The sequence below is a fragment of the Lampris incognitus genome, chromosome 3 (assembly GCF_029633865.1).
Source record: "Lampris incognitus isolate fLamInc1 chromosome 3, fLamInc1.hap2, whole genome shotgun sequence".
Lineage (NCBI taxonomy): Eukaryota > Metazoa > Chordata > Actinopteri > Lampriformes > Lampridae > Lampris > Lampris incognitus.
This window is the reverse complement of record NC_079213.1, coordinates 41343382-41463302: the sequence shown is the minus strand read 5'-3', so window position 1 is coordinate 41463302 and position 119921 is coordinate 41343382. Positions and strand designations below refer to the sequence as shown.

Below are 119921 nucleotides of genomic sequence, written 5' to 3'. Positions count from 1 at the left end.
ACTGCACAGCTAACAATATTGCAGTCATTTCACCAGTGTACACTGACAATCCCTCACTAATCCTTTTCCCTACTTTCATACAAAACTCTAGAACAATAAATGCTACTCCTGTTTTATCTATTAAGCTCTTTGATGCATCTGTGTAGATCTGGACATAACCGTGGTAACCATCAACATATGCTTCTTATAAGGTATGTGGAATAAAAAATAAACTCCCTGTCTTTGTTCTTCTTTTCTAAAAATGTCAAATCTACTGTGGCATCAGGAAGTATCCAGGGTGGTGTTACAGGCAGTGCTACTGTTGGACTAACATTTAACTGAGCTGCTGTAAGTGCTGCTGCTTCCTGTGTCCACCCAAAGCTTGTTGTCTACTTCCTCTCCTTGTCCCAACAAGGTTGTGAAGTGTCTTGTGCTGGGTCATCTTAACTGCGGCCCTATACCTTTACCCAGTAATTCAGTGATAGCTGTATCCTGCTCGTATCTATTGGCATTTCTCCCGTTTCCACCAGTAATGCTGCAGTTTGGGATTGTTTTAAATGTGCCTGTGCACAGAGATAGGCAGGATTTTAATTAAATTTATTTAAAATACGTATTTAATTACTTTTGAGTATTTTGTAATCTGTATCTTTCAAATCAAATATGCAGATCATAAGTCAGATTTCCATACCGGATCAGTCGAGGCCCGGGTTACCAACGACCACCACCGGTACTGTTGGCCAGCGGGGTGCCGGTGGAAACTATGCTACTGTTGGGCGAAGGAGAAGGAGAGGGGGAAGGCATGTGCAGAGGCAGCGGGAGAGGAGGAAGGGTAGGCGTGTGGAGGTGAGAGTCGGAACTTTGAATGTTGGCACTATGACTGGTTAAGGGAGAGAGCTGGCTGATATGATGGAGAGAAGAAAGGTAGGCATACTGTGTGTAAGAGACCAGGTGGTAGGGGAGTAAGGCCAGGAGTATCGGAGGTGGGTTCAAACTCTTCCGCCATGGTGCAAATGGGAGGAGAAATGGGGTAGGGGTCATCCTGAAGGAAGAGTATGTCAAGAGAGTGCTGGAGGTGAAGAGCATGTCAGACAGAGTGATGAGTATGAAGCTGGAAATCGAAGGTGTGATGATGAATGTTATCAGCGCATATGCCCCGCAAGTTGGGTGTGAGATGGAAGAGAAAGAAGAATTCTGGAGTGAGTTGGATGACGTGGTGGAGAGGGTACCCAAGGAGGAGAGAGTGGTGATTGGAGCGGACTTCAATGGACATGTTGGTGAAGGGAACAGAGGTGATGAGGAGGTGATGGGCAGGTATGGTGTCAAGGAGAGAAATGTGGAAGGACAGATGGAGGTGGATTTTGCGAAAAGGATGGAAATGGCTGTGGTGAATACATATTTCAAGAAGAGGGAGTGTTATGTTGGTGAATGAATCACAGGAGACGAATGAACTGTTATTTAACTTTATTTAGCAACACCAAGTTATGTGTTGCTAAATAAACGATTAAACGATAACAAGAAATAAACGAAATAAACGATGCGATTGAGGTTAGCTTCCATCCAACTTCCTGTCCTCGCCTTGCTTGTTCTTCTTCTGTCCCCTTACAGTAGTCTTTCCCCGCTAGCCATAGTCTCACAGTGCCACCTAGTGTTAATGAAATGCAGTGTCTGTAAACGTAACATCTCCCTCATTACTTATGGAAATACAAGTACCTCATTATGACTGAACTTAAACATTTTTCTTCTGTAATTTAACATCATCAGGTAGCTTAATGTTCCATACTCATAAACCTGAAAACATCTGAATCTACTACTACTACTTTCAGCTGCTCCCGTTAGGGGGCGCCACAGCGGATCATCCGTTTCCATTTCTTCCTGTCTTCTGCGTCTTCCTCTGTCACACCAGCCACCTGCATGTCCTCCTTCACCACAAGCCACCCATGTGTGGCCACCAGTAAAGCTCTCTGAGGTGTTGTTTTGCAGGAACTATGCCCTGGTGTCCTTCATGTGCCAGATGTACTATCCTCTCTTGAAGGGACTTGGGAACCACCAGGCGTGTTCCACGGAAGATCAGCGGCGACTCAACAGCAAAGTTCATGTCGCACTAAGAAATACAGCTGTACATCGCTTGGACGAGACTTTTTCACCTTAGGCCAGCCTGAACAAATGACCTGCCGCAGTTGTGTAAGTTCAGGACAGTCCTTACATTCAGCTTTGAAATCCGCAGGCGGGAGTGCAGTCAGGAGGGCAGAGATCTCACGTTTCCCCTGATCAACTCTAGAATGGCTGTGGTTTCACAGAGATATCTGAGAGGCAGTCTGCCACAACATTCAGACTACCTGGACGGTACTGCACATAGTGCTGAAAACACATAAGCCTAGCTGACCGTTTTGCAACCCTCAAACAAGCTCTGTTCATTCCTCTGGTGTTGAGATTGGCGAGAGCTTGGTGGTCAGTTCTCAGTGTGAATCTGCCCCCAAACATATGTTCACCATCGTTCCACTGCCCATACACAGGCCAGGGCCTCTACTTCCTCTTGGAGGTTGACAGCGTATGGGAAGCGAAGGCAACAATGCGTTCAGGATTGTCTGAGTGCCGCACTGCCGCTGCATCAGGATAGCTCCCAACCCATAGTCTGAGGCATCTGTAGTGATGAAGGTAGGTTGCTTGGGGTCATAGATGGCAAGAGCTGGACTTTTCAGTAACATTGTTTGAAGTTTTGTGAAGCTTTTGCCTGCTGCATTGCCCCACTGTAATTCAGCCTGTGTGTTTTTTTCTGAGCAGCTGTCGCAGTGGCTCCATCACTGTAGCATAATTTGCAATAATCTTGCTGAACCAGGAAGTTAAGCCCAGGAAGGAGTGTAGTGCTACATGTCTTTTGGCACAAGAGCTTCCGCGATGGCAGTCAGATGATCCAGGCTCGGGTGCAGACCCTCCTTAGAAATGACATGCCACAGGAATGGAATGCTTGTCTGACCAAATGAGCTTTTGTCAAAGTTGATCTAAAGGTCGATGTCTCTAAGACGCTGAAGAACAGCTTGGAGGTGCCTGTCATGAATTTCTTTTGCGTCTCCATAGACTATTATGTCATCCAAGTAGTTTTGTACTCCATGTAGATCATTCAGGATTGTTTGCATAATTATCTGGAAAGCAGATGGTGCTGACGCCAGGCCACTGTGGGTTAGAACATTGACCCGGAATGCTGTATTCAGATCTAGTGATAAGGCAGCCCTCAAGACAGCAATGGCCAACTTGCTGTGTGGCATCAGGGAGGCCAAAAGACAATATGCACAGAGAATCAACAGCCACTTCACTAATATCAGAGATGCACGGTGCTTGTGGCAGGGCATCCAGGCCCTCACTGGCTACAAGTCTCCTCCTCAGACCTGTGGCGGTGCCCCCACCCTCCCAGATGCACTGAATGACTTTTAGCATGATATGAGAGACTGAGAGACTGAACAGTGTGTCGGTGGTGAAGACTACATCCCTGATGGATGACCAGGTTCTGCAAGTGACTGCGGATAACGTGAGAAAGACCCTTTCCAGAGTCAACTCACAAAGCTGCGGGTCCAGACAGAATCCCAGGTGGAGCCATCAGAGACTGTGCTGAGCAGCTGGCAGATGTCCTTGCTGACATCTTCAACATCTCGCAGTCCCAGGCAGTCATTCCCACGTGTTTCAGTCTACCACCAATCATACCAGTACCAAAGAAGTATCCTGTGTCTGGCCACAATGACTACCGCCCCATTGCACTGACTCCCATTATCATGAAGTGCTTTGAGAGGCTGGTCATGAAGCACATTAAGTCCAGCCTCCCCACCACTCTGGATCCTCTCCAGTTTGCATACCACTCCACAGAAGATGCCATAACCTCTACCCTTCATCCAGCCCTGTCCCACCTGGAGAGAAAGAACAGCTATGTGAGGATGCTGTTCATTGACTTCAGCTCACCATTTAACACAATCATACCACAACACCTGATCGGGAAGCTGAGCCAGCTGGACCTTAACACCTCCCTCTGCATCTGGGTGCTGGACTTCCTCGTGAGGAGGCCACAGTCAGTGCAAATTGGCAAGATCACCTCCAGGACCATCACACTGCACGACATGCAACCTTTGTTGCATGTCGTACCCATCTCTCTACTACTACTTTCGGCTGCTCCCGTCAGGGGTCGCCACAGCGGATCATCCGTTTCCATTTCTTCCTGTCTTCTGCATCTTCCTCTGTCACACCAGCCACCTGCATGTCTTCCGTCACTACATCCATAAACCTCCTCTTTGGCCTTCCTCTTCTCCTCTTCCCTGGCAGCTCCATATTCAGCATCCTTCTCCCAATATACTCAGCATCTCTCCTCCACACATGTCCAAACCATCTCAACCTTGCCTCTCTTGCTTTGTCTCCAAACCGTCCAACCTGAGCGGTCCCTCTAATATAATCATTCCTAATCCTGTCCTTCTTCGTTACTCCCAGTGAAAATCTTAGCATCTTCAACTCTGCCACCTCCAGCTCCGCCTCCTGTCTTTTCGTCAGTATCACTGTCTCCAAACCATATAACATAGCTGGTCTCACAACCATCTTGTAAACTTTCCCTTTAACTCTTGCTGGTACCCTTCTGTCGCAAATCACTCCTGACACTCTTCTCCACCCACTCCACCCTGCCTGCACTCTCTTTTTCACCTCTCTACTGCACTCCCCGTTACTTTGGACAGTTGACCCCAAGTATTTAAACTCAAATGCCTTTGTCACCTCCACTCCTTGCATCCTGACCATTCCACTGTCCTCTCTCTCATTCACGCATAGGTATTCCGTCTTGCTCCTACTGACTTTCATTCCTCTTCTCTCCAGTGCATACCTCCACCTCTCCAGGCTCTCCTCAACCTGCACCCTACTCTCGCTACAGATCACAATGTCATCCGCGAACATCATCGTCCATGGAGACTCCTGCCTGATCTTGTCCGTCAACCTGTCCATCACTATTGCAAACAAGAAAGGGCTAAGAGCCGATCCTTGATGTAATCCCACCTCCACCTTGAACCCATCTGTCATTCCAACCGCACACCTCACCATTGTCACACTTCCCTCATACGTATCCTGCACCACTCCTACATACTTCTCTGCAACTCCTGACTTCCTCATACAATACCACACCTCCTCTCTCGGCACTCTGTCATAAGCTTTCTCTAAATCTACAAAGACACAGTGCAACTCTTTCTGGCCTTCTCTATACTTCTCAATCAACATTCTCAAAGCAAACATCGCATCTGTGGTGCTCTTTCGTGGCATGAAACCATACTGCTGCTCGCTGATCATCACCTCTCCTCTTAACCTAGCTTCTATTACTCTTTCCCAAATCTTCATGCTGTGGCTGATCAACTTTATACCTCTGTAGTTGTTACAGTTCTGCACATCGCCCTTGTTCTTGAAAATCGGTACCAGTATGCTTCTTCTCCACTCCTCAGGCATCCTCTCACTTTCCAAGATTGTGTTAAACAATCTAGTTAAAAACTCCACTGCCATCTCTCCTAAACATCTCCATGCCTCCACAGGTATGTCATCAGGACCAACTGCCTTTCCACTCTTCACCCTCTTCATAGCTGCCCTCACTTCCTCCTAGTTAATCCACTGAACTTCCTGATTCACTATCCCTACATCATCCAACCTTCTCTCTCTCTCATTTTCTTCATTCATCAGCCCCTCAAAGTACTCCTTCCACCTTCTTAGCACACTCTCCTCGCTTGTCAGCACATTTCCATCTCTATCCTTGATCGCCCTAACTTGCTGCACATCCTTTGCAGCTTGGTCCCTCTGTCTAGCCAATTGGTACAAGTCCTTTTCTCCTTCCTTAGTGTCTAACCTGTCATACAACTCACCATACGCCTTTTCCTTTGCCTTTGCCACCTCTCTCTTTGCTTTACGCTGCATCTCCTTGTACTCCTGTCTACTTTCTTCATCTCTCTTACTATCCCACTTCTTCTTTGCCAACCTTTTCCTCTGTATAATTTGCTGTACTTCCTCATTCCACCACCAAGTCTCCTTGTCTTCCTTCCTCTGCCCTGATGACACACCAAGTACCTTCCTAGCTGTCTCCCTCACTATTTCTGCAGTGGTTGTCCAGCCATCTGGCAACTCTTCATTACCACCCAGTGCCTGTCTTAACTCCTGCCTGAACTCCACACAACAGTCTTCCTTCTTCAACTTCTACCATTTGATCTTCGGCTGTGTCTTCACTCGCTTCCTCTTCTTGGTCTCCAAAGTCATCCTACAGACCACCATCCGATGCTGCCTAGCTATGTTCTCCCCTGTCACCACCTTGCAGTCTCCAATCCCTTTTAGATGGCGCCTTCTACATAAGATATAGTCCACCTGTGTGCACTTTCCTCCACTCTTGTACGTCACCCTGTGTTCCTCCCTCTTCTTGAAATATGTATTCACCACAGCCATTTCCATCCTTTTCGCAAAATCGACCTCCATCTGTCCTTCCACATTTCTCTTCTTGACTCCATACCTTCCCATCACCTCCTCATCCCCTCTGTTCCCTTCACCAACATGTCCATTGAAGTCCGCTCCAATCACCACTCTCTCCTCCTTGGGTACCCTCTCCACCATGTCGTCCAACTCACTCCAGAATTCTACTTTTTCATCCATCTCACACCCAACTTGCGGGGCATATGCGCTGATAACATTCAGCAATAAACCTTCAATTTCCAGCTTCATACTCATCACTCTGTCTGACACTCTCTTCACCTCCAGCACACTCTTGACATACTCTTCCTTCAGAATGACCCCTACCCCATTTCTCCTCCCATTCACACCATGGTAGAAGAGTTTGAACCCACCTCCGATACTCCTGGCCTTACTCCCCTTCCACCTGGTCTCTTGCACACACAGTATGCCTACCGTTCTTCTTTCCATCATGTCAGCCAGCTCTCTCCCTTTACCAGTCATAGTGCCAACATTCAAAGTTCCAACTCTCACCTCCACATGCCTACCCTTCCTCCTCTCTAGCTGCCTCTGGACATGCTTTCCCCCTCTCCTTCTCCTTCGCCCAACAGTAGCATAGTTTCCACCGACACCCTGCTGGTTAACAGTACCGGTGGCGGTCGTTGGTAACCCAGGCCTCGACCGATCCGGTATGTAAGTCTTATTTATGATCCGCATATTTGATTTGGCAAAGATTTTACGCCGGATGCCCTTCCTGACGCAACCCTCCCCATTTGTCCGGGCTTGGGACCGGCGCTGAGGATGCTGCATCCTCAGTGGCTGGGTTATGTTGTACCCATCCCTCTCCTCTCATTTCCTGTTTGCCACTTCACTATCCTCTATCCAATAAAGGCAAAAATGCCAAAACACACACACACACACACATATACACTCACTGGCCACTTTATTAGGTACACCTTGCTAGTACCGGGTTGGACCCCCTTTTGCCTTCAGAACTGCCTTAATCCTTCGTGGCATAGATTCAACAAGGTACTTGAAACATTCCTCAGAGAGTTTGGTGCATATTGACATGATAGCATCACGCAGTTGCTGCAGATTTGTCGGCTGCACATCCATGATGCGAATCTCCCGGTCCACCACATCCCAAAGGTCCTCTATTGGATTGCTTTGCTTTCATGTTGTTGACGCCAAATTCTGACCCTACCATCCGAATGTCGCAGCAGAAATCGAGACTCATCAGACCAGGCAACGTTTTTCCAATCTTCTATTGTCCAATTTTGGTGAGCCTGTGCGAATTGTAGCCTCAGTTTCCTGTTCTTAGCTGACAGGAGTGGCACCCGGTGTGGTCTTCTGCTGCTGTAGCCCATCTGCCTCAAGGTTCGACGTATTGTACGTTCAGAGATGCTCTTCTGCATACCTCGGTTGTAATGAGTGGTTATTTGAGTTACTGTTACCTTTCTATCAGCTCGAACCAGTCTGGCCATTCTCCTCTGACCTCTGGCATCAACAAGGCATTTTCGCCCACAGAACTGCCGCTCACTGGATATTTTCTCTTTTTCGGACCATTCTCTGTAAACCCTAGAGATGGTTGTGCGTGAAAATCCCAGTAGATCAGCAGTTTCTGAAATGCTCAGACCGGCCCGTCTGGCACCAACAACCATGCCACGTTCAAAGTCACTTAAATCACCTTTCTTCCTCATTCTGATGCTCGGTTTGAACTGCAGCAGATCGTCTTGACCATGTCTACATGCCTAAATGCATTGAGTTGCTGCCATGTGATTGGCTGATTAGAAATTTGCGTTAACGAGCAGTTGGACAGGTGTGCCTAATAAAGTGGCTGGTGAGTGTATGTCCACAGGATGTTGCAATGAAACCTTCGATGTAGAAAAAAGAGCTCAACAATTCAGGAGCAGAGATATATTTTATATATATATATATATATATATATATATATATATATATATATATATATATATATATATATATATATATCCATCCGTTGTCTTAACCGCTTGTCCTGCTCTCAGGGTCGCAGGGATGTTGGAGCCTATCCCAGCAGTCATTGGGCAGCAAGACACCCTGGACAGGCCGCCAGGCCATCTCACACACACACACACACACATTTCTTCCTAGGGACAATGTAGTAGAGCCAATTCACCTGACCTCCATGTCTTTGGACAGTGGGAGGAAGTCGGAGCCCCCGGAGGAAACCCATGCAGACACGGGGAAAACATGCAAACCTTACACAGGACGACCCGGGACGATCCCCAAGGTTGAACTACCCCGGGGCTCGACCCCAGGACCTTCTTGCTGTGAGGCAACTGCGCTACCCACTGCGCCACCGTGCCGCATTCAGTACAAGCTTGTTTAGTGCGTCGCGCACTCATCACTCAATGTAACCTGTGCTTGGCAGAGAAGTGTTTCAGCCTGATTTGCAGCCTGATTTGCCCACCTTGAACAATAGAAATGAATTGGCCACCAGCTGTAAAATGTCTGCTTTGTAACTATAAGTAAAATAATGTCTTTATTATTCCCTCCCCCTCCCCATTAGATGATACACATGTGACATTTATTAGATGTTATATGTTTATACTTTAACTGCCTGCCCCTCCAGCTGTGCCCCAACACCACCCCACTATATAATTTACATATATTACCCCATTTGACGTTATCTTGTTATATTCTGAATGTAGGCTATTTAAATAGTGCCCTGGCCCTTTAAATGCCTTTTCAAACAAGCCCAAAACCCCCACCCCATTGGTTGTAATGTTTTCTATCCCACCATCGGTTGCTGTGCATCGTAAGTACCTACCCCATTGGTGGTATAACGTTTTCTATCCTCTCATTGGTTGCTGTCCACCGAAGTTAGGGGCGTGACGCGGGCAACGTAATATTTATTGACCGCGTTCTTCTTTGTTGTTTAATCACATTGGCAGCTGATGAGCGCGCGAACCACGAAACAAGCTTGTGCTGAAATGTATTAAAAGTTTGTTTTTTCCTACATCTATCTTAATATTCCGCTTGTAGAGCCGAAGGAACGGAGAAGACCGTAGGTTCACACTTTAGCCGTGTAGGCAACTTTCTTTAATCCACGGTAAATCAGAGAGACAACCAAACCACAGCTCGACTGAGCGGAGGTGGCAAGAATCCCCAGAAAACTGGCTGGACAACCATAACTTAACCCTGCGTTAACCTGCCAGGGCAACCATGACTTAACCCTTAGTTCCTGGGTTGAATTCTGTCCCCAATACGTGTCCACCACATGAGCCCCCCCAGAATTCGCCCTAGTAATCGAAGTAAGGCAGGCGCGGGGGGACGACAGGCCGTCCGCGGCGGCTCCGGATAACAGGGGCCGGAGTGTCTCCGGGAGGCATTCACGCGGGCCTGTGGAGGTCGGCCTGAGGAGCAGAAGAGGCAGCTCGGGCCTCCACGGGGGGAGGAGGCGGAGTCGGGGGACGACCGCGACGAGGAGGTTGGGCTAACTCCAACGGCTGCGTCAAGTCCAGGTGTGCGGGTTTAACTCGGTCCACTGAAACATGCTCGGCCGTGCCCCCAAAATCCACCACCAGGTGCTTAGTTCCCCGTTCCAGGATGCGGAAGGGGCCGTCATAAGGGGGTTGCAGAGGGGGGCGGTGTGCGTCGTGACGGACGAACACGTAGTCCGCTGACTGCAGACCTGGGGGCACCTGGGACACCGGCGCGCCGTGTTGGGCGGTAGGGACGGGTGTGAAAGCGCTGACCCCGTCCAGCAAGGAGGCTCGTTGGTCCACAGCTGACCAGGGACGCGTTGCATTGGGCATGAAATCGCCTGGGACTCGCAGCGGCGTGCCGTACACCAGCTCTGCAGAGGAGGCTTGTAGGTCTTCCTTCGGGGCGGTCCGCAGGCCCAGCATGACCCATGGGAGCTTGTCGACCCAGTTGCAGTCCTTGAGAGTAGCCCGAAGCGCAGCCTTCATGGACCGGTGGAAGCGCTCACATAGGCCGTTCGCCTGAGGGTGGTAGGCGGTAGTGCGATGAAGCTTGACGCCCAGAGCCTCACCCACAGCATTCCATAGCTCTGAGGTAAACTGTGGCCCGCGGTCAGATGAAAGGTCGGAAGGCGTACCGAAACGTGAGACCCACGACCCAATAAAAGCCCGGGCCACATCAGCAGACGTCGTGGATGCCAGGGGAACAGCTTCAGGCCAGCGCGTAGTCCTGTCCACCACAGTGAAGAGGTAGGTGAACCCCTGGGAGGGGGGTAGGGGACCAACCAGGTCGACGTGGACATGGTCAAATCGTCTCTCCGGCACTGCGAAGCGTTCCAGGGGCGCCTTAATGTGGCGGTGTATCTTAGCCCGCTGACAGGCAACACACGAGTCGGCCCACGCTTTCACGTCTCTCTTAAGTCCCTCCCACACAAACTTAGCAGAGGTCAGGCGCATGGATGGCTTACCGCCTGGATGAGAGAGGCCGTGCACAGCTTCAAATACGGGGCGTCTCCAGCTGTGCGGGACGATGGGCCTGGGCTGTCCTGTGGAGACGTCACACAGGAGGGTGACACCTGTGTCGCTGAAAGGAACGTCCTGCAGGCGGAGCCCCGTGTCGGAGGCCCGGAGACGGAGGATGCTCGGGTCCGTGGCCTGGTCAGCGGCCATCTGTGCATAGTCAAGGCCTAGGTGGACCGCTCCAATCACTGCCCTAGAGAGGCAGTCAGCTACCTGGTTAGATGGTTAGACTTACCAGCGACGTGCTGGATGTCGGTAGTGAATTCCGAAATGTAGGAGAGTTGTCGCTGCTGGCGAGCGGACCATGGCTCGGCCGTCTTGGACATGGCAAACGTGAGGGGCTTGTGGTCCACGTACGCAGTAAACTCGCGGCCCTCTAGCAGGAAACGGAAATGCCGGACGGCGAGCCAGAGACCGAGGAGTTCCCTGTCAAAAGTACTATACTTGCGCTCTCGGGGTGTAAGCTGGCGACTGAAAAAGGCCAAAGGCTGCCAAGCCCCCCCCACCCACTGTTCGTGAACCGCACCAACAGCATAGTCCGATGCATCCGTGGTTATGGAAATAGGCGCTGTAGGTGAAGGATGCGCTAGCAGGGTAGCCTGGGAGAGCGCAGCTTTAGTCTCGGTGAACGCACGGTCCCGCTCTGCTGTCCAGTCGACCGCCTGGTTGGGGGACATGCCTTTCAGCGCCTCGTACAGTGGCCGGATGATAAAGGCGGCTCGGGGAATGAAGCGGTGGTAGAATGTCACCATCCCGATGAACTCCCTGAGCGCACGAGCTGTTTGGGGGCGCGGAAAGGCCGCCACCGCTTCCACCTTTGAGGGCAGGGGGACTGCCCCGTCCCCAGTGATGCGGTGCCCGAGGAAATCAATGGCTGTCAGCCCGAACCAGCACTTCGCCGGGTTGACGATCAGCCCATGCTGGCTGAGGCGTGTGAAGAGGGCATGAAGATGGGACAGGTGTTCTTCCTCGGAGGCGCTGGCGATGAGTATGTCGTCCAAATAGACAAAGATGAAAGGAAGGCCACAGAGCACTGAATCCATCAGCCGCTGAAAGGACTGGGCCGCGTTTTTGAGTCCAAATGGCATTCGTAGGAATTCAAATAGGCCGAATAGGGTTGTCACCGCTGTCTTGGGGATGTCTGAGGGGTGCACGGGAACTTGATGATAACCACGGACCAGGTCGACTTTTGAGAAGACGCATTTGCCAGACAGGTTTGCAGAAAAGTCCTGGATATGCGGGACAGGATAGCGGTCGGGCTTTGTGGCGTCATTTAGTCGGCGGTAGTCCCCGCATGGGCGCCAACCTCCATCAGGCTTAGCAACGATGTGGAGTGGGGACGCCCACGGGCTGTCAGAGCGGCGGATGATCCCCATGCGTTCCAGGTGCTCAAACTCAGACTTGGCAATGGCGAGTTTGGCGGGGTCGAGACGCCTGGCTCTGGCGTAGACCGGGGGCCCCTTCGTAGCAATGTGATGCTCCACCCCATGCTTAGCGGTAGGTGCAGAGAAGGTAGGCTGGGTGAGGTCAGGGAACTCAGCGAGGAGGCGGTTGAACTTGTCTGCCTCTGAGAGAGAGTTGGCTAGACCTGCATAGGCCGCTTCCCTCCGCGTACATGCGAAGGAGGAGAAGGTTAAGGCATCGACCAGACGGCTGTTCTGAATGTCCACTAGCAAACCGTAAGCGCACAAAAAATCAGCTCCGAGGAGGGGAAGCGTTACATTGGCCATGACGAACTCCCACGTGAAACGTTGTCCACCAAAACACAGTTCTACAGACCGCACGCCGTAGGTGTGGATAGGGCTGCCGTCAGCCGTCGCCAACTGGGGGCCCCGCTCCCCGCCCATGATGTCGACGTCAGTAGCAGGGAGCACGCTTCTCTGTGCGCCCGTGTCACAAAGAAATCGCCGACCGGAGATGGTGTCGAGGATGAAGAGTAGCCTGCTCGTATCGCCAACACTCATGGCCACTACTGAGTGTTGGCCCTCTCGTTTCCCGTCGGCCTGTAGTTGCAGGGGGAACGGCACCGTTTAGCTTTCGCACCAAATCGAGCGTGGTACATACAGAGTCCAGAGGGCTTGTAGCGGTCTGACGCTGTGGCGCCACCGTCGGGCCACGCCCGCGATGTCGGCGGGGGGCCAGTGAAGGTAGAAGGTAGGAGCCAGCAGGAACGTTGTGTAGCGACGAAGAATCGGTCAGCCTCCTTTGCCAGCTCACGGGGATCAGTGATGGTGGAGTTAGCGAGCGCAGTCTGGACGTGGGGCGGCATGTTGCGCAGAAACAGCTCCATAAACAGGAAACATGGCTTTTCTTGACCCAGTAGGTTTAACATCCTGCTCATTAGCTCCGATGGTTTGCCATCTCCCAAGCCCTGAATTGCGAAGAGGCGACGTGCTCTCTCCGTTGTTGACAGTTCAAAAGTTTCAAGGAGGATATGTTTGTGAGCACTTTAATCAACACCATTGATGGTTTCCGGAGAAAAACTCCTTATTTGTTGAGCACTTTCCCTACCATTGAGTGTTTCTTTTAACAAAGTTGTATATTTTTTAGTTAATTTATTTATTTATAGCGCTCCTGTAATGTGAAAGCACTGTCCACGTTCACAGGCACAGCAGTTCCGTGTTGGTTATGGTTTGAGACGTCATCTGTCACTCATGTCGCTGCACCCGCTGCTCTGCTCCCCACCCCCTTGGGCTCGCCCCACTTCCTGATCAGCCAGTCGTATGTGAGTGTATTAAGATTTGGAAACAATTCAGACAGTGTAATGAATGAAAGGTCACGTGTTTAACTTGACCTACTCACGGGTGTACGTGCAGTGCGTGTGACGTATACAGGAAGTGAGAAGCGCATGTTATGAAGGTTGTATGTCGGATGAACGCTAGTAAAAGCTACACAGTTAAGAACCTACGAAGTCGGCTCGTTCTTGAATTATTCTTATGTCAGTAAGACAAGGCGTCTACGGACATTACATGGTGTCAGAATAGTCTGTGTATCTGAACACGAGCGGTCATGCCGAAGTTTAATCCGCCGAGTGAATTCAAGTTTGACTGCCCCGTTGAATGGCCGGAGTGGAAACAACGGTTTTCGCGCTTCAGGCTCGCGACAAAGCTGGATAAAGACGACGGGGAGATTCAAGTGAGTTCGCTGATTTATGCAATGGGCAGCGAGGCTGAAAAGATATTCAGCTCGTTTGACTTCGCGGCGGAGGGTGATAAAGTGGACTATGATATCGTACTGAAAAAGTTCGACGGCTACTTTATTCCCCGCCGTAACATCATACATGAGAGGGCGTGCTTCTATCAACGTAGCCAGCAGCCAGGAGAGACAGCGGAGATGTACATCCGGACATTGTATGAGCTGTCTGAACACTGTGAGTTTGGGGACAAGAGGGATGAACATATCAGAGATCGTCTGGTAGTGGGCATAAAAGACAAAGTGCTCTCCCGTCAGTTCCAGCTCACAGCGGACCTTACTCTGGTGAAAGTCATTGAACAAGTGCGCCAGGCGGAGGCAATAACAAAGCAGCTCAGCCTCCAAGCTAACCAACCAGAGGCCCAGCTGGCTAACGTCAATGTTGTCCGATGGCGGGACGAACGCCAAAACAAAAAGGGCGGACAGCGTCATGGTGGCAGCAGACCTGCAACCAACAAAGTAGATGAATGCGGGAGGTGCGGCAAGACGCAGCACACCGATGAGCGGAAGTGTCCTGCAACGAACAGTAAGTGCAACAAGTGTCATAAAAAGGGACATTGGGAGCGTGTATGTCACTCTAAAGCGGTGAGAGAAGTCACTGAAGAGGTTAAACAGCTGTACTTTCTGGGAGAAGTTGGCAAAGAGAGCAGTCAGGAAGATTGGACTGTTAGTTTAACAATAAGTGATGTACCAATAACCTTTAAAATTGACACGGGGGCTGACGCTACTGTTATCAACCAAGGGACATTTAAAAAGCTGAAGCCAAACATAAAACTGGGACCTCCTGACACATGCTTCATAAGCCCAGGTGGAAACATCAGCTGCATAGGACAGTTTCAAGCCACAACCAACTACAAGGAGAAACAATACTCCTTTCCAGTGTATGTGATCAAGGGGAGAGGCAGCTGTCTGCTGAGTCGTCCAGAGGCAGTGGAGATGGGTCTAGTGAAGCGGATGAATGAGGTCAGTGGAGTTTTCGGTTCAAGTGGACTGCTGAAAACAGACCCAGTGAAAATAGCTCTGGTGGAGGGTGCCCAGCCATACGCGGTGCATACAGCCAGACGGATACCGCTGCCACTTGTACCACTGGTTAAGAAAGAACTGCAGCGCATGGAAAATGAGGGCATTATTGAAAAAGTGACTCAGCCCACAGAATGGTGCGCCGCTATGGTACCGGTGCTGAAACCGAACAAGAAAGAGGTTCGCTGCTGCGCTGACCTCAGGAGGCTGAATCGAGCGGTGAAACGTGAGAAATACGTGCTGCCCACTATGGAGGAAATAATGCCAAGGCTCGCAGGGTCAAAGTTCTTCACAACGTTGGATGCAGCAAGTGGGTTTTACCAGATCCCCTTGCATGAAGACAGCAGGGGGCTCACCACTTTCATCACCCCATTTGGGAGGTATGCTTTCTGCCGCCTTCCATTTGGTATAACGAGTGCTCCAGAGATTTTCCAGAGAAAGATGGCAGAAACTCTGACCGGGCTAGAGGGCACAGAGGTGTACATGGATGACATCCTTATACATGGAGAGACTGAGGAAATCCATGACCGGCGCCTAGCAGAGGCGCTGGGGGTCATTGAAACAGCAGGTCTCAAACTGAACCAAGCGAAATGCAAGTTCAAACAGAAACAAGTCAGCTTCCTTGGTCACATCATCGACGAGGCAGGCGTCAGACCTGACCCGGACAAAGTGGCCGGAATAGAGAACTTTCCTCAGCCCCAGAACGTGACGGAACTCAAGAGGTTCCTCGGGATGGTGAACTATTTGGCAAAATACGTCCCAGAGCTGTCCACTGTAGGTCAGCCGCTTTATGGACTGCTTAAAGCAACGACAGAGTGGCTGTGGGGACCTGCACAGAACACAGCATTCCAAGACCTTAAAGCAGCACTCGCCACCGCCCCGGTACTCACCTTTTATGACGTCACTAAGGCTACGGTGGTGTCAGCAGATGCCAGCAGCTACGGGCTGGGAGGCGTTCTGCTCCAGCAGCACGGGGAACACTGGAAGCCCGTGGCCTACTGCTCCCGACGGCTGAGTGACGCAGAGACAAGGTACGCACAGATCGAGAAAGAGTGCTTAGCCAGCGTCTGGGCATGTGAAAGGTTCGAGAAGTACTTGTTTGGGCTTGACAATTTCAGACTTGTCACCGATCATAAACCACTATTGCCTCTCATGAACAGCAAAGACTTGGATAATGTGCCCATTAGGTGCCAGAGACTGTTAATGAGGCTGATGCGTTTCAATGCAGTGGCTGAATACGCACCAGGCAAAACTTTAGCTGTGGCTGATGCACTCTCCAGAGGCCCAGAGCAGCGCTACGGAGATGGTGCTTCTCATGATGATGTTGCAGCGCACATTGATGCCATCGTGTGCCAGGTGCCTGCCACACCTCAAAGGATGCAGGAGATAAAACAGAGCACGGATGGGGATCTGCAGCTCCAGACAGTGTTGGGCTTCATCAGACACGGCTGGCCTGAGTATGTCGATAAAGTGCCGGAGACAGTCAGAGACTTTTATCAGGTGAGAGGGGAGTTATCTGAGGTAGATGGTTTAGTCATCAGAGGCAGTCGTATCGTCATTCCCACAGAGATGAGGGAGGTGATCTTAGACAGAATACATGACGGGCACCAGGGGATAGTTAAGTGCAGAGAGAGAGCTAGCCAGTCAGTGTGGTGGCCCAAAATGACAGAGCACATTACAACAAAGATACAGCAATGTCAATTCTGCAGAGAACACAAGAACACACAGAGAAAAGAGCCTTTAATGTCACGTGAGCTCCCATCCAGACCATGGCAGAAAGTTGGCATAGACCTGTGTGAGTACAAAAAGCAAAACTACTTGATAGTGTCTGACTATTATTCCAGGTTTTTGGAGATCCTAAATCTACCAACAACTACTAGCAGTCAGGTTGTAGATAGGCTGAAGGCTACATTTGCACGTTTTGGTATCCCTGAAATTGTAGTTAGCGATAATGGGCCACAGCTAGTTTCAGAAGAGATGAGGAGGTTCAGTGAGGATTATGATTTCATCCATGTGACTTCAAGCCCACACTACCCCCAGAGTAATGGACAGGCAGAGAGGGCTGTTCAGATAGCCAAAAGCATATTAAGGCAGGAAGACCCTCTCCTCGCCCTGTTGACATACAGAGCTACACCCTCTTCTTCCACTGGAGCCAGTCCAGCGGAATTGCTCATGGGTAGGAGACTCAGAACCACCTTACCCACATTGCAGCATAACCTGAAACCAGCCTGGCCTAAAGAGGAACTGATCAAAACCGCTGACGCCGCAGCCAAATCGAGGCAGGCTTTCTACTACAACCGCAGGAACGGCGTGCGGACACTGCGCCCACTGAACTCGGGTGACGCAGTACTCACCAAACCTGATGGACAGAAAACATGGACAATGCCAGCAGTTGTTCACAGTCAGAGCTCCACTCCCAGATCCTACATAGTGGAGACAGCTCAAGGTGAACATTACAGAAGGAACAGGCGCCACCTGTTGGCCACACCTAAAACACTCACCTTTGTCAGCAGGGATCCTGACCATGTCACTCCAGGGGAGAGTGGAAACACGGATGAGTCCCGAGCAGCAGAAATGCCAACTTCCACACCATATGTTACTCGCTCTGGCAGGGTGAGCAAGCCTGCAATCCGGCTGGATTTGTGAGGCGTATGGACTTGTGTACTGTGGGGGATTTTTTATTTTTTGTGTGAAAAGGGGGGTGATATACAGGTTAGAAAATCATCTTAGAGGGGGAGATGTAATGAATGAAAGGTCACGTGTTTAACTTGACCTACTCACGGGTGTACGTGCAGTGCGTGTGACGTATACAGGAAGTGAGAAGCGCATGTTATGAAGGTTGTATGTCGGATGAACGCTAGTAAAAGCTACACAGTTAAGAACCTACGAAGTTGGCTCGTTCTTGAATTATTCTTATGTCAGTAAGACAAGGCGTCTACGGACATTACAGACAGGCTTTCACATTTAAAGCTCTTCTTATTGGTACCACCATTACAAAATAATAATAACAATAACAACAACAACAACAATAATAATAATAATAACAACAATAATAATAATAATAATAAGTCTTGTCCCGTCTTTTTCTGGCGGAGCCTTCGGGCTGTGGAGACTCAGTGGAATTCACTTTGGGTCTTCTATTCATCGATGACGCGTTTGCGTCTCTCCGTCAGCTGTTGGCAAGAGGAAGAAGACCGGCTTGTTTATGCGTATTAGATGCGGGCTTTTCTGTCCCCAGGGTAGATTTTCAAGAAAAGAGACAAAAACGTATTTTTTGAAAAAAAACCCAAATGATCCTATTTGTTAGAGTTAAGAGTTGTGTTCGCTATGAAAAAAAGATGTGTGTGTCAATGCTGACATGTTCATACTTTCCCAGTATGTCGTAGACGGCGGCGCCAACTCGCGTCTGCAGCGGCTTCACCCAGAACCCACCAAGCGTGTCTTCGTCCAGCTCTTCGTCTAAGTTTGTGGAGTTTTTATTTTGAGCTTAGAGTCATTTATTTATTTCCGTTTAATGGCTGCGAGAGCTGGGTCTGCCGCGTCCAGTGATCCCGAGGACCACGGCCTTGCCTGGAGCTGCGCCTGAAAAGGAAGCACCGAGGGAGGGCAGGCTAAGCTAACTGCTAGCTAGCCCATGAGACCGGCAATTCCGACAACACACAGCGTTGGCTGCGTTTTAGTGTCGTCGTGTGAAGTGCGGGGAGGTGTGTCGAAGGTGTCTGGTTCGGAGAGCTGGCGTTGGATCGGCTAAGGGAGCCTGGTCTGCCGTATCCGGTGGGCCCAGGGACCACGGCCCTGCCTGGAGCTGTACCCGAAGAGGAAGCACCCCTCGACGGCGGGGCAGGCTAAGCTAACTGCTAGCCCATGCAGACCAGCAGTTCTGACAGGCATCCTGGCTGGCGCTCGCTCTCTGGACAGTGTTTTATTGGACTGTGTTCCCTGAGTGGACTGTGTTGTTAACTGTTTAGGTGTTGTTGTTGTTGTTGTTGTTGTTGTTGTTTTTGGGGGGGTTTTTTTCTCTCTGTTTTGTATGTTTTTGGTGGTGTCGTTTTTGGAAATTTTGGGTGTGTGTGTGTGTTTTTATTTATTTCTGATTTTCCCCCTTTTCTCCCAATAGACCCTTTTACATCAAAAGTATGCGCGCGCATGTGGGCAACGGAAGTGAAACGCTACCCCCGAGTCTCCCGTTCATTCACGGCTTCAGACGAGGAAGAGGAGATGACAGAGTTTATTCAGAAGTATAAGCAGCATCAAAATGTGCGGTAGTTGTGTGTTTGGCTGTACGAATCGCTAGTCTACCAACAGCGGACTGAAGTTTTACCCAATTCCGACGGGATCACGGCCATTTCAGAGCCACCAGAGGCGCCTCCCTGTGGCTGCAAGCCATCAAACGTATTGGTGAAAACTGGTCTGAGGACCCGATCCAAAATGCTGGCGTTTACAGCGGCCATTTTCTCTCAGGAAAGTTATCTATCTACTCTGTGGTTTCACTGGAATGCCTGGTTTAGATGGAGGCTAATATCTACAGTAACCGATAAGCAGCGTTAGCTGCTATTATCTGGCTAATGTGGTGTGTCTGGCTATTTACAGGTGAGGCGTCACTGGACTCACAGAATCCTGGTTTTGTACCCTGTGTGTTTACGCAAAACAAAGTACGAACCCCGAGGCAAAGTGGAAAGGTAAGAATACTTAGGTCAAACACTTCCTAATGGTTTTAGAATTACTTTTTCCCCTCTTTCATTTCATGCTATTCAGTGCACTCTGGAGCTCGCAGCTGCTGGCTTTGAGAAAATGGGGCTGTATTACAAATATTTACCGTCTTAAGGTTAAAGTGAAGATAGGGATGTCTAAGATAGGGTTTTTCTCCAGTTGGTATTTGAAGTAATACTTGGGGTAGTATTGGTAGAGGATCAATGACCACACCAGGTTATAGAACTCAGGTTTAATCGTGGCTCAATAGGCAGACGTAATAACCATACATGGTAGTGGTGTAACCATAATAACAGTCCGGGTAGTACATAACACCTAGTGTAGTTCCAGTGGATATACATAGCATTATATCACTAGATCCCCCCCTGTTTAGTTTTCAGTTTTTTCAGTATCAAAATACTCTAGAACATTCGGTTATATAAACCAACATTTCACACAATTCGAATGTGGTACAATCATTGATCAGCATTGTACAGTCATTACACAGAGGTTGCCTTCTCTTTTTTTTTTTTTTTTTAGACAACACACTCAGAATTGACCATCTCTCAAAACAGTAAACATATTCAGAGTCCTCCTTTTGTGTGTGATTGTCTCTACTCATAGTCCTTGTAGTGAGCTGGTTTGGAAACAGCTCTTCCATATCTTGTGCGTACTGTCTTGTGTGTTTCACAGGTTTGGCTGGAAGAAGTTCCAGCTGCATGAGTGTCCTGTTGAGGTTCTGTGAAGTGGGTTCTTGCGTTCCTCAGTGCATGGGGGTGGTGAATTTCCCGCAGGTGGCTCCTGCCACGTCTGAGTTTCTTCCCATTAGATGTTTGCATAATGTAGCTCCTTGGCTCATCACACTTTTGTACGACGGTGGCTGGATACCAAGTTCCTTTTTCCTTGTTTAGGACAGATACGGGCTGTCCAGGACCGAGTGGAGGTAGTTCTCTGCCGCTGCTGCGGTCATGATGTTCCTTCGTGTCTGCTGTTCTCTGCTCCAGGTGGAGTCGGTTTTCCTCCTTGCCTGGGTCCCCTAGGCTCAGCAGCAGGGTGGGTGGTGACTGGCCTTCCGAAGATCAGTCTGCTGGTGATGGTAGTTTACTGTCGATGGGTGTTGCTCTGACCTGTAGTAAGGCCACTTGTATGTTACCTCCTTGTCTCATGGTTTTCTTCACAATGGATTTGATGTGTCGCACATGCCTCTCAATGAATCCATTGCTTTTTGGAAATTGGGGTGAGCTTGTCACATGCCCGATTCCCCAGTCAGCCGGGAATTTCTGGAACTCGTGCCCTGTGTACTGGGGTCCATTTATCTGTAAGTATCTCGTCAGGCCTTCCAAAAAGAGACATGTACATTTCCATTTTTTGTGCAACTGCCCGGCTGGACACAGGTATGGGCATTTCATCCACTAGAGGGAACTTAGAATATCTGTCCACAATCAGTAAATACTGATGTCCATCGATCTCGAATAGATCAGAAGCTAGGGATTGCCATGGTTTTGACGGTGTGTTGTGTGGGTTGAGAGGTTGCTTTGGATTTGCATCCTGATGTTCCACGCATATGCTACATGACCTGCAGCCTCTTTCGATGTCATCGTTCATTCTGATCCAGTAGACACTTTCTCTCGCCAGTCGCCGTGTCTTTTCGATGCCCTGGTGTCCTACATGCAGCTGTTCGAGTATAGAATCAGTCATGGAGTCTGGGATGAGCACCTGTCTGCCTTTGAATATGACTCCTGCTTCAACTGCGAGCTCATCTCTGAATGGCCAATACTCACGTAGTTGTCTTGGTAGAGCTTTAATGTTGTCTGGCCATCCCTGGTGGATCATCTCTTTCAGTGCATTGAGTCTGGGGTTGTTGGTGGTTTCCGTGCGGAGTGCGTCCTGTTTCTCGGGAGAGAAGTTTATCATTGCGACAGTGAGCATCTCGGGATCCTCGACTTCTGCCTCTATTCCGTCAATGTGTTCGTCCAGCTCGATGTTGCTATTGTTCTCAGGGTTGGGTAGTCGGCTGAGTGTGTCTGCCAGGACCATCTGGTTTCCTGGTCGATACGTGACCTCGTAGTTGAATCCTTGTGTTTTTATCAGCATTCGCTGAAGCCGTGGCGGGGCGGCATGCAGTGGCTTTGTGCATATGGTAACGAGGTGTTTGTGGTCTGTAACTACAATTAATGACTTCCCATACAGGTAGGTATGGTATCGCTGCATTCCATAGGCTATGGCCAGCATTTCTCGCTCTATGTTGCTGTACCTGGATTGGCGGTCGTCCAGTGTCTTTGAGCCAAAAGCTATGGGTCTTTTGTTCTGCACTAATGCCACGCCCAGTCCTTTCTGTGATGCATCGACCTCAAGTGTCAGAGGTGTGCTTGGATCATAGTGCTTCAGGCAGTGATGTTCGTTGATAACTGATTTCAGGTCCTCAAAGCTCTTTTGGTGGTCAGTGTCCCATGTCCAAGGCACATCACTTTTCAGCAGCACCCTCAGTGTGTGTGCTTTGTCTGCGAACTTTGGGATGTAGGGTGACAGGTAGGTCAGCATCCCCAAGAATGTGCTCAGTTCATCTTTGTTCTGGGGTGTCGGCATTTTCTGGATGTCCCCGATTTTGGCTGGGTCAGGTTTGATATCTTTGTCTGTGTACAGGTTGCCAAAGAATGAGATGCTTGTCTGTTTGATTGTGCACTTGTCACTGTTGAACACAATACCTGTCTTGGCTGCTCTCTCCATCAGGTTGGTCAGGTTCCTGTCATGCTCCTCTTCGCTCGCTCCGTAGACTGCGATATCATCGGCTATGCTGACGACACCGTCGAGCCCCTCCAGGATTTGGTCCATCTTTGCCTGGAAGAGATCTTGAGAGACACTGAGACCAAATGGCAAACGTTTCCAGCAGTATCTACCAAATGGAGTTCGAAATGTGGTTAGCAGTTGTGACTCTTCCTCTAGGTGTATTGACCAATATCCAGCTTTTGCGTCAAGTTTGCTGAATATTTTTGCATTTGCAAACTTCGGGTTCAGTTCCTCCACAGTAGGAATCTTGTGTGGGAATCTCCTAAGGCTGGCATTAAGCTTTTGGGGGTCTAAGCATATACGAAGGGAACCGTCTTTGTTTGTGCTGTATGCCAGACTCGAGCACCAGTCTGTGTGCTGTTCTACTTTTCTTAACACATCTTGTTCGACTAGGTTATTCAGTTCATCTTTCAGTTTGTCTTTGATGTGAATGCTGCATTTACGTGGTGGGTCTATGAATGGTTCAGCATCCTTTTTCAGGAAGAGCTTGGCCTTTCCACTGAAGTTGCCAATTTTGTCAAACTGGTCTGGGTATGCTCTCTTTAGGTCTGCACTGTTAGATATGGTCATTTTGGGTTTTGTCTGTCTTGTGTTGACTTTTTTCTGGTTTGCATGTCCTTTCTCGGTCACTGCATCTACATTGACAGTCACTAGGTTTAACAGTTCACATGTTGGCAGCCCAACTATGGCTGGCCCTGGTACGACTACAACGTAGAACTTTGCATTGATCCATTTGGATTCTTTGTACTGGCATGGAATGTCAATGGTGCCTAGGCAGGGGATGGCGTGACCACTGTATGCAGATAGCCTCCTGTTGGTTTTTTTCAGTCGTTTCTGGGTGCATGCATTTTCACCGTACATGTGCTTGAAGGTACGTAATGGGAGTGTGTTGCCTGACGCACCTGTGTCTATCTTCAGACGTAGTGTGTATCCACGACCAGGTAGGTCAGGTGGTGTCACCTTCAGGACTGTGTACGCCTCCTCTCTGGCCGGCTTGCTGTCTATGCTATGCATGCACTTTTCACTGATAGTTATGGAGTGGAACTGTTTCTTGTAGGTACTTTCATTCTCACTGTCCGTTTCACTGCTACTCTCTACAGCATGTATGCGAGTCCTGCTCTGTTGCTTTTCGTCTTTATAGGTTTTGCGCTTGTTTTGTTTGTTTTGTGGTGTGTGGGACTTACTTCCTCTGCTCCTGCTCTGGCTGGAGTGTTTCTGGCGCTCTCGTTTGGCCGTCCTGCAGCACCGCTCCCAGTGACCTTTTGCACCACACGCATTGCATTCATCATCATATGCAGGACATCGACGTGGTTTGTGGCTTCTCCCACAGTTACGACATATGCGGTCCCTGTCCACAGCGTGGATTCTCTCATTGTGTGACAGGCTAACTTTGTCTAACTGTTCATTGCCTGCTGTCAGGGCTTCATATTTCCGTGCCTCGGCCAGAACCTCTGCTAAGGAATATCCTTTTGGTTTGCCGTATAGATCATTCCTCAGAGCATCATGGGGAGTGCTCGCAATAATAAGCTCAATCATACGCTTGTTAAGCTCTTCGTCTGAAAACTGACATTTCTGTGCTAGTGTTCTGGCTCTGGTCACAAAATCATCAATATTCTCATCTGGTTTCTGTCTGTGTTGCATCAGTTGCAGTCTATGGATTCTGAAATTTACGTTCAACGTTAGCTGTTTTTCAAAGAAGTCCCTTAGTTTGGCAGGCTTTTTCTTTTCATCATCGGTGAGACCACTGGCGTTCAGTCTTTTTAATCCTTCATCTCCGATTCCACGACATATTTTCCTAGCTTGTTTAGCTGCACCATTTATTTCTTCATCTTCTAAATACAGAGTCATTTTCTGTTTATACAGTGAAATTGCCTCACCCAGGTCCGGGTCTGACCAATTCATCGTCGGTAGATGCGATGCCATGATGTCTCCTGTTGCTAGCTAGCTAGTTAGCTTTGCGGCTAGCTCAGCTCCGGCGCACTCTTGCTTGAATGATGACAGAAATTATCCATGGACAATTTTATCAGTCTGTCTTCATTCTTCATAGAGAGTACTTTACCACTGCCACCATGAAGTAATACTTGGGGTAGTATTGGTAGAAGATCAATGACCACACCAGGTTATAGAACTCAGGTTTAATCGTGGCTCAGTAGGCAGACGTAATAACCATACATGGTAGTGGTGTAACCATAATAACAGTCCGGGTAGTACATAACACCTAGTGTAGTTCCAGTGGATATACATAGCATTATATCACTAGAGTATTAAGCAAATCATAACCTAATATCTAATCGTAACCAAACAGTTAAGATAGGATCTGCAAGTTAGGAATGTCCTGTAATATGGCCTCTGATCAGTATTTCTGTTGATTAATTTAGCTTTTTTATGTTAAGATACCATAGGAAAAGGAGACGAGATGAAAGGGTTTACACTCCACCCAATCAGCCTGCTCCTTCTGAAACTCCAGGGCATGTCAGCAGCATGGATCACTCACTGTCCTGGTAAGGAGATATTTTTGTTGTGAGCTTGTGCCGGCATATCCTAACTGTTGGCTTTTCTGTTAAAGCTGAAGAGGACATCTCAGTTCCAAGGGCAGAATATGATGATCTGAACCTGAGGTACCCTCAGCTTCAGAAGGACTATGTCAGCCTGCAGCAGGAGTGTGAAAAGCTACGGACTGAAAATGAGAAGCTTAAAGAGGAGCTGCAAACTCTGCGTTTTCCTATGCCACTATTAAGTTCAACATGGGACAACTGATGTTTTTCACAGGACTTACCTCCATTAACTTTGACTGGCTGTGTGCAAAAATAACAGACAGTGTAGAAAGAATTAGCCAAAACCTCTCTACAGGATCATCTATTGGTTGTGCTAATGAAATTAAGGCTGGGCCTAACTAATACTGATTTAGCCTATAGATTTAAGGTATCAAAAACCACTTTATCAAATATTTGTCGGAGCTGGATACCTGCTATGGCCATAGTCCTCAAGCCACTCATTAAATGGCCAAATAAGGGAGCTATACTAAAGAACCTGCCTAAAATCTTCAAGCGAGACTTTAAAAGATGCCGGTGCAGAATAGATTGCACAGAGGTTTTAATTGCTCAACCCAGTAATCTGACTGCCAGGGCCTAGACATGGTCAAATTATAAACACACCAACACCATTAAATATTTGATTGGCATCGCTCCAGCTGGAGCAATCTGATTTCTGTCCCCTGGTTGGGGTGGGTGGGTTTCTGACAAGCAGATAACAAAGGAATCAGGGTTTTTGGAACTGTTGGAACATAACGATGAGATTCTGGCAGATAGGGGATTTCTAATCCAAGATGAACTTGCAGTTTATGGTACCACCCTTCGTATACCTCATTTCACAAAAGGAAAAAAGCAACTCTGCACAGGAGGTGGACTCATGGAGACAACTACCTCGTGTAAGGATACATGTGGAACGAGTAATTGGACGATGGAAGAACTTTAAGATTTTGCAGACAGTAATTCCAGTGTCACAGGTTAACATTCTCGATGATGTGATGGTGTGTGGCGCTCTCACAAACCTCTGCAGAAGTGTTGTTCCCGAAAAATCTAAAAAATGAGTGAATTCTATCATTCATATGTTGCCATTTCACAAACAGCACTGTGAAGTGTCAGAACATGTAACATTGTTTTTGTTTTCCTCCAAATAATCTAGAACTGCAACTATTAATTGTGAGCTGTTATTAAATATACATTTTGACAACATCTTGATCTGAGTCATTTATAAGAAAAATTGTGTAATTCTCTGCTTTTAGCCTCTTAAATATGAATATTTCTCTGGTTTATTCCCTCCTCTGTGACAGTAAACTGAATCTTTGTGTTGTGCACAAAACAAGACTTGGCAAGACCTGGGATTTCAGGACACAAAACTCAGAGTCTGTGTCATCTATATCTATATATATATATTATATATATATATGGCCACTGGATATGAGGCCACATAGTAACGTCTTCCACCCACACGGATCTGGAAGTCGGTTGCCGTTCGCCAAAGTTAATTTATTCAGGTAACTTTCGCGATCCTTTGTCGTTAATCCCTGTAATATATGAGTGGTGGAAGCCATGTCTAGTCATTCAATAACGTTTTATTCTGTGATCTCAATACAAACAGTATTGTAACTGCAGTAACACAACAGCAAAGCTACAGTGCCGCCTAGCAGTCACACTGAGTAATGCACTTATTCAAATACACTACATCTCCCTTTCTCGTTTTTTTTTTCTAATAACACTTTCTATGTATAATATGGGCATGACTGTTATGAAAACAAGTGATAGCTTGCATTAAACCAGGTTTAAACAAAAGGCACTGTAAATAACATAATACAGTCCTGATGAGACTTAATTTACCAACCAAAACTGCCAGCTAATACGCCCATTTCACGCCGCGGCCATCTTGGATTTTTTAAAAACCAAGTGGTGGGAACTTAGCCACGCCCCCTTCTTACTCAATCGGAAATCAATGCAGCCGGGGCCAGCAGCAAACATGGTTTGGACTACCAACCTCGAGCACCTACCGTCATTTACCACAATATGAAAACTAAGCTGGATCTTTTCTTTTTTGAGTACTTTCTGCCTCTCCTGTGCCAGTGAGGAGAGACACACACACACACACAGGGCTGTATTCAAAGAAGCTGTTTAATCACAATAAAATAAAAAATAAGATACATTTCATTTTTATACTGTACATTCAATATTTATACATTAGATTGTCCCATCTACAATATTTTCATTCTTTGTCCTTTAACTTTAAGAAAACTGTTGGTTCATTTTAAACTAAAATATGTTCGGTCAACTGTCATTCTGTTGTAGCAATAAACTTGAACTCGCTACCAATTCAAATCATCAATTATTTACTAAACTATGATAGTGATTGCTCATCTCAAGGTGTGGGCTAAAAAATGGGACTGTACTGAAATGAAGTTAAATATGTTTCAATCTATCTAAGGTTTGTGTGCACTATTTTCTTGTCAGCTGAATTTAACAAAGGTTTAAAACAGTGGTCCCTGAAAATTTGTTAGGAGAGCACACACAGTCCACAGTTGGTTGACTGTTCCACTTAGTGAAAGGGGTATGACTCCATCAAAAATGTGGTACTCCTATTGTATTTAGAAATCACGTCAGGACACAGCGCTGTCGCTCGACACAACTGCTACGTTGCATTCTTTATTTAGACTGACACAGCATCACAGGCAGACCCGATCAAACAACCCAGAGCCCGCAGGCATCACCAATCGATCCCAGCACAATAGAACAGCACCAAATCAAATGCAGCACTGTCGATGTGTGCAGACATAACATCCCCCCCCCCCCAGCAGGATTTCAAACATGAAAGGTTGACACAAAGTCCTCTAGGTGGCCAGGGCGTAAACGTGTGGAACAGGTCGCGGGGCGGCCTGAGCCTGGGCAGGCCGAGGTGGGGAGGGAGAAGGCAGGGGAAGCTGAGGCCCAGGAATGTCTGGGGCCCGTGTAGGAGCTGCATGAAGCCCCGGGGCGTCTCGCCATGCTGAGGGAATGGCTAAGGTTGTGTCACCAGCTGTGTGTGGCGGAGCTGACACCTTCCGTAGACGACTGGAGTGCCACCGAGTGCCATCGCTGAGGAGGTAAGTGGCTGGGCCCAGCTGACGGGTGACTTGGAGAGGAGAGGACCAGTATGAAGCCATTTTATTGTCCCTGTGGGGCCTGCGGACCCTGACCCAGTCTGACACATTGATGTCTGGCACCTTGGTTCGTTTTGACTGGTCAAACCGTTGCTTCATCCACATCTGCTGACGAGTGACTGAGGCTCTGACCCCAGAGGGAGGTGCCCGGGGTGTGGAGGGGCGGAGCCTGTCAAGGGGCATGTACAGTTCCCGGCCTAGCATGAGAGAGGCTGGGGAGACGCCTGTGGTCGAGTGCTGTGTGGCCCGATAGTGCAGCAGAGTGTGACGGATGGCCTGCGTGAAAGAGCACCCTTGGGCCATGTGTGCTCTGAGGCCGTTCTTCAGTGACTGATGAAAGCGTTCAACGCCGCCATTGGCCTGGGGGTGGTAGTACGCAGTGCGTATATGACGGATGCCCTTGCTTTCGAGATAAGCAGTGAACTCAGCAGAGACCAGCTGAGGGCCGTTGTCAGTGGTGATGGTCTTTGGGAGGCCCCAGCGAGAGAAAAGAGAGTCCAGGAAGTCGATGATGATCTGTGAGGTCACAATGCCGGAAGTGGTGAGTTCAGGCCATTTTGAGTGTAGATCGTAGGCGACCACCATGAAGCATTGGTGGTGGGGAACTCCATGGATCTCACCACAAATGTCCAACTGCAGGTGTTCCCAGGACTGAGAGGGCCAGGCGAGAGGTTGCAGGGGTGGGGGAGCCTGGTGGCCAGTCTTGCCACTCACAAGGCAGGCAGAACAGTCCTTCACCAGAGCCTCAATATCTCTGTCTATCCCCGGCCACCACACCAGGTCTCGGCAGCGCTGTTTCAGTTTCACAATGCCCAGGTGGCCTTCATGTGCCATATTCAAAACACGTGCACGGAGAGCAGCTGGAACCACTGTGCAAAATCCACATGCCACGCAGGTGTCGTTCCAGCAGGAGAGCTCCTGTCTGACTCGGGCGAACGCAGCCAGCTCCTCTGGGACCTTGTGAGGCCAGCCGTTCTGGATGTAGGTGCGGAGCTGGGAGAGGACAGGGTCCTGTTCGGAGGCTGCCCTCAGCTCCTGCAGAGAGACAGTGGCCTGAAGGGGTGTGTGTAGCATTTGGACAATGTCCTTTTCCACACAATCAGTGTCCGTCTGTGGAGCTGGGGTGGAGACAGAGCGAGAGAGCAGGTCGGCGACAACATTGTCTCTGCCTGGGGTGAACTGCAGGCTGAAGTTGTACTGGTGGAGGTGGTCAGACCAGCGGTGCAACCTCAGGGGTTTGTGGCCTGTCCCAGATGTGGACAGTAGCGCTGTCAGGGCCTGGTGATCTGTCCTGAGGGTGAAGGAGCGGCCATAGAGGTAGAGGTGCCACCTTTCACAAGCCCAGATACAGGCTAACGCCTCACGCTCACCCACGGAGTACCGCTGCTCGGTCAGGTTGAGGGCACGGGAGGCGAAGGCGATGGGCTTCTCCACACCGTTCTGGGTTTGAGACAGCACAGCCCCTATCGTTGTGGCTGATGCGTCACAGGTCACAAAGGTGGAGCTGGAGATGTCGAAGTGAGCCAACACTGGTGGTGAAGTCAGTTGAGTCTTGAGATCACGCACAGCGTCACTACATGCCTTTGACCACACCCATGGCTCATCCTTACGCAGCAGCTGGCGCAGGGGGACTGTGGTCGCAGAGTACTGGGGAAGAAACCTCAGGTAGTAACTTGTCATACCCAGGAAGGAGGCGACCTGGGCGGCCGAGCTGGGCTCAGGGATGGCCTGAATGGCGTCCACGTTGGATTGTAGTGGAGTTACACCGCTCGCTGACAGCCGGAACCCCAAGAACTCGATGGCTGGCACAGAGAGGACACATTTCTCAGCATTGAGAGTTAGCTTGTGCTTGGACAGGGCTGTGAAGACCATGTTGAGGCGGTTGTCGTGGATTTCACTGGTGGGCCCGTGTACCACTATATTGTCCAGATAAATGGCCACGCCCAGTATGCCAGCCAGCACGGAGACCATGATTTTCTGGAAGCAGCTAGGGGCGGAGCTGAGACCGAAAGGCATCCTGGTGTAGCGAAACACTCCTGCATGTGTCACAAAGGCTGTGAGGTTTCGGCTGCTGGGGTGGAGGGGCACCTGTAAGTACCCCTGTCTGAGGTCGAGCTTGGAGAACACCTCAGAGCCATAGAACTGAGCAGTGAGTTCCTCTGAGGTGGGCAGTGGATACTTATCAGGGACCACTGCCTTATTTACTGCACGTAGATCGACGCAGACACGCAGGCCCCCCGACTTCTTCTTAGCCACCACGAGGTTTGAGACCCAAGGTGACGCGTCCACCGGTTCAATGATGCCAGCTTCCAGCAGTTGTTGCAGCTCGGCGGAGACCCCATCACGGAGAGCCAACGGGATGCGGCGCAGTGGTTGGATGACAGATTTCACAGCAGGGTTGAGGAGAGGTTGATGGGCGAAGGCGGAGAGGCAGCCCAGCCCCATAAACAACGATGGCCACCTCTGCTGCCAAGGTGTGGCAACAGTCAGGATTGCTGCCCCCCTTGTGTGTAAGAGGGAGAACCCCAGAGCGGAGAACAGGTCCAGGCCCATCAGGTTGGCCCCACGGCGTGCCACATGAAAAACTGCATAGGGCACCAGTTTGGTTCCATAGCGAACAGTCACTTGGAGAGAGCCAACCAGATCGATTTTGGAGTCACCATACCCACAGAGGATGGCTGAGGGTGCAGACAGTGGCAGTGAACCGAAAAATTGACTGTAGGTATCAACATTCAGGAGAGACACACCTGCACCGGTGTCCAACAGCAGGGGGATGCACACATCATTAATGTTGACTGTGCATGATTTGAATGACACTGGCCCAGAGCTCACCTTGTGAATGACGGCGGTTGAAGACTGGGGGGGGTGGCCCTCTGACCCAGCCGGGGAAGATCGACAGACGTTGGCAAAGTGATTGTGCTTACCGCAGCTACGGCATGTCTGGCCACGGGCAGGGCAGTTCTGAGCCCTTGAAACACAGGACTGTTGAGGGCGGGGCCGAGAACGCCGTCGTTGCAGTTGCAAGACGTCCCCAGTGGAGTCGGCGCCCGCCTCGCTCTGGCTGGGTTGCGTCCCGAGGGGCAGCCGTGAGTAGAGGGAGGAGTCGTTGGCAGCTTGACTGGAGGTGGCCACTTGCTGTGTATTTAGCATAGCAGCACACTCAGCTGCTCTCTCAACTTGCAGTGCGATGGTAATTGCTCTGGACAGCAAGCAGATTGTAGAGCCGAAGGAACGGAGAAGACCGTAGGTTCACACTTTAGCCGTGTAGGCAACTTTCTTTAATCCACGGTAAATCAGAGAGCAACCAAACCCAGCTCGACTGAGCGGAGGTGGCAAGAATAATCAGAAAACTGGCTGGACAACCATAACTTAACCCTGCGTTAACCTGCCAGGGCAACCATGACTTAACCCTTAGTTCCTGGGTTGAATTCTGTCCCCAATACGTGTCCACCACATGAGCCCCCCCAGAATTCGCCCTAGTAATCGAAGTCAGGCAGGCGCGGGGGGACAACAGGCCGTCCGCGGCGGCTCCGGATAACAGGGGCCGGAGTGTCTCTGGGAGGCATCGACGCGGGCCTGTGGAGGTCGGCCTGAGGAGCAGAAGAGGCAGCTCGGGCCTCCACGGGGGGAGGAGGCGGAGCCGGGGGACGACCGCGACGAGGAGGTTGGGCTAACTCCAACGGCTGCGTCAAGTCCAGGTGTGCGGGTTTAACTCGGTCCACTGAAACATGCTCGGCCGTGCCCCCAAAATCCACCACCAGGTGCTTAGTTCCCCGTTCCAGGACGCGGAAGGGGCCGTCATAAGGGGGTTGCAGAGGGGGGCGGTGTGCGTCGTGACGGATGAACACGTAGTCCGCTGACTGCAGACCTGGGGGCACCTGGGACACCGGCGCGCCGTGTTGGGCGGTAGGGACGGGTGTGAAAGCTCTGACCCCGTCCAGCAAGGAGGCTCGTTGGTCCACAGCTGACCAGGGACGCGTTGCATTGGGCATGAAATCGCCTGGGACTCGCAGCGGCGTGCCGTACACCAGCTCCGCAGAGGAGGCTTGTAGGTCTTCCTTCGGGGCGGTCCGCAGGCCCAGCATGACCCATGGGAGCTTGTCGACCCAGTTGCAGTCCTTGAGAGTAGCCCGAAGCGCAGCCTTCATGGACCGGTGGAAGCGCTCACATAGGCCGTTCGCCTGAGGGTGGTAGGCGGTAGTGCGATGAAGCTTGACGCCCAGAGCCTCACCCACAGCACTCCATAGCTCTGAGGTAAACTGTGGATAGGGCTGCCGTCAGCCGTCGCCAACTGGGGGCCCCGCTCCCCGCCCATGATGTCGACGTCAGTAGCAGGGAGCACGCTTCTCTGTGCGCCCGTGTCACAAAGAAATCGCCGACCGGAGATGGTGTCGAGGATGAAGAGTAGCCTGCTCGTATCGCCAACACTCATGGCCACTACTGAGTGTTGGCCCTCTCGTTTCCCGTCGGCCTGTAGTTGCAGGGGGAACGGCACCGTTTAGCTTTCGCACCAAATCGAGCGTGGTACATACAGAGTCCAGAGGGCTTGTAGCGGTCTGATGCTGTGGCGCCACCGTCGGGCCACGCCCGCGATGTCGGCGGGGGGCCAGTGAAGGTAGGAGCCAGCACCCCGGCATGGGAGGAACGTTGTGTAGCGACGAAGAATCGGTCAGCCTCCTTTGCCAGCTCACGGGGATCAGTGATGGTGGAGTTAGCGAGCGCAGTCTGGACGTGGGGCGGCATGTTGCGCAGAAACAGCTCCATAAACAGGAAACATGGCTTTTCTTGACCCAGTAGGTTTAACATCCTGCTCATTAGCTCCGATGGTTTGCCATCTCCCAAGCCCTGAATTGCGAAGAGGCGACGTGCTCTCTCCGTTGTTGACAGTTCAAAAGTTTCAAGGAGGAGATGTTTAAGTGCGGCGTATTTACCATCGGCCGGTGGGTTGGTTATGAAACCGCTTATCCTGGAAGCCGTAGCGCACCCCAGCGCTGCCAATACGTAGTAGTACCTGGTCTCGTCTGCTGTTATGTCTCTGAGCGCGAACTGTGCCTCAGCCTGCGCGAACCATGTAGCCGCGGAAGACTCCCAAAACTCCGGCAGTTTAATTGCAACGGCGTTCGTAGCCATAATGTGTGTGGTTTCAGAAAACTTATCCGAAAACCGACGTCGGGGTCACCAGTGTAGAGCCGAAGGAACGGAGAAGACCGTAGGTTCACACTTTAGCCGTGTAGGCAACTTTCTTTAATCCACGGTAAATCAGAGAGCAACCAAACCCAGCTCGACTGAGCGGAGGTGGCAAGAATAATCAGAAAACTGGCTGGACAACCATAACTTAACCCTGCGTTAACCTGCCAGGGCAACCATGACTTAACCCTTAGTTCCTGGGTTGAATTCTGTCCCCAATACGTGTCCACCACATGATCGTCTTTTTCCAGCAGGAGAGTCTCACGCACCTTTGCGTTGTTGGTGTGTTTGATTAGCTGGTCGCGAACCATCTCGTCCTGAAGCGCGCCAAACTTGCATGAGCTAGCTAGCCCTCGCAAATTAGCTACATACTGCTGCACAGACTCACCAGGCAGTTGGTGTCGCTGACGGAATATAAATCGCCGAAGGAGGGCGCTCTGTGGAGCAGCGAAATGGTTGCTCATAAGTCCCACAGCTTCGTCAAAGTTTGTGACGTTCCCCAGAGTCCCGAGCACACGATGGCCCTCTGCTCCCAAGCAGTGTAGCAACAGAGCCGTCTTCCTAGCCTGGCTCATGTCGTCGAGCCCTGAGGCGATGATGTAATTTTCAAAACTATGTAGCCAGCGAGTCCATGGTACCGGAGGCTCGCCAGGTAATGCCAGGAAGGGGGCAGGTGGTGGGAGAGAGATATCAGCCATCCTCGTCGCCAATATTGTATTTAGAAATCACGTCAGGACACAGCGCTGTCGCTCGACACAACCGCTACGTTGCATTCTTTATTTAGACTGACACAGCATCAAAGGCAGACCCGATCAAACAACCCAGAGCCCGCAGGCATCATCAATCGATCCCAGCACAATAGACCAGCACCAAATCAATTGCAGCACTGTCGATGTGTGCAGACATAACAACTCCTTTATGCGTCTTATTGACCGTTCGATGTGTATTCTCAAGCCAGCAATACTCTGTGTGTTTGTGAGCTCATCACAGCTAAACTGTCCACTTGGGCCTAAAAATGCAGGGATGACAAGTTTTACATCTATTTCATCGAGCAGGTCTTTGATAAGGAAGCCCTTATCGGCCATGACCTCATCACCTGACTCTAAGAGGTCCAGAACACCTGACCTCTTAGTTATCTCCTTATCAGAAATACATCCTGTGTATAGATTACTTACCAGGCTAACTGACCCCGAGGGAGTGATCCCAATTAGGGATTTCAGTGTAGTGTTACTTTTATAATGGGAGTATGTCATGGTGTTCAAAACCTTCGAACTAGCTGTCTCGATGCGGATCTCTGTGCAGTCTAGTATCACTCTTGTGTTTGGGTAGAATTCCCTGAATACTGGTGGCATTAGCTAGTCTACTGCTGCTCTACTAGGCCATATTGGGAGGGTCCCTAACATAAAGAGCAAATAGTTGACCCATGTCGTACAGTTCCTGCTGACTGTGGCCGGCGACACATTGAATTGTACAGATAAATCCAGAGCAAAAAAGCCCTGCCTCACACGGCACAAGAAGATGAAAAACTGATCAATCAGCGATAAATGCTCTGCATGGAAGCCAGACACAGAAATGTGTTCTAGGTTATGGCTGTTCCTTTGCATTTGAGTCCATCACGCCATGGACTCTGCAGTAGGCTGTAAAGCTAGGAAGAGTGCTTTGAGGGTGTGGTAATCCTTAAAACCAGTGTAAAACCTGATCAGATTGGGCGCACACTGGAAGCGTTCTAGACCAAAACGCTCACTTTTCAGCTTTTTATTTTCGTCCTCCAGGAAAGCGATGCGTTTCTTTACTGCGTCAAGCTGGTCTTCCACAGAAAGGGGCTTCACGTCGTAGTCATGATCAGGTAGAGTCGCCCAAACCTCACTGGACACATGAGGATATGTCATACATGTAGGAAGCAATATAAATCCACACATTTTCCTGTTATCAAGATGATGTGTCAGAACAGAGCTATCCACTATTGAAAGATTAGTGAATATATACATATATACATACATATATATACAGATTTATCTCTTTCCCTTCTTTGATAGGAGTTGCAGGATGGTACACAGCAGTACGACATGTTGCTTCCAGCAGTGTTTTCAATGAAGTAAGAAGGGGGCGTGGCTAAATTCCCACCGCTTGGTTTTTTTAAAATCCAAGATGGCCAGGGTGTGAAATGGGCGTATTGTTAGGGTTTGTGGAAGACCCCAAGCGCACGACACCAGACAGAGATGGGGTTAGCCGAAAACTGGTGTACTTTATTCCTTGCTCGTACAAATAGTCAAACATAGGAAGGCAATGAGCGACAAGGAAAAAAACGGAAAGTCCAAGGGGGAAAAAACTCGCGGGTAATCCAAACGGGAACACGGCAGGATACTTCCACGGGGAAACTTTGCAAGGGAAAAACATGAACCAAGGGCTGGGGTGAGTTCGTAGAGAAAAGGACTGTGAGAGAAGAGTAGCCGCTACTGCGGAGAGGTTACAACACGAACTGACAACGGGCGCGTGGGAGGCCACCAAACTTAAGCCCGGCCCTGACGAGCTGATTGGCTGCCGGTGCGGGGTGGGCGAGTCATAACACTAATATCACAGATCAGATTCCTTATTAAGTCCGCATATTTATTTGAAGCTATCAGAAAAACAATTGACTTAAACATAACAATATAAATTTCGATTTCAACAAAACATATCAATACCTTAATCTTGTGACTGAATTTGAAAAGATCACAATTAGTGCACAACAGCTCCACCCATAACATTTACATCATAATCGTTTCATTTTTTTCTTTTTAATTTTCTACTCAGTCCAGATAACGCCTTGGCACTCTAACAGGCCTTCCACAGCGTGTTGTTCTCACAGGACTGTTTGTGGATACAGTATTGTCAGTCACTACTCTTGGACTATGCGGTACAGTGGAACAGTCTGGAGTGGGTGGATCAGCACTTGGCAGAGTGTCTTGCTCCACATGATATGAGTGCTCTGGTGTGACGTCATCAGGCGTCCATGGGAATGAAGTCTCTCTTGTTCTGAGCAGGTGTCTGCAATTTCTCCTATACATTTCTCCACTTGTGGGTTTGACAATGTATGATCTTGGCTGTATGTGTTTCTGTACCACAGTGGCTGGTTCCCACTTGTTGCCTTGTCTAATCCTCACATTTTCACCATCTTGGAGGTCAGACAGTGTCCTGGTTCCTTGGTCAAAGTATTGTTTCTGTCTTTGTTGTCTATACACGAGGTTGCTCCTGGCATTTTAATAGACAGCTGGCTGCAACAACGTCTTTGTCACAGGTAACTTTGATTTGAGCCTTCTTCCCATGAGCATCTGAGCAGGTGAGAGGCCAACTCCACTCAGTGGCGTGTTCCTGTATTCAAGCAGTGCTAGGTACGGGTCACCAGCGCTGTCCTGTGCGTTTCTCAGCAGGTTTTTTATTGTCTGAACTGCCCTCTCAACTTGCCCATTTGACTGCGGGAAGTTGGGACTTGAGGATGTGTGTTTGAAACCCCACTCAGCACTGAAGTCCACCATCTCTTGGCTCACTAGCTGTCTGCCATTGCCGGAGAATAACTCATCTGGCACACCATGCCTTGCAAATGTAGACTTCAACCCAATGATGATGTGTTTGCTTGTGGTTCCATTCAGTTTGATGATCTCAGGAAACTTTGAAAAGTAATCCATACACAGTAAGTACTCTGCATCATTGAAGTGAAACAAATCCACACCTATCTTTGCCCATGCTCTCAGGCACTGGATGTGACATAAGTGGCTCTCTGGGATTATTGTTCTTGTGTGTGTGTTACATACAGCACACCAATCCATTACTTCTTCTATCTGTTTGGCCATGCCCGGCCAGTACAGTACATCACGGGCTCACTCCTTGCACTTAACCATGCCCATGTGTGACTTGTGGATTTTCCTGAGTGTAACCCACATGATTACATGTACCCTGTGACGTATGTAAGTTCCACGAGTAGCCTCTAGGAGGCACACGAGCTACAGAGTTTAAACCATACAAACAACCGTCAACAATAGAGAAGAGAAATACGGATATTTAGAAATACGGACAACTTTGACTATGGATACTTGAATTATTGATATTTGAACTACGGATATTTGAGCTACAGGACATTTGAACTACGACAAAAAAGATCCCTCCCACGAAGCTTCCTTGGTGAGCCGCTAGCCAAAGCTAAAAAGTAAACAGCTTTCTGTGTTCCATGTAATCATAGCCATTTACGTAGGATATCTTGATTTTATCCAAAGACAGATGATCTCCTGTTGAAGGAAGAAGGAAGACTCTTTTCTCTTGTGTTTTGTACGCTGCTGGAATCCTGGTGAGATAAGAGTTTAAAATCTTGAAATCTAAAGACTGACAATTTTCCATTGGTTGCTAAGCTAAGCTAACCCAGCTAAAACGTATATCTATGATCCTTAGCAGTTCCCATATGATTCAGAGCTTTAAAACCAGTCAGGACACCCGGTCCATAGGGTTTATTTGATGTAGGAATGTTAGACATTTTAATATAATAATATGCTTGTTGTTAAAAAAAAACTGTAAGCTCCAGTTGCCACTAGCCACCGAGCCAGCTCGGTCTACATGGCATCCATGGAACCCATAGCGGCCAGCTAGACGTGAATTCACGTTGATAGTGCCGCAGCCTGGCTGCGATGACATTGTTTTTAACTGTTCTTACAGCAATAGGCTGTTGTAATTCAGCCGCATATTATTTATATGTAGGAAATGATTTAATTCTGAGAATCGACTCTAGATTTGGGTAATTTTTATTTTGTTTGTAATCGTTTGATAGAGATTGCAATTAATAAGGAATCTGTACAATTGTGTGCAGACTGTTTTTTTTTAGTACCCCGAACCACCCCCTTGCTACACCTTTTAGAACCCTTGGATACCCCCTTTGGATTGCCCCCATCATCGCCCTGGATTTGGATTCATCATCATCGCCTCCACATTAACTTGCCCCTGTGATTGTGGTAGGATCTGGACATTGCACCTTGCACAGATTGGAAGACTGAATCATTCCCCCTTTTCTTTTCTTTATTATTTTCTTTGAGTGCACTCATACTTTATTTTGGATTATTTTCTTTAATTTGTTAGTGTAGAATATGGCTGCATAAGTAATATATTAGAAGGGTATAAAATAGAATATAGATAGATAGATATAGACAATAAATAGAATATTAGGAAGAACTTTTAACAAGTATAATAGAGTAAAAAAATATATATAACATATCTAATTTATTATTGATATTGAAATAACTTTACTTTGAACTGTTGAAATAAATTGTTTTTTTTATTGTAAACTATACCCACGAGTGTGTGTGTTGTCTTTGGGGTGAGTACTGAAATCTGGTCCAGAAAAAAACCTACACCAATCTCCACTGAACTTAGACATTAGACTGTAAACTGTCCCTGCGCAAGCATAGGCCCATTCCCCTGTCGTGCAGGTTACATGAGCATTTCACTTCTCAATGTGTGTGGTACTATTAACCTTGAGTTCTTGAATATGAGTCCATCTACATATGAAAGCTCTTCCCTAAATGTCCAATACTGTTTGATTTTGTCTGGAAGCTGTCTGTTTATCTGGACAGCCTCTCTGAATTGCATTTGCAACCAGTATCAACTCAGCATCCTCTTTTGTTGCCTCTTTGAACTCCTGCAACTTTTCCTCTGATACTGGGAGTTGGTGATTTCCAGCTCTTCATCAATGAGTTTCTCATGGTGCTCTTTTAGAAATACTCTGCTTTATGCATCTCCTTGCCTGGCTTGTACTTGACCTCAAGATTGTACTTTTGTAGTCTCATGAGCATTCTTTGTAGTCTGGCTGGCGCGCTGAGGAGTGATTTTTTTAATATCGCTTCCAGTGGCTTGTGATCACTTTCTACATGGACATGTCTTCCATATAGATACAGATGGAATTTTTCACAGCCGAACACGATTGCAAGCAATTCTTTTTCGATTTGTGCATATCGTTTTTGACAGTCAGTTTATGCCTTGGAGCCATATGCTACTGGCTGTCCATCTTGAAGTAGCACTGCTCCCAGACCCTCAGAGCTTGCATCAACAGATAAGGTAACTGGCTGGCTGACATCATAGAACTTGAGTACTGGTGCTTGGCTGACGAGAGCTTTTAGTTTGTTAAAACTCTGTTGTTGCTCTGACCCCCAATGCCATTCCACATTTCCTTCCAACTTCCTCAGAGGAGCACTAAAGTCTGAGAGGCTGGGGATGAATTTAGAGAGGTATTGCAGTAACCCTGTGAACCTCTGGAGGGCGGCTTTGTCCTCTGGTGCAGGCATGTTTTGTATGGCTCTGACCTTTTCAGGATCAGGCTTGAGTCCTTTCTCACTGAGCACATGACCAATGTAACTGATTTCTGTCATCCTTATCTTACACTTACTTTTGTTCAGTTTCAGATTGATGCTTCTCAGGCGGCCCAGCAGTTGTCTCAAACGACGATCATGCTGCTCTATGCTCTCTCCCCAGACCAGGGTGTCATCTATTACATTGACTACACCCTCTAGCCCTTCTAGATGTCTGGCTATGCACCTCTGGAACACTTCAGGTGCTGACGATATGCCAAATGGAAGTCTTTTAAACCTGTATCTCCCAAATGGTGTGTTGAATGTACACAGGTGAGAGCTTTCTTCGTCCAGTTGGATTTGCCAAAATCCGTGGTTAGCATCTAAAACTGAAAAGAATTTGGCATTTCAGCTACCACTTCTTCTGTTGTGCGCAGCGGATAATGTTATCTTTTGATGGCTGTATTCAGGTCCTTTGGGTCGATGCAGATCCGAACTTTGTTAGGTTTTGTTACAGTCACCATACTATTCAACGAATCTGTAGGCTCTGTCTGTTTGGTTATCACACCCAAGTTTTCCATTCTTTTCAGCTCTGTTTCAATGTTGTCTTTTAGGGCGACAGGCACTTTCCTGGGAGCATGAACTACTGGAGTGACATCTGGATTTGTCTCAATGTGGTATACTCCCGGTATGCAGCCTAATCCAGTAAATAAATCCTCATATTCACTTAGAATGTACCGCTCAGGTTGGACGGTTTGGAGACAAAGCAAGAGAGGCAAGATTGAGATGGCTTGGACATGTGTGGAGGAGAGATGCTGAGTATATTGGGAGAAGGATGCTGAATATGGAGCTGCCAGGGAAGAGGAGAAGAGGAAGGCCAAAGAGGAGGTTTATGGATGTGGTGAGGGAAGACATGCAGGTGGCTGGTGTGACAGAGGAAGACGCAGAAGACAGGAAGAAATGGAAACGGATGATCCGCTGTGGCGACCCCTAACGGGAGCAGCCGAAAGTAGTAGTAGTAGATTCACTTAGAATTTTACTCTGTTTTCAGCGCATGCAGTCTTTTGACAAGCCCCATTTCTTCACATGCCTCTCCTCCTAGAATTGCAGGTGCACTCCACATCATACTTTTTATCTTTGTACTGACACGTCAACATGATTTTGCCTTTAGCTGGAATGTGGTGGCCTGCATAAGCAACAAGCTTTTTATCCACTCTCAGTTTTCTGAGGTCTTTCAGGGAAATGACGTTGCATCAGCTCCAGTATCCAGCCTGACTTTCAAAACTTTCTTGTTGACAATCAGATCTTCATGCCATTTTTCTTTCTTTGCATCCACCGCATTGATTTGTGAGACTGAGTGGTCTTGTTTTTCTGCTTGGATTGAGCCAATAAATAATTCTTGATCATCTGCCTCTGCCTTGTTTATATGCTGCACCTTATGGTTGTTTGTGTGCTTGCGTGAATTGCACATTTTTGCATAATGATTTTTCCCGTGGCAGGCTTTGCACACTTGTCCATAGGCAGGACACTTATTTGGCTCATGCCTGTAGCCGCATCTTGTGCAGTTTCCTTGATTTCTCATCTTTACCCTCTGTGCTGTGGCACCACTGTCTTTCTGTTTGTAGCGTTGTTTTTTCTTGGTGACTTTATTAACAGGGATTTCAACCTCCTCATATAGACTGTTTAGCTGACTCCGACTCAACTCACTGGCTCTGCAAATGTCTATTGCTTTGTTTAGCGTGAGGTCCGGTTCTCTCAGTAGTCGTCCTCTCACTTGGTCATCCGTGATTCCACACACGATTCTATCTCGTATCAGTGCGTCGGTAAGGTACTCAAACTCGCAGTCTTTCGCTTTATTCTTTAAATCAGTCACATATGCATCAACAGATTCTGATTTTCCTTGCAGTCGAGTGAAGAACAGGTGCCTCAAATATGTCACATTTTTCCTTGGCTCACAATGTTGGCGGAATAGCTCTTTCAATCTATCGTAGTCATCTACGTCTTCATCGAAGTCAAGCGTGTTATATACCTTCATTGCTTCGTCTCCGGCCACATGTAGGAACGTGGCTGTTTTCACTGCATCGGACTTTTCGTCAATTCCGCTGGCGACCAGGAACAGTTCGAATCTCTGGATCCAGACTCTCCAATTTTCCGCTAGATTTCCTTCTAGACTTAATGAGGTCGGAGGTTTCATCTGCTCCATTTTCTTCCTTTCTTTGGTTTCTTCAAGTTTTATTCTGACACCATGTAATATATTGTAACGTGCATAGATAAGTAGACACGTTGGTTCTTGATTAACGGGTCGGACCCTTTAGTCGATTGGTTGACGTTGTCGCTTGCGGAGCGGGAGATACGGGTTCGCGTCTCGACCGTGGCGGTTCCCGGACTGCCCCCCGAATTCGCTACATTGGTGTCAGAAGTGGAATGGTGAGACCGTGAGGTCATTGGAAGCGCGTGCGCCCAGAGGCGTGAGGGAGCTGAAGGAGGGGGTTTGTGTAACGTGCATGGATAAGTAAACGGGTCGGACCCTTTAGTCGACTGGTTAGCGTTGTCTAGTTATCCATGCACGTTACACTATGGTGTCAGAAGTGGGATGGACTTCTCTAGACAGCAAACGTTGGCCGAAGGGCGTAACCGAAAGTTGGCCGGTGAGCGTATGGAAATCGCTGCTCTCGAAAAGGAGATCAGAGGTCTGCTCTCTCTGCCAGATGGGAGCAGCGCAGTGCGGCCTTAAGAAGGGGGAGACCTGTGCCCACCCCTGAGTGCGGTAGACGCGCTGGGTAGTGTCCGAGGGGCGGAGTCCCAAGGAAATTGAAAATTTCTTCTCTTTCAGAGCGAGTCCAATGGGGAGTCCCCGCCGCGTCCTGTCCCGACCGTGCGATGAAAGACAGCCAGCCCTTCAAGCCACGGGGAAGCCACCAGAAGCAAGTTGGAAATAATCCGTGGAGAGAGAGCCACCAGCGGCGGCCATCAGGAGCAAGTTGGGCACGATTGGAGAGTGTGTCACCAGGGGGAAACATCAGCAGCAAGCTGGACACGATCTACAGAGAGGGAGCATCAACCCAAGTTACTCACTGCCCCATATGCCACTACTGGAGAGTTGAACACACCCTGCAGATGTGGTTCCAGTACAACACTCACCAACTGTACCGACCCCTGGCCAAGCCCAAACACTCCCTCGGGGAAGCTGGGACGCTACGACGGGAGCTCCAGCTGGGAGGAATTCCTTGCTCAGTTCAACCTGATTGCTAGGGTGATGAGGTGGACAAAAAACCAGCAAGTAGTCAACCCAGCCGCAGCCCTGGAGGGAGAAGCAAGGCAGGCACTCCTGGACCTGGCGGCTGGAGAGATATCACAGGGGGCGCTAACCACTGCCCTGGGTCGCCGGTTTGGCAACACCCGATTGCTGATTAGCCTCCGGGATCAAACCCATTCAAGACAGACACACGGCCAGGAGAAGTTGGGTACCCTGGTGGCTGACATTCAACGCCTGGTGAGCCGTGCGTATCCTGATATGCCCCAATCTGCCATCCAATGCCTGGCCGTGGATTCCTTCCTACGGGCTTTACAGCCACCTCACCTCAGGCAACAGGTGCGGCTGGCAAAGCCACTCACCATTGAAGAGGCGCTTCATAGGGAAGAGGAGGTGGAGGCCATTATGGCGGAAAAAGGAGCGGCCCCAACACTGCACCATCATGTGCGGGCGCTGCAGAAAAGCGAGGAGGAGCCACGCACATCCGTACAGGCAGCACGACGAGCAGAGCCATTTCTGTGCTGGGGCTGTGGGAAACCAGGGCACCAAAGAAAGGAGTGCGCCCAGAGGCGTGAGGGAGCTGATATGCTGAAGCGCGGGGACCCCACACACCCAGAGACGCATTCATGTGACGAACACAAGCCGACTCCGCCACCCCCCCGAAGACAGCGTTGCCAATTACTGCTGCTTCATCGAGTCCGGCCATAGTGCGAGTCCGGCCGGGCGCGAACCCCGGTCCCCAGCGGGAAACTGCATCGACACAAAGCCGATGCTTAGACCGCTACACCACCGCGTGGTTGTGTGTTTTTGTGTGTTGTGTCGCACTGCTGTGGGCTGGGTGAAACGACATTCCGTTTCTTTTGTGTACGCACGTACACGAAAGAACTGACAATAAATTATTCCTGATTCCTGTTGTTGAAAATCCAAATGTGCCAGAATCTCACTGTTTTGGGCTTATCCCCAACCCAGACGTTTAACTTCCCCTCTATAATAACGTAATAAAAAATGTTAAATTCATTAAAGCTGTACTTTTCATTTTCTCATAATAATTTAAAAAGACATATTTCAAATTAATACGGGTTGCACATTTTTATAGTTAAATATCGCTGTTATAGTTAAATATCGATATCGGTGTTACACCGAACATTTTAGCGCAACAACGTGTTTTCAAACTACAACAATGTGGTTACCATGGAAATGAGAAGTGCCAGAGGCGCATGAGCAGTCATGGCAGAAGCGTGACTTTTTTCATGTCCCCAAATGTAAGTAATGTGGAGATTCATGCCTTTCTGTCTAGACCAAGCTAGTCTGGCTGGCTGGTGATGAAACTCAGATATTTATCCTCTTTGGAGTCGTTATCAGAGCTATTGATGTCCATGGCTCTTTGTGTTCCGATGTTTAGCCACGCCCGTCGTTATCAGAGGTATTGATGTGCATGGCCCTTTGTGACCCGATGTTAAGCAGCGACGGTCGTTGGGGGTGTTAGTTTCGACTTCGTTAGTGCTCCATTCAGTGGTCATGAGTCGTTGGAGCCGTTAGTGACCGACTGCTGTTCTTGGAGGCTAAGCTTCTTGAGTCTCCTGGGTTAGGAAGGAACACCTCCTTCAGAGGAACACCTCCGAGCCACTGGTTCAGATGTGTGGACGACACATGGGTCAAAATCCAAACACAAGAGGTGCAAGCGTTTACCAAACACATCAACTCAGTGGACAAGAACATTAAGTTCACAAGGGAAGACGTGAAGAACAACAGTTTGCCCGTCTTGTACTGCGACGTCCACATTGGGGTTTACAGGAAACCTACACACACAGACCAATATCTACTTTTCGACTCACACCACCCTCTGGAACACAAACTGAGCATCATCAGAACTTTGCAACACAGAGCTGACAATGTGCCCAGCAGCACTCAGGCCCAACGGGAAGAACACAAACACCTGAAGGGAGCTTTAAAAACCTGCGGCTACCCCAGTTGGACCTTTGTGAAAACTGCAACACGGTCCAGAAAGACCAACCGGGTGAGCGATGAGGAGAAAAGGAACAGAAGGAATAGCACAGTTATCCCGTATGTTTCTGGGGTCTCCGAGAAACTCAGGAGAATTTTCAACAAACACCTCATCCCGGTATACTTCAAACCCAGCAACACACTCCGACAAAGACTGGTTCATCCCAAAGACCGTGTACCACACACCCGGAAAAGCAATCTGGTGTATGCTGTACAATGCAATGAGGATTACACTGACCTATACATGGGAGAAACCAAACAACCACTACAAAAACGGATGGCCCACCACAGAAGACCAAACTCCTCAGGACAAGACTCCGCAGTCTATCTGCACCTAAAGGAGAAGACACACTCCTTCGAGGACAGCAACGTACACATTTTGGACAGGGAAGATAGATGGTTTGAAAGAGGGGTGAAGGAAGCCATCTATGCGAAACTGGAAAAAACCATCTCTCAACAGAGGACGTCTGCGACACCACCTATCTCCCACTTACAATGCCGTCCTTTCATCTCTACCCAGGAGACTCAAGAAGCCTAGCCTCCAAGAACTACAGTCGGTCACTAACGGCTCCAGCGACTCTCATGACCACTGAATGGAGCACTAACGAAGTCGAAACTAACACCTCCAACGATCGTCGCTGGTATACATCGGAACACAAAGAGCCATGCACATCAATAGCTCTGATAACGACTCCAAAGAGGATAAGTATCTGAGTTTCATCACCAGCCAGTCAGACTAGCTTGGTCTAGTCAGAAAGGCACGAACTGAGGAAGCCTCTTAGATGAGAGGCGAAACGTCTTCACGGATATATACCAAGTCCAGTTGCACTCGATTCAATTCCTTTGGACAACCATGACCTGGATGAATGAGAACATTCACAGACGTGAAGATTCATGTGTCCTGATCTGACAGAGGATGGTTATTAGATGTCATTACCAAACAAGTAATTAACTGAGTATTTTAATTCAGAAATAAGATTTTCACTGGGAGTGATGATGAAGGACAGGGTTAGGAACGAGTATATTAGAGGGACAGCTCAGGTTGGACGGTTTGGAGACAAAGCAAGAGAGACAAGATTGAGATGGCTTGGACATGTGTGGAGGAGAGATGCTGGGTATATTTGGAGAAGGATGCTGAATATGAAGCTGCCAGGGAAGAGGAGAAGAGGAAGGCCAAAGAGGAGGTTTATGGATGTGGAGAGGGCGGACATGCAGGTGGCTGGTGTGACAGAGGAAGATGCAGAGGACAGGAAGAGATGGAAACGGATGATCCGCTGTGGTGCCCCCTAACGGGAGCAGCCGAAAATAGTTGTAATAGTAGTTCAGAAATAAGAAATGTCACGTTATTCATGTATATTCATTGTACATTGTATGCTAGCTAAAAAGGTAGCTTAGCAAGTCTAAGACTTAACCAACTTTTCTCCAGAAAGTGAAATTTGTCATTAACGTCACGTGTCCTTACCATCACGTGTAATTTTGCTGTTACAACTTTGGGGAAAAGCATTATGACGTCAAACGTCTTTTGTAGGACGATTAAAGCTGCGCTGAGATGTTGGCTCCACGCCACTTGATAGAGCTCTTGAACAAGAAAACAGATTTTAAAGACATTTATTCTTTATTTTTGTAAATTTGAAGAAGCCGAACGTGCCCCATATTGAAGAATCACCCACATATCGTTAGCCTCATAGGATACATGCCTAAGTCATTTTTTACGATTTTCGGATAATAAGAAAAAACGCATTTTCATATCCACTGAGTACATTTACACTAGGCCTACAGTAAATCAAAGAAATATTAATTATCTTACCAGATAAGGAAAGAGAGAAAGCCGAGCACCAGGAGCCTTTCTTGTATGCAACTTTTTTCTTTATTTTTTTCAACGTAAAAATGCTCAAGTCACACGAGTGATTTAGGCAGATTGTCATTTTTGAATGTAAAAAGTGTTCTGATTGGCTTAGGATGTAGGCCCTAATCCAGGGTGATGCAGCAGCTTGAGGAGAACACATGTAGGCAGAAATCTCAATTTGGCCAAAAAATTACCTAGGTATTTATCCTATGAGGCTAACGATATAATTGTAACCGGGTATTTAATTGCCCGGTGCGGGATTCGATACGGGGTGTACTGTTCCACTAGGCGACATCACTAACCGCTCGGCTAAAGAGTCAGACCCGTTAACTAGGGGCTAACGTGTCTTATTAGTAGTTTACATAATCAATATATTATTTAGTTACTACAGTTAGTTGAATGTACTGTGATACACATCTTTCTGTCTCTGTCTCCCACAGACACACACTACACATAAACATCCTCGTAAATTAAGCAGACACCTACAACTAAACACACCCACACTCACTCACTCTCTCTCTCTCTCTCTCTCTCTCTCTCTCTCTCTCTCTCTCTCTCTCTCTCTCTCTCTCCTTTATGGTAATTTCTTCACGTAATGACGCTTTACGTGCTCTCTGGCAAATAGCCCAAAAAGGTGGAAGACCGTGAAACTGCTCTTTGAATTTCATCTGGTCTTCCCTGGTCAGAAACTTTGTTTAACCACTTGGTTTTGTATCATTTTGCGAAACCAACTTTGTAATTGAATTTTCTCAGTGAAGATTGACTAAAATTTATATTTGGTTTTTGCTTGTTCTTCCATTGCTACAACTCCCAAAGAGCCAATTTTTGACAATCTAGACGTTTTTTCATACAGTTTAATTTTTCTCGCAGTCACTTTTTCAGATATTTGCACATTCATGATTTTACTCAATCTAAATTTAATTGTTTCCCAGTTCTGCCTCCAAACACCCAGTTGAACCACATTATTAAAACGAATCATACTGAAAAAGGGACTATCAGTAAATGTTATTATGCAATTAATACTTTTGGCCAAATACCTCTTGAACTCCTAAAAATTGATGGGAGAGTGATATGGAAGTGTTCACCCCAGAGGAACTTTGGGATCTATCTGATCAAGAGGATATACTCCTCCTCTATAGGCACAAGACATGCCATAACCCAGTTCAACGTAGTGCACCACCTTCACTGGTGCAAAGAGAAGGTGGCTAAAATTAACCCAGATTGAGACCCAACATGTGACAGGTGCAAACAAGCCACTGCCAGTCTTACATATGTTCTGGTCTTGCCCGAAACGAACTCAGCTCTGACAGTCCATCTTTGAGGCCTTGGCCGCTGTTTTACGTTTCCCACTTGAACCTTCTCCTCTGACTGCCATCTTTGGGCAGCTGGTGCACATTTAAATGCTACTCAGGCAAACCTGTTGGCCTACACCGCTCTATTAGCTGGGAGATTGATACTGTTCAAATGGAAGGAGGCTTCCCCTCCTACATTTGCACGCTGGGTTGCACAGGTTATGCAGTTATTGAAACTAGAAAAGATCAGATATACCATGAGAGGATCTACATCCAAATTCCACTTGACATGGAAGCCCTTTTAGACTTTGTGGAGGAGTTAGCTGCTCGGTTGGTGGTTGGCGTTGATGGGCTTGTTCTCAAACATTGCTCTCCTATTCTCCTTTTCTCTTTTGTTTGCTTATTTGTTTGTTTGTTTATTTATTTAGTGAATTTTCTTTTGTTCATTTAATTTATGCTTGTTACTTGTTTACTTTTTTAGTTTTTGTTGTGGTTTAACTTGGTTCATATTGTTTCGGGTGGCATGCTGGGCAGGGTGGGATTATGGTGGGGTATGTTGTGTGGGTCTGTGGGGGGGCAGGGGTGTAGTTGTGTTTTGAAAATTGCAATTAAACCTTATTTAAAAATATTCGCACAACTACAATTACGTGATACTCACACAATTACAGTACAATAATGCCAGATAATAGGCTGATGGCTGTATCAGCCATCAGCCTATTGGACACCAAAGAGAATCTTTTCCATTCTCTTCAAACTCATCACTTCTCACTGTCGCTCCCACAAAAGAAATTGCCAGCATTATCTTCAAGTCAGTAATTTTAGAGATAAGACAGCCCTATGGCAGTGAAGGTTACTACACTAGGCTCATAAAAGGACTAATAGAATTTGTACATTGAAAAACAATGTTAATCTTTTTTCAGATTATCCCCCCTAGTATCAGCACCCTTAAGTGACTCGAGGACCATGAAGAGGCGTAAGGCGTAGGAACATGATTTTTTTGGAGAGTGTTGTGTATGAACAGCACAGGCAATATCAATGACAAGTGTTGCCCCCACTAGTTTGTGATCCCTTTTCAACAGGCTCTTTAAAGTTATATGTAGTCTCCGTAGGTTAAAATACTTACATGGTGCACTACATTTTTGCAACAACAGCATTTGTTTGGTTATGGGTGGAGAATTCCACGAAGTAATTGCCATGTCATTTTAATGTGTGGATTTTCTATGATATGAAGCTTAAGAGTCTAGCTCCACTATTCAACAAACCTCAAGGATGTTTCACTATTTGTGAATTAAAATGTAAAAATCAAAATCCCAGAAGCTAAGCTTTATTTTGTCACAGATCCCATTTTATTTGAGGGGAAAAAACTCCTCTGCTCTGTTGGACTGATCACGAGAGCAATTGCATAGTGATTTCCTATAACATAAACCTTTCAATGTCAAATATAATTGCTAAAATAACACAATTTTCAGAAAAAACTATACACACATAACTTATGTCCAGCCAGAAAACTTTTGATTGTTTTCTAATGGCTTTAAGTTGTACATTTTAGAAGTTTTAGTAATGTACCTCTTATTGTACAAACATTTTAATGGCAGACCAGTTTCTATTGCACAGACTTAGCTGTGACATTAAGACAGTCCATATCAGCTTTGACCATGGCCAAACATTGTTTATTGCAGGGGTCTGCATTAATTGAAATCAGGGAATTCTTCAGTTGATGTACTTGGGAACTTTTAGGTTAGTTCTTGAGAAATTAACTAAACAAGAAAACACATTGATAAACCAATTTATGCAGATCATGGCTATCTTTAGCCAAGGAGGCATGCAATTTTTTTTCCAACCAGCCCTCGGTACAAAGTTAGCCACCAGTCAGTGGTTCCTGGAGAGTTCCCAGAATTCCCATCAGAGCTCGGTTTTTCCCGTATGTGAAGAATCACCAGATGCCCCAGTCCCGTCTCTTGGTGGACTACAACCGGACTCATCCTTGGGCTGGAAAGCCAGTGAGGCAGAGTTAATACAGTATCGTTTGCCTGTCGGTGGTGGTCCATCATCAAACAAGTGTCCCAGGTGTGCCCCACACTAAAACACAGGGGAAGAATCAATAACTTAATTTACCATGTACACAGTGTGTCAGAAATGATGAGAACATAACCATACACTTAATGCAAGCATTAGGAGTTGAACCGTGAGAGGAAATAAATGCAAAAGCAGTCAAGGTGCAGTAGATATCACTGTCAACATGGTGGGAGAACGTAGTCTACCTGGCTGCAGGTTGTCTCCACTCTGTGCATACCATGGGAGAAGTCGTCAGAATAAGTAACAGCCTCCTCTTTTACCAGGTTAAAGAATGATGGCCAGCCTGCATCATGGACATATTTATATTAAACTTAATCCAAAATTACCCTTTTATAGATATTTTGTTGGATAAATGTGATATTCTAGGAAAAAAAGTCATGTTGCAAAAAATATCATATACATCATGAAAATCGCAATATATGTAATATCGTCAGATGCTGGGTTTGGATAGGCATTCCATTAATGTACAGATGAGCAAAACACAAACAAAAATACACACCCATGTTGTGATTTCTAAATTAGTAGGTTGTGTGCTACAGAGGCACAGGGTCAGACATGGCACACAGTGGTGCCGGTAATGTTAGCGGTAGAATCCTACACTTATCTTTTTGATCCAAAGAAGCCAGAGCAGCCTGAATTTGAGGAACCAAAAAAACAACGGTCTGTAGGTTTTAGTGTTTAACTCGAGTATTTGAATAGTAAGTTTATTTACTTAAGTGATATGGTGGTGGGGGTAATGTTAGTGGTAGAACCCAACAACTTTATCTTCTTACAAGTTGTAAGCTAACTCATAGCCAATGCAGACCGACAATTCCGACAGTCATCCTGACGTTTGCTCTCGGACAGTGAATTGGATATATGTGTTCTTGTAGTTTGGATATGCGTCCTTGTCTTTGTGTTGCACTGCTGTGGGCTGGGGGGAAACAATATTTCGTTTCATGTGCACAGGTGCGTGGAATGAAATGACAAATAAATGTTCCCGATTCCTGATTCTTGAGCCAGAGAAGGCGGAGCAGCCTGAATTTGAAGAACCAGAAAACAATGGACTGCAGGCTTTGCATTGAACTCAACAAATGTCTGAATAGAAAGTTCATTTACTTAACTGTGGGTATTTCATTAGATAGCCTAACAATGTTTGTTACCCTAACAGTCATATCACACTGTTATCAGAATCAGAATCAGAATCATAATACTTTATTCCTCCCCAAAGGGAAATTGGGTCCTATTACAGACACTCACGCTCTAGTAAAGAAAAAAAAAACTAAAAACTAACAAGATAAAAGGCTCTCTAGTTCTGCTGGAGGAATTCAACACTCACGTGGGCAACGATTGCGAAACCTGGAAGGGCGTGATTGGGAGGAATGGCCTCCCCGATCTGAACCCAAGCAGTGCCTTCTTATTGGATTTCTGTGCGAGTCATGGATTGGCCATAACAAACACCATGTTTGAACATAAGGTAGTTCATAAGTGTACTTGGTACCAAAACACCTTAGGCCGAAGATCATTGATAGACTTTGTGGTCGTATCATCAGATCTGCGACCGTAATGTTTGGACACTTTGGTGAAAGAGAGGAGTAGAACTGTCAACTGATCACTACCTGGTGGTGAGTTGGATCAGATGGCGGGGAAGGCTGCCGGACAGACCTACTACTACTTTCGGCTGTTCCCGTTAGGGGTTGCCACAGCGGATCATCCGTTTCCATTTCCTCCTGTCTTCTGCGTCTTCCTCTGTCACACCAGCCACCTGCAGGTTCTCCCAGCCACCTGCAGGTCCTCCCTCACCACATCCATAAACCTCCTCTTTGACCTTCCTCTTTCCTGGCAGCTCCATATTCAGCATCCTTCTCCCAATATACCCAGCATCTCTCCTCCACACATGTCCAAACCATCTCAATCTTGCCTCTCTTGCTTTTTCTCCAAACCATCCAACTTGAGCGGTCCCTCTAATATAATCATTCCTAATCCTGTCCTTCTCATCACTCCCAGTGAAAATCTTAGCATCTTCAACTCTGCCACCTCCAGCTCTGCTCCCTGTCATTTCATCAGTGCCACTGTCTCCAAACCATATAAAATAGCTGGTCTCACAACCATCTTGTAAACCTTCCCTTTAACTCTTGCTGGTACCCTTTTGTCGCAAATCACTCCTGACACTCTTCTCCACCCACTCCACCCTGCCTGCACTCTCTTCTTCACCTCTCTCCTGCACTCCCCATTACTTTGGACAGTTGACCCCAAGTATTTAAACTCATATGCCTTTGTCACCTCTACTCCTTGCATCCTCACCATTCCACTGTCCTCCCTCTCATTCACGCATAGGTATTCCGTCATGCTCCTACTGACTTTCATTCCTCTTCTCTCCAGTTCATACCTCCACCTCTCCAGGCTCTCCTCAACCTGCAGCCTACTCTTGCTACAGATCACAATGTCCTCCGTGAACATCATTGTCTATGGAGACTCCTGCCTGATCTTGTCCATCAACCTGTCCATCACCATTGCAAATAATGAAGGGTTCAGAGCTGACCCTTGATGTAATCCCACCTCCACCTTCAAAACCCATCTGTCTTTTCCAACCGCACACCTCACCATTGTCACACTTACCTCATACATATCCTGCACCATTCTTACATACTTCTCTGCAACTCCCGACTTCCTCATACAATACCACACCTCCTCTCTCGGCACCCTGTCGTATGCTTTCTCTAAATCTACAAAGACACAATGTACCTCTTTCTGGACTTCTCTATACTTCTCCATCAACATTCTCAAAGCAAACATCACATCTGTGGTGCTCTTTTGTGGAGTGAAACCATACTGCTGCTCGCTAATTGTCACCTCTCCTCTTAAACTAGCTTCTATTACTCTTTCCCAAATCGTCATGCTGTGGCTGATCAACTTTATACCTCTGTAGTTGCTACAGTTCTGCACATCGCCCTTGTTCTTGAAAGCCGGACAGACCTGGCAAACCCAAACGTGTAGTGAGGGTGAACTGGGAATGTCTGGCGGAGGCCCCTGTCTGTGAGGTCTTCAACTCCCACCTCCAGAAGAAGTTCTCATGTATCCTGAGGTAGGCTGGGGACATGGAGTGTGAGTGGGCCATATTCAAAGTCTCTATTGAAGATGCGGCAGGCAGGAGCTGTGGTCGTAAGGTCGTTGGCGCCTGTCGACGCTGCAACCTAAGAACCCGCTGGTGGACACCGGTGGTGAGGGAAGCCGTCAGCCTGAAGAAGAAGGCCTTTTGGGCTTAGTTGGCACAGGGGTCTCCTGAAGCAGCAGACAGGTACCGGGAGGACAGAAGGGCTGCGGCTTCAGTGGTCCCGGAAGCAAACACGCGGGTGTGGGAGTAGTTCAGAGAGGCTATGGAGGAGAACTTTTGGTTGGCCTCAAGGAAGTTCTGGCAAACCATCCGGCAACTCAGGAAGGGGAAGCAGGGCTTGACTCAGGCTGTGTTCAGCCAGGGAAGGGAACTGTTGACCTGGACTGGGGATGTTGTCGAGTGGTGGAAAGAACACTTGGAGGAGCTCCTGAACCCGGCTAATACATCCTCAGTGGAGGAGGTAGGGTCTGAAGATTTAAGGGAAGCCCCATTCATATCTCTGGCAGAGGTCTCTGTGGTAGTTAAGAAGCTCCTCGATGGCGAGGCGCCGGGTGTGGATGAGATTTGTCCTGAGCTGCTGAAGGCTCTGGACATTGTTGGGCTGTCTTGGTTGACACGCCTCTTCAGTGTCATGAAGAGGTCATGGACAGTACCTGTGGAGTGGCAGATTAGGGTGGTGATTCCCACATTTAAAAAGGGGGACCACAGGGTGTGCCCCAATTATTGGGGCATCACATTGCTCAGCCTCCCTGGGAAAGTCTACTCTAGGATGCTGGAAAGAAGGCTCCAACCGATTGTCAAACCTTGGATCCAGGAGGAACAATGCAGATTCCACCCTGACCATGGAACAACGGATGAATTCTTTACCCTTGTGGAAATGCTGAGGGGGGCATGGGAGTTTGACCAGCCAATCTACATGTGTTTTGTGGACTTGGAGAAGACTTACGACTGTGTACCCCGGGGCACTCTTTGGGGGTACTGCGGGAGTATGGGGTAGCGGGGCAGTTGCTACAAGCCAGCCGAACCTTGTATAACCAAAGTGAGAGCGGTGTCCATCTTGGCACAAAGTCAAACACGTTTTTGGTGGGTGTCGGACTCTGCCAAGGTTTTCCTTCGTCTCTGATTCCGTTTGTGATATTCATGGACAGCATCTCAAGGCGCAGCCAAAGTAAGGAGTTTGTCCATTTTGGATACCTCGGAATTGCATCTCCGTTCTTCACATATGATGTGACTGTCACGCCCCATCTGGATAGTTAAGTTATCTTTTGTTTCTCCCAGTGTTCTTTGTCTTTTACTTCCTGTTTTATTTTGATACTCGCCTCTTGTCTCGTTTCAGGTTCTTTACTTCCTGCCCTCATGTGTCTCCCTTCTGTGTGATTACCTGCCCTGCCCTAATGTGTTGCACCTGTGTCTCATTGTCTCCCCTCCTCCAGCATATATAGTCTTAGTGTTCCCTTCCTTATCCAAAGGAGTTGAATCAAGTGCAACTGGACTTCCTTCTGTGCCAGTTCGTCTTGTTTCTTGTGACAGCGTTCCAGCATTTTCCTCCTTGTGTGAGTTTCTTGAGCCCTATAGTTTCCTGACCTGTTTTTGCCTTTTTCGACCTCGCCTTTTGCCTGCCGATTTGGACACTCTTGCCTTGTTATCTGATCACCTGTGTACCGACCTCATTTTTATTAAAAGGACTGATTTTTGTGAACTGAGACTGAGTCTGCGTTTTGAGTCCAAGCCTGTGGTTCAGTACTGACAGTGACTTTGTTGGCTTCATCAGAATGCGACCTCCAGCGCGCACTGCGGCGGATTGCAGCTGAGTGTGAAATGGCCGGGATGAGAGTCAGCACCTTCAAGTTGAGGCCATGGTTCTCTGCCGGAAAATGGTAGATTGCTCCCTCCAGGTTGGGGATGAGTTGGTGCCTCAAGTAAAGGAGCTCAAGTATATCGGTGTCTTTTCATGAGTGAGGGTAGGATGGAGCAAGAGATTGACAGGCAGATTGTTGCAGCATTAGCAGTAATGCAGACGTTGTACCAGACCGCTGTGGTGAAGGCTCACCAATGCTCATGAGCTTTGGGTAGTGACCGAAAGGGTGAGATCGCGGATACAAGCGGTTGAAATGAGTTTCCTCCGTCAGGTGTCTGGGCTCAACCTTAGAGATAGGGTGAGAAGCTCGGACATCTGGAGGGAGCTCGGAGTAGAGCCGCTGCTCCTTCACGTCGAAAGGAGCCAGCTGAGGTGGTTCAGGCATCTGAGATGCCTCATGGGAACCTTCCTTTGCAGGTTTTCCCTGCACGTCAAACTGGGAGGAGACCCCAGAGTAGAGCCAGGACTTGCTCACCTCCAGCATGTCCAATCTCGCATGGAAACGCGTCGGGATCCCCCAGGAGGAGCTGGAGGGCATTGCTGGGGAGAGGGATGTCTGGAGTGCCCTACTTAGCTTGCTGCAACCGCGACCCGACCCCGGAGAAGCAGCTGAAGATGAATGAATGAATGAATGTTCACAAAGTATTATGAAAAGTTTGGGACAATTATGTTTACACTAATTCATGGAAAATTATCAGAAACTAAAACCTTGTGCAAAAAAATAGCGTTGAAGTTGTTTAACTGGTCTAGGTCAATATTTCCACTAATTCTGCAATGTGGAACCTCAGACAAGACTTAATAAGATAAAATGATGCCTTCCGTATGACAGGACATAAAAATAAAGACATCGGGATACTCTCAGAAAGCACATGCTAAACCAATCAAAAGCCTCGAAGAGTCGACCGCAGACTTATTGAGAGTATTTCAATAAAACATCGTAATATCTATTCCTGTAGATTTACATTTGTCATTACATCCCAGCAGCTCTCTGATCCTATGTACTGCTTAATTACATCTTAACAAAAATCGTGGGAAAGAGGACACCAGAATTAAATGAGCAAGTCCTTAGATGACAGAACACATGACAGGCCACAGTTTTTCACAGCGTTTTTGCAGAATCCAGACAGTGTTCTTTAAAGAAAACGTCCTATAAATAGTTATATTTTCTTCAGTGACCCGCATGTTCCACAAAATATGTTATCCACATTAATTAATAACCATGTAGGCCTTCTGCATTCTTTAACTGGCTGTTAGCTAGCAGCATCTTCTTTGTAATCAAGAGGTGAGAGAAAAAAACTCCGACTCTGCAACCTAATCTTTATGTTATGTAGATTGGTGACTTTTGTTGCTGCATTTTGTAGAAAAAAAAAAAAAAGTAAACAATACATAAATATAAACAAAAATCAAGTACAGCTGAAAGCACAACTACAGTGGAGCTTGAAAGTTTATGAAATGTTGAGAATGTTCTATATTTCTGCATAAATATGAACTAAAACATCATCACATTTTCACATGAGTCCTAAAAGTAGATAAAGAGAACCCAGTTAAACAAATGAGGCAAAAATACGATACTTGGTCATTTATTTATTGAGGAAAATGATCCATATCTGTGACTGGCAAAAGTATGTGAACCTTTGCTTACAGTATCTGATGTGACCCCCACCCCGCCCCCCTTTTTTTTCTCTTTTTTTTGCAGCAATAACTGCAACTAAACGTTTCTGGTAACTGTTTATCAGTCCTGCACATCGGCTTGGAGGAATTTTAGCCCATTCCTCCGTACAGAGCAGCTTCAACTCTGGAATGTTGGTGGGTTTCCTAACAAGAACTGCTCACTTCAGGTCCTTCCATAACATTTCAATTGGATTAAGATCAGGACTTTGACTTGGCCATTCCAAAACATTAACTTTATTCTTCTTTAACCATTCTTTGGTAGAAGGACTTGTGTGCTTAGGGTCGTTGTCTTGCTGCATGACCCACGTTCTCTTGAGATTCAGTTCATGGACAGATGTCCTGACATTTTCTTTAAGAATTCGCTGGTATAATTCAGAATTCATTGTTCCATCAATGATGGCAAGCCGTCCTGGCCCAGATGCAGCAAAACAGGCCCAAACCATGACACTACCACCACCATGTTTCACAGATGGGATAAGGTTCTTATGCTGGAATGCAGTGTTTTGCTTTCTCCAAACATAACACTTCTCATTTAAACCAAAAAGTTCTAATTTGGTCTCATCCGTCCACAAAACACCGTTCCAGTAGCCTTCTGGCTTGTCCACGTGATCTTTAGCAAACTGCAGATGGGCAGCAATGTTCTTTTTGGAGAACAGTGGCTTTCTCCTTGCAACCCTCCCATGCACACCATATTGTTCAGTGTTCTCCTGGTGGTGGACTCATGAACATTACCGTTAGCCAATGTGAGAGAGGCCTTTAGTTGCTTAGAAGTTACCCTAGGCTCCTTTGTGACCTGGCTGACTATTACACGCCTTGCTCTTGGAGTGATCTTTGATGGGCCACCACTCCTGGGGAGGGTAACAATGGTCTTGTATTTCCTCCATTTGTACACAATCTGTCTGACTGTGGATTGGTGGAGTCCAAACTCTTTAGGGATGATTTTGTAACCTTTTCCAGCCTGATGAGCATCAACAACACTTTATCTGAGGTCCTCAGAAATCTCTTTTGTTCTTGCCATGATACACTTCCACAAACATGTGTTGTGAAGACCAGACTTTGATAGATCCCTGTTCTTTAGATAAAACAGGGCGCCCACTCACACCTGACTGTCATCCCATTGATTCAAAACACCTGACTCTGATTTCACCTTCAAATGAACTGCTCATCCTACAGCTTCACATACTTTCGCCACTCACAGATATGTAGTATTGGATAATTTTCCTCAATAAATAAATGACCAAGTATACTATTTTTGTCTCATTTGTTTAATTGAGTTCTCTTTATCTACTTTTAGGACTTGTGTGAAAATCTGATGATGTTTTAGGTCATATTTATGCAGAACTATAGAAAATTCTAAAGGTTTCACAAACTTTCAAGCACCACTGTAGATGTGCACATCCAAGTTGTGCTTTATGTTGTTTATTATGTTTTTTAGCTTTATGTTGCTATGATTTCTAAGCAGGTCTGACGGGAGTCCGACAGTCAGTTAGAACATCTTCAGTGTTTCACAAGACAGACATACCTGACCCAGAGTCAAATTTTGTGTCCGATCTACAAGAAGGAAAAGCAAATGGAAAAAAGAATCGTGTTAGACTCTGAACCATGACATGAGACGTGTTGCACTTGGAAGAGAATCTTCTTTCATTAACAAAACATGACCGGAGCAGGGGTAGAATCGTGGCATGGTCAACTTGTAGGCAAATATAAAGAAACATAATACTACACATCAGAAAACATAATACTACACATTAGAAAACATAATACTACACATTAGAAAACATAATACTACACATTAGAAAAAGATCAAATGTGCTCTTAGGTCTGTGAGAACTCTGTCTTGACACACGGACTCTTTTTGGCTGTAAATTCAGCCCCCTCTGAAGCTTTCCATTGAGCTGTGGGAAAATAGCGACCAGTAAGTGATCTTTACCAAGATGGGTCTGACATGCAGACGGGTATTACACCCAACCTGTGCTGCTGCACTGTCCAGTATGAGAACAGTCTTGAACCAGCTAAAACTAGAGCGCAGGGGGGCAGTGTCCCAGTAAGAATATTAGCTGTCCTAAAGAAACACACACATCAGCTGCAGTAGTAAGACATGGCATAACACAAATTCATAAGACCACATGTGCACAAACATGCTAAGTGTGTCGCTTATCTCTTGGCTTACTTAAATAATGGAGAACTGCAGACAACACATGTGTAGATGCCCTCCTCCTTATGGTCTGTAAATTCTCCTTTGAAGGCACTGTGGAGAAAAGACAGGTTCATAAACAGCCATGAATCCTACACCATGATGTCCGCAGAGCCATTCCAATATCCATGACCATCCACATCCACGTGTCCATGACCATGGTCCTGAGAGTACTCAGTACAGACCAACAAGATGTACTCAGTACAGACCAACAAGATGTACTAAGTACAGACCAACAAGATATACTCAGTACAGACCAACAAGATGTACTCAGTACAGACCAACAAGATATACTCAGTACAGACCAAGAATTAACTCCTATACAAACATAATATCTTGAATCTGAAACTCTTTTCCCCCCCTTTTTCTCCCCAATTGCACTTGGCCAATTACCCCACTCTTCCGAGCCGTCCCGGTCGCTGCTCCACCCCCTCTGATGATCCGGGGAGGGCTGCAGACTACCACATATCTCCTCCCATACATGTGGAGACACCAGCCGCTTCATTTCACCTGAGAGTGAGGAGTTTCACCAGGGGGACGTACAATCACGCTATTCCCTCCAGTTCCCCGTTCCCCCCTGAAAAAGCGCCCCAACAAACCAGAGGAGGCGCTAGTGCAGCGACCAGGACACATATCCCCATTTGGTTTCCCACCCGCAGACACGGCCAATTGTGTCTGTAGGGACGCCCGACCAAGCCGGAGGTAACATGGGGATTCGAACCGCCGATCCCTGTGTTGGTAGGCAACGGAATAGACCACCACGCCACCCGGACGCCCATCAAACTCATTATTCATATTTGTTAGTGTTTTTTAAATGTTTGTTTGTGTCTGTTCAAAAATTATTATTTCGGGTGTCCGGGTGGCGTCGTGGTCACAATGGACGGAATAAAACGACTGCCTCCAACTACCACAAAACGCCACTGCTCCGGAAAACATGGGAGCCAATCATCAGGGCTTCATACTACCAGTTCTGCCCCAGACGACCTCCTCATCACCCCTTCTCACCCACCCAGCCTAGTCCAGCTGTTGTACTCGGATTAAATTGGGATTGGTGAGGTGGGGCAGCCCTGGTTTACAGGGGACCAGAGCTATGCATTTATGTTGAATATTATGTTTTTCTCAATAGTACACAGGCCTATAATGTTGTATATATAAATAGTATATCAAGCTTTTAATATTCTGTCATGTAAGGACAAGTATTAATCCATACGGCGCTGATGCATGCTCAGTAAGACAACCAAAGAAGGTTGAATCTGAATAAAAAATCTATGAATAGAAAGTTTATCCGAATAAAACGTTTCATCGTCACCTAAGTGACCTCTTCAGTCTAAACTGACTGCAGGTACCCCACCCTTATAAACAATACAGTGACTGCAGGTACCCCCACCCTTATAAACAATACAGTGACTGCAGGTACCCCACCCTCATAAACAATACAGTGACTGCATGTACCCCACCCTTATAAACAATACAGTGACTGCAGGTACCCCCACCCTTATAAACAATATAGTGACTGCAGGTACCCCACCCTTATAAACAATACAGTGACTGCAGGTACCCCACCCTTATAAACAATACAGTGACTGCAGGTTTCCCCACCCTTATAAACAATATAGTGACTGCAGGTACCCCACCCTTATAAACAATACAGTGACTGCAGGTACCCCACCCTTATAAACAATACAGTTGCCTAATGACCAAAACCCACGACCAGTTTCATATGCAAATATGGGTGTGACCATGAAGGAGAGTTACAGTGGTCATGTGTTCTATTCACAGAGGGTTGGGGAATAGTTGCAGTCACAGCATTGTAAGATGGGTACAGATGTACTTTTAGCCCCCCCCCGGTTCCCTCTTCACACAAATGGCCTCTTTGACTCCCCGTTCAAACCAGCATTCCTCCCTATCAAGGATGTGCACATCCTCATCTCTGAAAGAGTGGCCCCTGGTCTGTAGATGGTGTACACTGTGTAGATGGTGTAGACAGTGTAGATAGACTGTATAGATGGTGCAGGCTGTATAGATGGTGTAGACTGTGTAGATGGTGTAGACAGTGTAGATAGACTGTATAGATGGTGCAGGCTGTATAGATGGTGTAGACTGTGTAGATGGTGTAGACTGTATAGATGGTGTAGACTGTGAGTGTAGATAGACTGTATAGATGGTGTAGGTTGTATAGATGGTGTAGACTGTGTAGATGGTGTAGACTGTATAGATGGTGTAGACAGTGTAGATAGACTGTATAGATGGTGCAGGCTGTATAGATGGTGTAGACTGTGTAGATGGTGTGGACTGTATAGATGGTGTAGACTGAGTGTAGATAGACTGTATAGATGGTGTAGGTTGTATAGATGGTGTAGACTGTGTAGATGGTGTAGACTGTATAGATGGTGTAGACTGTGTAGATGGTGTAGCCTGTGTAGATGGTGTAGATTGTATAGATGATGTAGACTGTGTAGATGGTGTAGACTGTGTAGATGGTGTAGATTGTGTAGATGGTGTAGATTGTGTAGATGGTGTAGCCTGTGTAGATGGTGTAGACTGTGTAGATGGTGTAGATTGTGTAGATGGTGTAGCCTGTGTAGATGGTGTAGATGGTGTAGCCTGTGTAGATGGTGTAGATTGTATAGATGATGTAGACTGTGTAGATGGTGTAGGCTGTATAGATGGTATAGACTGTGTAGATGGTGTAGGCTGTATAGATGGTGTAGACTGTGTAGATGGTGTAGACAGTGTAGATAGACTGTATAGATGGTGTAGACTGTGTAGATGGTGTAGACTGTATAGATGGTGTAGCCTGTCTAGATGGTGTAGACTGTGTAGATGGTGTAGATTGTATAGATGGTGTAGACTGTGTAGCTGGTGTAGGCTGTATAGATGGTGTAGACTGTGTAGATGGTGTAGACTGTATAGATGGTGTAGACTGTGAGTGTAGATAGACTGTATAGATGGTGTAGGTTGTATAGATGGTGTAGACTGTGTAGATGGTGTAGACTGTATAGATGGTGTAGACAGTGTAGATAGACTGTATAGGTGGTGCAGGCTGTATAGATGGTGTAGACTGTGTAGATGGTGTGGACTGTATAGATGGTGTAGACTGAGTGTAGATAGACTGTATAGATGGTGTAGGTTGTATAGATGGTGTAGACTGTGTAGATGGTGTAGACTGTATAGATGGTGTAGACTGTGTAGATGGTGTAGCCTGTGTAGATGGTGTAGATTGTATAGATGATGTAGACTGTGTAGATGGTGTAGACTGTGTAGATGGTGTAGATTGTGTAGATGGTGTAGCCTGTGTAGATGGTGTAGACTGTGTAGATGGTGTAGATTGTGTAGATGGTGTAGCCTGTGTAGATGCTGTAGATTGTGTAGATGGTGTAGCCTGTGTAGATGGTGTAGATTGTATAGATGATGTAGACTGTGTAGATGGTGTAGGCTGTATAGATGGTATAGACTGTGTAGATGGTGTAGGCTGTATAGATGGTGTAGACTGTGTAGATGGTGTAGACAGTGTAGATAGACTGTATAGATGGTGTAGACTGTGTAGATGGTGTAGACTGTATAGATGGTGTAGCCTGTGTAGATGGTGTAGACTGTGTAGATGGTGTAGATTGTATAGATGGTGTAGACTGTGTAGCTGGTGTAGGCTGTATAGATGGTGTAGACTGTGTAGATGGTGCAGCCTGTGTAGATGGTGTGGATTGTATAGATGGTGTAGACTGTGTAGATGGTGTAGACTGTGGAGTCCTAGTCTGACGTGTTAGCTCTCCTGTGTTGTGCCGTCCTCTTGGCCAGCGTCTGTTTAGTTTCCCCAATGTACAAGTCACATCAACCCTCCTGGTACTTAACAGTCATGGCCTCTTTGACTGGCTAGTTTATTTAGACTGAGGAGGTCACTTAGTTGAGTGATGAACTGTGTCTGTCAATAAACATTGTATCCAGATGAACTGGTTCAACCTTCTTTGATATTAATCCATATTCTGAATAAATGTGAAAAGTGAAATGTGCAGTACATTTGAACATTTACTATACTCTAGTCTAGTCCTGAATAAATGTGAAAAGTGAAATGTGTAGTACATTTGAACATGTACTATACTCTAGTCTAGTCCTGAATAAATGTGAAAAGTGAAATGTGTAGTACATTTGAACATGTACTATACTCTAGTCTAGTCCTGAATAAATGTGAAAAGTGGAATGTGTAGTACATTTGAACATGTACTATACTCTAGTCTAGTCCTGAATAAATGTGAAAAGTGAAATGTGTAGTACATTTGAACATGTACTATACTCTAGTCTAGTCATCCATACATGTGACACAGTCCAGCTAATGTTGGTTTATTCAACGCAGATACATTGCTACGCTGAGCTCAGAGTCAAAGCACAGCTCCGTCTGCATGCCGGTGTTAAAACTGGCTTGAATGGAAAATACTTGATGAAGGTGACCGTGCTCGCTGGCTAATGAGGAAAATTCACATCACTTCCAAATACGGGTCACAACTAAAGATCATTTCAACTAATCAGGATATCACGCCAAGTTGTGTAGACAACGGAAGACATTTCCTGATCCATGTCCCTTGTGTTCGTGCCGTGTACGTGTTACGCGGTGTGCAGCATTGCCAGATGGGAAATAGTGAATTATTGTACCACACTACACTTTACACCAGCAGCGTTAAAGTGAGTGGAGTTGGTGGGACCATTGGTAGGTCCACACCTACCTCTCTGTGCCTTTCTCTTGCGTGACATGGAACTGTAGCGGGGTGAGGCGTTTCTTCAACTCCTCCTGAGAAAAGGTCAGTGGCCATGTCTTCTTGGTGCGGCACACTCCTGAAAAAGAGGAAGGAGAGGGAAAGTCAGTGTCTGAGTCTTCTGTTGTGAAAGAAGACCAGAGGAGAGCTGCATCTCACAGTTTTACTATGCCCTCAAAACCTATTACTGATTTGATTTGACTGTTATGCAAAGACTGTTCATTTCACCTCACCGCCCAGCCAGTCACCTCCCGCCTGGGGCCAGGCTGCCATGGCCGTGTGGTCTGGGTTTCCCAGGCTCACCTGGCTGGCTTGCCATTTCTGTTCCTGCCCCTGCTCTGCTCACCTCTTCCCCATTCCCTGGTTGGCTCCCCAGCAGTGGCGTGTCCCCTGGCTGCCCTGGCGCATTGTCGGATTGTAAAGTTACCCTGGGGTAGTTTGTGTTGCCCGGTGCGTCGTGCCTCCCTTGCTGTTTGAACCTTCCGCTCCAGTTTTTATAAGCTACCGTCATTCATTAAAGCGTTGCTCTGTTCTAGCCTGTCTCCACTGTCTGCATGTGGGTCCTGCGCTCCTGCCCCCGGCGCGACATGGGCCGCTCTTTCTGAGCAGCTCCAGCAGAAGCAATGTTTTATGTCTGGCTGTTTGGGCGGCATTTCATGCACGCATGATAAATCTCTAACCAGCCGGCAGCCATTAACATTCCATAAAAGATTGAATCAAACGGTTAAAAGACTCCAGCATATTCTCACACACTACGTACTCCCATTCCATCCTCAGGTGTCGGTGCTATGACTTGTGTCATTATTTTACTGTAGGAATGTGGAATAATGTGATGGCAAAGCCATTACATGGCCAAATCTACTCAATACCTTCAAACTCGCTGAAGACAAACGTCTGGCAGGGCAGAGCAGTACTAAAGTACGGCATGGATGCAGAAATGGATGGGTGTGTGTGTTTGATGTTTTTCATTCTTTTTATATTGATCTTTTGATTGACTGATTGATCTTTTGATTGACTGATTGATCTTTGCACTGATAAGAACTGCACTTTCAAACTCCGTTGTACTTGGACAATGACAAATAAAGTTCTATTCTATTCTGTTCTATTCTATTCTACATCATCCCCTGGCTGCAGAGACACGGAGGACGCTTAGAGAAGGTAAAAACACCTGGCTAAAAGAAGGATGGTTGAGGACGGATGAATCTGGTAGAGAAGGAAAAGCAAAAGAACTCTTAGAGAAAGGCAAAGCAGTGAAAACAAACGTTTTCGAACCTCACCAGGCATGCATAAAGGATAAGGATGGCAAGGTGCTGACTGGACCCAGTGAGACACTGAACCGATGGAAAGAATATGGAACTAATTTGTTTAAAAAACCTGATGGAGAGACCCCTCTCAAACTACCAGGCACCAGGCGTTGAAGGAATACCAGCAGAGCTTCTGAAAAACCGTGGTCAAGCAGCTATAGCAGCACTACACCAGCTGGTCTGCAAACTCTGCCGTGCACGCGAATGGCCGAAGGACTGCAGAACACAGGAATTTGTCACATTTTTCAAATCTGGATGCAGAAAGGACTGTGCAAACTAGCGCAGAATAAGCCTCATTTCACGCAAGTAAAATCATGCTATCCATCTTGTTGGACAGAATGATAAACAAGATGGCGTCAGAGATGTCAGATGAGCAAGCAGGTTACAGACAAGGAAGAGGGTGTGCAGAAATGTTGTTAACACTGCAAACAGGCATCCAACACCGATAATAAGGCACTGCTGATTTTCATTGATTACTCAAAGGCATTTGATTCAGTAAACCACGCACAGCTCTTTAACACCATGCTGGAAACGGGTTTCCTAGACACCTCCTCGCGTTACTCCAAGGTCTATATATTGGCCAGACAGCAGTGGTGAGATGGAACGGTGAGAACACTGAAGCTTTTCCAAAAGAGAAGGGTGGAAGGGTGTACATCAAGGTTGCACTGTATCACCACGCTTATTCACACGACACCCAGAACAAGTGATGCGTGAGGCAGAGAGAGATGAATATGGAGTGTGCATAGCTGGTTACAAGATGAGCAACCTTACATTTGCAGATGACACGGTACTAGCAGCTGATGGACAGCAAGATCCAAATGATATGTTGAGTCGAGTAAATGAGGCAGGGAGAAAGAGGTTGCTCAGTTTGAATGTCCATCCATCCATCCATCCATCCATCCGTTCATCCATCCATCCATCCATCCATTATCCCAACCGCTTATCCTGCTCTTAGGGTCGCTGGAGCCTATCCCAGCAGTCACTGGGTGGCAGGCGGGGAGACACTCTGGACAGGCCGCCAGGCCATCACATAGGGCCTACCAACACACACACACACACACACACACACACACATGGCCGATTCACCTGACCTCCATGTCTTTGGACTGTGGGAGGAAACCGGAGCACCCGGAGGAAACCCACGCAGACACGGGGAGAACATGCAAACTCCTCACAGAGGACGACCTGGGACGGCCCCCAAGGTTGGACTACCCCAGGGCTTGAACCCAGGACCTTCTTGCAGTGAGGTGACCGCGCTAACCACTGCGCCACCGTGCCAAATGTGAAAAAGACAGCGTGCATGAAAGTGGGTGGGTGAGATGTTGCATCTCAGTAGATGGACCAGATGTAGAACACCTAGAGAGCTTCAAGTACCTGGGTTCAGTTAAGAAAAATGACGGCGATGTACAGATGACATAAAAATCAGAATCACCCTCGCAAGGAAAAGAATGATGGAGATGGTACCAATATGGAGAGATAGGGGAATAAGAAAAGAAGTGACAGTCAGTCTACTCAACGCACTCGTCTGGCCAGTGTTGTCACACGGAGCTGAAAGTTGGACAGTGAAGAGAGCGATGGTAAACAAGGTTGAGGCTGCAGAGATGTGGCTTTATCGTAGGATGCTTCCAGTAAGCTGGACAGAGAAACGAACGAATGCGAGCATCCTTAATGAATTAGGAACAAAAAGAGGACTAATGGCACATACAATGAAAAGAAAGCTACCATTCTTTGGGCATACCTGCCATCCAGGTGGAAGTAAATTAACCAAGGCAGCTGTTTTGGGAACTACACCAGCAAAGCGCAAGAGAGGCCAACCAAAAAGGTAGTATCATGATGACGTCAGAGAATGGCTTAGTCTAAAAATGTCGGAAAAAACAAGACCAGCTCAGGACAGACAGAACCGGAGGAGAGCTGTTTGGCAAGCATGCCATCCTGATGGTGCTGGCAACCCTCGCTAACGAGGAGGCCCTAAAGAAGAAGAACTCAATACAGGTTTGAAATCCAAGTATATCAAATTGTTATCAGCAAAATCCCCTATTTTCTCGAAGACTGTGTCCTTTGGCATCTATGTGATAACTTTTTTAAGTTTTTTTTTTTTCTGAAGATTTTACTGCAGGAATGTGGAACTATGACAAAACCCACCCTGTGTCGTCTAGTCATTAGGCAGACAGGCCGCCGCGTAACATTCCACAGACAACATAATAACCTAAAAATAGACGGAATAGACACCTAGGAACCTGGTTGTTCTGTTTTGGTTGTAAACGTTAGGTTTTAATGTTTTATTTAAGAAAAAGCAGTTGATTTAGTCAATTTTATGGTACTTTGTATAAATAGGAGCATTAAAAGTGCAACACTGCCACCTACTGACGCTTTTTTTGTACAGCAGGTAGTGTCTCGTCAATTTTGTATTAAAACTTTATTCAGGAAGTGTTAATAGTCAGAGAAAAGATACTTCGACAGCACATGTTGGAAATTAGCCGCTCCTGCATACATCTTGTTTGAGGTTGCATCGTTGGTATGTATTATTCTTATGATAAATGCTTTTTACTTACATACTTTGTCAGTTGTGAAGGGATGTGTATGACATTCTCTCATTTTATTTTTATATTTCTCTCTGGCACGCTGTTTTCATTAGTCATGCTATTTTTTGGATAATATGGTGTGCTATTACAACATGGAAATATTTGAAATGTTTATTCAACGTATATGTGCGACATTTTCAGCACAAGGGATTTTAATTTGTGAAATTTGTGCATATGTGGGTATTTTATTTGGAAGTTTACACATCTGTAGAGATGCAATTTACATGTTTTTTTTTAAATTATTTTTGTCTGATTTCTTTTGTAGTTTCACCCTTTACTACTGTCAGTAAACCTGGCAAAGTTCATCCAGAGTTTTGATGGGAGTGAGGCGTTAATCTGTCCGTCAACACATGCATCGCACACGCATCTAGGACAGAACAGTGAAACAACGGCGTCCTTGAGGACAAGATAATGCTGACTGGGCTAACAACAGACACATCTAAGATGCCACGAAGTACCAGATAATTACGGCTACCACAGCAGTGTCTCACCAGAACCTATCAACGTCATCGTGTCTGTCAGATCATATGAAACGAGATCTCAGGACTCATGCTCTTCTACTGGTTCAACAGCAGCCAAGGCAAAAGCAAAAGAAGAGGCAACAAAGAACCGCCTTACCTTCGCTCAGAAAGAAGCAAGTCTAAAACTAGAAAAGGCTCAAATTGAAGCATCTATTGAACTCCTTCAATGTGAGAAAGAGGCAGCTACGGCCGTCGCAGAAGCAGAGGCCTTAGAAGCTGCTACTCATTCACAAATAGATGGACACAGTGATGTGTGTACCTGATTTAGACCTCCCTTCTCTAGAAAGTGCGCACCGCACTGAAATGTATGTCAGTGAACAGGCCAAATTAGTAGAAAGCCAAAATGCTGAAATGCCCGAAGAGCCTTCTTCATTCAGTAAGGCTCCAGTCAATGTAGTGGAATGTGCCAGTGACATTCAGCCTCCCCACACCAACCCAGCAAACTACAGACCACTACCAGAGCCAAAGACTCATTCTGAACAGCCTGTGTGTAAGCAACACACCTCACCCATTCCCTTATCTCACTTCCCCTCCCATCCACCTTCAGACAACTACAACGAAAACCATGGTCAGGCAAAACAAAGACCAAGAACCAGCTATTATGATCCCACCTGCAGTCCCAGGCCCCAGACCCCAGTGATAGGAACATTGGTGAATTTGTCAGATACTTTGCTCGGCGTGAAATTGTAGCAACAGTCCTTCTCCAGTTCAACGATAAGCCACAGAACTTCAGAGCCTGGAAACGCTCTTTTGAGAATGCAGTGAGGGATTAGATGGATTTGCTATTTAAATGGCTTGGCAGAGAATCAGCAGAACATGTTGACCAAATCAGAGCCATACACATCAACCGTCCAGAGGCAGGACTAAAAGTTATCTGGGAGAGACTTGAAAAATGTTATGGCTCAGCAGAAGTAATTCAGGATGCTCTTTTCAAACGAAATGACAGCTTCCCAAAGATCACAGACAGAGACTATGTGAAGCTCGGAAAATTCAGTGACATACTCATGGAGCTCCAGAGCACCAAGGAAGAAGGAGGCCTTCCTGGTCTCTCTTTCCTGGACACTGCAAGGGGTGTAACTTGATGGTGCAAAAACTGCCCTTTTACCTGCAAGAAAAGTGGGTTTCTGTCAGTTCAAACTACAAACGTGACCACTGCGTCCCTTTTCCCCCCTTTTGCATTTTTGTGGACTTTGTTAGCCAAGAACCTAAGATTAAAAATGAACCAAGCTTTAACTTTGTCTCACTCTGACACTGCCCCCTGACCTGAGAAATCCTCATGGAAATTAAGCAGACAGAGAGAGGTGTCAGTACATAAAACAGAGGTACTTCCGAACCCCAGCTATGAGTCACATGGGAATCCAAAAAAGACAGATGACTGTAATAAACTGTGCCCAATACACAAAAAATCCCATGCCCTCCGGAAATGCCGGGCTTTTCGTGAGAAACCCATCGAAGAACGCAGAACATTTCTGAGAGAGAAAGGTATTTGCTTTAGATGCTGCGCCTCTTCAACACATTGTGCTAAACATTGTAGGACCAAGGTGCAATGCTCTAAATGCGGCAGAGAGAATCACAACACAGCTCTCCACCCAGGTCCAGCTCCCTGGAACAAAGAAACTGACCCTGATGCAGAGCATGGCGGGAGCAGGATGACAACCTGCCAGGTGAAATCACTTCCAAATGCACTCAGGTTTGTGGTGAGAATCTTACTGACAGGTCATGCTCTAAAATCTGCCTTGTAAAGGTGTATCCAGCAGGACATCCAGAGCGGGCGGTCAGGATGTATGCAATTCATGAGGAACAGAGTAACCGGTCTCTAGTCCGCTCAGAGTTTTTTTAAATGTTCAATGAAAATGGCCCTAGTTCCCCCTACTCACTAAGAACATGTGCAGGCCTTAAAGAGACGATGGGTAGGAGAGCCACAGATTATGTAGTAGAGTCTCTAGATGGGGCAGTCCACATCCCCCTTCCTAGTCTTATTGAGTGTAATACATCCCCAACAACAGGGAGGAGATACCAACGCCCAGCACAGCACTCCATCACCCTCATTTAAAGACTGTCACACACCTCATCCCAGAACTTGACCCAAAAGCCCATATACTGATGCTTCTTGGATGGGACATCGTCAGAGTTCACAAAGTCAATAAACAGATAAGTGGTTCCAACAACGCACCCTTTGCACAAAAATTAGACCTGGGATGGGCCATAGTGGGAAATGTATGTCTGGGCGGTGTTCGCAAAACAATTACAGTGAATGCCTTCTACACAAACACAACAAAGAGAGGAAGGCCAACAGTTTTCCAGCCGTGCCCTAATCTGTTCAACATAAAAGAGAAACCCTGTGGGGTCCAAATCCCCTGCCACAACACACCACAACCTAGCGACATATCTAGTTGTAAAACAGATCACCTTGGATGTCGTGTGTTTGAACGCACTAAAAATGACAATGAGATCTCCCCCTCCATTCAAGAGAATGCCTTCATGAAAATAATGGAAGAGGGAATGAAAAAAGATGGAAACAACAGTTGGACAGCTTCACTGCCGTTCAAGTCACCACATCAAAGGCTCCCCAACAACAGGCCGCAGGCCATGAATCGGCTCGTGTCACTGATCCACAGCTTTGACAGAAAACCAGAAATGAGAGACCATTTCATAGCTTTCATGGAAAAGATTTTCCAGAATGGTCATGCTGAGATTGCCCCTCCTTTAAAGGAAAATGAGGAGAGATGGTATTTGCCTCTGTTCGGGGTTTACCACCCCAAGAAGCCGAAACAGATCAGGGTGGTGTTTGATAGCAGTGCACAGTACAATGGACTGTCACTTAACGATGTCTTACTAACAGGTCCTGGCGTCAACAACCCACTTCTCGGTGTCCTGATACGCTTCAGGAAAGAAGCTGTAGTCTTTACTGCAGACATCGAGCAGATGTTTTACTGTTTCTACGTGCGGGAAGAGGACAGGAACTTTCTCCGCTTTCTAAGGTTCCGTGACAACAACCTCTGCAATGAGATCACAGAGTAGCGGATGAGGGTCCACGTCTTTGGAAATAGCCCCTCTCCTGCAGTAGAGATATTTGGCCTACATCAGTCTGTCCAGTGCAGTGAGACAGACGTGGATCCTGATGTCAAGCAGTTTGTGACACGTGACTTCTATGTAGATGACGGACTTAAATCCCTTTCTACTGTTGAAATAGCTGTGACCCTACTGCAGAGGACTCGTGATGTCCTTGCCAAATCGAACCTGAGGTTACACAAAATCGCAGCCAACAGAAAAGAGATCCTGGAAGCTTTCCCATCCCAAGATCATGCAAAAGATCTCAAAGATTTAGATCTTTAGAATCCCTCTCACTCTTCCAATCCCGTCTCAAGACTCACCTTTTCTCCATTGCCTTCTCATGCCCCCCCCCCCCCATCCGCTCAAAAAAAACCTGGTCTGGGGCAGGCTGGGGACTGAGCGCTTGACCTGCATCTGTGATTTATGTGATTTATGATGTTTGTTTTTCTTTCCCTTTATGTCTGTCCAAGTCGGAGAGTACTGCTGGCATCGTCTGTGGCTGCCGCTTCTCCCTCTCGTAGCCCCCCTTCCCATCCACCCCTGTATGTCTGTGTTATGTTCATCTGTCGTCTTGTTTCACTCCATTTATTGTAAAGCGACTTTGAGTACTTGAAACGCGCTATATAAGATTGATTTATTATTATCTTGAAGCAGACACATTGCCCATGCAGCTTAGCCAAGGTCTTCTTTGGGACCTCAAGAAAGACTGTTTCACCTTTAACGTGTCTGATGAGCCAAAACAACTTCACACGACATGGTGTGTTATCTACTGTAAACAGTCTTTATGACCCGCTAAGCTTCGTAGCACCTGTTACAATCCAGGACAAATCCATCCTCATAGAGCTCACTGCAGATAATGGAGACTGGGATGCTCCACTGCCCAAAGGGATGGATGAGTCATGGGTTCTTTGGAAGGAGTCCCTGAGAGCACTGTCTAACCTCTCAATCACCAGAACATATACCAACATTTCACCATCAGAAGCTGCGAGCAGAGAACTGTGCATCTTCTGCGATGCATCGACCAAAGCCATTGCAGCAGTGGTTTACTTGAAAGTATCTGATGCTGATGGGAGCTGTCAAGTTGGCTTCATCATGGGAAAAGCCAAGCTGTCTCCACGGCCTGAGCAGACCATCCCCAGATTAGAGCTTTGTGCTGCTGTGCTAGCAGTTGAGCTTGCAGACCTGATCTCAGAAGAGCTGGACGTTCAGCTGAACAGCACCCTGTTCTATACGGACAGCAAAGTTCTGGGATATATTTACAACTTTTATGTCTATGTGAGCAATCGAGTGACTCGCATTAGGAGGTCCTCGCGAGCAGATCAGTGGCAGTATGTGCCCACTGACCAGAATCCTGCAGACCACACAACACGTTCTGTTCCTGCACATCAACTCATGCTCACTAACTGGTTCTCTGGGCCAAAATTCCTGCTCAACCACCATCAAAGTCCCTTTCAAGTCAGATATGACCTTATTGACCCCAGTGTGGATACTGACATCAGACCCCAGGTCAACACCTTGAAAACCACAACCAGTACAAAACTGCTTGGTTCCCAAAGATTTGCCAAGTTCTCCTCCAGGAGATCTCTGCTTCGCGACATCGCTTGTCTTCTCCACATTGCTCATGCCTTCAGGCCAGCTGTCAATAAGGACGGCCCTTTTAAGGGCTGCCACCATTGTGGAACAGGAGTCACAGTGGAAGAGAAAGAACAAGCTAAAAACATTATCTCCGAGCAGTGCAAGAGAAGGTGTACCCTGAAGAGATCAAGTGCATTCAGGGACAACAGGAGCTTCCTAAGGGCAGTCCTATAAAAAATCTGGACCCCTTCTTAGACAACCAAGGCTTCCTTAGGGTTGGTGGCTGCATCAGTGAGGCAAACCTAAGTCAAGTGGAAAAGAACCCACTCATTGTACCTGGCCAACATCACATTGCAGCCCTCATTGTCAAAGATTATCATGAACAGACCCTCCATCAAGGTCGGCTCTTTACAGAGGGAGCTGTTCTCATGGCAGGCTGGTGGATAGTTGGTGGCAAGAAGAAAGTGAGCCATATTATCCATCACTGTGTAAGATGCCAAAAGTTAAGGGCCCCCTCAGTGTTCAAAAAATGGCCAATCTCCCGGCAGAGCGTCTCTCAACTGACCCTCCATTCACAAATGTGGGCTTAGATGTGTTTGGCCCCTGGAGCATCTCTACACGACGCACAAGAGGTGGTGTCATCCAAAACAAAAGATGGGCTGTCATCTTTACATGTTCGAGCATAAGGGCAGTTCACATTGAAGTGATGGAATCTCTTGACACATCGAGTTTCATCAACGCCCTCAGACGATTCTTGGCTATCAGGGGTCCAGTGAAGAGCATCCGCTCAGATCGTGGCACCAATTTCAATGGTGCTTGCAAGGAACTCAAGATATCTTCGAACATAGACAATGCAGCAGTCAGAACCTATTTGTTAGGACAGGGATGTTCATGGACTTTCAGTCCCCCACACGCCTCCCATTTTGGTGGTTCATGGGAAAGGATGGTGGGTCTGGCCATGAAGATTCTGGACTCTATGTTTTTTAAGCTCAAAACCACAAAACTCAGTCATGAGGTGATCGTCACCTTCGTGGCAGAGGTGTCTGCCATCGTAAATGCAAGGCCCCTCGTTCCAGTCTCGACAGACCCTGATGACCCATTTATACTAACCTCAGCTGCTCTCCTTACACAGAAAGTCAACCCTCTCTCAGCTCCTGCTGGCAACTTTGTTGCTTCTGATCTTTATAAGCACCAATGGCGACAAGTTCAGCACCTCTCCAATACTTTCTGTGACAAGTGGAGAAAACAGTTCCTCTCAACACCTCAAACCCGGCGTAAATAGCAGTCTAGTCAACCACATGTGAACCTTTAGAGGGGCCTTGAGAGTGGCCTTGAAATGAGTGGCCTCTTGGACTTGTAACCAAGATGTTTCCCAGCAAGGACGGTAAAGTACGCACCGTGGAGATAAAGGTGGCCAAACCAGATGGAACTAAGCTCTTTACAAGACCTATTAAAGAAACAGTTGTCCCCCCAGAGCCATAAAGACTGGAAATAATGTTTTTGTTTTGTTAAAGAGCGGCGTCATTTTACGCCAGGCGGGGAGTGTTCTGTTTTGGTTGTAAAAGTTAGGTTTTAATGTTTTATTTAAGAAAAAGCAGTTAATTTAGTCAATTTTATGGTACTTTTTATAAATAGGAGCATTAGAAGTGCAACACTGTCACCTACTGACGCTTGTTTTTGGACAGCAGGTAGTGTATTCTTATGATAAATGCTTTTTACTTACATACTTTGTCATTTGTGAAGGGATGTGTATGACATTCGCTCATTTTATTTTTGTATTTCTCTCTGGCACGCTGTTTTCATTAGTCATGCTATTTTTTTGGATAATATGGTGTGCTATTACAACATGGAAATATTTGAAATGCTTTATGTGTGACATTTTCAGCACAAGAGATTTTAATTTGTGAAATTTGTGCATATGTGGGTATTTTATTTGGAAGTTTACACATCTGTAGAGATGCAATTTACATGTTTTTGATTATTTTTGTCTGATTTCTTTTGTAGTTTCACCCTTTACTACTGTCAGTAAACCTGGCAAAGTTCATCCAGAGTTTTGATGGGAGTGAGGCGTTTATCTGTCCATCAACACATGCATCGCACATGCATCTAGGACAGAACACTGGTCTTTGAGGATATAGTGGAGTTTGCTGATGATTTATTGTTTTTATGGATTTTAAACAGCTGCCTGTTGGCCTAATGAATAGCTGGTACACTGCAGTGGATTTTGACATCCCATGAGTCGACATTCCGGCAGTAATATTTCACAATGTTCACAGTATCGATACCTGGGGACCTGCTCTCTGAGACTATAGTGGAGCTTGCTAATGTAGATGTTTATGTGGAAGTAGACACACATGGCATGCAGTGAACAGATCTGACCATGTGCTGGCATTATTCCACATCGCTACTGTAAAAAAAAAACACTAGAGTCAGAGTATGGACACCTGAGGACTTGGTCTTTGAGAATGCAGTGGAGTTTGTTGGTAACAGTTTGATTTAACTGATTTAGAGAATTTCAAACTGTTTCATGTATTAAACAAATATGGCCATATGCTGCCTTTTGCCATCCCATAAATCCACAATCCTGTAAAAGTCAGAATGAATACGCAATGACTTGGTCTTCGACAATATAGACTGTTTTGCAGATAACTTAATGTAACTTAACTTATGCCTATTGACAAGACTAGGCTGGCTGTTGAATTTTACCACTGTCCTAATAATCCACATCCCTACAGTAAAAACATACGAACGTCACAGCATCGATACCGGATGACCTGTTCTTTGAGAATATTGTGGATTTTGCTGGTAAAAATATGGCTGATGTTTTATATAGAATTTGATTAGCTGCCTGTAGGCCTGATGAATAGACTAGATGGATTTTGCCATCCCTTAATTCCACATTCCTACAGTAAAGAAACATCAATGTCATAGCATGGGTACCTCAGGACCTGATCTTAGAAAATGCTGTAGTTTGCTGATAACAATTTGATTTACGTGTTTAATACAATTTTATACAGCAGTCAGTAGATTTGAACACATGCTGGATTTTGCCATCCCATAATTTGACTTTCCTACAATGCAAAAAAAAAGAAGGTTATACCATGGATACCTGAGGATCTGGCCTTCAAGAATATTGTGAATTTTGCTAATAATTTGATTTACAATATTATGATATTTTTGGATACCTGCCTGTAGGCCTGTTGAATAGACTCAGCCTTATGGTGAATTTTGCCATCCCATGATTCCATATTTATACAGTAAAAAAGTACAAAGGTCATGTCATGGATACCTGGGCACATCACGTTCCCATGGAGCAAGCAGAAAATAATCTTATTCGTTCATGTTATGGAGTATTAAATCGAATGGTCACATGTGCATCACATAGCAGTTCATTTAGCAAAGCTGCGTACATCTGAAAGGTGGTCGGCTTGTATGGAATTAGAGTTAAAGCTACATACTCTTGGTGGAAATTTGTCCCAAACGGGGTTTGAACCCTCGAACTCCAGAGGGAAATCAGGCATTCTTACCTACTGAGCTAGCCAGCTGCCATAGGAATCCAAATTCCTGCTTTAAAGAAGCTGCTCACAGACATGTGCCCTACCTGGGGTGTTCGTGAAACAGGTGGGTATTGTTACTTTATAGTTGTTTTTTATATATCAAGGGGAGGCCAATGAACGTTATTAATCTATTAGAAGTAGTATTTTTATTATTGCACAAAAAATGTCATCCCTACTACTTGTATAATAAATCATAGTCTGAGAGGAACACTGCTGCTTTGGTGTTGACCCACAACCGCCTGCACCAAAGATCAGTACGCAACTCTCAGCCTAGCCCAGCCATTTCTCCCCCGCCCACCCGCTTTTCTCCCCAGTTGTATCCGGCCAATTACCCCACTCTTCCGAGCTGTCCCGGTCTCTGCTCCACCCCCTCTGCTGATCCGGGGAGGGCTGCAGACTACCACATGTCTCCTCCCATACATGTGGAGTCACCAGCCGCTTCTTTTCACCTGACAGTGAGGAGTTTCACCAGGGGGATGTAGCACGTGGGAGGATCACACTATTCCCCACAGTCCCTTCTCCTCCCTGAACAGGCGCCCCGACCGACCAGAGGAGGCGCTAGTGCAGCGACCAGGACACATACCCACATCCGGCTTCCCACCCACAGACGCGACCAGTTTTGTCTGTGGGGACGCCTGACCAAGCCGGAGGTAACACAGGGATTCGAACCGACGATCCCCATGTTGGTAGGCAACGGAATAGACCGCTACACTACCCGGACGCCCCAACAGTCTGCATTCTTGTAAACATGGTATCCTCGAGCCCAGGAAGTCTATGATGTAAATTAAACTTCCACAAATTAGAACACAACGTGGTTGTGCAGTAATATTGTGTGTCCAGCAGAAACAATGCATCACGTTTAAGTCTTGGTTCCTGCTGGAGGTATTTCCAGCGCGTGTTTCCCGCTGCAGCTTGGGTTACCACCTTTGCGAAATGAAAATTGGGGGCCACATTAATGCGGTGGCGGGACATTATGGCAATTGTATCTGCTGTGTGAGTGCATGGCAGCCACAATATGACAGTAGCATGCTCGGTTAACAACACCGGGCTACAAGCACAACACCCTGCATAAGCACACCCCGTAGGTCATTTGTACAAACAGCTTATTACAACCCATAGTTACGTTTTAAAGTTAAGCGACCTCTAGCGGTCGTGTAAATTGCTCGTTATTTACTGACTACTGACCTTTCTGACTACTGACCTTACTGACTACTTACCTAAATCACTATTTACTGACTACTTACCTTTATTAGCCTGTCTATGAGGCGTTGTAAAAAGGATGTCAACAAGTAGATAAAAACCCACAATGCACAGAGGCGAACAGTATCTGTGGCATATCTCCTGCTGCTGGTAGGGGCGCTCATTTAGGAAACGCTACTGTGGGTCGTATTAGCGGGCCTATGTGGTCATGCGACCTATGTGGTTGTATGGGTTGGAGGACTTGTAGGTTTTTGTACTGCTAAAACCAATTTTGAGCTCTGCTTTTATGAAAATATTTTGTACTGCTCATTGAAAAATAAGCAAATTGGCAGATTGGAAATCAGTTCCCTCCCCCCCGTTATCGACCAGTATCATATTGTTAAATCTTGAATTTGTCCTGCCCTACACTTTAGTTAATGGGACCTCAATTTCCTGACAAGGGACACTTTTCTTTTTTGTTTCTGTCAGCTTCCCACAAGAACTCTTTTGGAATGTTACCTGTGCCTGCAACCTGTGGATTTGGCGCTCTTTGAGGTCACCCTCCAAGTTAGCACTGTTCTCCTGACGCCTCATCTTTAAACGCCAAGGGTAAATATTATTTCCTGTTTGTAAGCAAGGTTTGTTCTCTTACTGACTAAATGTGTTTGTTTTAACTTGTTAAAGTCGTGGCATTTCTTCCATCACCGAGTTTCTTTAAACTCTTAAGGTTACTGTCCCAGTTCAATCCAGGCTTCAATGAAGATGGTTCTAGAATGTGATGTTTCAAACACAGTTTAAACATTATTCCTGTATTGGAGCCATATGCAACAAACACATTCCTCTGATTGTCCCTGGTCAGAACTCAAACAACGGGATTGTGAGACAGTGAAACACATCAGTAGATATATGTCAGTCTCTACACAGGAAGGGAAGCAGATGACAGTCAGCTTTCTGCAGCTATCAAAACAGCCACAAACACTGTTCCAGATCAAGTGCGTGTTAGTGAAGCAAAACAGCATCAACCAAAGCAACAACACAAATGCAAACTACAAGAGAGGACGGCGGTGAATCATCTGTCATTTCAACAGCAAGTGAAGTTGCAGCTTATAAGGTGGTGAATCGGAATCAGAAGAGCAGAGTAACAGTGCATTTGTGGAGAATCTTGAAATCTTCTGGTAGAATTCCAGTACTTTGCGAGGCTATGTGTAAGATTTCATCAATATATCACTATAGAGTTATCCTTAAAGCTATCTCTAAGTGTTTCAAATGGTTACACTGATGTTATTTATGATCAAATTTCATCCACTTTGGGTGATCTCAGGTTCGTTTTCCCCACAAATTCCGCTTGGAGGACTGTTTACACACCAAAAGCAGCGGAGGAGAGAAATAATGAATGCTTGGAATCAGCTCATAAGGGCTATGCAAAGTCATGTAGATGGTCATCAGAATTCATCTGACACAAGAATATGAGAATTCGTAACTCAGACAGTAATGTATAGCTGACCTTCAAATAAATCATTCATGCCCTTGGTGAGTTTTCAGCAGTTTACAATAACATTTCACACATATTTGGTGAAACACTTGCAAGAGCAAGGTGTAAGGGCTTTGGAAAGGTGAAACAGGACAGAAGAAGGCAGTGCATTGCACAATCACAGCACCCAGTAAGTGGACCTGAGGGAAGGCTGCAGGACCGCAGAGGTACTGGCTGACTTTTGGTTATCAGGTGCAGCAGATTGAACCCCGACATGGCTGCAGGACAGAGAGGTGGCCCAGATGCTCAACCCACTGGGCTGAAAATAGGGGAAGGGAGAGGGATAACATGAGACAATAAGGCGCAAGACATTAAAATGACTGATAGATTTGACATTTTGATTAATAGCCCAAATCATGATGATTGACTGAATATTCCCCTGTGATGCAGAGCTGGTAGACTGGCAAGTATAATACATAGAAAGAACCCAATATAAAAGCAATTAGCATAACACCGGTTGATACCTTTTTCATTTACCGTGCACTGCATGTCAATCAGAGAAAACAACTTTCATATGAAGTGATTATAGTGTAGGCTGCAAGACCAGGACCCTGGGAGATTACAGTGTAGGCTGCAGGACCAGGACCCTGGGAGATTATAGTGTAGGCTGCAGGACCAGGACCCTGGGAGATTATAGTGTAGGCTGCAGGGCCAGGACCCTGGGAGATTATAGTGTAGGCTGCAAGGCCAGGACCCTGGGAGATTATAGTGTACGCTGCAGGGCCAGGACCCTGGGAGATTACAGTGTAGGCTGCAGGGCCAGGACCCTGGGAGATTATAGTGTAGGCTGCAAGGCCAGGACCCTGGGAAATTATAGTGTACACTGCAGGGCCAGGGCCCTGGGAGATTATAGTGTAGGCTGCAGGGCCAGGACCCTGGGAGATTATAGTGTAGGCTGCAGGACCCTGGGAGAGCTCCTGCTCTGCCTGATTGGCAGCTGAAGGGCAATGAAGCCAATACATGTCAAGAGGATAGCTATGGCACATACAGAGAGAGAGAGAGAGAGAGAGAGAGAGAGAGAGAGAGAGAGAGAGAGAGAGAGAGAGAGACAGGGGGCTTAAAATGGAGAGGGGGAGAGAGAGAGGAGAGCGGGAGAGAGGGAGAGAGAGAGAATTATATTTGGCATTACAGATTGTTCTACAAATTAATTGAAAGCGGTGTAGGGAGAATAACATATGCTATTATAAAATCAATGTACTCGGGAGCTACGTGTGGAATCAAACTAGGATCCAAAAAAACTCACTATGTCCCTCAGGAGTGCGGAGTGAGACAAGGCTGCCCTTTAAGCCCAACTCTATTTAACTTGTATATCAATGAGTTGGTAACTATGCTGGAAAAATCACCAACACCCGGACTCACTCTGCAAGACAGTGAGGTCAAATTCCTGCTCTATGCGGATGACCTGGTCCTTCTTTCACCATCGGAGGAAGGACTCCAGACTCAATTAGACCTTTTTCAAAAGTTTTGTCAGACCTGGGCCCTGACAGTTAACATGAGCAAAACTAAAATAATGATATTTCAGAAAAGATCCAGATATCAGCGAAGACAGCACATATTTAGATTAGGACCAAATTAAATTGACCATACATTTAATTATACCTACCTAGGCTTTAGAATCAATTCTAGAGGAACTTTCAACATGGCAGTGAATGAACTAATAGACAAGGCACGCAGGGCTTTACTTGCCATAAAAAGACAAATCCCTTTTGAAATTCCAATTAGAATCTGGTTAAAAATATTTGAATCAGTCATAGAACCAATTGCCCTTTATGGCAGTGAAGTGTGGGTCCACTTACAAGTCAAGAACTAGATAAATGGGAAAAACATCCAGTTGAGACCCTGCATGTTGAATTCTGTAAAAACATTCTTAAAGTCCATCGGCACACTACAAACAATGCATGCAGGGCAGAACTAGACCAATGTCCTCTTCTGATTACTTTTTTTTTTAAAAAGAGCAATCAAATTCTGGAAACATCTAACATTCAGCGACCCACACTCTTTCCATTATAAAGCCTTGCAATACAAAGAGTTGAGCAAAGACAAGAACTCTCCTACCAACCTGGTCTTCAGCCATCCTGTTCCACTAACACATACTAACACTTCAGAGGCACAAGACCAGGTCTAAACTACACAACATATTCGGCTTCAACAAATTCCCTCAAACCTAAAAGACAATTATTATGAATATCGGCAATCTAAAACAAAATCCCAAAGCACGATGCAATGCTATTTGACCCTAGACAGAGAGGACACATTAGCAGATTACCTCATTCAAATAAAAGAAACACATTTGAGAAACATACTGACGAAGTACAGACTCAGTGAGCATCGCCATAGAAACAGACTCAGTGAGCATCGCCGTAGAAACAGACTCAGTGAGCATCACCTAGCAACAGAAACAGACAGACATAAAAAGACCCGGATGCCAATAGACCAATGTTTCTGTCAACAGTGTGAAGACAATGCTGTTCAAGACAGAGCCACACTTTGGGGCTGAATGCAAGGCATTCCGGGAAATCCGCGATTACTACTTTCAGAAATTTGAGGAGAGACACCCCAAATTCACTGCCCTGCCAAACCCCAGAAAACTGCCCTACATACTAGGTGAACACAGAGACAGCTGTACTGTGACACCCCAAATTCACTGCCCTGCCAAACCCCAGAAAACTGCCCTACATACTAGGTGAACACAGAGACAGCTGTACTGTGGCTGCACAGTATGTTCTAGCCTGCCACCGTCTGAGGGACAGTGAGTGATACCCTGTACTCCTTCCCAACGGGGAGGACCGGGACAACACTCGGAGACACATACACACACACACATGCGGAGACTGACAAATTCACACACATCCACTCACACAGGATCTTGTGCCATGACGTAGCTGTGTAAGTTGTTATTGCATGTGTTGATGTATATGTGTTGTGTATTCGTGCACTCTTATTGTCCTTTAAGTGAAAATGCTTTGCAATACAAATGTATATTTGTCATGCTAATAAAAGCACATTTGAATTTGAGAGAAGAGGGCGAGAAAAGAGAGAGGGAGGGAGAGAGAAAGAGACAGAGAGGGGCTGAAAATGGAGAGGGGGAGAGAGAGAGACAGGAGAGAGAGAAGAGTGAGAGAGAGAGGAGAGAAAGAAAATATTTTTTGAATTTTAAACAACTCTTTATTTAAAACAAAAACCCAACAGACATCTTTTTCACCACATCAACATGAGCAACTCCTTTACATTAAGACATCCAAAAAGGTCTTTTTTTTTTAAGAACAGTGGTTCAAGTCACATACTCCCAAAGGGTCAAAAAAATTATGAAAAAACTGAATTAAATACCAACTGCCCGTCATTGACTGAGCAAATGGCTTTAGTGAAACACCACCGTGAAATAAACTCATCTAAGTTGTTCATCAGGGTAAAGAAACTGAACTCCACTAAGACTCTCACCTTCACCCTTGCAACGAACAAAGGAAGTAAATCTTCTCCTGAACCAATATTAATTCCACTTTTCCTACTTCTATAAATCGAAAACTTAGCTTGTCCTACTACAAAATTTAAAAGTTGCCACTTTTCCGCATCCTTTTTCTTGTACCCAGCACCAAAGACAAAAACAGTTTCATTCCATCTTTCATCACAGTGTGAGAATATGATTTGTAGAGCTTCAAAAAGCACCCCAAGTCTTTCGCATTCCACCAAACAATGAAAAATTGTCTCTGGCGACTGGCAGAAAGGACACCTAACAGAAACAGTTGGATTGATCTTAGAAATGAAACTATTAACTGCCAGCGCTCCCTGCAGGATCCTCCACTGCAAGTCACCTGACCTTTTGTTCAGCGGGGCTTTATACAGCACCCTCCACACTGGCTTACAATCATCTGCCACTTTTAACCTTGTTCTCCATACAGTGTCCTTTCTCTCATTCAGTATTTTCTTGTTCATGGCTACAACACAACTTCTGTAGAAGATGTTTCCATCTAACATGTAAAGGTCCATTTTAGTAGCCAAATTTGGGACTGGCAAAGGTCCCGTTAGTCCAGTCTGGTCCATGTGGAGGCCCAACTCGGGGAAAGGATCTCCATTATCAGGAGTCTCAGTCCCAATGGCATAGTCATGCAGAATGTCCAGTTCCTCCCTGGTGAGTCTTTTAAGCCATGCATTCAGAACTGGTGTGTCTGCTGGACTTCAAGCCCAGCCGTGAAGCCGTTGCCTCTGTGTCAAGAAGCATTGGACCTGCAGCATCCACAATGTGCTTCAACTTAACAGTTCCAGCTGAGCATAGCCCCCAGTTGAGACCTGGTTTGTTGTCATCCTGAACGTCCAGCCTGGCCCCATGGATTAGAGGTTCTTCCAGAAGCCAAAACAGAGATGCTGTAGGCTCCAGTCTGCACCACTTAAATAGAGTCCAGGCTCTAAACAATCCTTGATGAAAAGGTGGCAGGTCATGCACACTCTTACAAACACAGTCTGTTAGAAACAAAGAAGCATCTAAACCCAAACCTTCTTTAAAATAATACTCTTCAGAGGTCTGCACAGCACATCATCAGTCCCTGTGAGGTAACACTGTATGAATTGTAGCCTAAAGGCTGCTACTCTGCTCTCTAGATGTGCCAAACCCTGCCCTCCCACCTTTTTTGGTAGGTATAGTACAGTCTGTGGTACCCGGGGCAGTTTATCCCAAAAAAAGTTAACAAGCATAGACTGTACTTTTTTTTAGCAACCCGGCAGGGGGCTCTAAACAGCTTAGCTCTTGCCAGAGGGTGGAGGCTGCCAAATTATTAACAATTAAAACCCTTCCTCTATAAGACATTTGTGGTAACAGCCATCTCCACTTTTGTAATCTCTCCTACACTTTTTCCACCACCCCGTTTTTCCAAACAGCCTGGTCATTACCCAGAAACAATCCTAGGTACTTGAAACCTCCCCTCTTCCAATTTAGCCCTCCTGGCAGCTGAGGGAGACCTGCAGACCACTTTCCAACTGCTAAGGCTTCACTTTTTACGTTTCCCAAAACGTTTCAGTTTTCTCAATCAAATTAACATCATCTTGACTTTTTATAATGACAACGACATCATCTGCATATGCAAATAAAACAATTATTATGCCAAAATCAGGCAAACACAATATACGAGCGAAAATTGTGTAATAAGGGTTTAATTGAAAGCGTATGGACAGGGTCCGAAATTAACACTCGCCACCCGCCAAAGGCGAGTAGATTTTCTGATTGGCGCGTAAATCTCAGAAGCCTACCCGGCGAGTAACAAAAAAAGCGAAATCCAACCACTTAATCCCCCCATCTCTCTCGCGCTCTCTCCCTCTCTCTGTCCTTAGCAACAGCAATAAATAGCAACAACAATAACAGAAACTAACCAACCAACGTGCATTAGAATGTTGCTAGGCGCTACTGGCGGGTAACATGACGCACACACCCGAGAGGAACAATGACAGCAGCACCGTCAAACTCGGTAGTAGCCTACTCTATTCTTTTAACTAACGTTAGCCAGCAACACCAGTTACGTGGTGATATTTAGAAGGCGCAAAACCACCATCAAAAAGACAACCATGCCCCGTAGACGAGGAAGAAGCCACCATTACCACCAAACCGCAAAAAGAAAGTTTAGTGAAAAGTGGAGGTATGGCGATAAAGGAGCTGCGAGAGGCTGGCTGGAGTATAACGCACAGACCGTGATAAGGAGTTGCTCAGTCTGTCGCCAGGATGCCAAAAACCGCAGCAGTTCATTTGTCATCGGTAACAAGATAATGAAGGTAGAAACCATCAGGGAACATGAGACCTCCAGATGTCACATTACCTGTATGAAGGCCTCTCAGACTCAGTCGGAGCCTGTCCTCACAACATCCTCCGTAAAGGCGCTAATAGTCATGTCCGAGCAGACCAGCAGGACAATCTCTCCGACTTCGAATGGATGTGCGAGTAAGTGAATTTAATTGTCATCTCAAAATATCCTTATACAGCATAAACAAAGTGCTGTCTGTAGCTAGCGTTTGCCAGCTAGCACTAGTATGTGACACCTATAGTTTGCACTAACGTTAGCTGTGTGCTAGCTTCAACACCACGAAACAGGTAAAACTGATTGGCGCGTCCACGGTCTGAGCATCGGCTTTGAGTCGATGCAGTTGCCTACTGGCGGCCGGGGTGCGCGCCCCGGTCTTGTCCGAGCCGACTATGGCCGGACTCGATGAAGCAGCAAGAACACTGGTCAACACAATTTTTCTTGCATGGGGTTTTTTAACGGATTCTAGCTAACTTTGGGGTGCTGAATCCAAATCTGGCATTAGTTTTTGCCTATCACATCAGGTTTTTGAACTATGAAAAATCATTATTTTTGAGAAAACAGCAATTTTACATTCGAAAGTTAAAAAACACTGTTGCATTAGAAGATCGATAGATGCAAAAATGATTACAATGAATAAATAAACACTCAACCTAGCATGAAATTACTTAGGAAATGAATAGGGGTCATTTTTATCCCCACCAACATTGCCAGACTAGATGGTCAACTTTTGTAAAATCCTGAATAAAGAGCATACAGATAGCACAAAAACTTGATGTGATAGAGCAAATCTGAGCTCAGATTTGGATTCAGCAGCCCAAAATTAGCCAGAAACAGTTTCCAAAGTCCATGCAAGAAAAAAAAAACTATTTTTGTAGACCAGTGTAATTGGCAACGCTGTCTTCGGGAGGGGGGCGGAGTCGGCTTGTGTTTGTCACATGAATGCGTCTCTGGGTGTGTCAGAAAAAGCAGTGGTTCGACCTGGATTCGCCTTGTCACGGACGGAAGTGGCGAGGCGTCTCCTTCGAAACTACCGGCCGGAGAGATGCATTTGGCGAACGCATGCAGTACGAGGGTGGATGTCTGAACTAAAATATGGATCGATTGGCCACTAAATTGGGAGGAAAAATCAGAAATAAAAATGAATTTAAAAAAAAAACTCAACTCAGTCACACTCTCGGATCTACTGATGGTGCAGCTGTTATCTCCCGAGATCAGGGAGTATGAGCCAACCAGAGCTGTTGATCTGTGGCACCAAGACTCTGTCAGGAGCAGGAGGCCAGACTTCATGGACGGTGCAGAGAGAGTGGCTGCTGTAGAGTGAGAAGTAGTCTGTCTGGGACTAGGGATGGCCATGTGGAGCACTCGAGTAGTTACAATAATACTGCAAATAAAACATGAAATCATACTTGTAACATTTTATCTTTTAACCATTGACTAATTTTACATAAAAATATTTTTGCTTCAAACCTGCACATTTTTAAAAGCTCTTATTCAACACAATACCTTATTCTCTCATTGATATGTACTGAAAATGTTTGTATGGCACAAAAAAGGCTACTCATTATTTTGGCCGGTAAAAAATATGCTTGGCAAGTAGATTTTTTTCCTCTACCAGTCCCCTTGGCCGGTAAGCCAAAAAGTTAATTTCGGATCCTGCGTATAGAGCATGCCCGACATTGAGCAGCCTTGTCTTATACCTCTACATGCTTTGAAAGGTTTACACAAAACACTATTCATTTTTAGTACTCTCAATATCTTTGTACAAAATCTTAATCTTGGCAACAAGTCCAGGGCTGAGGCAAAACCTTTCTAACACTTTCCAAAGGTGTTGGCGCTCAACCCGGTCAAAAGCCTTTTCTTGATCCAGTGAAACCAGACCAGCATCAAAGCCCAATGGACCAGAGACTTCCAAAACACCCCAAATTAGTGACACATTGTCAACAATGGACCTGCCAGGCACACAGTAGGTTTGGGTCTGATGGATGACCTGATCCATCACCTTCTTCAGTCTGTTGAACAGGACTCTGGAAAGCAGCTTGTAGTCCGCACACAGAGGAGAGACCGGACGCCAGTTCTTTATATCATGTAAGTCGCCTTTTTTTTGGCAACAACGTCAGAACAGCTCTCCTGCAGCTCTGGGGCAAAAATGACTCATTAAAACATTCAGTGAAGACCTCAATGATGTCGTCACACAGTTCAGTCCAAAAAGCTTTGTAGAACTCCAGCGGGGAGTCCATCAATCCCAGGGCCGCCACCCCCCCCCCCCCCCCGCATGCTCTGTAGCGCTGTAGACAGCTCCTCTGTAGTCAGAAGACCCTCCAATTCATTGTTGGTCTCCTCTGAGATTCTGGGCAGCCCACTACAGAAGGAATCAGATGCCCCTTTATTCTTGGTGTACTCACTGCTGTACAGAAGAGAGTAAAAGTCCACAGCTCTCTTCTGGATCTCACTGGCCATAGTCAGCAGGTGTCCTGTTGTTGACTTTAGGGCGTGAATGAACCTGCTTTGTCCATTCTTCTTTTCTAGGCTGAAGAAAAACTTTGAAGGTGAGTCCATCAGGGCAGCACTCTGAAAGCGAGACCGGACCAATGTCCCCTGTGCCTTAATGCCCAGCAACAACCTCAGTTTCCTTTGGACCCTGCGGAATTCTGCAGCTCCTCTATTTCAATCTCTAGATCCCTCATAGATTTGGTAATGTCACGAGAGACATTGAGAGTGTGCTGTTGACAAAGCTGCTTAATCTGCATTTTCCCATAATCCCGCCACTGTTTCAATGACGTAAACTCCCTTTTCCTGGTTTTGAAAATATTCTAAAAAAAAAAAGTTTCTTTAAAATGTGCATCTAGTAACAGAGCAGTGTTAAAATGCCAGTAAGCAGACTTCTGTTTGACTTTTGCAATAAAAACATTGCATGTCACCATTGAGTGATCTGAAAAACCTACAGGCATAATCCTGCATTCTTTAAAAATACTAAAATTATGTCTAAAAGAATAGAAACAATCGCGTCGTGCCATAGTAAAAGACTTTACTATGGACCCAGGTGTACTGCCTAACATCCTCATGCATCTCTCTCCACACATCAACCAAACTGTGAGCTACTATCAACTGCACGTCTGGAGGCAGCATGAGGTTCAATATGATTTCTGTCCATATTATCATTTTCGGTGCAGTTAAAATCCCCTCCTAGAAACAGAAACTCTTCAGGTCCACACTGGTTTAAAACCACACTGAGGTCAGTTAAAAACTGAACTCTGTCAGGCCCTGCATTCGGAGCATATACATTTACAAACACCAAAGTAAAGGACTCATATTTGGCTCTAACTACCACCAATCTACCTCCCACTGTTTCCTCTACCACATAAGATTGTGGTAAAAACTTTTTAGAGAAGAGGAGCGCCACTCCTCCACTAGACTTACTCAAATGACTTACTCAAATGAAAACGTCACCATCCCACTCCTTCTTCCAGTCAGTGGCATTCATTATATCACTGTGTTTCCTGGACAAACATGACATCAACGAGCTTTAGCTTTACAAATTCAAAAAGACATGCTCTCTGTCTCATGTCTCTTGCTCCGTTTAGATGAAGTGTAGTAACTGTGAAGTTACTACACTGGTGAGAGAAGAAACACATGATAAAAGAACAACATTAACCAGAACAGGACATGACTTGTCTTATACTGCTTCTGACTCTTCAGGCTGTGATTCTTGTTTGATTTTCAGAGCCTTTTTCCTCAACCTGTCCAACTCCTGATCAGTGTAGCCCCGTTCTTCTTTTTGTCTCATCTGAGATTTAACAGAGTACACAAACAATTCTTTGTCTGCAAAAAAGTCCTCAATTTTGACATTTCTTACATTTTTTGTTTGTTGCAAGAAATTCTTAATTCAGCGTGCGTCATAGTACTCTTGCTTTGTTGCCCCTGACAACTGGGAGGAAGTGTGAGTCTGGCTGCCTACACCATCATCGTCCTCCTTAAACTCATCTTCAGACATTTGTACCTCTTGCTGCTTTTTCTTTAATACAGGCTGTCTATACCACAGTCCCCTTCCTCCTCCTCTTCCTCCTCTTCCTCCATACTCAGACGGTTGTTCCTCGTACTGCCTGCTTCTCTCCATTGTTATTACTCCTTTTTTGGCTTGAGAGACACTCGTTTTAGCTGCCTGCTTTCTCTTTAGTACAGGAACCTTACAGACTTTTTCTTCCTCCATCAAATCCTCCTCCCTGCTCAACACTACGCCTTCTGCAGCTCCACCTGTAGTGTTTGATGCTCAACACTACGCCTTCTGCTGCTCCACCCTTAGTGTTTGATGCTCAACACTACACCTTCTGCAGCTCCACCTGTAGTGTTTGATGCTCAACACTACGCCTTCTGCAGCTCCACCTGTAGTGTTTGATGCTCAACACTACGCCTTCTGCAGCTCCACCTGTAGTGTTTGATGCTCAAAACTACGCCTTCTGCAGCTCCACCTGTAGTGTTTGATGCTCAACACTACGCCTTCTGCAGCTCCACCTGTAGTGTCTGATGCCACTGCCTGTTCACTTTGTGCTTCTTTTTCAACATTTATGTTTTTCTTTTTAGACTTTTCAATCTGTTTGGGTGGTTCAGTTTTGTCAGTGTAATCTGGACTCTGTCCCTTTTCTGTTGTCTTTTCACTGTTCTGCCTGGTTTTACCATCTCCCTTTTCTGTCGTCTCTTCACTGTTCTACCTGGTTTTACTCGGTTGTTTTCTGATGTCTCTTCACTGTTCTACCTGGTTTTACTCGGTTGTTTTCTGATGTCTCTTCACTGTTCTGACTGGTTTTACCCTGTCCCTTTTCTGTCGTCTCTTCACTGTTCTGCCTGGTTTTACTCGGTTTGTTTTCTGATTTCTCTTCACTGTTCTGACTGGTTTTACCCTTTCCCTTTTCTGTCGTCTCTTCACTGTTCTGCCTGGTTTTACTCTGTTTTCTGTTGTCTCTTCACTGTTCAGCCTGGTTTTACTGTTTGTTTTCTGTTGCATCTTCACTGTTCTGCCTGGTTTTACTGTTTTCTAATGTCTCTTCACTGTTCTGCCTGGTTTTACTCTGTTTTCTGTTGTCTCTTCAGTCTTTTGCCTGGTTTAACTCTGTCTGTTTCCTGATGCCTCTTCACTGTTCTGCCTGGTTTTACTCTGTTTTCTCTTCACTGTTCTGACTGGTTTTACTCTGTCTGATTTCTGTTGTCTCTTCAGTCTTCTACCTGGTTTTACTCTGTTTGTTGTCTGTTGTCTCTTCACTGTTCTGCCTGGTTTTACTCTGTTTTCTGTTGTCTCTTCACTGTTCTGACTGGTTTTACTTTATCTGATTTCTGTTTTCTCTTCAGTCTTCTACCTGGGTTTACTCTGTTTGTTGTCTGTTGTCTCTTCACTGTTCTGCCTGGTTTTACTGTTTTCTGTTGTCTCTTCACTGTTCTGCCTGGTTTTGCTCTGTCTGATTTCTGTTCTCTCTTCACTGTTCTGCCTGGTTTTACTCTGTTTGTTTTCTGTTGTCTCTTCGCTGTTCTGCCTAGGTTTACTGTTTTCTATTGTCTCTTCACTGTTATGCCTGGTTTTACTCTGTCTGATTTCTGTTGTCTCTTCACTGCTCTGCCTAGTGCCTGGTTTTACCCTGTTTGTTTTATGATGTCTCTTCACTGTTCTGCCTGGTTTTACTCTGTTTTTCTGTTGTCTCTTCACTGTTCTGCCTGGGTTTACTCTGTCTGTTTACTGTTGTCTCTTCACTCTTCTGCCTGGTTTTACTCTGTTTGTTTTCTGATGTCTCTTCACTGTTCTGCCTGGTTTTACTCTGTTTGTTTTCTGTTGTATCTTCACTGTTCTGCCTAGTTTTACTGTTTTCTATTGTCTATTCACTGTTCTTCCTGGTTTTACTCTGTTTTCTGATGTCTCTTCACTGTTCTACCTGGTTTTACCCTGTCCCCTTTCTGTCGTCACTTCACTGTTCTGCCTGGTTTTACTCTGTTTTCTGATGTCTCTTCACTGTTCTACCTGGTTTTACCCTGTCCCCTTTCTGTCGTCACTTCACTGTTCTGCCTGGTTTTACTCGTTTGTTTTCTGTTGTCTCTTCACAGTTCTGCCTGGTTTTACTCTGGTTGTTTTCTGTTGTATCTTAACTGTTCTGCCTGGTTTTACTGTTTTCTATTGTCTATTCACTGTTCTGCCTGGTTTTACTCTGTTTATTTCTGTTGTCTCTTCACTGTTCTGCCTGGTTTTACTCTGTTTGTTTTCTGATGTCTCTTCACTGTTCTGCCTGGTTTTACTCTGTCCCTTTTCTGTTTCACTCTTCACTGTTCTGCCTGGTTTTACTCTGTTTTCTGATGTCTCTTCACTGTTTTGCCTGGTTTTACTCTCTCTGATTTCTGTTGTCTCTTCACTGCTCTGCCTGGTGCCTGGTTTTACTTTGTTTGTTTTATGATGCCTCTTCACTGTTCTGCCTGGTTTTACTCTGTTTGTTTTCTGTTGTGTCTTCACTGTTCTGCCTGGTTTTACCGTTTTCTAATGTCTCTTCACTGTTCTGCCTGGTTTTACTCTGATTTCTGTTGTCTCTTCACTGTTCTGCCTGGTTTTACTCCATTTGTTTTCTGATTCCACTTCACTGTTCTGCCTGGTTTTACTGTTTTCTGTTGTCTCTTCACTGTTCTGCCTGGTTCTACTCTGTCTGATTTCTGTTCTCTCTTCACTGTTCTGCCTGGTTTTACTCTGTTTATTTCTGTTGTCTCTTCACTGTTCTGCCTGGTTTTACTCTGTAGCGAGAAAAATAGGAAGAAACCTTAGGGAGAGCAACAGAGGAGGATCTCTCTCACAAGACAGACAATGTGCCATGGATGTTGTGTTTACACAATTTACATACCAAAGGAATAAAATTAAACAAGGCCAAAATGCAGCCAGGACTTTCCCTCATTACACAAATAAAAAAAAGAAAAAGAAAAACAGATCTTCATCAACTCCCACTATGCACAATACCACCCCCAGTTCTGGAAAAAAAAAGCCATTTCTGTGTAGGAGCTCTGCTCTGTAGGGTGATGTTCGTGGCGGAAACCAGTTTCTGGGAAAGTCCTGGAGAGCACCAGTCGTGGACATCCGGCCTGGCTCCATGAATCAGTGGCTCCTCCAGCAGCAGTAAGAGGACGATCGCCCAGTGCAACACACTCGTCGACCAAATTTGTCTCAAGCATCATCAAGGAGTTGCAACTTTCCTTTCTGTACAAGTTTTCTCAGTCTAAAGATTTCCTGGTCAGTAAATGTGTTTACATCCAAATCTCCTGTGTTTTTCATCAAACGTCTGACTGAGTCAACAAAAAGCTGTGAGTCTGGAAAGTAATTTTCCACCTTGACAAACCTTGAATCAAACCCTTGGTGACCTGTAAAAACTTCCTGATTTCCAGGAAAGCATAGCTCCCTTCAGTGTCCACCTGTGTACGAGGAGTGGAAACTGACTCACTGTCACTTTCTTCTGTGTCCTCCTCAGATGAAGAGGAAGATGGCTTTTTACCTTTTGAAACCCTCTTTGCATTTAAATTGTCCTGTCTACCCTCTGTGGGCTTCATTTTAATAGACTTTTTTAATTTTACTTCATCATCCAACAGCATCTCTTCCTCTTCCTCAAGTACACACTCTGCCACTCTAACAGCAGTCTACTATATGTGCTTCTTCCGACCACAATTCATATCTCGCCCAGCCAGGTTGCTTCACTCCCCGTTCTCACTGTTTTCATTTCCATCAGCTTCCACCTGTTTCAAGTCCTGTCACCTTCTCATCGTGAGCACCTTTTTTAACCTGCTCAACCTGCCCACCTTCCTCTCCTGCCTGCTCAGTCCGCCCGTTTTCCTTGTGCTCTCCAGCCTTGGTCTCTTTCTGTTCCACCACCTGGTCCATTTCTCCTGCCTCTCGCTCCCCGGCCTCCTGTCTGCCCTGTGTCAACTCGGCAGCACCGTCTTCAGCCAGAGATGTTCCGCTCGTGGAGGCATCAGGAGACGAAGGAGGCCCTTGAGGATCAGACCTACCCTCACTCCTGTCGGGACAAGAGCTTATTAAATGTCCCTCAGACTCACAGCCAAAACATTTCATCATGCCGGATATAACAAATACAATGTAGTCGAACTCGTCGATTCTGAACTTAAGCTTCAGATCCAAATCCTCCGCATTGTCTCTCAGAATCATGAAGCCTTGTCTCCTATGGGACACAACGTGTCTCAAGTGAGGAGACTTGCAACCGGAAGAGACCATTTTTATCGGGGACACTAGCTGTCCGTACCTTGCAAGCTCCTTCTCTAAAGCGGCATTACTCATGACCGGGGGAGCATTAGAAATGGTGAGTCTCGTGGCAGGATGAACCAGCGGCAGAACGGCAGTCAACATGTCCTTAATCACCACACTGCTGTCCACCACCTGGTTGACTTTATCAACACTATCGATAAACATGACTACAGCACTGTTCATTCTGGATGCTGATTTGATGCTTCCATATCCTACATGTTCGCCTACCACGAGGCAACGCTCCTCCACCGAGCACGTGACCCCCGGAGCCACTTTAATCGTATGCCGGCGTGTCAACTTCTCAAACGCCATTCCTCCACCTCCCACAGCGGCCATATTGCCCCGCTGAGGGCGGTAGTACTACTACCGAAAAAAAATCCACTTAGACCTGTCACCGAAAAAGATTAACTAACTAAAAGACAACAAAAAAGCACATGAAAAGGGACAAGACGGGTAAAAAAAAAGCTCGTTTTAGAAACTCGTTTATACCGAAGCAACACGCTGCTACTCCGTCCTCACTCGCACTTCTGCTCCACTCCGAGAGAGAGAGAGAGAGAGAGAGAGAGAGAGAGAGAGAGAGAGAGAGAGAGAGAGAGAGAGAGAGAGAGAGAGAGAGAGAGAGAGAGAGAGAGACTATATGTCAGGATATGCAGCAGGATATGTTAGGGCATGTCCCCGCCTGAGAGACAAGCAGCACAACACATGTCAGCTGTAGTCTCCTCACAACTCATGCTCCACCTTTTGATCTACTTCTGTTTCTTTATTGTTATTGTTGTTTTATTGTTTCTTTATTGATCGTTACAATGTTGTGTTGATGTTCATTATTAGTGTTATTGTGTACTGTCCACACTGTATTTTGATGCTTTGGCAACATTGTTTTAAAACTTTCATGCTAATAAAGGCCTGTGAATTGAATTGAGTTGTTAAGTAAATACTGCAGTCCGAACATGGAGTCGTTGTTCATAAACTGCACTATATTCACCGTGTTTTCAAATTCATCCTGGTCAGTGTTGACGTCCTACCCTAGGCCAGCATGAATGGCGCACTGCAAACTCTGGCCAACAAGATTACCGGCTTGGAACAAAAACGTACAGACTCACTTTTCATAATCTTTGGGGACTTTAACAGAGCAAAACAGCATATTATTAGTCCCACTAGGGAAAATAACACTCTGGACCACTGCTACACAAGTCTTAAGATGCGTATTGTTCTGTTCCCCGGGCAGCTTTGGGGCCCTCTGATCACTGCTTGGTTCATTTTATTCCAACCTACAGGCAGAAGCTAAAATCTGCAATGCCTGTGTTTAAAACACCGAAGACATGGACCAGCAAAGCAAACAAGAAACTGCAAGACTCTTTTCATTGCACCGACTGGAGTATATTTGAAGCTGCAACTGGCAACCTGGCTGAACTAACTGACACTATGACATCAAACCCCTCCCCCCTCCTTTTTCTCCCCAATTGTACCCGCCCAATTACCCCACTCTTCCGAGCCGTCCCGATCGCTGCTCCACCCCCTCTGCCGATCCGAGGAGGGCTGCAGACTACCACATGCCTCCTCCGATACATGTGAAGTCACCAGCTGCTTCTTTTCACCTGACAGTGAGGAGTTTCACCAGGGGGACATAGTGCAAGGGAGGATCACGCTATTCCCTCAGTTCCCCCCTCCCCCCTGAACAGGTGCCCTGACCGACCAGAGGAGGCGCTAGTGCAGCACAACATCAAAATGTTCTTCAACAAAGTATTAGGTTAGGCCAGCGGTCGGGAACCTATGGCTCGCGAGCCATATATGGCTCTTCCGGTGACGGCATATGGCTCCCAGACAATTTTGAGTTGAAAAAAATTTTTTTTTCAAAAAAATCAGTTTGGAACTGATTTTAAAATACTTGTGATATTTCTTAATAATACTGTGTCATTTTAAAGTAAACAGAAATTAGTTTTGAAGATAAATTTCACGGGTCACGGGTCACCCGTGGGTCGGGTCGGGAACCAATGGCTCGCGAGCATGTCCGGGTCATTGTAAAGGTGAAGAAATCAATTTTATCAGATAGCCAACTAGTTTATCCGCTTCAACCCTTGTAACGGAAAAGATGGCGAAAAGAAAAAAAGACGATGATTACCGTGCATTCCAGGCTGCGTGGACAGAGGAATTTGCATTTGTGGAGAGAGCAGGATCTGCGGTATGTCTAATATGCAATGATAAAATTGCATCGATGAAACGGTCAAATATAAAGCGGCACTTCGATACGCACCATGCTTCATTTGCATCGAAATATCCAGCGGGGGACAGCAGGAAAAGGGCATGCGAGGAGCTACAGCGGAGAGTGCGGACGAGTCAGCAGCAACTACGTGTGTGGACCAAGCAAGGTGACGGGAATTCCGCTAGCTTTGCGGGGGCTTTGGCAATAGTAAGGAATGGAAAGTCATTCACAGATGGCGAGTATGCCAAAACATTCATGCTTGATGCGGCCAATGAACTGTTTGATGACTTCCCAAATAAAGACAAGATAATCAAACGAATAAAAGACATGCCCCTGTCAGCAAGAACTGTGCACGATCGTAGCATCATGATGGCAAATCAAGTCGAGGAAACACAAATTAAGGACATAAACGCCGGGACATACTTTTCTCTCGCGTTAGATGAGTCAACAGACGTTAGCCATCTATCTCAGTGCAGTATCATTGCCAGGTATGCTGCAGGTGACACACTGCGTGAGGAAAGCTTGGCTGTTTTGCCAATGAAAGGGACAACAAGAGGAGAGGATTTATTCATGTCTTTCATGGAGTTTGCTAAAGAAAAAAAACTACCGATGGATAAACTTATTTCTGTCTGTACTGATGGTGCACCCTGTATGTTGGGGAAGAACAAAGGATTTGTAGCGCTTCTCCGTGAACATGAAAAGAGAGCCATCCTAAGTTTTCATTGCATCCTGCACCAGGAGGCGCTTTGCGCTCAGACGTGTGGCCAGGAGCTTGGTGAGGTGATGTCTCTGGTCATTCGAGTGGTCAACTTTATTGTTGCCCGAGCTTTAAATGATCGCCAGTTTAAAGCTCTGTTAGAAGAAGTTGGGAATCATTATCCCGGTCTGCTTTTACACAGCAACGTGCGTTGGTTGTCAAGGGGGAAGGTGCTCAGCCGTTTTGCAGCTTGCCTGAGTGAAATCCGGACTTTTCTTGAAATGAAAGGCGTCAAGCATCCTGAGCTAGACAACACTGACTGGCTCCTGCAGTTTCACTATCTCGTGGACATAACTGGCCATCTGAACCAGCTCAATGTGAAAATGCAAGGTATTGGAAATACAATCTCATCCCTTCAACAAGCAGTGTTTGCATTTGAAAGCAAGCTGGAAGTCTTTCTCAGGGACATTGAAACAGGTCGTCTTCTGCACTTTGAAAGACTGCAACAATTTAGAGATGCATGCTTAGCAAGTGACTCCACTCAACATCTGGATCTCCAGCAGCTAGCTGGCTTTACGTTCAATCTCCTGCAGTCATTCAAAGCACGTTTTGGAGAATTTCGTGCGCGCACTGGTCTTTTCAAGTTCATCACTCATCCACATGAGTGTGCAGTGGACAAAATCGACCTGACATGCATCCCCGGGGTCTCTATCGGAGACTTTGAGCTGGAAGTTGCTGACCTGAAGGCATCAGACATGTGGATGAGTAAGTTCAAGTCACTTAATGGAGAGTTGGAAAGTCTTGCGCGACAGCGAGCAGAGCTGGCGAGGGAACACAAGTGGACAGAAATTAAAAATCTTCAACCTGAAGACCAGCTGATTCTTAAAACTTGGAACGAGCTTCCTGTGACATACCACACAATGCAGCGTGTGAGTATTGCCGTATTGACCATGTTTGGCTCTACATATGCATGTGAACAGTCTTTCTCGCATATGAGGAACATTAAGACCAACCTACGCTCACGTTTAACTGATGGAAGCCTCAACGCCTGCATGAAGCTCAACCTCACCACGTATGAACCAGACTACAAGGCCATCAGCAAAACCATGCAGCACCAGAAGTCGCATTAAAAGTAAGACATATTTAATTTATTATACGTTAAAAATACTATATGGCTCTCAATGAAATATATTTAGAAATATTTGGCTTTTATGGCTCTCCCAGTCAAAAAGGTTCCCGACCCCTGGGTTAGGCTGTGAACACTTATGCAACCCGGTTATTTTAAGTTGGTTTTTTTTCCCCTGAAAGTGTTTTTCACCTGAATTTTATAGGTTGCAATTTCACATCAAATACCCCCAAATACACCCCAAACACTAATACAAATACCCTCAATGCACCCCAAACGGTCGTACAAATACCCCGTCAATGCACCCCAAACACTAATACAAATACCGCCAATGCACCCCCAAACACTAATACATATACCCTCCAGTGCATTCCCAAGACCTGGGTAACATGAGAGATGATTTGATATCAATATCTTTTGAATCGAAACAGCTACTGAAAATATAAACAGGAAAGCATCATGATGAAGGCAATAAGACTGAGCTGTGTCCTGAGGGTTCTTATGACATGTAGACAGTTCTGAATTACAGCAATATAGACTTTCCACCGCACTCCAAGGGAGACATACTTGATCTGATCTGCTGCTCTGCTGTAACTCCTCTTAATTGCAGTGCATCTGATTTGCCCATTTCCAACCACAAGTTAGTGTCTTGCGATGTTAATTTAACAGTATCCAAAACAAATTTGTCACGCTCCATCTCATTCCGTAACATTAAGAATATTGATCTATCTGCTCTCACTAGTGGAACTGATAACCTCCCAGTAAAGACAATTTGTCCACCCCGGACGAACTGGTCTCTCATTACAAAGATGGCCTTTATAGTATTATAAACAATATGGCTCCTTTAAAAACCCGCTCTGTTTCCTTTACCCACTCTGTCCCTTGGTTTACACCTGCACTACGCCAGTTTAAATCTAAAGGCCGTTGCCTGGAATTCCTTTACACAAAAACTGGCCTTGTTGTTCATAAAGACATGTATAATGAAGAAATACTTCATTATAAGGAGGCTCTGTCCACAGCAAAATCGTCCTATTACGCAAATTTAATTAGATCAGGTAAGGGGAACACTAGAACCCTGTTTTCCACAGTAAACAATATTTTATGGCCACCGGACAGTCTTGCACCTCACCTGTATTCAGTTGCTCAATGTAATGCCTTCATGACCTTTTTTTAATGCCAAAATTGAAAATATTCATCAGCAATTGAACTCGTCAAACAATACTGCATACAGTTTATCTTATTCACCCTTCTATGTTCCCCTCTCTTCTTCATTATCTAGTTTTAAACTCCCAACTGTTGCTGAAATATCTGGTCTTATTCGCAAATCTAAATCATCTACCTGTCAGTTAGACCCCCTTCTTACTCATTCAGTAAAAGCCTGTCTACCTTCTCTATCCTGTTTAATAACTGATATCATACATTCCTCCCTTACCTCTGGTCTTGTTCCCTCATCTCTCAAAACAGCTGCAATAACTCCAATACTCAATAAACCTGGTGCAGACCCCAACAATTTGAATAATTTTCGCCCAATCTCAAATTTACTATTTCTTTCTAAAAGACTTGAAAGAACAGTCGCATCTCAGGTACACGCTCACTTGACTCACAACAATCTGTTTGAACAATGCCAGTCTGGTTTTCACTCCATGCACAGTACGGAGACAGCTTTGGTGAAAAACACTAATGATCTATTGATGGCAGCTGACTCTAGGCTCTTAACCATACGTGTCCTCCTTGATCTGAGTACAGCTTTTGACACCATCTCACATAACATCCTCCTAGAATGATTAGCTTCCACTGGAACAACTGGCACCCCCCTTGACTGGTTTAGATCATATCTCTCTGGTCACACTCAGTTTGTCCAACTTAAAATTTTGAGATCTCAGTCCTTTTCTGTTACTACCAGTGTTCCCCAGGGCTCTGTATTGGGACCCCTCCTATTTATTATTTACCTACTACCTCTTGACCACATTCTCAGGAAATTTGGCATTCAATGTCACTGCTACGCAGGTGACACCCAGCTTTATCTATCCACCAAGCCTACCTCCACTCTTCCACCCACTTCCCTTTCTGACCGCTTACTAGAAATTAAATTCCGGTTTTCATACCACTTCCTCAAACATAATAGTGATAAAACTGAGGTCTTCCTAGTAGGCACTAAATCTACTTTGGCCAAACCTGATAGTTTTTCTCTGACTATTGACAATTCTATAGTTCCTCCATTACCTCAGGTTAAGAGTCTGGGTATCATCATGGACAGCACATTATCTTTTGAAGCTCACATCAACAATGTTACGCGGTCTACATATACGTCCACCTACGCAATATTAATCATCTTCGGCAGTCACTTACACCTAAAAGCACAGCCATACTCATTCACACCCTGGTAACATCCCGTATTGACTACTGTAATTCTATCCTCTGGTCTTCCTCTCAAGTGTCTTCATAAACTTCAATTGGTCCAGAATTCAGCTGTCAGAATCATTACCATAACTCCTTCCAACTCCAACTCCAACTCACTACATCACCGGCCCGCTTGTCTACCATGGGGTCTAGACCAGCATTTCTCAAACCTCTCCTGGAGGACCACTTGTCCTGCATGTTTTAGATCTCTCCCTGCTCCAACACAGCTGATTCAAATAATCAACTCGTTATGAGCTCTCTGATAACAAAACTGATCATTTAAATCGGCTGTGTTGGAGCAGGGAGAGATCTAAAACATGCAGGACAAGTGGTCCTCCAGGAGAGGTTTGAGAAACGCTGGTCTAGACTACCATGGGGTCTTGACTACCATGGGGTCTAGAGCCTTCAGTCGTTCTGTCCCCCGCCTATGGAACTCTCTCCCACAAGACATTCACAAAATTGACTCTTTCAACCTTCACATCCCATCTCAAAACTCACTTTTTCAAACTGGCGTATTCAGCCTGTGCCACGCCTCTGAGTTTTGTGCAGATGATGATTTTATACTTTTTATTTTCTACTCTACTTTGTTTTGATTTTGTGCTGTCTGATACAGTGCTGCTTGTTTTTTACTGTGTTCTGTAAGGTGTCCTTGAGTGCTCTGAAAGGCGCCCACAAATAAAATGTATTATTATTATTAAAATTATTAATTAAGAGTGTTTTATGACACGTATTAATTAAGAGTTTGTTTTTTATCCTATGACATGAATTAATTAAGTATTTTTTGGACAAATTAATAGCTGTGACACATGTCAGAGGGTACCTGAATAACATACGAGGGGTTTTGATATAACCTTCTGAATTGTTAAGCCATTGAAAAAAAAAACCACACACACACAAGGAATAGTCATAATTAGGGATTATTGGACTTTTGTCTGCCTTTAGATTTCGTTAACAGCCAGTAAAACTCATAAGTAGATGTGAAGTACTTCAGAGGTGGTTTGAAGTCGATATGTTAAACTGACAAGATATTACTAAAGCCCATTGTAATGTATGAGGGCCATTATATAATACATATAAAACATTATATAAAATATAACATAGGCTAGTGGCAGTCCAGCGGTGTGACAGGTAGAGGGAGAACCATTAATCATGGAGTAATTGGTCTGAGTTGTTTTGATGTATAAAATCAAAAGTTATTGCAAGTTGAATATACGTAAATAGCCCTTTTACGACGGTCCCTAACTCTCCGTATAGAAGCGCCAGTCACAGTGACGTGCAGCAAGTTCATTTGTGACTCCGTCACAGCCGCTGAAGCTGAGGAACAAGACTGTGAAACACCGACTGCATCTTCTTCTGCAACATAAAATGAACGTAGAACCTAAGGCTCCATCTGCATGGAGCTCCCGAGAGAAGAAGCTAGCGGCGGGTATCGAACATTAAACTAATTTCCCCGCGAAACATTTAGCCCACCGCCCAAGATCCAGCTAAACGAAAACGTGAACATAGGCTTTAAAGCTATCAAGTATGATGACGATGACGTGTCAGAGACATGAAGTGATGAAGAGCTGAGGTGACCCACGGGGCTGCTGTCGGTCAGTAGTGCATCACAGCCTTGTTGAACATGTGGTTACCGACACTCTGACTCGTGTTCAGTGTTGCGGTCGGAGTAAGATGATGCCGAGTGTAAAGTGACTCTAGCCACGAGTCACGGGACAGAATGTAGACCTGCGTCGACGCAGGACAAAGTAGTCTGCAGGACTGCCCAGGACCCGCCGTCTGCATGTTGCACAGTCATCCCATCACCTGGCGGTCACACGGTACATAAACCACCTTCACCACGGCGGGACAGAAGTAGTTTTACTTCACCTTACATTTAAGCCGTTGCACATAACGACGCAGGTCCTTGTCGGGGCTGCGCGAGTAGTTAATAATAGTTAATAATAATAATAATAATCGTTAACAATAGTTGCCTTCGCTCCACTAAAAACTTTTTTTCACACGTCGTTGGTTTCGACGCGTCACTGAATATTTCCATACCAGCCCAACTGTTACCACGGATAACGTTGCGTGGCTGCACAGAAGCTGGGAGACTCTATATATGGTAACACAGCCCGACCCCCGGCCCGGCCGAACCGACGCGATCCACACCGCGCACACGCTTCTGCAAAACATACCTGTGTGGAACAACAGCACAGAAGTCACGTACACACCGAGATGTTGAGCAGTTCGGAAGCCGATACGCATTTGACACAACTGCTGTCAACAGAAGCGTAGTTTGTGTGCTGGTTAGGTGATGCCCAGTGCATTCTGGGAAATTCCATTCACTGTCACAGGGATGTCCAAATATGAGCAAGACTCCTCCAGGTCAACGCACTTTTCTGGACTCTATCTCCGTGGTGGGTCATGGCAGGCTGTTCTATCATTTATCCCTTTTAAGGCACCAGTCACTAAACATTAGACATGAGTACTTGTTTTTTAAACAATAGCCGCGATTCTGACTGTCACGAGTCACCCACGTGTTGCTAAAATTAGATATCAGTTCTATTAGAATAAGCACTAGTTTCTGATTTGATTAGGAAAAGTCACTTGTCTTTTACTAGTAAAGGGTCAACACCGGTTTTAGTTAATAAACACTATTTTATTTTAGCTACTGGTGTTTAATTGAAAGGCACGCCTGTTCTTGTTAAGAACTTTACGAGGCATCACAGAGACTCTTCATTAACTACTAGTCACTGTTTAGGTAGCGCTCGTTGTTAGTCCAGTTCCACTCGTCATATATTAGTTACTATTCATCAATGACTAGTTCTGCTGGTCACCTCTCACCGTTATGTTGTTACTAGGAATATTATTATATTTGTGCTAGGAGAATTCTGGAGTGGGTCGGATGAAGTGGTGGGGAGTGTACCCCGGGAGGAGAGAGTGGTGATTGGAGCGGACTTCAGTGGACATGTTGGTGAAGGACACAGAGGTGATGAGGAGGTGATGGGTAGGTATGGAGTCGAGGAGAGGAATGTGGAAGGACAGGTGGTGGTGGATTTTGCAGAAAGGATGGAAATGGCTGTGGTGAATACATATTATACGTATTGTACCGACAGAGGGAGCGAGCTGGGAAGGAGGTGCGGCAGGTTAGGGCGCTCATAGAGGTGGAAATGTGCTGACGAGCGAGGAGAGTGTGCTGAGGTGGAAGGAGTACTTTGAGGCGCTGATGAATGAAGAAATGAGAGAGAGAGAGAAGGTTGGATGATGTGGGGATAGTGAATCAGGAAGTGTGGTGGATTAGCAAGGAGGAAGTGAGAGCAGCGATGAAGAGGATCAAATCAAGTGTCTTTATTTCGAACATGAAAAAATAAAAGAAAATATCACCCACCAAGCATGAATAAAACACAAAACAAATACAAAGCATTAAAAATAAAACCAAAAGAATTCAACAAAATTCTAAAATAATTCTCAATAGAGAATCATCGTCATCATCTTCTTCTTCTTCTTCCTCTTCTTCTTCTTCCTCCTCCTCGTTCCCTGTTTCTCAGGGGTCGCCACAGCCGATTTTATTCACCCTTTGCACGTGACGTCACGTCCCACTCGCGCGGAATATGAACGCCATGACGGACGCCAGAAGACTTACGATTCTGAGCACTGTACAACTCAGGTAGAGGCTGTGGTAGACCCAGAGACACCACCTTTGCTTGGAACTGGTGACTGTACTGCGGTAATATGCGTAGGAGACCACTCTTCTCAGAAGGGTTTGGGGTTGCATTGTCCAGATACTTGTAGAATTTTTCTATGGCTGCTGTTGACACACCTACTTTTTTCCCAGATGGACCTAAACCTGAACTGACCCGTTTGTACTGTACACCGCAGTGCTTCTTAGCAGGATTTGAGAAATCAATCGATTTCGCCTCCTCGAACAGAGCTTTGCCTGGTTTCAAGGGAGGCTGTCCCCACTGTCGTGGCCCATCAGTGAAGCTTCTGTCTTCCAGTGGTTTCACGGCGGAGTCTAGTGTATACAGCAGAGCCGTGATGTGGGAGCAGACCTCTCCAAGGCCTGCTTTACATGTGCAGTGGCCGCACACAACGGTCCCATCCTTCTTCACAGACACCCATGGTTTCAGCTGGGTCGCATAGTTCTGTACTCTATACTGTAGTCATAAGCCATAAGCCTCAGTGCCCATCCCTACATAGATAATATAGCGAATATATTACAGTGGCGACGAGGACGGGATTTCTGACTTGGGTCCTAAGATGGCAAGGAGGGGTTTGTGGTCAGTTATTAAACTGAATTTGCGGCCATAGAGATATTTATGAAATTTGGTCACGCCAAATATTATGGCCAACGCCTCCTTCTCTATCTGACTATATTTACTCTCTGCCTCTGTCAACGTACGTGACGCAAAGGCGATTGGTTTCTCGTCCCCATTTTCCATTATGTGTGACATTATCGCACCTATCCCATAAGGGGATGCGTCACAAGCTAATCTCAGTGGTTTCTGCGTGTCGTAGTGTACTACTACTGAGCTTTTCACTAACTGTTCTTTGGCAGCCTTGAATGCTGCTGCACACTCTGGTGTCCATTTCCATTCGACTTCCTTCTTCAGGAGTTGGTGTAGTGGCTGGAATATGGTCGACAGATCTTTCATGAAACGGCCATAATAGTTTAACAGTCCTAGGAATGACCGTAGCTCTGTGACGTTTGTGGGCTGGGGTGCATTTACGATGGCGGCAACCTTTGTCTCAGTGGGGTGAAGTCCCTCTTTATCTATCAGATGCCCCAGGTACTCTACTTTCTCCTGCATGAAGTCACATTTTGCTCTTTTCACTCTTACCCCGTAGCTCTCCAGTCGGCTCAAAACCTCATCTAGGTTCCTCAGGTGCTCCTCTCTTGTTCTGCCTGTGACTAGTATGTCATCAAGGAAGCAGGTCACATGCTCTAAGCCTTGTAGTATCTGGTCCATCACATTCTGGAACATAGAAGGTGCACTCGACACTCCATATGAAAGTCTGTGATAAACATACAGTCCTTTGTGGGTATTTATTGTTAAATACTTCTCTGAGTCCTTCTCTAACTCAAGCTGTTGGTAGGCATGTGAGAGATCTAATTTGCTAAAGAGAGTGCCCCCGGCCAGTGTGGCGAAGAGATCCTCGGCGTTCGGTAGTAGATAGGTCTCCTCTTCCACACTCTGATTAACCGTGACTTTATAGTCTCCACAGATACGAATTGACTTGTCTGATTTGGGTACAACTACTATCGGGGCAGCCCACTGACTATGGTCTATCTTTGAGATAATACCAGCTTTTTCCAGCCTATCTATCTCTTTTTCAACTGCGTCTTTTAGTGCGTATGGCACTGGTCTTGCCTTTCTGAAGACAGGTTTTGTATCTGGCTTCACTTTGATATTTGCCTTAAATTCACTAATAGTGCCAGGCTCCTCAGCAAATACTGCTTTGTGTCTCTGTAACACTGCCTCTACATCTGTGTTATCACTGCCCCCTGCTGGTGTAACTGAGAACATGCTTGCCCAGTCTAGTTTAAAATTGGCCAGCCAGTTACGGCCAAGGAGGGCTGGTCTGTCACCTTTCACAATCACAAGAGGTAAATCTCCACTCTGGTTGTCATATTTCGCATTGACAGTCACTTGGCCCATCAAGGGAATGTTCTCACCGGAAAAGGTTGACAGACGCACTTTACTTTCTTTCAGTGGCAGGTGTGAGAGATGTTCCTTGTACACTATCTCAGATACCAGGGTTACGGCAGCTCCTGTGTCAAGCTGCATGTCTACAGGGTTTCCTTCTAACTTAATATTGACCTTAATGTCCTTTTTTCCATTACCAACTGTATTCGTGGAGTACACTGTATTCATCGGATACGCACCAAACAGTTCATCCTCATTTCCATCTCCTCTCTCACTTGGACTGTGGTCTTCAGCCACATACTGTGTATGTCCCTGTCTATTTTTAGTTTTACACATTCTTGCTATGTGCCCTACCTTGGAACACTTGTGGCATGTCTCGGTTTTATACCTACATACTTGAGCTGCATGGTTGTTACCTCCACATCGGTAACAGGGTTGGTGCGTTTCTGTTCTCTGTGGTCTAGAGTTATCACTGGTAGGTTGCTTGCTTTTCCACTCGCTGGTGGACGACTTGCTTCTCCACACACCCTTGCTTGTTCTCTTCTTGTCTATCTTATTCACAGTTGCAGCTCCGCTTGGTTTGCTGGCAAACTCCAGCGTATTCTTTGACGCCATTTCCATAGATAAGGCCAGCTCACATGCTTTTGCAAAAGTCAGATTGTGTTCTGCGAGCAACTTTCTCTGAATAGCCTCCACCTTTAAACCACTAACAAATCGGTCTCTCAGTGCTTCATTAAAATGCTGACCGAATTCACAATGTGTGGACAAGTGCTTTAAAGCAACCACATAATCAGACACTGACTCATTTTCTAGTTGGTTTCTTTTCTGAAATCTAAAACGTTCGGCTGTGATTAGTGGCTTGGGTTTATAATGGGATGCTAGTTTCCCGCTCAGTACTGCATACGTGAGGCTACTCGGTTTTTCTGGTATGCAGAGGTTCTTTAGTAGGCCATAGGATTCTGCGCCTATCACAGACAGGAAAACATTGGCCTTCTTACCGTCCCCCACTTCATTAACGATCATCTATTGCTCCAATCTTTCAAGGTACGACTCGAAGTCCTCTTTACCTTCCTTGTATTCAGCAATATTGCCGATGAAATGCGCCATGCTTGTGCTTGGCTTGGCTAGCTAGTCTTTTCTTGCTAGCTGGCTGTAAGCTAGCTTGTAGCGTCACGTTGCTTCGTCCGCTTTTATTAACTACTGGGATTACCTTCTCACATTAAAGCTATCCCATCCTCGTTGCCACTGTAATATATTCGCTATATTATCTGGATGTATCTTATACTGCTAATATATCCATAACAGTGATTTGAGCCGGAGACCAATTCCCAACGTCTGGTCCTCTTTATTGTAACTCTCCGACTGTCGCAGCAGTCAACATCCGGAGTATATGAGAGCCTAGCTTAACCACCACTAGGTAGCGCTGTTGGTCTACTACACTCCGGTCCCCCTTTTTGAATATGGGAACCACCATCACCCCAGCCAGCCACTTCACAGATACTGTCCCCGACCTCCACGTGACACTGAAGAGGCGTGTCAACCAAGACAGCCCAACAAGGTCTAGAGTCTTCAACATCTCAGGGCGAATCTCATCCACACCTGGCGCCTTGCCACCGAGGAGCTTCTTAACTACCTCAGAAACCTCTGCCAGGGATATGGATAGGGCTTCCCCTCAGTCTTCAGACTCTACCTCCTCCACTGAGGACGTGTTAGCCGGGTTCAGGAGCTCCTCAAAGTGTTCTTTCCAATGCTTGACAACAAGCCCTGCTTCCCCTCCCTGAGTCACCGGATGGTTTGCCAGAACTTCCTTGATGCCAACCGAAAGTCCTCCTCCATAGCCTCGCCGAACTTCTCCCACACCCGAGTTTTTGCTTCCGCGACTGCCGAAGCGGCAGCTCTTCTGGCATCCCGGTACCTGTCTGCTGCTGCAGGAGACCCCTGGGTCAACCAAGTCCAAAAGGCCTCCTTCTTCAGCCTGACGGCTTCCCTAAATGCCGGTGTCCACCAGCGGGTTCCTAGGTTGCCACCTCGACAGGCACCGATGACCTTATGACCACAGCTCCTGCCTGCAGCATCTACAGTACAGGCTTTGAACATGATCCACTCAGACACCATGTCCCCAGCATCCTTCAGGATACACGAGATCTTATTCCGGAGGTGGGAGTTGAAGACCTCGCGGACAGGGGCCTCCGCCAGACGTTCCCAGTTCACCCTCACTACACATTTGGGTTTGCCAGGTCTGTCCGGCAGCCTTCCATCTGATCCAACCCACCACCAGGTGGTGATCAGTTGACAGTTATGCTCCTCTCTTCACTCGAGTGTCCAAAACATACGGCCACACATCTGATGATACGACCACAAAGTCTATCATCGACTTTCGGCCTAAGGAGTTCTGGTATCAAGTACACTTATGAACTACATTATGTTTGAACATGGTGTTTGTTATTGCCAATCCATGACTCGCACAGAAGTCCAATAACAAGGCACCGCTTGGGGGGAGATCGGGGTGGCCGTTCCTCCCAATCACACCCCTCCAGATTTCTACATCATTGCCCACGTGAGCGTTGAAATCCCACAGCAGAACTACAGACATGGAGCCCTATCCAGGACAACACCTAGAGACTCCAAGAAGGCCGGCTACTCCACACTGCTATTTGGTGCATAAACACACACAACAGTCAGAGCCTTCCCCCCAGCAACTCGCAGTCATACAGAGGCGACCCTCTCATACCCCGGGGGAGAACTCCAACACAGCAACACTCAACCGGGGACTTGTGAGTATCCCCACACCCGCCCACGTTATGTGTGGAGGAGGTGAGACCAACTATATCTAGTTGGTACCGCTCCACCTCCCTCACCAGCTCAGGCTCCTTCCCTGCCAGAGAGGTGACATTCCACTTCCCGAGAACCAATCTGCGATGCCGGATGTCGGTGCGCTCCAGTCCCTGCCTTTGCCTGCCGCCTGATCTGCATTGCACCTTACCCAAATGCTCATCCCCACGTGTGGTGGGTCCATGGGGTGGTGGCTCCATCTTGTTTTTTTGGGCTGGGCCCGGTCGGGCCCAATGGGCCAAGGCCCAGCCACCAGATGCTCATCGACGAGCTCCCCTCCCATGTCTGCTCCAGGAGGGGGTCCCAATTTCCCTTTTCTGAACGAGGTGCTGTAACTCTGCTGGTGTAAATTAATTGGGGTTTTTCAGAATAGCTCTTAGTCTGGCCCCTCCCCTGGGACCAATTTGCCTTGGGAGACCCTACTAGGGGCTATTGCACCTGACAACACAGCTCCCAGGATCACCGGGACACACAAACCCCTCCACCACGTTAAGTTCACGATTCTCGGAGGAGTTGGTATGATCAGATGAGAAAAAGAGAACAAATCTCTCTGACCAAGGCACTCCATGTAATTAAAAATGTCTTTATTGAAACTTAGACATATCCAAAAAGGACCTAAAAATGCCCATGCGTAGCGGCTTGGGCCTTCTTCAGGGCATAGTGAGACAAAACAGAAGTGAATTCACTCCTACCATCTCGTTCGCATCAGAGAAGGAGACGAGTGGAGGACAGCTTTCAATACGCATCTGGGACATTTCGAGTACTTAGTTATGCCTTTCGGCCTCACAAACGCCCCTGCAGTTTTCCAGACCCTTGTTAATGACGTGCTCCGGGACATGATCAATGTTTTTGTTGTGGTTTATTTGGATGACATTCTAGTTTTTCCCCGCTCGCTCAACGAACACATCCAACATGTTCGCCTGGTGTTGCAGCGCCTTCTGGAGAACCGCCTGTTTGTCAAGGCGGAGAAGTGCGCTTTTCACACCCCATCACTGGAGTTCCTTGGCCACATTGTGGAGGCGGGGCGCGTTCGGACCGACCCTAAGAAGGTCGAGGCAGTGTTGGAGCGGCCCAGACCCCAGAACCGGACAGAGCTGCAACGCTTCCTGGGTTTTGCGGGTTTCTACAGGAAGTTCATCAAGGACTACAGCCGCATCGCCGCGCCCCTCTCAGCCCTCACCTCCACCCTCCGCCAGTTTGACTGGACCCCAGAGGATCAGACTGCCTTTACAGAACTCAATAGGAGGTTCTCCAAGGCCCCGGTGCTTTCCCACCCGGATCCTACCCGCCAGCTCGTGGTGGAGGTGGACGCCTCTGACTCTGGGTTGGGGGAGGTCCTCTCACAACGCTCAGCAGAGGATCACCGTCTGCACCCCTGCGCCTTTTTCTCCCGGCGCCTCACACCAGCTGAGCGCAACTATGACGTTGGCGACCGGGAGCTGCTGGCCGTCCATGCCGCCCTGGCAGAATGGAGACACTGGCTCGAGGGGGCGGAGCATCCCTTCCTGGTGTGGTCAGACCACCGGAATCAGGTGTACATCCGGTCAGCTAAACGGGTGAGTGACCGCCAGGCCCGCTGGGCGCAATTCTTCAGCCGATTCAATTTCATGCTGTCCTGTCATTCAGGCTCACAGAATTCCAGAGCAGACGCACTCTCTCGGCTCCACCCGGGGGCGTCTACGAAGGATGGCACCCAGGAAGGTGCCCTGGACACCATCTTGCCTCCGACCCGTGTTGTGGGCGTCGTCACCTGGGCCATCGACTCTCTGGTCAGGCCTGCCCAGCGAACTCACCCCAGCCCTGGTAACGTTCCCCCTAACCGTCTGTTTGTGCCTGCCCCAGTCCGCTCCAGGGTTCTCGAGTGGGGCCACTCCAGCCGCTTCACCTGCCACCCTGGCGCCTCCAGGACACTGTCCTTCCTCCGGCGGCGCTTCTGGTAGCCTACTATGGAGGCTGACGTTCGGGAGTTTGTGGCGGCGTGTATCACCTACGCCCGGAGTAAGACCTCCCATCACCCCCCTGCTGGTCTCCTGCGTCCCCTCCCGGTCCCCAGTCACCCCTGGTCACACATCTCCCTGGACTTCGTGACTGGACTCCCGGTGTCTCAGGGTAACACAGTCATACTCACCATTGTCGACCGTTTTTCCAAGCAGGTCCATTTCGTGGCGCTCCCCAAGCTCCCGTCCTCCGCCGATACTGCCGAACTCCTGGTTGTCCACGTGGTCCGTCTCCATGGCATTCCCCTGGGCATTGTTTCTGACCGTGGTCCCCAGTTCTCTTCCCAGGTGTGGCAGGCCTTCTGTAAGGGGATTGGGGCCACGGTCAGTCTCTCTTCTGGTTACCACCCTCAGACTAACGGACAGGTGGAACGGACCAACCAGACTGGAGTCTGCCCTGAGATGTGTGACCACCAGCAGCCCCTCGACCTGGAGCAAGAACCTCGCCTCGGTTGAGTATGCTCACAACACCATGATTAGCTCTGCCACTGGAATGTCTCCTTTCGAATGTTCACTGGGTTACCAGCCCGCCATGTTTCCCCTGCAAGAAACTGAGGTGGCGCTCCCGTCATCTCCGCCGATGCCGCCGCATGTGGAGGTCTGCTCGTGCCGCCCTGCTGCGAGCCAACGACCGGTCCCAACACTCCTCTAACCGGCGTCGCGTCCCAGCCCCGGCCTACCAGCCTGGTCAGCGTGTCTGGCTCCTGGCCAAGGACCTCCCCATCCCGACGACCTCTCGCAAGCTCGCCGCTCACTAGGTGGGACCCTACACTGTGGAGAGGATCATCAACCTCACTGCGGTGCGTTTGTCTCTCCCTCCTTCTCTTTGGGCACATCCCGTGTTTCATGTTTCCAAGCTGAAGCCTGTGTCTGTCAGTGCCCTCTCCTCACCTTTCGCAGCCCCGCCTCCTCCCCCGTGTACTCCAGGACGGCGACTCGGTCTGGCCGGTCAGGAAGCTGTTGCGTGTCCGCCGCCGTGGGAGGTACTTCCAGTACCTGGTGGACTGGGAGGGCTACGGTCCGGAAGACCAGAGCTGCGTGCCCCGGTCTTACATCGCCGACCCCGCCCTCCTGTCGGACTTCTACCTGGAACACCCTGACGCGCCTGGACGGTCGCCCGGTGGCTCCCGTAGGAGAGGGGGTACTGTTGTGATCCAGACGCAAGGCGCGTCTCCGCCTGAGTCTACCAGCAGGGTTCAATCAGCGCGCTCGTTGAGAACGCAGCCACGCACCAGAGGCTCATCGGAAATCAGCGCACCTGAAGCCAATCTGCAGCCAGCTATAAGAGAAGACGCTGACGTGCCAGACTGTGCCATGTAGTACGGTAGTTACTAAGTAGATCGCTAGACACGTTGGCTGTGTTTTTCTCCTGCAATTCCTGCATTGTGATTCCGGAGTCTAATTCCGTGTCTCTCCGTCCCGTCCTCCCAGAACCCCCGGTGCTTCTCGGGCTCCGTCTTCCTCGCGTCCCTTGTGTTCCTCGGACCCCTCCCTTGTGCTCCCATGCTGCTTCCCGCAGAACCCCTACTCCTGGACTTGTGCTTCACCAGCACGCACAAACACCCTCCAGTCATTTACATTCCTACACACACGCACCACACTCGCCCTGCACACAAACACAGTCTTTTACACACCCCACATTCAGGACTCTAGTTGCACCATACACATCCCGCATTTCTCTTCCCTGAATATAAATACACGTGCCTACGAGCTTGACCCTGCCGGACCCCTGCACTGGTTCCTTTCCGACGTACAACATTAAGTATTTATTTAAACTTGCTTGAAGACATACAGTGAAATAATGAATTGCATCCGTTAAACAATAACTTTGAACCTGATCTAATACACGTATGCACAAAGCACGTATACACGTAGGCTATGCATGTTCAGAAAACCGTGTGGCTCCACTCTTCCATCTAGGCTACTAGCAATTCCCCTACTTTCACTGACTAGAGCGCGCTAACCCAGGAACACTCTTCTCCAGTTCTTAAAGTGACATGCACCTATTTAAGACCACACAGCAAACTTAATACATAAATAAAGAAAGCAGTTACCAAAATATACAATGTGTAAAAGAATATGTATCTAAACTAATTATTCAAATTACCAATTAAAACATTAATTATTAACCATTAGGAGACATTTGGCTCCCACATTACCGGCCCCTAATTGTTCTGATAATGCTAAAGCCTAGAACAGTGTTTCTCAACCCAGTCCTCAAGGAACCCCTATCCTGCAGATTTTCATTGTAACCCTGCATAGGTAGCCCTGCTTGTACTTACTCGACCAATCATCTCGCAGCACTTAATTATGCAAGGTGTGCAACATCTGACAAAATTCATTGCTGATTGGTTGAATAACTACAAACAGGTACCTATTCAGGGTTGCAAAGAAAATATGCAGGATAGGGATTCCTTGAGGACTAGGTTGAGAAACACTGGCCTAGAACAATGACCACGTCCATAACAAATTCCATATCAAATTACATCAATACATAAAATGAGCAAGCATTTGTATCATCAAACTTCTAATGTTACAAAATATGAAAAGGAAGTGCTTGGTAAGCACACAGTCCAATATTTCGCCAGTCAGCTGGACAGGTCCATTTTCTGAAAGAAAAAAGAGAAACAGAGAGAGAGAGAGAGAGAGAGAGAGAGAGAGAGAGAGAGAGAGAGAGAGAGAGAGAGAGAGAGAGAGAGAGAGAGAGAGAGAGCATGGCTCATCGTGGGGGCTCAGTCTTTACCACCTGCCCATTCAGATTCCATGAGGAGACAGATCTTTGTGATGGGTCTGTCCAAAATGTTGGTCTTTGTCTTGATGCGAACTATGCGAACAAGCCCCTTCTTGTCTGGAATCGCCTCAATTGCTTTTCCCATAATCCATGAATTTCTTGGAGCACAGTCATCCGCCAGAAGAACCACATCTCCTTGTGCAAAGTTTCTTGATGCTGTGGACCATCGTTGCCGCTCCTGGAGTTGAGGTAGGTACTCTTTAATCCATCTCTTCCAAAAAAAGAGCAGTGGAAACGTGTTCTGTGGAGTGACGAATGATGCTTCTCCATCTGGCAGTCTGATGGACGAGCCTGGGTTTGGTGGAGACCAGGAGAACATTACCTGCCTGACTGCATTGTGCCAACTACAAAGTTTGGTGGAGGAGGGATAACGGTTTGGGGCTGTTTTTCAGGGGTTGGGCTAGGCCCCTTAATTCCAGTGAAGGGGAATCTTAATGCTTCAGCATACCAAGACATTTTGGACAATTCTATGCTTCCAACTTTGTGGGAACAGTATGGGGAGGGGCCTTTTCTGTTCCTGCATGACTGTGACCCAGTGGACAAAGCAAGGTTCATTAAGACATGGTTGGGTGAGTTTGGTGTGAAAAAACGTGACTGGCCCGCACATAGCTCTGACTTCAAACACATCGAACACCTTTGGGATGAACTAGAACAGAGATTGCGAGCCAGGTCTTCACGTCCAACATCAGTGCCTGACCTCACAAATTCTCTTCTGGATGAATGGGCAAAAATTCCCACAGACACACTCCGAAATCTTGTGGAAAGCCTTCCCAGAAGAGTGGAAGCTGTTATAATAGCAAGAGGGGGGGGGCAACTCCATATTAATGCCTAAGGATTTAGAATGGGATGTCATTAAAACTCCTGTAGGTGTAAAGGCCAGGTGTCCCAATACGTTTGTCTATATAGTGTATATTGCACCTGCCTCCATCTACGCCGTGAATAGAGATCATCCTTGTCGAATAATCCTGGTGGTAATTATGGTTTCACCTTCAGCAGCAGGAAATGATTGGGTGTCAGTGCCTCCAAGTCATTTGGGTCCCTAAATGCCTTTGTGATAGGTCGGTTGTTGATGATCGACTCTGCAAGATCCAGTTGTAGCGCTCTTCTAAAAAACACCATCCATTTTCACAGCTACTGTCGCTGCAGTCAGCTCCATATGGGAAATGGTGGGTTGCATGAGAGGCACCACTCTGGATTTGCCCATCATAAATGCACAATGCTTCTTGTTATTCATGTTCCACAACAGAAGGTAACTGACTGATCCATATGTGTCTTCACTTGCATCAGCGAAGTGATGTAATTGCGCGAATGCATGAACTCCAAAACTCTCAGGTTTAAGACATCTTGGAACTGAGAAGTGTTCCAAAGCTGGAAGGCCAGCTAACCAGTCAGACCACCGTTTCTTAATGTGTTCAGGTAGGTCGTCATCCCATCCGATCTTCAGCCTGTATAGGTCTTGCAGAATAGTCTTTGCTGGCAAAACCACGGGTGCCAGAATGCCTAATGGATCGTAGACTGAACCAACAATGGAAAGCAGTCCTCTTCTGATAAAACGAAGATCTCTAATGGTGATCTTAAACTTACATTTGTCTAACTCAACACACCAGATGAGATCAAGGGCTCTTTCCAGAGGAAGTTCATCCTGGTCCAGATCTAAGTTCTTCATCTCTCCTGCCAGTTCAGAATTTGGAATGGAGTCGAGTACCTTCCGGCTGTTGCTTACCCATTTATTGAGACGAAAACCCCCTTTGGCACAGATTTTGATAAGATCCTGACACATTGATATGGCAGATGCTGTCTTTTTTTGGAAGAGATGGATTAAAGAGTACCTACCTCAACTCCAGGAGCGGCAACGATGGTCCACAGCATCAACAGATTTCAGGCAGTCATTCACGTAGAAATTCTGCAACACTGTCTCTACCACTTCAGCTTTGAACTGCCCACTCTGGTCTTCAGCACAATTTCTCACAGCAAAACTGGCACAGCTAGGCAAAGACGTAGCCCCAAACAAACGTAGTCATTATGTGCTCAGTCAAGGCTTGGTTATAGTCACCACCTGTCTACCAAAGGAATCTGAGTAAATCAGAGTCATCATCAGGCACTAACCTGGTGGAACATTGCTTCCACATCTGCCATGATTGCAACGGGTTCTTGTCTGAATCGAATTACAATGCCAATTAGACTACTGGTCAGGTCTGGACCTTGAATAAGCTGCTCATTTAAGGATGTGCCCTGATAGGTTGCAGCGCAGTCGAACACAACTCTCAGTTTCTGTTTCACTGGGTGGTATACTGCATGGTGCGGTATATACCACACTTTCCCTTCCCTGTGTCTCAATTATTCATTGGACAAATGCACTGCATAGCCCTTTTGAATAAGATGTTTCATGAAATCTGTGTATTCCTGTTGAAAGCAGGCAATCCCGATGAACTTCTGCTGAAAGTTGTGTGCTCGCTGTTCAGCTATTTTGCGATTATTTGGCATGTTGACCATTTTGCTCTTTAGAGGTAAACATATGGTGTAATGACCATCCACAAGTTTAGCTGATTCCATGACCATATCCATGAACTGATGATCTTCTCTAGACATCTCTACTTCATCATGTTTTCCTCCCTAGGGGAAATCCATCTTGAACTGTTGAAGCCACAGGTTCTCTAAACAGGCCACAAATATACGATTCACCGTTGTCTTCATCAGTTTTCTCATATCTGCATGACTGCAGATTTTCCTTAAGGGCCCATTCACGGTCCAACCTAGTTTGGTTCTTACAGCGTATGGTCCATTACCAACACTGCTCACCGCTTCCCGTGGCTCCATAGCTTTGGGTACATTTGCTCCAATGAGCAGTCCAATGTCTTTGAGGTAAGACCACCTTTCAAGATCCTTCTGGTGGGGTATGTTTTCTTTACCTACAAGTATTGACCTTTGCGTGAAGACATATGAAAGTTCAAGGAACTCGTTGCCTAACAAACTGCTGACCTCCAAGCCAGACACCATGTAAGTGCATACAGGTTTCTCTTCATTTATGGTTCTTAGCAGTACATCGGTCTTCCTTCCACTGAGCTTTAACTTATCCATCAATGCCTCTGTACAGAACGTGGCAGAGCTCCCTGGTTCGTACAAGTCTGCAACACCACACTTCCCTTCTTGTCTTTGACTTGGACAGGAACTATTGCAAGTGTGCAGTCATCTTCTCCGGCCCCAGTAAGCTCATCACCCTCAGACTCTACACAGACAAATGCATTCAAAACTATTTGACCTTATCAGTCCTCTTCTTTGGCTCAGCAACCGTGTCCTTTTTCTTAATGTGCAGCAGTGTGGGATGAGCTAAGGAACACACCTGACAGCTCACCTTTACTTTACAGGCTTTGCTCATGTGACCATGCTTCAAGCAGCTAAAACACAGTCCTTTGCCTCTCAAGAATTCCAACTTGTCTTTGTGTGGCTTTTCTTTTAGTTTACTACATGACTCTATGGTGTGTTCACCCTTACAAAAGAGACATGTCCTTGTCGTAGGTGTGATGGGATTCATATGTTCTGTTTGCACTGCATCTTTCGTTTGATGAGCCAATGGTATAGCGCTTGTGGTGAAGGACTTCTTGATTCCACTTCTTTTCTGTGCTCTATGATCGTCTTGTTTAGTTGTGGACTCTTTAGCAGTTGTACCGACCTTTATATCGCCAAAGACTGGATGAAGTGCAATTTTGGCCTGTTTGTTTATGAACTCAACCGGATCTTTAAACCTGACTCTCTTGTCGCATTGCTCCGGTATACTACACACAACAGCTCTCCACCTTTCATGTAGCTTGTATGGAAGCTTTGCTACGACAGCCTTTAAGTTCACAACATTATCCAGTTCTTCCATGTAACTCACTTCAGTCATGGTATTACAGCAGGCCGTTAGAAAGAGTGAAAATGCATTTAAAGCTTCTCCATCCTCTGGCTTGATAGGTGTCGAGCTCAAGACCTTGTTCATGTAGGCTACAGCAATCTTGTAATCATTCCCAAAATGTTCTTCAAGCAGCTGTTTAGCCCTGCAATAACCTACATCTGACTTCATATGATAACAGCTTTTTATCAACTCTTTAGGCGGACCACTAGCGAACTGCGCTAAGAAGTAGAGACGGTCCTTATAGCTTTTGGTGTGGGATTCTACTCCATGCTCAAAGGCTCTTACAAAAAGATTGTAGTCTAAAGGATCACCGCTGAAGATGGGGATGTCTAACGGTGGCAAGGTCATCATTTTTTGCTGCTTCACCATCAACTCTGTAATGCTATTCTGGCGTGTCATGACACTGCAGAGCGTTTCTAATGCATAATCATTTGCAATAAAGTTATTAGACTGACCTACACCAGTGGGCCGGGGACGAAGTGGCCTGAATTCTTCACTTCCGTTTTCTGTGTTGATGATTGGCTCTGCATGTGGTGGTAGAACTCCAGATTCAATAGTCATTCGACATGTAGGACTTACTTGGGATAAGCGCTCAGTTTCAAAATTTTCTAATAATTTGATTTTAGCGTCAGAGGCAGCAATAGCAGTTTGTAGTTCTAATGCTTCCCTTTTTGTTATATCAGGTTCACGGAGCATAAAGGAGACGCGTCAGGCATGATGTCCTGAGCTAGAAAGATGCTTTATTTACCCGCCCAGTCTCGGTTATATATCCCACAGCTCCCCCTACGGGTGCCCATAAGTACCTAACACAACAGCCCCCTTTCTGAGATGAAAACATTCAGTTTTTACTATTATTACAATTGACAAGAAATCAACATATTCATATCTGTAAGACTGAAACTCAGACAATAACATCGCATAAAATCACTTTTCTTTTCATCCAAGAGAATGTTTCCTTTTCGTTTCCTGACAAGAATATAATGTAATTTATCTTTGTACAGAAGATACAGAACACTTCTTTATTCCTTTTTTTTTTTAACAAAATAATTCAACAGAAATTTATTTATTTTTTCTAAGGGGGGGGTTAGACTGCCCCAGCCCTCAACTGAGTGAGGGGATTATTTTGCCCCTTTAACCACTCAGTGCGTCCCACAGCACCTGTTTAACTAAGTTACAAAGTCCGTCAGGTGGAGTGGAGGACAACGTTGCCTCACAGGGTACCTTCGGGCAGACCCAGTCTGTGGTTGGGGTGAGGTCTCACTGGAGACAGGTGTGGGGTCTGGGGGGGCACCATTTGCAGCTGTAATCTGCAGATCATCAGGTAGGTCGGCGGGCAGCTCAGGTGCTGCAGTGGCACTACTAGTGTTCTGCTGGCGTTGTGTTGTGCCAGGTGGTTTAATACATGGACCTGGTCTACAGTAAACTGGTCAAATGGTTGGATTATATGGAACAGATGAGACGAACTGCCTGGCAGGACAGAGACATCATGACACGTGTCCCTGGGTTGTCCATCATGACATGTGTCCCTGGGTTGTCCTTCATCATGACACATGTCCCTGGGTTGTCCATCATGACACATGTCCCTGGGTTGTCCTTCATCATGACACGTGTCTCTGGGTTGTCCTTCATCATCGCACGTGTCCCTGGGTTGTCCATCATGACACATGTCCCTGGGTTGTCCTTCATCATGACACGTGTCTCTGGGTTGTCCATCATGACACATGTCCCTGGGTTGTCCTTCGTCATGACACGTGTCCCTGGGTTGTCCATCATGACACATGTTCCTGGGTTGTCCTTCATCATGACACGTGTCCCTGGGTTGTCCATCATGACACGTGTCCCTGGGTTGTCCTTCATCAGTCGAAATGTCAGACATACCGTTAGGTTCAGAGCTGAGGTCGAACTCAACATGTGCATGTCAGGGTATTCAGAGAAGTTTGCTTCCGCTTCTGCCCGAACCTGAAAAAGGCCTGACCCAACCCACAACTCACCAGCTGTCTTCTCCAGCTCACTAAACTGCCCTGTACTGTACAGACTTGCTGGGATCACAGTCACATCAGCTCCTGTGTCGATCTTGAATTCTGTCTCTATGTCAGCTAATTTCAGCTTTATCAGCCACGGAGCTTCAGTCTCTTCTGCATTAACAGAGACTAAGAATGCAACGTCCTCTTCGCTGTCACTGTCGGCGGCCATATTCACTTCTCCTACAGTGTTTGATCGGCAGACTTTTGCATAATGCCCCCTCTTCTTGCAGAAGTTACAGACTGCATCGCGAGCTGGACATAGTTGCATGCTATGCGCATCCTTCCCACATCTTTTGCATTGTGCACGGTATGACGTACTCTGGACTGGCACCCTTGCCTCTCTCTGCTTCTCTCCCCCGCCGTTTCTCCAACTTGCACGAACAGCATCCAGTTCTGTGCTTGCCTCTGCTGCTCTGAAGTTGCTTCTAAGCATGCTCGCATGCTCGCTCTGGCGAACCCTAATGACCGCTCTATCTAGTGTCAACTCTGGGTCCATTTGCAGCTGCTCAGATACCTTTTTATCTCTTAGCCCCACTACTAGTCTATCACGAATCATCTCACTGTGTACTTCACCATAACCATAATGCTCTGCTAGGCAATGAAGTGCTGTAATAAAACTATCAGCTGTCTCACCTACTTCTTGGTGTCTGTGATTAAACTTAGTCCGTTCAAATATCACATTCACCCGTACTACAAAGTGCGCATCAAACCTGGCCTTCATCTGCGTCTGCTTCATCTGGCGTGAGACGGAGTGAAGTTAGCACATCCTCTGCCTCTACTCCCATAGTGTATATAAGGGTGTTGATCTGGTTCTCTTCGGACTGTAGCTCCAAGCCCGAAGCTATACGGAACCTCTCGAATCTCTGAATCCATTTCGGCCACTCCTCTGGCTTGCTGAAATTGAATTGCGCCGGTAGAGGAACTTGAAAACGGTCCATCTTCTCCCCTCGTGTGGATGCTAGCCCGTGCTGTGACCAGTGTCCTAACGCTAGTTAGCTTTGAAGCTCGCTAGCTATCGTGCACACACCACCGAGACTCCGGTTATTAACCCAATTGCTAGGTCATTTTTTTCCTTTTAGCACAAATGTCGAGATATCGTCATCCCAGTTCATGTAAGTGGCTTACAGTGACTACTTCTGACACCATGTTATATCAGGTTCACGGAGCATAAAGGAGA

General features: G+C 46.5%; 1 protein-coding gene across 2 annotated transcripts; it reads right to left on the bottom strand.

The window, feature by feature from the left end:
* Positions 1 to 49488: 49488 nt before the first annotated feature.
* msrb3 (methionine sulfoxide reductase B3) lies at positions 49489 to 101899 on the bottom strand. 2 transcript variants are annotated; one of them, XM_056276545.1, is made up of 7 exons: positions 101756 to 101881; positions 79247 to 79365; positions 63774 to 63882; positions 59035 to 59112; positions 58387 to 58415; positions 50427 to 50524; positions 49489 to 50244 (listed from the first exon to the last, which is right to left on the bottom strand). In XM_056276545.1, exons 2-7 carry the CDS (start codon positions 79320 to 79322, stop codon positions 50068 to 50070), a joined length of 567 nt encoding a protein of 188 aa, XP_056132520.1. In that variant the 5' UTR covers positions 79323 to 79365; positions 101756 to 101881; the 3' UTR covers positions 49489 to 50067. The 2 variants fall into 2 exon arrangements, with proteins under 2 accessions (XP_056132520.1, XP_056132521.1); XM_056276546.1 differs by lacking the exon at positions 79247 to 79365 and having other exon boundaries at positions 101756 to 101899.
* Positions 101900 to 119921: the final 18022 nt, after the last annotated feature.

Coding starts and splice junctions, on each gene's coding strand:
- msrb3 (XM_056276545.1), bottom strand. CDS start 79,322: ATGTCGGGGTTCAATCTGCTGCACCTGATAACCAAAAGTCAGCCAGTA. Junction 63,883..79,246: donor GTCCTGCAGCCTTCCCTCAG/GTCCACTTACTG, acceptor CCTCTTTTTCAG/GAGTGTGCCGCACCAAGAAG. Junction 50,525..58,386: donor AAAATTTGACTCTGGGTCAG/GTATGTCTGTCT, acceptor TCCATGATGCAG/GCTGGCCATCATTCTTTAAC.